The 144179-nt window shown below is 35.8% G+C and overlaps 1 protein-coding gene and 1 non-coding gene across 4 annotated transcripts; both read right to left on the bottom strand.

Annotated features, from left to right (window-relative positions):
- Positions 1–37915: 37915 nt before the first annotated feature.
- Positions 37916–138327, bottom strand: LOC117022452 (cytochrome c oxidase subunit 7B2, mitochondrial). Of its 3 annotated transcripts, none has more exons than XM_033106526.1 (3): positions 138222–138327; positions 99322–99377; positions 37916–38276 (listed from the first exon to the last, which is right to left on the bottom strand). In XM_033106526.1, the coding sequence occupies exon 3, from the start codon at positions 38216–38218 to the stop codon at positions 37973–37975; it is 246 nt and encodes an 81-aa protein (XP_032962417.1). In that variant the 5' UTR covers positions 38219–38276; positions 99322–99377; positions 138222–138327; the 3' UTR covers positions 37916–37972. The 3 variants fall into 3 exon arrangements, with proteins under 3 accessions (XP_032962417.1, XP_032962418.1, XP_032962420.1); XM_033106527.1 differs by lacking the exon at positions 99322–99377 and adding an exon at positions 58984–59110 and having other exon boundaries at positions 138222–138280; XM_033106529.1 differs by lacking the exon at positions 99322–99377.
- Positions 117975–118081, bottom strand: LOC117022710 (U6 spliceosomal RNA). Its single transcript, XR_004423110.1, has one exon. It is a non-coding gene; the product is annotated as a U6 spliceosomal RNA (small nuclear RNA).
- Positions 138328–144179: the final 5852 nt, after the last annotated feature.

Below are 144179 nucleotides of genomic sequence, written 5' to 3'. Positions count from 1 at the left end.
CAGTCCCGCTGATCGTGGAGGCGAGGAGAAGAACTGTTCAGAAATCTCTGATTTCTCTGCTATAATCTCACTACCTCCCTTTGGTCAAACTTGACTGGCAGAAACAGCTTTGGAGATGCAGATCAGGAAGGCCAGCCTCTTGGGGACCAGAGCTAAGTAAAGATGTCAGAGAAGGCACATGGATTGGGGGTGGTGGAGGCAGACAAAAAGCAAAGGATTTCTGGTCAAATTTGGCTGGATCTCTCTCTCTCTCTCTCTCTCTCTCTCTCTCTCTCTCTCTCTCTCTCTCTCTCCACTCATTCTTGGAAATAAAGTAATCCCAAATTACAAACGATGAAGAAAATCTACTAACATTTTTGTTGTTGACAAACTTTTCTAATCTGATAGAGAATATAATGTCATGTTCATGCATATTTTGTAGTAAAGTTAGACAACTGTCCTTAACTTTTTTCCCTGTGAAGTGCTTACTGGTTTACTTTATCCACTTTTTAAAAAAGTTTGGTATCCTCTCTTACTTATAAAAACATCTCGTAATTAAATAAATTAACTCTTTGTCAATTATACTGGGAAAATTCCATCCTACCATTGACCAGAAGCACCAACTATTAGTGTTTTCTTATCTAGTCTCTCAGAAAATTTCTATCCTTACACACACACACACACACACACACACACACACACACACACACACACACACATCCTTTAATATACATGGAATCTTAGCTTGCAAACGCTTCAGTATTTGCTTACATCACTTTTTTTCATTTACAGTGTATTTTAGAGTTCTTCCTTATCAATATATATCTATTCATTTTTTTAAAAGGTCAATAACATTGCATTGTATGTATATATAATATTTTGTTGAAAAAAAATCCCTTAGCACTGATGGTTTGTTTCTGCTCTTTTAATATTACAAATAATGCTACACATTATACATATATTTAATAATATATGTCTATAGGATATTATTGGGTTAAAATATAAGTGCAGTTTGAGTCTTGATAGTTACTATCAAGAGGTTAATCAAAGAAAAAATGCCAATTTTCATTCCATTAACAGTAAGGGAGTACCTGTGTTAATCAAACATTTAATTTTTACCAACACAATAGATCAAAAATGAAATGTCATTGTAATGTTAATTTGCATGCCTTTGATTTTGAGTGAAGTTGGGCATCGTTCAAATTTTTATAAGGCATTTGCATTTCTTTTTTTTCTGTATACTGTCTGTACATAACCTTTTATGTATATTTGTGTATAGGTATGCATATTTATATAAAATCTACCTTATTAATTTTATTTACATCTTTTATATTTCATAATATTTTTCCCTTGATCTTTCTTGGTGTGAGAAAGGTAGACAGATCAAAGGAACAGAATAGAGAGACCAGAAATAGAAGCAAATGCATTTGGGGATTTAGCAAATAGCAAACATGACATTTCCCTTCAATATGGAAAAGATGGATTTTTTTTTTTCTTAGTGTTTAGGATAACTGCTAGCCACTTGGAACAAATAAAGCTGTATCCCAACAGTATTATTTTACCAAAATATCTTTTAAAGAGATCAAAGTAGAAAATGCAAAATTAATCTCATAGGAAATAGAAAAATATGAGTACATTTATTCATTATCTTAGAGTGGGAAATGACACTCTTCATGAGACACACATCCCAGAAACTATAGAGAAAAAAATATTGTTAAAGTTGCATATACCAAAATTATTAAATGTCAGTACAGAAAAAAATGTGATGCAAAAGTAAAAATGGCAAATGGTAAACTAATAATAGGGCTACATTTCTTAAAGATAAAAGCATATCTTGCATGACAAGAATAACTCAGCAATCCAATAGAAAAATGGGTAGATTATGTAAAAAAGAAGTATTACCAATTTATAAACCTCTCTAATAATCAACAAAATACAATCCAAAACAAAAATTTTAAACCATCTTTCCTTCCAGGTAGATAAAAGTGAAAATATTTATTGATATCAATACAGCATTATCATACACTGGTGAAGGGAACAAAAATTGGCTCAAACTCTTTGGAAAACAATTTGGCAAATCAGTAACGAAATTTAAAAGGCACATATTTTGGGTTTAGAAGTTTTACTTCTTGGAATTATTCTTATATGTAAATGTACACAAAAATATAGCACTTCCATTTATTAATTATTGCATGCCATGTTGTTAGTGAGGAAAGAAAAACACTGCACAGTATGTAGGGAATACTCCTATCGGTACTGATGTTTGGGATCTGGATCTAGGCTGGAATACAAACTTATTTTTATTGCACATATATTCAAATGTTACTATTTGAATTTGTTATTTAATTAATAGTAATGCAAGGAATAATAATATTTTTACTATCTAGTATTTTGACATTTAATGGCATGGTAGGGTTTCACCAATATCAGATGGACTGGTTATCCAGGAGTACTGAAATTTTAACCTACAGTACATCCCCTTCTCATAAGATTTATACACAACAAACAAGACGAATGGGAGAAAGAATCTTTTAGCAAAAGCAATCTTTGGTTCTGAACCTCAAAGCTTGTAACCATTTTACATTGGTACCTTTGAAGCTTGACCAGTCACCCCCTCTATTTCACTCAAACTGCACACACACACACACACACACACACACACACACACACACGCACAGACTCTTAAGGAAGTCAAGGGCACCTCTGTCATTCTGAATCTGGCATTCAGACAGGCACAAGGTGACCTGTACAACTACATTTTGTTTTTCTTGACTAGTATACTTCAGGCTGCATAAAAATGTTCCTCATATCCCTTGCTTATATTCTTGAAGTAAAAGGGAACTGCTTCTGAATGATGGGAAATCATGGGGATTGAGTCACTAGTGAATTCAGAGAGGGACCTTGCTATGGAGTATGATGAGGATTTAAGCTGTGAATGTGCTCAGGTAAATGAAAAGACAAAAGAACAATCCTGTGAAATGCTCCTTTAGATAGCCTGGGAACAATGGATTCCTGCAATAATGAAATATAATTTCTCATTAGTGCCAAGCATGCGTTTTTGTGTTCTTTTTGTGTTCCAATTTGTAGTTCCAGATGTACTCAAGAATTAGTGTCATATTACCAACTGCTCAATGGAGACTGTACAGCATTTAACAATATTAATAATTCATATTGATTTTAAATTTGTATATGTTGGTATCATATTTCATGCCTGTTTCCTCTGGACATACACATATATATTTCATGCCTGTTTTCTCTATCTCTCTCTCTCTCCATCTCTCTCTCTCTCTTTCTCTCTCTCTCTGTCTGCCTCTCTCTCTCTCTCTGAAACATATTACAAATTCTTTACATTGGCAATCAGCTGGACTTTAAATCCTAGAAACATATTTTAAATTATAATATTAATTATAATATTCATTTGCATCTTAATTTTAATGGATGATTTAGGTTGCTTCTAAAGGAAAATCTTTCCTAAAAATGTGAAATGTAATTTGTTAATTTTACTTAAATTTACTGTTTTATTGAAAATATATTAAATTACATAAACTTTGAGTACAATTACATTTTAATTTTTAATCCCCTAAGCTATAATTTTCATGAAAAATTGCTGACCAGAACACTAGACATGTACAATAATAATTAAATTTAGCTACCTTTGATTGTTTGCCAACATTGTTATGTAAAAGTAATAGATTAACTCTATAGTTAATTTGTCATTGTGGAATTATAGCTTTCAGGATGGGAGGCTAGAACATGTTTCAGTTAATGAGTTGTTAACTTTACCTATACCTTTTAAATATGTATGGTATGTTGACCTGCATTGACTCATACACTGGGATCTAGGAAGCTGAAGGGTCAGCCTGGTTCTTCCAGTCCTATCCCTTCATCTTTCTCATCCAATCCCTCACCAAGTCCTGCTATTCCAGCTTCTAAGTGCTTCTTGAATCTTTCCCCTTTCCGACACTTCTTTGTGCATGTCCTCAAGGGTTTAGCCGGGATGATAACAGTAGTCCTCTTACTGGTCTCATTTCCTCTGTTCTCACTCTCATCAAATCTATTTTTCACAATATCCAAAGAGTGGCTTTTCTATATATCAAACAAGTGATGTTACTGCCTTGCTTCAAATACTTAAATACCTTGAGGGCATTATGCTGAGATAAATCACAGAAAGACAAATACTGTATGATATTACTTATATGTGGAATTTTAAGAAGCTGAACTTGTAAAAACAAAGAGTAGAATGGAGGTCACCAGGGGCTAATGGGGGGTGGAATTAGATGTTGTTCAAAGGTTCACACTGGAAACCAGTAGATAAGTAAGTTCTGGAGATCTAATGCACAGCATAGTGACTATAAACAATAATATTATGAATTTCAAAGTTGCTAAGAGACTAGATCTAAATGTTCCCATCACAAAAAATAAATGATAATTATGTGACTTGATAGAGGTGTAATGCTACATTGGTAATCATATTGCAATATGTAAATGTATCAAATCAACACACACACCTTAAACTTGCACAGTGTGAGCTGTCATATCTTAATAAAAAGAAAAATTTTAATAAATAAAATGAAGTTGCTAAACATTTAGAAAAGAACACTGGGATTATTAGGAATCAATAAAAATAGAAGATATATATATATATATAAAACTAAGCTAATTCCCTCTGTGGTAGTTGTGGTGGCTGTAGTGATGGAATTATCAGACTGATAATATCTCAGTGACTCTATGTATTTGGTGAGACTTTCAATAAACTCACAGAATCTCGAAGATGAAAAAAAATACATAAATTCATAATCAAGCCCAAAAAGATTTATGGATAAAATCTGAACGTGTCATCACAATATTCAAGGACACTGCATAGCAAAACTTTAATGTTTAATCTTCTGTCATTTTCTCTCAGAACTTATTCCTAGTCATACTAAAGTTTTTTTAATAGTCTTTATTTTTTTAGAGTTTTAGTTTCACACCAAAATTGAGCAGAAAGTAGAGACAATTCCCATATACCTCATGCATACAGAAACTCCCCCACTACCAACATCCCCATCAGAGTGTTACTCTCAATGAATGAACATGGACTCATCCTTATCACCCAAAGTCGACAGTTCACATTAGTTCACTCTTGGTCTTTTACATCCTATGGGTTTTATAAATGTATAATGAGCTATAGCCATCATTATAGTATCATATAGGGTAGTGTCACTGCCTAAACATCCTCTGTGCTCTGCCTCTCCATCACTCCCTCCCTATTCACAGGCAACCCACTGATATTTTCACTATTGCCATTGTTTTGCCTTTCCAGATTCCTACTTCCTTTTAGGACAGAGTGACAACTTCCAAGTTCCATAGATTCCAGACCAGATACCACCAAATGTTATTTTTTTAACATGTCCTGTATCCCTGTTACCTCAGCGTGTTTACACAGTTGCTTCTATCTAACTGGTCTTCTGTGTATGTGCTACCACCATCCACAATAACCTGCACTGTGTGACAAGGATTTTTGTTCATTTCAATTGAAGATAGGAGCTATACACCCAGTGTTTACACAAGGCATCGGGACACTATTACTAAACAAGAAACAGAAAACCGACCCAAATTGAGCTTGGAATACCAAGATGGTACTTACCTTCTCTCACGACCACATCAAAATTACCACTAAACTACAAAACAACCATCACTGAGAATCGTCTAAAATCTTGCTTAACCGAAACCTACAACTAAGGACTACAGAGGAAGCCACCTCAAGACTGGTAGAAGGGGCAGAGAAGCAAAACAGGCTAGTCCCACACCTGCATGTGACCATTGAAGATCAGGAGGGATATTGGCTGTGGAGTTTCCCCCCACCCCTTCAGAGGAGCAAGAGGTCCCAGCCCAGGATTCCAGTGCCTGGGAGAGAAGTCCCTATAATTAATGGTTGTGAAAGCCAGGGGAGATTGTGATTGAGTGAGAGGGAAGGCAATTGCACTCCCAGGCGCTCCTCTTAAGGGGGCTGCACACAGACTTACCCACCAATGGACTCACTCTGAGTTCCACCACTAGGGCAGCATCTGGAAAGGTGGCAGGGACGTATGGTGGAGAACTGAGTTGTGTGGCTTGGGACAACTGAAGAGGGACTAGAGAGGCATTTACTCTTTAATGGAGGAGCTGACAGAGGCCATTATTTCTTTGTTGAGCCCTCCCCATTTCCGGCATGTGGACACAGGTGCCCGGCCATATCGGAGTCTCTGCCATTTGTCTGCCATGCCCTGGCAATTCGAGATCTCACTTTGCCCAACTTTCGGATACACCCAAGCCACTTCCAGTGTTTTTTTTTTTTTTTTTTTTTTTTGTACAAACCGCCTGCCTTTGCTCAAGCTGCAGAATTTCTTATGGTCTCTCAAAGCTTCGCAGAACCCAGACAAGCAGCATCTGGTTTGAGCACGTCCTGTACCTCTGGCTGAAAAGCCCTAAGCTCGGCACTAGCAGCAGCCAGCCTTGGTTCATGGATTGGCCTGTCAAGGCACACCTAAGCATGGCACAGGTGGCAGCCATCTACAAATTTCTTTGTGGTTCCAGCTGGGTGTCCCTGGGTGGGGCACGGGCTATGGCTGAGCTTGACCTATAGTGTATGACCAAAAAGGTGGTCCTGGGGCTGGCATCCCCAGTGGCCAGCTTCAAAATGAGCTGGAGCATCCCCCAGCCACCTCCAAGTATGACACACACAAGTGATGGATTAGGCAGGCACCAGAGCCCTACTGAGGCAGATCCTCTCTGTAAGGTCAGCCCCTGTACAACAACTCTTCTATAGTCAAGGCCAGTCCTCACAACCAGTGAGCCCAGGGGTCAGTCCCTCCCATTTATTTGCAGTTATCAACCAAGGCGCAACTACAAGAGAAGGGCACATACAACCCACACAAGGGACACACCTAAAGTGCATGTCTCAGGTGACCAGAAAGACTGTGCCACTGAGCCCCACAGCACACCTACTACATAAGGCCACTCTACTAAACCAGAAGACATAGCAACCCTACCTAATAGAAACAAACACAGGGAGGTAGCCAAAATTGGGAGACAAAGAAACATCTCTCAAATAAAAGAACAGAACAAAGCTCCAGAAAAAGAACTAAACAAAATGGAGACAAGCAATCTATAAGATGCAGAGTTTCAAACACTGGTTATAAGGATGCTCACTGATCTCAGGGAGAACTTTAACAGATAGGAAACATAAAAATGGCGACAGAAAACATGAAAAAGAACTAGTCAGATATAAAGAATATAATAATGGAAATGAAGAATATATTACAGGGAATCAACAGTAGATTAGATGAAGCAGAAGATCGAACCAGCAATGTAGAAATGTAGAGAATAAGATAGAAAATAAGCAATGTAGAAAATAGGGTAGCAGAAAACACCCAACCAGAACAGCAAAAAGAAAAAAGAATCTAAAAAACTGAGGAGAGTTCAAGGGACCTCTAGGACAACATCAAGCATACCAACATTAGCATTATAGGGGTACCAGAAGAAGACAGAAAGCAAGGAATTGAAAATCTATTTGAAGACATAATGACAGAAAACTGCCCTAACATGGTGAAGGAAATAGATATACAAGCCCTGAAAGTACGGAAAGTGCCAAACAAGATGAACCCAAAGAGGCCAACACCAAAACATATCATAATTAAAATGCCAAAGGTTAAAGACAAAGAGAGAATCTTAAAAACAGCAAGAGCAAAGTAGTTACCTACAAAGGAGCTCCCATAAGAATGTCAGCTGATTTTTCAACAGAAACTTTGCAGACCAGAGGGATTGACAGGAAATATTCAAAGTGATGAAAAGCTAGGACCTACAACAAAGATTGCTCTATCCAGAAAAACTGTCATTTAGAATTGAAGGACAGATAAAGAGCTTCCCAGACAAGAAAAAGCTAAAGGAGTTCATCATCACCAAACCAGTATTACAAGGCATCTTAGAGGACATCTTTAAGATGGGAGGGGGTTAGAGATGGGTGCAAAGAAGAAGGGATTAAGAAGTACAAATTTGTTGTTACATAGCAGGCATGGGGATGTAGGGTACAGCATAAGGAATATAGTCAATAATATTGTAATAACTATGCATGGTGCCCAATAGGTATTAGATCTGTCAGACAGATAGATGGAAATTGTGTTTGGGGCAGGGTGAAGGTGAAGGTACTAAGAAATACAAACTGGTAATTACAAAATAGTCATGGGGATGTAAAGTATAGGGAATATAATCAATATGGTAAAAACTATGTATAGTGCTACGTGATACTAGTGGGGGTATCACTTCCTAAATTATATAAATGCCTAACCACTATGCTGTACACTTGAAACTGATATAAAATAATATTGAATGTCAACTCTTAATTGAAAATGTTAAAAAGAAAATGTTAATTGGAAATATCAATAATATTGTGATAGTTTGGTACAGTGTCAGATGTACCAAACGTATCTGACGTATCTGACGTATCATGGTGATCACTTATTTAGCATAGGAAATAAAATCAATATTGTGGTAATAACACTGTATAGAGCAAGGTTGGTACTGTTAAATAATTCTGATGTACACTTGAAACTAATATAATATTGTATGTTAGTTGTATATTAATAAAAAATCTTTTTTAAAAAAGAAAATTAACCCAAATTAACTCAAGCTAAAAAGGAAATCTATTGGCTCATTTTTTTAAAAAAATTAAAGTTTATTGGAGTGACAATTGTTAGTAAAGTTACATAGGTTTCAGGTGTACAATTCTATAATACATTATCTATGTATCACATTGTGTGTTCACCACACAGAGTCAGCTCTCCTTCCATCACCATATATTTGATCCCTTTTACCCTCATTTAATAAAAAAGTATGTGTAGTGGTTCTTGCTTTAGGTTGGGCTGGATCCAAATGTTCAAATTCTCAAACAGACTGTATCCACATCTTAACAAAGATGGGAGCTTTGGGTTTGCTTTTTTCTTATAATCGATATTCCTGCCACAACAAAACTATAATCCCTTTTCTACCAACATCTATATTAATCCCTTGAAAGTTCTGGAGCTATTTCTGTTCCTGATAGTAAGGTCTATTCTTACAGGTCAGCCTGGATTATGTTCTTTCTCAGATACAGAGGAGAAGAGCTTGCCCAAAGGAAGGAATACAGACAAGATATAAAGGTCATAAATAAGTTCTATGTCTTGTAACCTAGTAAGGTCTCAAAAAAATGTTCAGATAGTGAATTTTGACAATCAGAAGAGACAATTGATATTATCCTTAGGATATCTTGTTATTTTTTTATATATTTATTTTTTGCACATATAGTTCAAATTCACTGAAAATGTTTTAACTCTCATACCTAGTTTGAGTTTTCCACAATAGCCTCTAACAAATATATATTTGTTAACAATTAAGAAAATAGAATATAAATTAATAGCTGTGCCTTGCAATGATTTTGTTTCCTTTTTTCAAAATTATCTTTAGTATGTTCTTTATATTGTTTTTACAATGAAAAGTTTTTGAAAAAGAAAATTCTTGCCCAAAAGAGAAACTTTAAAATACTTTGAAGGTTGTTTCTGTTGCTATAGAAACAACCATAGCATACCACCTGCTATTTAAAGATACACTAACTTTTTGTAATTGCATCTTCCTTGAATAAGCATTAATAACTTTTCCATTATGTGTGATAACTTGATAAGAACTGACTGTATTTGTCCAACTCTATTCTGAAGAGTTTAGACCATTTTTGACAGCACCAGCTAATACACACATCACCTAGAAGGAGTATTGTAGATGTGATTATTTTCAGTAATAGAGAAAAACTGAAACAAAGGGAGAGTTCCTGATCTGCATTTTTTACTTACCAAATCACAGAAAAGACTGAAAGAAGGAGGAACTCTCATGGTTAGCTGTGTCTATAGTCATCTGCTGGCTCATTAATTTACTGACTCATTCATTCATGAAATGCTTATGGAGTGACAGTCACTCAGTAGGCACTGTACTAGGTACTGCACTTCTTTGCATTCTTTGCAATTGTTTTCCAAGTATTTCTCTTGTGCTAAGAATATAACTATGACAATTCTTGCTATGTGTTTATTTTCTTAATGCTTATGTTGTGTTTATGACTTACTTTTAAAATTTTAGCAACATTCATAACCATAAGTAGATGATGACAGTCTCCACAGCAAATTTTAAAGTTGACTGGACAATTCAGGAAGATAATACCAGTACAAAATTTCCAAATTTAATTTGTTACAAAATTCTAAAATGTAACCATTACATAGCATGATTGCAAAAATCAGCAAAGGATGCAAGCAGATAATTCAAGAAAGAAAAATGGTAGCTAAATAAAATTTAAAAACTTGAACCTACTTCATAACTAAATAAAAAACAAACAAAAAAAGATGAAATTTCTATCTATAATATTGGCATTTAAAATATTAATACTATATTATGTAGAGTGGTTGGTGAGATAGCCCCATGTATACTGCTAATAAACACAGTTATTGTAGAGCAATTTGGTATATTGTGGTATATTGTGGTAAATTGTGAAATTTAAGATTTTTAAAGCCTTTGATTCAGAATGTTTACTTTTAAGGGAAAATCCCAAGGAAATAATCAGAGATGGGGATAAATATTTATGTAAAGAATTTTCATTGTAGCATTACCTATAACAGTGATAAGAGAAAATATTTTAAATTGAAACCATGAGGGAATAGTAAATTTATTAAGATACACTCATGCATAAAATTGAGAATTATATTTCCTTTAAAATTTTTTTATGAGTAATTACTACTCACATGGAAAATTCTAACAATATAATGTTGTGATCAAAGTCAGATACAAAGATGGACTAAAGCTACAGATATAGAAGTAAAAAGAGATTCCACTTTGGAATAAAAAGAAAAACACTAAAATATCCTTATAATTAGTAATGAGACAATTGTTACTTTCTTCTTTATAGGTTTCTTAGTACTACAAGTTTTCATCAATGATTACATATTTGTTTTTAAAATAAAATATGATAAAATTAATTTTTTAAAAGTAATTTGTTGGGGATTATGTCACAGAAATGGTAGCGTGAAGAGTGTTTCTTGAAATCTCCCCTGATTTACAACAAATTGAACAACTATAATTCAACAAAGGACTTCCTGCACCATACACAGGCACTGAGAGACCCGCAACTGGAATCACCTAAAGGTGGGCAAACTGGGTGAGCAGGAGAGGAAGGTAAAGGGAAGTGTGGAGACTCAGGCCACAGGCTGCAAGACGTAGACTGGAGTTCGGAGCTCCCTGTAGTGGAGGGAGAGGGAAGAATTCGGACTGCTAGTGCGCCCCTTAGGGCCCACAGTCCCACCTAAGGGATCAGCATATAACACTGTTGAACCCAAAGCTCATGGCAGAGACCTTGGAGAAAAGACTGAGGGAAGAAGGGCGAGAATGGTGGTTTAAGCCCTTACTGCCAAGCAGAGGATGGAAGACACACGCACGGAGCTTGGCAGAGTACTCCCCGCCCTCATGCTCACCCCACTCCCACCCTCCCAGTGCTAGAAGCAGACTCCAGAAGAAACGGTAGCAGTGTCAGATTAAAGAAGAGAATATTTACAGCTCTGATAACGGAAGACCCACAGCCACAGACTCACAGTGCAACTAATTCCGGCAAAAGGGAAGGAACTGTAGGGGCAAGACAACTCTGAGCTGGTAATCGCTACTGCTCAGAGTTACCTCTCACAACTCACCCCACTCCCACCCCAACCTATCTGGGCAGATCTCTGCGGTGGCAACCAGAGACACTGAGACACACAGGCTCTGAATCTGGTTGCAAGAAGAGCACTGGGATTTCAGAAGCTCTCTACATCCCCCCACGGAGGTGGTGTTCTTAGACCCAGGGGACCTGCTCATAGAGTAGAAGTCCACCTTCCAGGTAACACCGACAATTGCATTAGAAACCAGACCAGTGCAAGAGAAAATGCAATGCTACAGCATAAGAGAGAGTAAAAGGCTGTAGCAGGAAGAAAAAAATAAAACATTCCACCAACACTTATTAGAAAGCAAAAGAAAGACATCTTTCTATTAACCTGTGCAGAACACATGTCTATATATGCCTGGCGAAAAGAAATAACAATTTATTAATTGCCATGAATAACCAATGTAATAAGGCAGCTCAGAAATAAAATGAAAACTCTCCAGAAAATGAACTTAAAAACCTGGAAATACGAGGTCTGACAATCAAGTTTGCAAACTTGCTGCAACAATGTTGCTAACTTTTTGGATATCGGGGATTATTTATTATGAATTTGTACCAACTGGACAAACAGTTAACCAAGTTTACTATTTGGAAATGCTGAAACATCTGCATGAAAAAGTTAGATGAAAATGACCTGAGCTTTTCACCAACAATTCATGGCTCTTGCATCACGACAATGCATCAGCTCACATGGCACTGTCTATGAGTGAGTTTTTAGCCAGTAAACAAATAACTGTATTGGAACACCCTCCCTACTCACCTGATCTGGTCCTCAATGACTTCTTTTTTTACCCGAAGATAAAGGAAATATTGAAAGGAAGAAAGACATTTTGACGACATTCAGGACATCAAGAGTAATACGATGACAGCTCTGATGGCCATTCCAGAAAAAGAGTTCCAAAATTGCTTTCAGGGGTGGACTAGGCGCTGGTGTTGGTGCATAGCTTCCCAAGGGGAGTACATGGAAGGTGACCATAATAATATTCAGCAATGAGGTATGTAGCACTTTTTCTAGGATGAGTTCACAAACTTAATAGTCAGACCTCGTATGTGACTTAAATGACAGAGAATTCAAGATTGCAGTTCTAAATAAAATAAAAAAAACTAAATGAGATGCAAGAAAACACAGACAGGTAGTTTAAGGAACTCAGAAACACAATCAAAGAAGAAAATAAACATTTCACCAAAACAACTGAAATTCTAAAACAGAAACAAATAGAAATTCTGGAGATTAAGAACTCAATAAAAGAAATGAAGAATGAAATAGCCAGCTTAGGTAGTAGAGTTGACCAGATGGAGGAAAGAATCAGTGACATCGAAGAGAGAAATCTGCAAATGCCACAGATGGAAGAAGAGACGCGAGAGTTAAAAGAAATTAAAGAACTCTACAAGAACTTTTTTATTCCATCAGAAAGATCAACATAAAAATAATGGGAAACCAGAAGAAGAAAGGGAAAAGGGAACAGAGAATATATTCAAATAGTCGACAAGAACTTCCCAAACTTGTGGAAAGAACTGAATTCTTGAATCCAAAAAGCAAATAGAACACCTAATTACCTCAATCCCAAAAGGATTTCTCCAAGGCACATTGTATTGAAACTGTCAAAAATTAACAACAAAGAAAGAATCCTCAAGGCAGCCAGGGAAAAGAAGATGGTAACTTAAAAAGGAAAGCCCACTAGGTTATTATCAGATTTTTCAACAGAAACTCTACAAGCCAGGAAGGAGTAGAATCAAATATTCAAACTAATGAAAGGGAGAAATTATGAGCCAAGAATAACATACTCAGCAAAGATATCTTTTAGATATGAAGGAGGAATAAAGACCTTTCCAGACATACAGAATCTGAGGGAATTTTCTAACACATGAAATTACGAGAAATGCTGAAGGAGTCTATTCAACTTGAAACAAAAAAAATCAAAAGAATACAAAACCATGAATAGTATTATGAACAGACAGACATAAGCAGGAATTGGCAACCCCTACACTAAATAGGACACTATACACTTAAACATAACATACAGGGTAAAGAAGTAAAAAGAAATTAAAAAAAAAAAAGAGGAAAAAGACAATTTGCTACTTCAATGCAGAAATCAACTCACAGCATAAGTAGGGATAATTTATGACAACAAAAACATAAAAGGGGAGAGAGCAAAGGTCTAAACCTGCAAAGAGAAATGGAGAAAGAAGTATGCTGAAGAAAAAGGAATACTGTAAATATGAAACTTTCTTTTATATAAAATTAATGGTAACCACGCAACAAAACAAAACAAAACAAAAGCAAAAAAAACGAAAAAACCCAGAACTAAAATATACAAGTATAACATAAAAAAAGAAGAAACAGAGGGAAAAATCATAGAATACCACCACACTGAAATAGGAGACAGAAACAAAAAGACAAAGAAACAATGGAGTTGCCGAGCCACCAGAAAACAAAAGATAGAATGATAGGAAATCTTCAAATATCGATAATCACCCTAAATATAAATGGACTGAACTCACCAATAAAAAGTCACAGAGTAGCAAACAGGACCAAAAAACTAAACCCAACCATATGCTGCCTCCACGAAATACATCTCAGCTGTAAGGACAAATACAGACTCAAAGTAAAAGGGTGGAAATTGATACACCAAGTAAATGGTATTCAGAGAAAACCAGGTGTGTTCATACTTATCTCAGATGAAACAGACTTCAGGGTTAAAAAAGATAATGAGATAGACATTTCATAATGAAGAAAGGGACTACACAACAAGAAGATATAACAGTCATCAATATTTATCCCTGATCAGGGAATACAGAAATATACAAAGCAACTACTAACAGAATTAAAGGGAGAAACTAACTAAAACACAGTTATAGTAGGGGACTTAAATACATCATTGACAGCCATAGATAAATCATCCAAACAAAAAATAACTAAGAAAACATTAGCCCTAAATGACACATTAAGCGAAATGGAAATATTGACATTTATAGAGCACTTCATTCTAGAGCATCAGACTATACATTCTTTTCTAGTGTACATAGAACATTCTCAAGGATAGACCTTATGTTGGGATATAAAACTAGCCTCAGCCAATTTAAGAAGATTGAAGTAATCCCAAGCACACTCCTTGATCACAAGGCTTTGAAATTGGATACCAACTGAAAAAAGAAAGCAGGAAAAAACACAAATATGTGGAGATTAAACAACATACTTTTAAAGAATGACTGAGTCAAAGAAGAAATTAGAGAAGAGATCAAAAGATACACAGAAACAAACGACAATGAAAATACATCCTACCAAAAATTTTGGGATGCAGCAAAAGCAGTTTTAAGAGGGAAATTTACATTATTGAAGGCCTATCTCAAGAAACAAAGAAAATCCCACACAAATAATCTCATATTACACCTTAAAGAAGTCGAAAAGAAGAACAAATGAAACCCAAAGTAAGAAGAAGAAAGGAAATAATAAATATCAGAGCAGAACTAAATGAAATAAAAAACAAAAAGACAACAGAAAAAAATAATGTGACAAAGAGCTGGTTCTTTGAAAAGATGAACACAATTGACAAACCCTTGGCTAGACTCACTAAGATAAAAATAGAAAAGACACAAATAACAAAATCAGAAATGAAAGAGGGGAAGTTACCACAGATGGCACAGAAATACAAAGGATTATCCAAGAATACTGTGAAGGACTACATGCCACCAAATTCAGTGACCTAGAAGAAATGGACATGTTCTTAAAAACATAGAGTCTTTCTAGGCTGAATTACGAAGAACCAGAAAATCTAAATAGACGGATCAACAGTAAGGAAATTGAATCAGTCACCCACAACCTTCCCAAAAGCAAATGTCCAGGACCCGGTGACTTCACTAGTGAATTCTACCAAACATTCAAAGAGGACCTAATACCTATGCTACTCAAACTCTTTCAAAAAACTGAAGAAGAGACAATACTCCATAACACATTTTATGAGGCTAACATTACCAAAACCTGGTAAGGATAACACACACAAAAAACAAAATTACAGACCAATATCTCTAATGAACACAGATGCAAAAATCCTAAACAAAATTCTAGCAAATCAAATACAACAATGCATTAAAAAGATTATACATCACCATCAAGTGGGGTTCATCCCAGGGGCACAAGGATGGTTCAACATACACAAATCCATCAATGTGATACATCACATAAACAAAATAAAGGACAAAAATCATATGATTATATCAATAGATGCAGAAAAAGTATTTGACAAGATACAAAACCCATTTATGATTAAAACACTTAATAAAATGGGTATAGAAGGAAAATCGCTTAACATAAGAAAGGCCATATATGACAAACCCTCAGCTAACATCATGATTAATGGTGAAAAACTGAAGTCCTTTGCTCTACATTCAGGAACACAACAGGGCTGTCCCCTTTCACCACTGCTTTTCAACATAGTATTGGAAGTCCTCGCCAGAGCAATCAGGCAAGAGAAAGAAATAAAAGGCATCTGAATTGGGGATGAAGAAGTTAAGTAATTACTTTTTTGTAGATGACATGATGCTATACATAGAAATCCCTAAAAACTCCACCAAAAAGCTATTAGAAACAATAAATGAATACACTAAATTTGCCGGCTAAAAATCAACATAGAAAAATCCATTGCATTCCTATATGTTAACAATGAAATCTCAGAAAAAGAAGCTTAAAAAAACAATTCCTTTTGCAATTGCAAAAAGAATAAACTATGTAGGAATAAACTTAACCAAGGAGGTGAAAGACTTATACACTGAAAGCTATAAGACATTTTTAAAAGAAATTAAAGAAGACACAAAGATTTGAAAGACATTATGTGTTCATGTATTGAAAGAATCAACATAGTTAAAATGGCTATATTACCTAAAGCAATATACAGACTTAATGCGATCTCCATCAAAATCCCAATTGCATTTTTAAAGAAATAGAACAAAAAATCATAAGATTTGTATGGAACCACAAAAGACCCAAAATAGCCAAAGAAGTCCTAAGAAAAAAGAAAAATGCTGGGGATATCACACTCCCTGACTTCAGCTTATACTACAGAGCAACAATAATCAAAACAGCATGATATCGGCAGAAAAACAGACATATAGACCAATGGAATAGAACTGAAAACCCAGAAATAAACCCACATAAATATGGATACGTAATTTTTGACAAAGGAGCCAAAAATGTACAATGGAGAAAAGAAAGCTTCTTCAATAAACGGTGCTGAGAGAATTGGAAAGCCATGTGCAAAAGAATGAAACTAGACTGCTATCTGTCACCATGTACCAAAATTAATTCAAAATGGGTCAAAGACCTAAACATAAGACCTGAAACAATGAACTTTATAGAAGAAAACATAGGTACTAAACTTATGGACCTTGGGTTTAAAGAGGATTTTTGACCTCAAATACAAGGGGAGTAAAAGTTAAAATAAATGAATGGGACTATATCAAACTAAAAAGCTTCTGCACAGCAAAAGAAACCATCAACAAAATAAAGAGGCAACCAACCAAATGGGAGAAGATATTTGCAAAGAATGCCTCCAAAAAGGGGCTAATATCCAAAACATATAAGGAACTCATACAACTCAACAACAACAACAAAAAAACAATCCAATTATAAAATGGGCAGAGGACTTGAACAGACATTTCTCCAAAGACGACATACAGATGGCCAATAAATATATAAAATGATGTTCAACATCACTAATCATCAGAGAAATACAAATGAAAACCACAATGAGATATCACCTCACCCCAGTCAGAATGGCTATCATTAAGAATACAAAAATAACAAGTGTTGGAGAGGCTGTGGAGAAAAAGGAACCATCATACACTGTTGGTGGGAATGCAGATTGGTGCAGCCACTATGGAAGGCAGTGTGGATGTTCCTCAAAAAATTAAAAATAGAATTACCATATGACCCAGCAATCCTTCTCCTGGGTATACATCTAAAAAACCTGAAAACATTTATGCATAAAGATATATGTGCTCCAATGTAAATTGCAGCTTTATTTACAGTGGCGAAGACATGGAAACAACCAATGTGTCCTTCAATAGACGATTGGATAAAGAAGATGTTGTCTATATACACAATGGAATACTATTCTGCCATAAGAAAAAAAGAAATAGTGCTACTTGGGACAACATGGATGGATCTTGAGATTACTATACTAAGCGAAATAAGTCACACAGCAAAAAATCGAGAACCATATGACTTCACTGATATGTGGGTATAAAACTGAAAGCAACAAAGGAATAAGGCAAACAAATAAAGAAACAAAAATTCATAGATACAGACAATAGTTTAGTGATTACAGAGGGTAAGGGGCGAGGGGGTGGTAGAAGAGGTTAAATGGGGTCAAATATATGGTGATGGAAGAACTGACTCTGTGTGGTGAACACACAATGTGATATATAGATGTGTATTACAGAACTGTACACTTGAAAAATTACTTATGTAATTTTGCTAACCATTGTCACCCCAATAAATTTTAATAAAGGGAAATAAAAAGTAATTTGTGGCTTCTGGTTCAGGTCAGCTTACTGAACACAGACATTTTTTTTTTTTTTTTTTTTTGGTCTTACTTCAAGATTTCCATAAAGGTGCAATAAAAAGTAAAAAGTTAAGGAGTTCCAAGATGGCAGAGTAAACACTGTGCCTGTGTTCTTCCATGAACACATTAAAATTACAACTAAATTATAGAACAACCAACCTGGAGAAACAACTGAAGTCTAGCCAAACAGAAGTCCTATAACTAAGGATATAAAGAAGCCAAGTCAAGTCTGGTAGGAGGGGCAAGATGCAGAATGGACCCCACACCTGCACGTAGTTGATGAGAATCAGGAGGGACTTCTCGACCTCAGAGGTTCCCTCTGGAGGAGCTAAGGACCCCAGCCCCACACTGACCTCCCCAGACCACAGTACTGGTGCGGAGAAAAGGAGCCCCCACAACATCTGGCTGTGAAAAACAGTGGGGATTCCGACCAATCAGGTGGAATGGAAGGCTGCGGGAAACCCAGAAGTCCTCTTAAACGGCCCGCACACAGGCTCAGTTGCTTGCGAGCACTCACCTTGGGTTCCAGGGGAGGGGCTGTGATTCAGGGAGTATCAGAGGCATATGGGGGACTGGATGAGGTGTGTGGCTTCAGAGCAAGGGCTGGTAGGACAGTGTCCATTTTCCCTGTGTGGAGCCCTGCTCTGGTGCAGCCCTGCCTAAAGAAGGCAGGCACCATCTTTAATGTGTTGTGCCCGCCCCCACAGGCCAAATCTGAACCTGATTGGCCTGGTGAAATCTGTTGCTCCACTCTGCTGACTCAGTGAGACGCCGCTCTACCCAACTCCCTCAAGTTGCTTTCTTATGAGCAGCCAGCCCCTCCTGCATTGCACTCTTCCTTGGAAAATAATTGGAGTCTGCAGGCCCCAGGCAGGTGGTGACCAGCCTGGGTGTTTCACAGAGGTACTAAGTTTATTGGGAAGATAGATAGGAAGGATTTGGGGGCCAAGGTAAAAAAGGTGAAGGTATTAAAAAGTTCAAATTGGTAGTTCCAAAATAGTCATGGGGATGTAAAGTAAAGCATAGAGAACATAGTCAATAATACGTAATAACTACGTATAGTGTCAGGGGGTACTAGATTAGTCAGAGGGATCACTTCTTAAATTATATAAATGTCTAACTATGCTGTACATCTGAAATTAATATAAAATAATCTTGAAAAATTAATAACAAAATAATTGAAAGTATAAATTTAGATAATAAATCAAGTGGGACAATGACTTCTGGCAGAGATTTATCAAATCTGGAGAAAAAGAGGTGAACACACCCTTCCTAGAATTTAAAAAGCCAAAGATGGAGGAAGCTGACCTTTCAGATATAACACATCTGTGTTAATTTTAAAAAGGGCTGAAATAATCTCCACTTACCCCTATACAATGCAAACCCACACAAAGTGCTGGGGTGATGAGGGCGGATTTCTTTCTAATGAAACAGAAGTGGTTCTCTGGGAGCAAACTGGGTAGTGAATATTTATCTCAAAAGCAAAACTGTTTGAATTCTATTCAGAAAAATTTCAGTTCCCTGCTCAACTATTCTAAAGTAAAGTCTGCCAGTTGATAAGTACTATCCATACCCCCTAGCATTTCCAATCATTCTCAGCATGACACAATAATCAAGATTTCCTAGAAACTAAAGAAAAACCTATAGCAAGAGAAAGATCAGAATAAACAAATATTAAAAAGTTACGATAGTGGAAATACCAATTATCAGAGAATTCAAGAGAACCTTGAAAAAAATAATGTTTAACTCACAGAGCTTTGAAAAGATTTTGCAGTCCCCCAAATGAGACCAGTGTGGTAAAGAAAGGAATTGCTAAATATCCATCTTCCATTTATCATGTCCATAGGCAATGATTCCAACTGATTAATCAAGAAATATCAATTTAAGTTTATGATGTAGAAATACAAGAAGAAATGAAAACAGAAAATCAATTATAAAACCATAAATTGGTTCCAATGAAAGAGAGACTCAAGAGGTGGTATGTGTAAGATTATTGTTTTCATTTTAAGCCTTTCTACACTGGTTGAATTTTTAAAATCATGAACTTGTATTACTTTGTTACAAATTTTTTTAAATGTTAATAATAGGAAGATGTGTTTCAAAATGCTTCTTTTCAAAATAATAAGATATCTAAACAAAAGTCAGGATGCTAAATTCACACTTGCTTTAATCTCACTAATTCTGAGTAGTAGAAACAGAAAAATCATCTGTTAGTATTAAGGAAAATGACTTATTTTGTTGTTATTGAAATTCTATAGTCAAATATGTACTCTATGTGAGTTAAATATTGAGAGAAAACTTCAGGATTTCAGTGTTTTAGATAAGCTATGACTGTGAATGAAATTCTCCCAGCATTCTGCTAAATATCTCCTATGCATCATTAAAGAGGCAATGCAACAAAAATTAAATTTTGCTTTAAAAATGTTGATGCTTTCAATTAACTCTCCTCTATCTTTTCTAACCATGACCTGCTTACATCAAAGCCATGTGTTCACTCAGTAAGCATTGGTGAGTCTAGTCACTAGCTGGCTTCAGCAGCTGTTAGATTAATAATGTTCCTGAGCTCAAGGCCAGGAATCCCCTGCTGAGATCAAGTTCTTTGACAGTCAGGATTTTTCACCAATTCAGATTGCAAAACAGCTTTGGACAAGTTGGTCCAGCTTTGAACTGCCTAGAAAGCAAGCACTACAACATGCCTTTTCCAACCCAAGTTGGCTAACAGCTTGGTAGATTCATGGATTTGAAAGGAAATCAGCTGACTAAAGCATTTCAGACAAGGAGAGAATAATGTCTCAAAAACAAATCAACTAATGCAGAAGTCTGTGAATGCTTCTCTGATGTTGTGATCCCAAAAGATGGCCCCAGCAAAAAAGCTCATTGGAAAAGCTCAAAGGAAATGATTGATTAAATGACTGTCAAAACGGAAAAAATTCACCTGTTAAAAAATATCCTGAAAGGATATAAAAAGCAAACAATAAAATAAGAAAACATTTGTAGTATATATGATTAAAAAGAACTGGTACTTTGCTATATTCAGAAGTCTTACAATTTAATAAGACAAGAATATCAGTAAAAGAACATATGAAGGAAAATAATGGACAATACATACACACACACATACATCACATACAAAATGATCTTATTTTAAAATGTCTGATACTATTAATAATCAAAGAAGTGAAAATTAACATGTAAGTGATATGGTATTTTTCACCTCTCAGTTTTCAATTCTGCTTTTTAAAAACGAGATTACTAAGTGAAGTTGAAGTTCCATATAACACTGAAACTGCTACGTATAACTATTGGAAGCTGGTAAAATTTTTCTAAAAAGCATTTTGACAATACGAGGTGTGACAATTAAGTTTGCGAACTTGTTGCAACTTGTTGCAACATGTTTTTTGATATCAGAGGGATTACTCATTATGAATTTGTATCAACTGGACAAACACTTAACCAAGTTTACTATTTGTAAGTGCTGAAAGGGCTGCATGAAAAATACGAAAATGTCCTGAACTTTTCGCCAACAATTCATGGCTTTTGCATCACGACAATGCACCAGTTCACATAGCACTGTCTGTAAGGGAGTTTTTAGCCAGTAAACAAATAACTGTATTGGAACACCCTCCCTACTCACCTGATCTGGCCCCCCAATTACTTCTTTTCTTTACCCAAAGATAGAGGAAATAATGAAAGGAAGACATTTTGATGACATTCAGGACATCAAGGGTAATACGACGACAGCTCTGATGGCCATTCCATAAAAGAGTTCCAAAATTGCTTTGAAGGGTGGACTGGGTGCTGGCATCGGTGCATAGCTTCCCAACAGGAGTACTTCGAAGGTGACCATAGTGATATTCAGCAATGAGGTATGTAGCACTTTTTCTAGGATGAGTTCACGAACTTAATTGTCCCACTTCATATATATCAAAAGTTTAAAAATTGTTATACCTAGTAAGTTCTCTCATAAGACTATTTAAAAATACCAAAAGTGTAGATTGAAGATTTATGTATATGGCTGCTTAATGCAGTATAGTTTCTAATAGTAACAAAGGAGGAATTTATATTAATGTGTCTAACAGAAGAGAAAGAACTTAGAGTCTGGATAAGTGACTCTCAAGTCATGCAAGCTCTCCAAGCACAATAAAATACATTTAGGTAATAAAAATTCTACTTCATTAGGGTATCAAATAAATAACACACAAAAGCCTTAGAACAGAGCCTGGCACATAATAATTATACATGCTAACCGTTATTATTTAATAATTATTAAATATTAATATTAAAATGACTTACACACTTGCAACTGAAATTCTTATAACCTAATTAAATATAATGGCAGAGAGGTAAATAGTTGAAAGAGTAAAGGCTTTGAAATCAAAAACATGGGAACAATCATAAAAAAGTTACATGTTTATTAAGGAAATTTAAAGAAATAATGCATTTAAAGTGCATTTATGGGGACCAAAGCATCATTGTCATAATTGTTAATCACTCTGATTGCCAACAAAATATACTATAAATTAATATCTGAATGTCTTTATTTTTATTGTGGAAAATGGCAAAAGCAAGCTATAAATACAAAAATTAGAGTAATAAGAAAATGAACTCCCATGCAAACAATTCTAAGTTTGACTATTTTCAACACATGTCCATTCTTGTTTAATTTCTGTGTCCACCCCCAACACACACATTGGATTATTTTGAAAAAAATTCTCAGCAGTATTTATAAATGTCTGCTGAGACATTCAGGGTGTTCAGGGTGTAACTCTGAAATATGAGCATTGTTTTATTTGTAACATAACCAAAATACCATCACATCTAAAATAATTGTTTTAAATCATCAGATGTCCATTCAGTGTTCAAATTTCCTGTTGTCTCACATATATTAGATTGTTCCTTTGAATCAGGATCCAAGGAAGTCCATAACATTAAAATTTTTTCTCTTTAGTTTCATTTAATATATATGTTCTCACTTTTTTTCTTTCTTTGCCATTTATTTGCAGAGGAAAATGGATATTTGTACAAAAAAAGTTTCATAGACATGATTTTGCTTACTGAAGCCCCATGGTATATTACCCAAAATGTTGCTCTGTCTCCTTTCTTCCCATAAATTGATAATCAGATTTATTTCAACTTTCTTTTTTTAGAAAGAGTAGAAGAGTACTTCATAGACGGTGTTTCTACTTCCACCAGCAGACATATAATGTCTGATTTTCTCTTATTTTATAAGTAGTCACTAATTATTGCTTAGACTCATTCTTTTATTTGAATGGCAATATTTTCATTCTCATTTTTTCTTTACTTGTTAGCTAGAATAATATAAAAATAAAAGTCTCATCATTTGTTTATCCTTTGTTAGAATTCATATAGAAGAGGCAGGATGAATGCTAGAATATATAGATATAGATATAGATGATATATAGATATAGAGAAATAAAGATAGAGATATAGATGATATAAATATATAGGTATAGATATAGAGATATAGATATAGAAAGATTAGATAGATAGATAGATAGATAGATAGATAGATAGATAGATAGATAGATAGATAAATGATAAATAGATATTCCAATTTTCCAAATACTGAGATGATTTCCTAATACTCTCTGAAGGGAGCAGTTAATTCCACATTAGAGTTTTTTTCTTATTCTCATAGACAGATACTTATGCTATAACAGACACTAACCAGCACAAGCTTGCTGGTTGCCCCTCCTTGGAAGTCTGGATGCCAGCTCTGCAGGACTCCAAACTCAAAGGTGCCAGCAGCAGCCATGCAGTGCCCCTTCAGAGGTCTGAGTACCAGTTCTGGTGGCCCATTTTTATGCTTCTGAGTTTTAATAACTGAAACTTTCCCCATTTGTTTCTCTTGCCATAGGTGGTTGTTTCCTGTAGCTACTACTTGCGTGATACTTAGTGTTCCCATTTTCTTCTAATTCTATGATTTCATTTTTAAAATATGTAAACATCAGAACCATTTGGAATCAATTCTGTGAAGACTGCCAGAATGGAATCAGTTTTATCTATTATTCCTATGATCAAATAGCCCAACGTTACTTATTAAAAAGTTCAGATTTTCCTAGATATTGTTTGTTCTTACAAATGAATCATATAATTTATATGATAAGCTCCAGACAAAAGCATTTAGGACACGATAAAGCTAGTATTTAAATCAGTAGGGAACAAATTCTTGTTGGAATGAACAAGTGTTGCTGTTCCGACACTCAATGGAACTAGAGGCAAACAGAAATGTTAACATCCTTTATTTCCCCTTCAGAGGTCCAATGTCGGGACAGTGCCCCCTGCAGGCAGAGACTAGCAGAAGCCAGCACGCAAACAGAAATGTGGTCAGTAGAGGCTCAGGCTGCAAATCTAGTCAATAACACATGGGTGGTTTTGAAGCTGAGCGACAAGAGTTTAATAACTGGCTATTTACAGTATTTTGCTATTATAAAAAGTGTTGCCATGAATAGCATTCTGTATATATCTTTTCATGCATTTGCCAGGGCCCTTTGAGAGATTCCCAGAAATGAGATTGCTGGGTCAAAGGATAAATGCAGAATATTGCCAAATTCTCCTCCAGGGAGATTTACCACTTTGCATTCCCAACAGCAATGCTTGAGAGCGCCTGTTTTCCCTCAACTTCATCAGCAGACAGTCAAAGTTTGGGATATTTGCCAATGTGATTGGTGAGAAACAGTATCTCAGTTTAGCTTTAATTAGCACATTTCTCTTATTACAGAGAATTGTGAATATTTTCATATGTATATGAGCTATTTGTATTTCTTTTTCTGTGAACTATCCCTTCATATCTCTTTTACCCACTGGTCTTTTACCTCTTTCCCTTCAGACAGCTTTTATATATTAGTGGTAATAACTCTTTAAACTGACACAATTTTCAGAAACTTTTTCTATTAGTAATCGTGTTTTTTTTACTTTGCTTATTGGACTTTTGCAATGCAAAAAATTTAACATAGTTAAAATTATCAATATTGTTTTATTGCATCTGGATTTTGATTCATAATTAGGACAATTTTCTTGATTTCATGGTATACATTCCCCATGTTTTCTTATTGGTTTATAATTTCAGTTTTTGTATTTAAAGCTCTAAGCTAGTTAGAATTTATCCTATCTACTGTGTCATAAGTGGATACAATTTTATCTATTTCCCTTATGGTTAACTAGTTGCTATTTAACCCAAAACTACTTATTAAAGGTTCATCTTTTCTCCACTATTTAAACTCTGCCTTTATCATCTATTAAATTTCCACATACAATAAGGTCTATTCATGGATTCCATATTTTATTTGTTGGTCTTCCTTCCACAATAGCATCGCGCTTTAGATATAAAGACTAGAAAGTATTTTGAAAACTTAGAGAGTCAGCAACTACTTCTGGAATTTTCATGTGTCCTGATTATTATTTACTCTGCTAAATAAATTTTATATTAACTTGCCAAGCTCCAAAGAAAATAACTTTACAATATTTTCTTGGAAAAGTTTTGTTATAAATTATCTCAGGGAAGATTTAATCCTACATGAAATTCAGTATCCCTATCCAGGCACCTGGTCTGTGTTTTCATTTATTCATATAGACACATATACATTTATTTGTTGGACGTGTTTACATAAATGTATTCTATGTGTTTATTTTCCCTTTTGTAATGGAATTGTCTCATCCCTGTCATATTCTTGAACGTTGACTTTTATAATCTGATATTAGCTTAGAATTATTTTATTATTGTAGTTTCCCCATCAATTCTTTTGGTATTCTATCATCTGCAAATGGAATTTAACTCTCTTTCCAATTCTTGTGCTTTTGGACTACTTTTATAAGCTAATACCTGCAATAAAAATGTTAAATATCAATAGGAATAGAATGCATATTTTCCTTGTAGCTGACATTAATCAGAAAGCCTCTAATGTTTCTCGTTAGGTAAGAAGCTGACTTCAGGGCCAAGGGGTGTGCGTGTGTGTGAATCAGATTATTTTTAAAGCATAATGAAATTTAAATATTGTTAAATATCTTTTGCTTCTATAAAGATGAACATACGATTTTTCTCTCTAGCTCTATTAATATAATGCCATATGCAAATGTGTTTGTTAATATTTAACTACCATAGCACACTGCATTCCTGGAATAAATCCACATGATTATGTATTATTCCAAAACTAGTATTGAGATTGGATTGTAATTTTACTTTTAGTATAATCTTTGCAATTTGCAGGACATGTTTAAATAATATATTCATTTCATTCTTGAAATGAATTTGGATTTTTCCTTTTTTATTCTGTTCTAGAATAAAGAGATTGGAGACTTTCTTACCTTTAAAGTTCCTTACCTTTAAAGTTTGGGTTTATTTTTCTGTTTTTAATTGGAGCAATCTTTTTACTTCCTCTATTTATTCTGTGGTAATTGGTCTGTTTAGGCTTTACATCTTTCAGGCTCGATTCATTTTGAGAAATTGCATTTTGCTAGAAAATTTTTCATTTTATTTAGATTTTCAAATTTGCATAGAGGTATACAGAACATTATGTATTTTCCCTCAATTTGAAGGAAACATTGCTGTTTCTAAATTTCTGTGTTCATGTGCTCTCTCTCTCTATGTGTGTGTGTGTTTGTGTGTGTTTGACTAGTGGTTGTTTATTATCTTAGTTATTTCAAATAAGTGAGTTAACTTTTGCATTAATTTATTAGTTCTTAATAATGTTTTGTTATATTTCAGTTTTGGGGTTAATTTAATTCTACTTTGTTTGGTTTATATAGTTTCTTTCTAAAGTTTCTTTTTCTTTTACCAACTAGTTAGCTGTTCAATTCACTTTTCATTTTCATTGTTATAGGTATTTACTCTATAAATTTTCCTCTGTACTTAATTTAGCTCTATCTCAACAGTTCTTATCAAAATTCTTTCTCATAGATCTTCTTTTCAAGAAGACCTGAAATTTTGGGTTCTAGTTCCTCTTTGACCTAGGAATTGGGTGACAGTTAATTTTATGTGTCAACATGACTGGGCCATGAGGTGTCCAGATATTTGGTCAAACATTATTCTGGGTGCGTCCTAAAACATTAGGATGAGATTAACATTTGAATTGGTAGATTGAGTAAAGCATGTGGCCTTCCTTAATGTGGGTGGTTCTCACCCACAGTTGAAGGCCTGAAAGGAATAAAAGGCTGACCCTCTTGCAAATAAAAAGGAACTCCTCCTGTTGACTGTTTGAGCTGAGAAAACGGTCTTTTCTGGCCCTCACAATCAGGCTGAAATACACGCTTTTCTTGAGTCTCTAGCCTTCTGGCTTTCAGACCGGCGCTTACATCATTGGTTCTTCTGGTTCTCAGGCATTCAGGCTTGAACTAGAACTACATAGATGCTCTCCTGAGTCTCCAGCTTGCCAACTCACCCTTCAGATCTTGGGGCTCATCAGCCTCCATAATTTCATGAGCCACTCCTCATGATAAATCTCTCTAGTTCTCTCTCTCCATAGGTATAGCATGTTTCCCCGAAAATAAGACCTAGCCAGACAATCAGCTCTAATGCATCTTTTGAAGCAAAAATTAATATAAGACCCAGTCTTATTTTACTGTAATATAAAACCGGGTCTTATATTAATTTCTGCCCCGAAAGATGCATTAGAACTGATTGTCTGGCTAGATCTTATTTTCAGGGAAACAGAGTATCTAGATGGATAGATGGATAGATAGATAGATAGATAGATAGATAGATAGATAGATAGATAGATAGATAGATAGATAGTTATAGATAATATCCTATGCGTTCTTTTTCTCTAGATAATCCTAATACAAGTTGTTTATAGTAGAGATTTTTCTTTTTTTTAATTCCAGGTGGAGGGGCTTTCTGTTTTATAACTTTGGATTTTATTTTTCTTGTGGGGAGAAGGGGGTTAACTGCAATATGGCCATAGTATTTATATTATCTCAATCACACACACACACACACATTCTTACTGCTTCTATTAGCCATACTATTTTGGGGGTAAGGGAGAACTTAATCTGTTTTGACTTGAGAGATATGTAAATCCCCTTTCAGTTATTAACATTTCCTATTTGTCATCGTGTCTTCTGTGGCTTCTGGTTTTTAGGACAGTTGTTGCCATAGAGTGCAACCTACAACACTATACTCTTTGCCTATATTTAACTGCTAAATCAGAGAGAGACACACTTCTGATTTCTTGAGATTTTAGATCTCTCCTTAGCTTAGCATTATTGTATCTAACCATAAACAAATATTATCAAGTTTGTAGCTCTGAAGACAGATTGGCATAGTGACAGGCAGCTTTACAAAGTGGTCAGTTCCAGCTAAAGCAAGCAAAAATGTGGCATGTATTTGGGATTAATTCATAAAAGAAGACCTTGCTGTTACTTTGCCTCTCTCTTCCCCACAAACACTTCAAATTTTAAAAATGCTATTGCACAAACAGGTTAATGATCTTGTATTCTGATGAAATTCATAATACAAACCAATACATGATTTTGAACTAGCAAAGAATATGAAACATTTGTATCACTATGTCTGGGCTGCTACAACAGAACACCATAGACTGAGTAGCTTTTAAACAACACATATGTATTTCTCACAGTTCTGGAGGCTGGGAAATCTAAAATCAGCATGCCAACAGATTGAGCATCTCGTGAGAGCTGGCTTCCTGGTTCACAAATAGTCATTTTCTTGCTGTGTCCTCATACAGTGGAAGGGACAGGTGAGCTCTTTGGGGTCCATTATATAAGGGCAATAATCCCATTCAGGCGGGTTCCACCATCACGACCTAATCACCTCTCAAAGGCTCAGCCTCCAAACACCATCACACTGGGGATTAAGTTTCAATATGAATTTTGGAGGGACATATTCAGTCTATGGCACATTCTATTAAATTACAATATAAATATGTAACATATAAGATCAAGTGAATAATCTTGCTTAAAATTTTTATGTGATATCAGAAAAAGTAGTTGTAAGGAATATAATTGTCCTAAAAACTTCCTTTTAAGGGTTATTAATAGCATTTTTGTTTCATTTTACAGAAGCAACCATCCTAAATTTCCTCTTTCTTAGGTAATAGCTCAAGACTTAACCACTTTGAAGTTGCATAACATTTAGAACCTAAAGAAAACTCCATTTTTTTCTTGTTAGTTAGATGCTTTAATTAGTCAAATTTCAGTGTAGTTTGTTCGATCAAGGTAAAGTAAAATTACAAAAAAAAATTTACAGGATGATAATCATACTCATCAAACCATTCTGTGTTGTTGCATCAGGAAAATAAGAACAGTTCCAATTTATTTGTATTTCAGATATGATACTCTGGAAATATGTTAAAATTGGATTTTCACTCATATATGTGAAGTGGGTATTTTCTTACAAGCAATTAATTTACAAACAACTTTTTATGAGTGTGAAGTCAGAAATCTTATGAGGTATGACAATTAAGTTTGCAAACTCATCCTAGAAAAAATGCTACATACCTCATTGCTGAATATTATTATGGTCACCTTCCATGTACTCCCCTTGGGAAGCTATGCACCAACACCAGCACCTAGTCCACCCCTCAAAGCAATTTTGGAACTCTTTTTCTGGAATGGCCATCAGAGCTGTCATATTACCCTTGAAGTCCTGAATGTCATCAAAATGTCTTTCTTTCAATATTTCTTTTATCTTCGGGTAAAGAAGTCATTGGGGGCCAGAGCAGGTGAATAGGGAGAGTGTTCCAATACAGTTATTTGTTTACTAGCTAAAAACTCCATTGCATTGTCATGATGCAAGAACCATGAATTGTTGGCAAAAAGTTCTGGTTGTCCAACTTTTTCACACAGCATTTTCATCACTTCCAAATAGAAAACTTGGTTAACTGTTTGTCTGGTTGGTACAAATTCATAATGGGTAATCCCTCTGATATCAAAAAAGGTTAGCAACATCATTGTAACAAAGTTCGCGAACTGAATTGTCATGTAATTCAGCTTCTACTAGACCTGGGATAACAGCTTCTACTGTTTATTCTGCATTCTTAGGAAGTACTTCATAGAGTTACTAGACCTGCAAAGTTTTTCCTGGTACCACAATTTAGAAAATGTATAAGATAAATAAACTTTGTCCAGGTGGTGTATGATCCTAACCACCATTCTCATAACATCAGGTGAGATAGCAGTAACGCAATGTGTTGAGTTCTCTATCATTATAAAAGTAACAGTTAAAAACTCAATTTCACAAACATTTTAGTAGGTAGGGGAGGAAAGTGCATCAAGAAAATAAGGAAATTTGAGTGAACTTAAAGTTTTCCCTAATACACGCCCCTCATACATATTAGCATTTAAATGTTTCATTGAGAAAAAAGGTGTGTGGCCAAATATAATGCACTTGAAATTGTGACATAATTGCAAGCCTCACATAAACTGAGGAAAGCAATTTTTTTTAAATATAGTTGTTTAAAACATTTGAGGTAAATATAAATTATCATATGGATTATGAGTCATTATTTCCTTAAAAAGTTTGAGAAATTTTATAATCGATGTAATTATGTATACTTAAAACACTTTTATGAATATCTATGACTTAACCCACAAAATATATATAATTCCTATTGCTTTATTTCTCTATTTTTTGAAAAATCAAATTCTGAATACATTCATAGAAATTTATCGCAGGTCCATCATTTAACATGTGTTGCAGATGAAAAAGTCTAAAAGCGGCCTAATGTTCATATTGTTTCCATGGTAATATACACCAGTAGTGGAGTCACATCACATATGTATTTAACTTAATCAGATTCAACTCTATAGGCTTGGAAACAAAGAGAGAGACAGAAATAGAAGAAAGGCAAGCAGATAGTTGTGGGGGAGAAACAAAGATGCTGGGACATAGATACAGAATGACAGAGACCAAAAATGACATAAAAGAATGTATACAGGACAGAACATTTGACCTATTGCTCTGCGCAGTAAGTCTATCTGCTCCTCAGTGGTTTCTGCTTCATTTTGCTCTCACATAAGAGCACGTCCTTACACTCTGTGTGGGTCTATTGTACAATTATATTTGTTATGCATATGGCTTGGTAAATGTATATTACTGTATACATTCCATATATAACGAAAACTACATCAAGTGAATATTGAGTTGTATGTGTAACTTAATTATGACAATGTGATTTTTACCTTACGAGCTTATTTTAGAACCCACTCTTATAATCCGATGGACCCCCTCCCCCAGCCCACTCATGTGACCCAATCTCCAAGCAACAACTTTAAAAATGAATTTTGGGAGATTTTTCATTTTAAACTAGGGTTAGACTTTGTATCATCAAAGTTAAATCATAGTAGGAGCTGTTGATTAATATTAGAGATTGCGGCATTCATACTTAGTTTTGATCACTTCAAATAGTACTATATCCCTTAGTGATTAATTGAAGGGCTGACACCATCCTCATCCTCGTCGAACTTCCATCACTCTTTTATTCATTTTACCAGATAAAAACGTATAATTTCTTATTAAACACTTAACTGATTTACCCTGCAAATTCTGTAAACTAGGAATTATTTCCCTCAACTTTGTAATCAGAAAATGGGAGAGATGAGCCAGATAGCTAAAAGGGGCAGAGCAAGTCTGTTTTCAAAACTGCATTTTTGTTTCTGTAGTTGGCATCATACTTACCATTTAAACGTTCTCAATTATGAAGTAGTTTTAAAACTCTCCTGCATGTATTATCTAATAAAACGTCCATAAACTTCTTTGTTATTGTTGTTATATTTGTCAGACACCCATCAGTTATGGTTGTGCATCTGATTGGAAGATCTTTCATTTCAAGAAAATGTGAAATGTTTCCATGGAGATCAGCTTGAGATAGCCCAGTGACGAACTTCTTAGCTATAATTTCACACTGGTTTCTATGGTTTCCAGATAGGGGGAGAAAATGAAGTTGCAGATTTTTTTGTAATGTAAAAGGTTATTGGAAAATAAGAGATACCGCTCAAATTAATGTCATCTCCTCAGGAAAGCAACTGCTGTTGCTGCAAAACATGAAAGATTTTATGATGTTGTACATCTATGCACTTTTCTATACTTGTAACAAATGAAGAACTATCATGATATTTAATTTCCAAAATTAGCAGAAACGTCTCTTAAAGAGGATAGATTCATTGTTAGAATCGGTTGTAGCAATGGTTACTAATAACTGGCTTGCAGTCTCCACTTTGTTTTCCTTACATCACATCTTTAAAGATGTCACACAGTGCATCTGCTAAATCAGTTAAGGACATGAGTGAAAACTCTGACGCAGAGGTATCTCTTTATTCATTATTTATACCTGAGACCAGAAATTATACAGATTTTGGGTATTTCTTGTCATTGCTGTTAACTTATTTATAAGGTTAAGCAAGAACTAGTAAATATTAGATCTCATATTCAAATCCGATTGAAGTGGCTGCATAAATCAGACTGATCACACACACACCACCCTTTTGGCCCTATTCTCCAGCCTGACTCTTTTACTTACCAGTAGTTGGCATGCAGCCACACCATTTATTTATCAACTTACCATCATCACTTGGGATAACATCAGGTTTGTCTTTTCTTTAAAAGCAGGTAAAATTCTCAATAGAGCAGTAGACCAAAAACCAAGCGATGTGGATTCTATTTCTAGTTTTATTTTTAAGTGACTTCCATGACCAAACTCATGGATAATCATGGATATACATCTATTCAATAGAATATATGACCAGCTTACAGACTATACAGAACTACTCTAAATTTCCTGAGGAAAGCATTCAGTCCTTTAACAACTGTTACAGTAGATACATATAAACAACTCAATGTATGCAATAACTGTCAAGTAATATTTTCCTCATAATAATAATATCTAATAATTTCCTAAGAATTGTGTGAGATAATATAAGAATTATGTTATGCTGATAATTTGAAAATGTATTCAAAGTGCTTTATTTAGCATTAGTTTTAAGTCACATGGCGAACAACAAAATAGCCTGCAGCTGATGTTTTACATGTGATAAGAATGAATATAACAGCCAGTGAGAAAGGTTAGAAATAGTAAAAGATTCAATATCTAAATTTTATTGTAAGAAACTAGTGGCAACAAATTTTAATATCATAATAATTTTAAGCATACATATGTATATATACATTCCTTAAAATCACTGTGCTCTTAAAATACATTGTTCATGTATCTGTATATCTATTTATATTTATATAGATATAAATATGTGTATATTTGTCTTTACCCACATAGAAGTTTATATAAACACTTATGCATTTTCTCTCTCTCTCTCTCTACACACACACACACACACACACACACACACACACACTGATATGTACAATCATAAACCTAGAGAGATAGGCTTCAATCCTCATTTCGAATCAGAAAATATTCAGGGTGAAGGAAGAAAGTAATTGCTATTTTTGAATATTCATTACATACTACATGCATTGCCTATCCCTACCCTCCTCATTGATACTCTCTTGATGTTTTTCACTCCCATAGTTTTCACAACAGTCTCTGATGGCTCCCTATCATCTCTAACTCCAGCTTGAATCCTTCGCCAGAACTTCCAACCGGTATAGCTGAAGAAAGACTAATAGACAGTATAGCTTGGAAGTAAAGCAACAGATTCTAAAGCTTGACTACTGGCTCCACTGTTTGTAAGTTGTGTGTTTGAACAAGTTTGTGTCATATCAAACCTATGGTTTACAGAGGGGCCATGCTAAACCTGTGGCCCCATGGGGTGTTTCCTATTACCAAGTGACTGAGGAAGAAAGAATTCGGATGTGGTTCTGCAAAACATGCTGGCTATGCCTGAAAGTAGACTAAGGCTTTAGCAATACGGTTTAATTCCAAGTTGACCCTGAAGAAAAAGGGATATCTGCCTAATGGACAGTATATTGAAAAGTGTATGCAGTTGTTCATTTGCTTGGAAGGAGAAATGGCCAGAGGTATAATTCTACACTGCAACACAAATACCAGCTAAATGGTTGGTAGTCTGATCAAGGAATTAGAAGGAATGCTATTGGAAAATTGGTGACAAGAAGCCTGGAAAAACAGACTCCTCTATATGAGCACAGAATGGAAAGATATTCATGTACTATTTAAATACTCACCAAAAGGATACTCAGCAGAGGATTATCTAATAACCAGCTAGATAAGATGACCCATCCTTATGGTTATCATTCTCTTTGCCACTCTGAGCTTTCAAAATGGCACAAAGACAAAATGGTCATGACATGAGGGATGGGGGTTAGGTGTGTGCTCAGCAAGGTGGACTTGTACTCATAAAGGCCAGTGTGTCTGTAGCCACTGAGTGCCCACCCAATCTACCAAATGGACAGATCAACACTGCACCTCCACTTGGCACCCTTCCTTAGGGAAGGGGATGGAATCAGGCAGCCATCAGTGCCAGGTTGATTTCATTGGACCATTTCCATCACAGAAAGGGTGGCATTTTGTTTTCACTTGAATACACAGTTACTAACAGGGTAGATTTGTCTTTTCTCCCAGTGACTTTTCTGTGAATATCTTCATCCACAAACTTGCAAAATGCTTTATTTAGCATCAGGGAACACAAAAGAGCACTGATTCTGACCAAGTTATTTGACAGCAAATGAAGTCCAGTGATGGGCTCATGGTGATGGGAGGCACTGATCTTACCATGTGTTCCATCACTGATGAGATGGCGTGATGACCTTTTGAAGTGTTAGTTACAGCAACAGCTGGATAACACCACCTTGCAAGGCTGAGACAATGTCTTCAGGATGTTGAATACACTCTAAATAACTAACAACTACATGGTGTCATTTTACCCCGAGCCAGGGTTTAGGACTGGGAATCAAGATGTAGATTTGGGAGTGGCTTCTCCACAATTAGCCCTAGTGATCCATTAGAGAAATATCTGTTTCTTGTTCCCATGACGTTGGGCTTTGCTGGTCTGGCAGTATTAGGCTTATTCTGAGGATCACAGCAATGATTCCATTAAACTAGAAGTTGAGAGTGCCACCCTTCCCTGGGCAAAGGGACTTAGTGTCCTTTTTTGGGGGGTAGGATTACTGAGTTCGTTTTATGAGGAAAAGATGCATCAAGTTAGGTGGAAGCATGTATTTGCTATTGTCGCTTTTTGAAATATAGGTATGACTAGAAAAATATGTGCACTGATGTCAAGTTGACAAGGGGTGGATTACTGTGGCTTCTAAGTGTCAACTTAGCTAGGCATTAGTTCTACCTCCCATAATTAATCCTATACTCTATACTGCTCAGAGTGGTTCTGCCTCTCTGATTAAACCCTGAATAATACAATTAGTATAAGAATGCATAAAAAGCTTCTATAAATAAGTCAGACAAACAACTGAATAGAAAATTGGCAAAAGAAAAAAAATAGAAAAGTTACACAAAAGAAAAAAAAAAGCTAGCATAGGATGATCAACCTCATCAGTAATCAGGGAATTACAGGTTAAAACATGAGCTTCTATTACACACTCATCAAAGTAACAAAGAATGAAATGGATGAAAACTCTAAGGAGGAGCTTAGATGTAGAACAAGAGGAAGTTGTACGCATTGCTTGTGATAATGTAAACTATTTAACCACCATGGGGAATAATTTAGCAATGCTGAAAAACCTGAAAATGGAAAATGGGCATTCCCTAAGACTCACACATTCTAAACCTAGGAAGGATCCTAGAGAAACTATTATATAGTAAAAATCGGTAGGAAAATGCAATGTCCTTTATCTAGAGAATAATGATATTAATATATATTTGAGATTGAGGAATAAGACACTTACCTTGAAATTAGTCATTTAGGAGAAAGAGGTGGTCTCCTTTGTCAACTGTGGTAGGTAGCCCATAAGATAACCCCTAATGGTCCCTGCCTTCAGGGAATCATGCCCTTGTATAATCTCTTCCCTTTCGTATGACGCTGGCTTAGTGACTCACTTCCAGTGGAAAAACAAACACACACACACATACACACACACATATATGTATATATATGTGCGGATACATATGTGGTGGAGGGGATTGAATGTCATTTGCAAGAACAGGTTATAAAAAGACTGTGGTTTCTTTCTTGGGTACCCTCTTTTACTCTGAGGGATACCAGCTGTTACGCTGTGAACTGCCCTGTGGAGAAACCCACAGAACAAGGAACTGATATCTCCAGCTAACATCCAGCAAGGTCCTGAGGAAAACTGACAGCCATATCAGAGAGTCTGGATATAGATCCTCGCCCAGCCGTGCCCTGAGATGATCACAGGCCTGTCTGACACTGTGATTGCAGAAGTGTGAGCTGCTCATCCAGAGGCATCAGCTAAGTCATCCGCAGATTCTTGACCCACAGAAACTGTGAGATAATGCTTATTGTTTTAACCCACAGAGTTTGCGGTAATTTGTAAAATAGTAAAAGATAAATAATATGACCTCCTATAATCATTGCAAACCCACAGTGGTAAACAAATTCATCATTATCACACTAACAGGGACTCTGAATTATTTAAAGTCACCCATTAATTCATTACCTCAACCAATAATTACAGAACGCCTAATCTATCAGGTTCTGTTGCAGAGACAAAGTCATGAAAGAAACAATCTGCAACTACCGTGTTTCCCCGAAAATAAGACTGGGTCTTATATTAATTTTTGCTCCAAAAGAAACATTAGGGATTATGTTCAGGGGATGTCATCCTGAACAATCATGCTAGGGCTTATTTTCCGGTTAGGTCTTATTCAGAGAAACATGATGTGCTTTTATGGAGTATTGCACACAGATAACAAACAATATATCTTATGCCCGATGATGATAATTGCTATGTAGAAAAATAAAGCAAGGAAGTATGATAGACAAAGCCCCGTCTAAATAGGGGTTGCAATTTTTAAAAGGATAGTCAAAGGCCTTCTCTGAAAAGATAACATGTGAACACAACCCTGAAAAGTACAATGGAGTGTCATACAGGATCTGCAGAAAGTGCTTTCCAAACAGACTGAAGAGCAAATGGAAAAGTCTTGATGCAGGAGTGAAACTGAGCAGTACAGCATTTTCAGGGACTTGTGTACATCTGATGGATGTTAGCTTTAACTCTGAAGTGAAAGAGGAGTCACCAGGTTTTGAAAGGAGGAGTGCTACCAGTAGGCTAATGTTTTAAAATGATCATTCTGGCTACTGGGCTTACAAAAGATTGTGTGTGTGTGTGTGTGTGTGTGTGTGTGTGTGTGTGTGTGTGTGTGTGTGTGGCAGAGGTGGCAGGCTTGGGGGAACATCAAGCACAGAAGCAGGCAGACCAGCTGAAATGTTTTCATGATAATCCCAGTGAGAGTATGGTGGTTCAGACCAAGGACAGAAAGATAAAGGATGTGATAAATGGTCAGATCAGAAATATGTTTTAAGGAGGATTCAATAGGATTTGCCAGACAAATTAATTCACAAGGTACATGTGTGTGTACCTACTGAAGGATAGCTAGTGTACATCATTAAGCCAGAAGAATGCATGCATTATCAATTCCCCTTTCAAATAGCTGCTATTCATACCCTCTGTAATCTATACCCACTCTTACAGCCTTGCTACCAGCCACTGAAATGACTACTTCCAACGACTTTTTAAAAGTTTCAAATGAATTTTAATTTTCCAATCATGCTATATTTAGTCGAGCAGCGGAGGACTCAAATGATAAGTTGGTGTTGAAACAATTCTGTATTACGGCAACTGTGATGGTTACTTATTGTTCCACGTTTTTGGGGTGACTCTGCCAACAGGGGACAGGTTCCATTTTATTCCAGTCTGTGTGGTTACAAATATCCATGCAACAACACAGAAGGTGGTTCCACTGGCTAGTACAGCATTACCATATTTGTCATGAAAATCTGGGGAGTGTTTTCTGTGGCTCTGTCTTGCCCTCATTTGCTGAATGCCTAGAATCCTGAGACTCCTTAATGCATTTCTAGCCAAGGGAAACATCATGAAGGTGTGATAGGATTGCAGATGGTTGCAGCCGTTGGTCTATTTCCTTGCAAGAGACCTGGAAAAACAAAAGATGAGCAATGATAGCTGATCTGCATTCATTCCATCCCTCGTTGAACATTTTGCCCATACCACCTCTTGGTGGATGTGGCCATGCATGTGAGTTTTGATATCATATCTGGATTTGAGTTGCAGCTCTGCCCTTGATTAGCTGTGAACCAGGACAGTTATTTAATCTTCCTTTGCCTTAGTTTCTTCAATGGCAAACTGAGACAACAATATCCAACTCCAAGTGGAGCTGTAAGGGTTGAATGTGATAATCCATAACAACCACCACCAAATGAGTAAGCACACAGTACATGTTAGTTTTTCTCCTCTTCACAAATAGCCAATGGCTTGCTCCCTAGATAGACTCCAAACTCATCATTACAGCTGATAAAATGGCTCAAATAGCTCAAATTCCCAACTTGCTCCACTAGTCCTATGTCTAAAATAAGCTCTAATTTCAGTGAGAATTACAAGGTATTCACAGAGCATGTCATATCTCTTCCTTCTTCTCCTTTCCTCCCTTCCTCTGAAACCCTTCCTTCTCCTTCTCTACCTGTAATTCCTGTCTTGCACCTTCCTACAGGTAAAATCTTACTTGTCTTTTAAATCCCAGTCTAAAAGTCACTGCCTCTGTGAAGTCTTCTCCCAAACCTCCCTAGGCAGAATACGCCCTCTCTTGTCTGAGCTACTACACTTCTTAAAACTCTTCTTTCATAGCATGTTGCATTGGCTTTATCGTGTTTATGACATTTTTTTTAGAGTCATTTGGGGTTCACAGCAAAATTGAGTGGAAAGCACAGAGTCCCCGTATACATCCAGACTCCACACACGCCTCGCTTCTCCTTCCTATACCAGAGCAGCACATCTGTTACAATCAGTGAATCTGCACAACAGTCTTTTATCAGATATGTCCTTTGCAAGTATTTTCTTCCAGGCTGTGCCTTCTCTTTTCCTTCTGCTGAGGAGTTATTACATACTCCTCCAGTAGACTGCAAGTTCTTCAAGAGCAAGACATGTAATTTTGCACACACAGTCGCTTACATAAAAGCATAGAAACAACTTTTTTGAACCAATGTGAAATATAAATAAATACTAGTATCCTCATCATAAGTTAAAATAAACTTGAAAACAAGTTAAAATTATGAAATCCAACGTACATGTTATAATAGCCCTAATAATTTTATTTTTAAAACAGATAGTTATACTAAACAAGAGATCCAGAAGCAGAAACACATGGAGTTCTGACAATTTCTCTTTTTGGTGCAAGCTGTCAAACAGCACTCTGTCTCTAGCAATGGCATATGCTAGTTAAAGTAGCCCAAATGCAAGCAACATGGATACAAAAGGGTCTGAGGTCAGCACTTGTAAACTTATAACCATTCACCAAGATTTGCCAACTCAGATGACTTCATTCCCAACTTAGAAAACAAGATCCTAAGGTTCTCTTTTATTTCCTACCAGATGGTACGGTGGCACACTTCATGACTGTGACAAACAGGGCAAAAACAAAGCCTCTGAGAAACTCTGAGGTTCCCAGTATTCAGAGTGTTTTTCCTGTTAATCATGAATCTCTCCACCAAAAGGTACCAAGGTTTTAATTTATATTAAATTCGGAGAGTAGGTTGAAGGTGAAAAGGGTCAGGATATGGCAGGTGCAGCCTTAATCCAATACAAAAGCACTTGTGCCACATACTGCTTTCAGTCTTTAGGAAGGCACAGAAGCAGAGAATAATTTGTGATAATAGGGATCTCTTGCGGGTCATTGACTCATTCTGGCTGCTTTATGACAAATTGATTTCATTATTCCTATCCTCGTGATGTTCAACTGAAACTCAGATACTTTGTCTCTAGTGACACTGATCACATCCGTTTGTAGCTTAGCTCATCCTTTGGCTATTCCCGTAACTGGGAAGCTTTTCTTTTCCATCTAGCTTGAATTTTCTTGTACCAAGAAGTTCCCATGACTACGAATGTTCCTTTAGGAACTCTTTCTGTAGTTTGTAGTTGACATCTCATCCTATAAAAACAAAATGCAGGCTTTTCATTCCTTTTTTTTTGTTTTTCCTTGTCAGCATCAGCTACATCTGTCTCAGTTGCTTTTATATCTTCCTTATATCCAGTTTTGTTTATAAAACACATGTAAAAGCTAGGAACCCACTGATTAGAGAAATTTTCCATACTGCTGACCTCCACATGACGTACTTCCACAAGAAATGTTATGTTATTGGGGAGCCCTAAGCCTATTACCAAAAGAACTGAAGCTACAGGTTCTAATATCCATATGAAAACATAAAAAAGAAAATTCAGTAATAAAATGCAGGTAAAGAAAACACTTCTTAAAATAGATGTTTCCTGATGAAAACAGACTACAAAAAGATGGAAGAGGACAGATTTCTCCAGGTAATAAGAACAAAGTAGAGGTTCTCTTATGCCTGTGGCAATAAAATAAAAGAAATATGTTCTGAATAAATACAAATAGTTCAAGGAAATGGAGTAATCTGTGAAGATGGAAAGGAAAGACTGATTGTGTCATCTATTTTATAAAATAATTTTGAAACTCAATTCAGAAAAAATAACTAATACTAGACCTTAGTCGAATTGCAATAAGGAGATATATATATTAGGTTGGTGCAAAAGTAACTGTAGTTTAAAAGGTTAAAAATAATTGCAAAAACCACATAGATCTGGAGCTTCAGCGGTAACAGTAATAATTTCAAATCACTAAAGGCCATAAAAAGAAGTAAAAAGGAAGTAAAGGAGCAATGCAGAAAGGAAACTAATATTTACTAAATACATGCCAGAATTTTACACAGCTGCAAAAATGATGTGAAATGGGAATTATTTATTATTTTATATAGAACAAGTGACAGGACAAGATGTGAACTCAAGTCCTTTGATTCTAAATCCAGCACATTTTTCCATATCATATTTTCTTAATATTCAGTTCCAAGTATTGGAAGCAAATAAATGAAACAAACAAGAAACCCAGTGCGGTTACCGGAGCTGGTCCTTTACTTGAACGTGGCTCAGTTCTGCTGACCACGACCCTGGGCTGAGAGCCAGCGGCAGGTAGTGTGCCTGCTCTGGAGAACCGTGGCAGAGTGAGGGCATGAACAGAGCCACTGCCCTCCGGGAGGAGACAGGCTGTAGAAGGACAGAGTGCCCTTAGCCCATAGAAGAGAGGTCCATTTCAACCTGGAGTTCTAGTAATGGTTTTAGAGGAAGTGGTACCTAGGCGACGTCTTGAAGCATGATTAAGAAATAGAAAAACACAAAACGGCAGGAGGTTGGGAAGCTCTGAGGGCTGAAAGAGAATGGGGGCAGGGCACAGGTGAGCCTGAGGGATGAGGAAAGCAGAGCACATTAGGACTTTATATGCTTTGCACTGGTATTTGGAGTTAATTCTATAGGTCAGTGTTCTCATTTTTGGGAAAACAGCACTCAAACTCAACCTTTTCTGTGAGTTAACAATGAAAATTCTTAATTCTGTTTTCAGTTTCACAATAATATAAAAGAAGTATAAGAAAATAATATGAGGCCTGGATGATGCAGCTTATCAATTTCTAGTGCCTGTGTTTATCATTGCTCCACGTTTTTGTTACACTTAGTGTACAATATTTATTTGTCCTGGGGTAATGGGAAAAGAATGGAGGGAGCTTTTGTATTTAAATAATGTGTTCAAGTCAAAGACAAGACGAAGAATTAGATAAACTGAGTCATGCCACAGCTCACTATATAACACAGGCATTTGAAAATAAAATAACTTATAGCCACTGAAAGCAGCGGTGAAGTTTCAGGACAATATTATCTATCACATTGAAGTAATATTGCAAATTTGAATTTTTTGTTGTATGGTTTGGTTCATTTTTCATTTGAAAATATGTTTTGGTTTCATAGCTGTATTAACCTTTAAACATAAATAGGATGGGCTTGGTTTTATGTTTATACATACATAAGTGATTTTATAATAAAATATCTTAAGATGGTACAAGTGATATGAAATAATTTGCTTCCCCTTTAAAAATATTCCATATGTAATCCAAGTTTGAGAAACACTCTTATAGGTGAGAAGAAATTACCAATTGGTTTAATCAGGAAAAGGCTGGGGTGGGAGAAAATCTTAGAGAAAACATACTTTACAAAGATAATTGTTAACTGAAGAATGGGTGGGAAGATGGCCAAAGTGGCAGGAAAGTTGAAAGATCAGCTAAGTGTTTGTTTCAAAAAGATGATAAGGGCCTGAATTAAGTACTGATAACAGAGATGGAAAGCAGATAGAATTGAGAAACAATTAGAAAATAGAATCAGACTGATTTGGAAAATAAGTTATCTAAGTAAATTTAGCATTCCATTCACTTTAACCTCTGGGTTAAGATTTTGACCAAAACCTCTGTCTCACATTCTGTTAAAAATCAGCAGACATTGACACTTTAGCTTGTAGCTGACCCCAGGCAATCAGAGTTTGGGTGATCTAGGTACAGAATGCAGCAAGGTCAAAGCAGATATAATTGAAGTGCTCCAGAAATAGGGAGGTCTAGATGCCTGAGTAGAAGAAGGGGAAGGGATCCTAAAAGGATTTACTGTATGGTCCTAAGGGAAACAAATCAACTCCATCCAGTCAAAGTATAGCCTAACAGGGACCAATAAATGACCTGCTTAGCTTTGATACAGGCTTTCTATCTCATATCAGGAAGAAAATCAAAGACTGTGTCCTGCTTCTCAAATGTGCCCAGGTATTCCTGTTAGTTATTTCACAGGGAGATGATGGTCAGGAAGGGATTATGTGAATGCCAGAGTTTCCCAGCCTGGACACTACTGACATTTTGGTCCAAGGAAGTCTTTGTTGGGGTCTGGGGAGGGGGGGCTGTCCTGTGCAGTGTGGGGTGTTCAGTGCAACCCAACCTCTATACACTATACAGCAGCAGTACCTTCCTCCACTTGGTTGTGGCATCAAAAATAAATCTACAGACATTGCCAAATGTCACCTGTGAGCAAACTCATCCCTAGTTAAGAATCACTGTTGTAAACACAGCAAACTGTCTCCTGTCACTTCTCCCATAATCTTGAAATTGACATTGTTCTATTCAATACAGAAGTCTTAAGTTCTAAGGCAATTCACTCTCCCTTTCCCTGCCGTGGGATGCATAAAGGCTTCCATCAACATTTTTGCCTGAAGTAATCTCGTTTTTTTTTTTCAGTTTCAGGTGTACAAAGCAATATAACAAATATTTCCACCCCTCATAAAGTGACAACCTCCCTCCCCCAAGCTACTACCCCTCTGACATCTTATATACCTGTTACAATACCACTATCTTCTTTATGCTATACTCCACATCCCGTGACCATATATATATATATATACTCATATATGTATTTAATTATAGTTGACATACAATATTATTCTACTTCAGCTTCAGTTGTACAGAACTAATCTCAATTAAAAAAATTGTTTAGTGGTACAATTTAGATGAAATATTTAATCTATCAGGGCATCTACTTCCTCATTTAAAAAAAAAAAAAATTGGAACTAATTTGGCATTTCCCAAACCTGCCTGATCCTGAGTCATCTGGAATATGTGTTTACAAAAATGTAGATTCTGGCCTTCATGTCAAACTTACTGTTAATAGAATATCTGGGGAAGTAGCCTGAGAATCTGTATTTTTAAAACAAGTTCTCAGAAGAATCTTGTCATCAGACAAGTTTATGGAACACTGATTCAGATAATCTCTAAAGTCCTACCCGACTCTAACACTCAAACTCTCTGCAGAGAAAAACATTTTAGGAAAACTATTTATTCTTTTAGGTCACTGAAAAAGTACAGTAGTAATTGAATTCACCACCATGGTAATTAGGAAAGCAGAACCTGAATGACCTTAAAGAGTTACAGGACGCCATGGGAATAAGATAGTCAACAGAAACATTTGGCAACATTTAAAAACATTAAAAGTATTAATAATACTGATGTTTGGCTGTATAATGAATGATACACTTGCCAAGCTCGGGCTCCTACACCACATTACTCAGTTGTAACACCTTCATTTCCATCTGCTTTTATGTCTACTTTTCTTTTCACAGCTTTAGAATAGACACAAAATAAGAAACAATAAAAAAAGACAGTCCTTATTGACACAAAATAAGAAACAATAAAAAGACAATCTTCTTCAAGTGAAAATGCACATAACCTGCAGTGTCTTCCATTCGTTTATATATTTCTCAGAAACCTATGCTGCTCAAGAGGGGATTAAGCGTACACAGTGCAAAGCGTCTCCCATCAGGACTACTTAAGCCTTCAGCCTTTCCCTAACAAGAAATATCAGAACCCTGCACCAAGCAATGCTGCTGCTGGAAATGCTGAACAATGGTTCTATTCCATGTGCAATGGTGTCATCTCCTGATTAACTGAATCGATGGATACAGCAGCCCTTTGCTTAAAGCTGTGTATCGTGTCACTTTATTAAGCCTAAAAAACTTACATAAATGGGTGCTACCTGAACAGATAAAAAGACAGATTACAGTAGCGAACTGCTGTGCCAGAAGGAAGAAATAACAAAGTGGACACCTTGTGAGTTGATGTCCTCACACAGCAAATGTTGCCTAAAGAGTGACAGGACAGAAAGCATGTCCTCTCCCTCCTATTCTTCCCATGGTCAAAGTCTAAATGAACAGACTGTTTCTATCCTGTATAGAATGCTACAAATATTCAATCACATCCATTCTGGGAATAATCACAGTGCTCATTCGGGCAATTCAATGTACGGACTTGGTCACATTAATGTGGTTCACTCATTAAGTGCCCATTATATTTTCTTTAGTCACAAAGGGCTTTTAGCCATATATATATGTATATATATATACACATACATATATATATATATATATATATATATATATATATATATATATATATATTTCTCTTACATAAAGCTATCAGAAAGGGAAATATAAATATATATATATATTATATATATTAATATATACATTATATATATTTCCCTTTCTGATAGCTTTATGTAAGAGAACAAAATGGTAACAGAGAGATTGGGGGCTTTTCTCCACGTCACACTGCAAGTCAGTGGCATTACTGTACGATAATTCTTATTTTGTTTTCTATGAAGCTTTAGGAGGCCCAGAAAATTTCCTCATGAGAGTATCCACAACAGCCCTCTTTCTAAAACTGAAGACATTGCCTAAAATAACATGGTCACCAATTTCCAATGTTTGAAATGGATGTAATGTAAAAAATAACATGAGCATCCACTTGGAGGAAATATGCTGCATTCCATGGCTCATACTTTGTTGTATAGTCAGGTCCTGCTAGAAGGGTCTATTTCAATGGATCCAGCAAGTCAAAACATCTGGATAAATGCACAACATTTTCTAACTTAATTTTGGAAAAGAGATCATGGTTGTGATATAGTCTAGAAACTGAAAATTTTATCATGAAAATGATATGGAGTCATTGAAAGACGTTAGAAATGTGTGTTTCATGGTCAAATTTGCAGTTCAGACATTACTCTGGTATGAGTATGGGGAAGGTATTGCAAGGGAACACTGTCAGTGCTCCAATGAGAAATGATGAGAACTTGGGCTTGAACCGTTCATCCAATGAAGGTCTTAAAATGAGCTGGTCCTCTATTTCTGCAGTCACCATAGTTCTGTGTCCAATCCTCAGCTTTGCAGAGCCAGACCACAATTCTTTTGCACAGGCACCAAATGGTGACTGCCTCTAAAATTCCACCTCATGCCAATGAAACTCCAAGAATTTGATATATAACCTAAAATGTGGGAATTTATATTAACTTTAAAAGAAGGATATTCCATTCCAGTGACTGGAATACGTAATTTATATTTACTACCTTGTTTCTCCAAAAATAAGACCTAGCCAGACAATCAGCTCTAATGCGTCTTTTAGAGAAAAGATTAATATAAGGCCTGGTCTTATATAAGACCAGGTATGATATGCTATGCTATGATATGATATGATATATGATATGATATGATACGATATGATACCGGGTCTTGTATTAATTTTTCCTCCAAAAGACACATTCGAGCTGATTGTCTGGCTACGTCTTATTTTCGGGGAAACACAGTAGCTTGACACTGATTACAATCCTAAAGTGACTTTATATCAGTATTTCCCAAAAGATGTGCCTACTTTATTGGTTCTATTTGATGTTAGTGGGCATTACTTGAAAAAGGGGCTTCAATTTCATCTAAGTTCAAGAACTAGGCAGGGAAGGAAGTGAAATTCTTCTTTACTGAAGTATTTCCAAACCTCTTCGTGCTGACGCTTACAGGATTCTCTGAAAGGGCTGGCGAGCCGTTTTCCAAACTTAGCTGAACAGGCCATGCTTTACCCCCTGGAGCAAATCTCCACATCAGTGTTTTCCAGAACACACTTTCTGGAGCACCCAAGGATGTCTCTGTGATCCCGATGCTGTTACATCACTGTACTCATTTCCAATGGTTTAATAGTTCCAGGAGGTATTTCACAAACTAATCACTTCCTTGTGGGGACTTTTAACATGTGACTCAAGGAGTAGAGAGTGCATGGTAAGCCCAGGGTATTGTAACAACACTCATAGTAGCAATTAACTCCAGCCTTCATTATGTGATTCTGACTTCTGCAGTTCTCATACTTGTGCAGGTGTTTCTCTCCTCTTCACATTTACCTTTATTCATTAAATGTTCTATGAATAGAATGATTGCATGATTCTGCAGTGGTCATTAGATAGAGTTACATCAATGACATTTCATTGCATAATTTGAAACTTTCATTTAAATCTTGACATGAAAATGTACAAGCCATTCCTGCCTCTACATGTGTCACTGATATATTTATGTATCAGTGTTTCAAAATAAAATGTTAACCTTCAGATATCAAAGACATTTTAATTTTGAAAGGCATTTATCAAGCTTTTCCATTTTTCATTACAATTGTTTTCTGTTGCTAACCTGAAAGTAGGCCAGTAAGGATCTACTCCAGAAGTTAATTTCGATCAAATTTAAAATTCAGGTTGCAATATTTAGTGCTGCAATATAATTATTTCCTCCTTGTTTCTGCAATCTCCAGATTCTTCATTTCTAACTTGGACTATCTCTCTCCACCTAAACTCAGCTCAAAACATAGCTGAAAATAAAACCTTTATGAGTAAGGCTTTTGTTATTGCCATCACCTGTGCAACTTATGGGGCATTTGCTGAGAAATTCCATTTGATGAGAAGAGTACTTAACAGACCTGAATTAGTAACTGTGATCACTTTGCCAGTTGTTTTACCAGGCCAGCTCTGTATTTCAGTAAAGGGAGAGGTAGAGGGGTGTGTGTGTGTGTGTGTGTGTGTGTGTGTGTGTGTGTGTGTTCTTTTGCACAGGCACCAAATGGTGACAGACTCTAAAATTATATATACATATATACACACATACACACACACACACACACACACACACACATAGGGGGAGAGAGAGATAGAAGTAGAGATAGAGATAGAGAGAGAGAGAGAGATAAAGAGATATAGAGAAAGAGAGAGATAGATATAGATAATATACATTTTTTCTTTTTACTTTCGTAAATTGCAAAACCTTTTCGAGAAGTTTTAACAAGATGTTGGCATTTTACCTTTTTTATTCCCCCTTCCAATTTGGATTCATTATTTGGAAGTGCAAAACACTTTGGCCAGAGGGGCTGACTTCGGTAAAGTAATTTTTCTTTTTTCCACTTGTAGATGCCTCAGAAGAAAGTGAGATGGGATGCACTTTGTGAAACCTTGAGGCAGGGTGCCTCCTTTAGTGAACTGATATTTCATTTTAGTTTTTAAGCTCCTGAGGGAAGGACACTAAAGAAGAAAGCAAGTCTGAAAGAGGTTATCCATCTAAACATATGTAACAGAAATTCAGAACACAGATTTTTGTTCTGAAATCCTAAGGCTTCTAATTAAAATTCTAGTTTCAAAGAGGTTATCTTCAGTTTCTCTTCCTTTTATCTAATGGAGTCTAAAATTTCATATACTGAATGGGCATTCTTAAACTAATTAGCGGAATTTAACCATTGAATATGTAACTGGAAAAGTATGATTTCTACGCAAATAGGTCATAACTTTGATTACACATACAGCTTAGAACCATTGTTGATAATGGAACTGTGGGCTTCCGTACATGATGTATTTTATCTATAGATAAAAAACAATCCAAATCATAAGATCTGATAGACCCAAACATCATTTTAAATTGCCCTTTCACGTTTTTGGTAATCTTTGGGTCCATGGCCATTTATGACTTGCTATTATTAACATATGTTGAGGACAAACATGGGTGGAAATAGAAGGATGGGAAGGAGATAGTAAATACAAAAATCCAGCTACTCCTTTTCTGGATTCACGGTCCAACTGAGGGAGAGATAGAGAACCAAACTCAGGCATGTATTTTTCTAATGCAAGCCAATAATGAAAGGCAAAATGATCTAAGTATAGAAATGAGGAGGGGATCTGAATCCTTTGCCCTGCTCTAGAACCAGGACACTAAGAATGGAAGACGGATGACTTCCTAAAAGCAATAGGATGGATGCTGCTACCAGAAGGAGGAGGAATGCACACCAAATGAGGGCGGGGGAAGATGTCCATTATACAGCAAAAAACATTTAATCCCATATTAGGTCGCTCCATCGGGAGTGGGGAAAACAGAGATTTATTTATTAAATGACAGAGACCAGTGAACTAGATGACCTCTAGTTTTTCCCATCTCTAACATTTTGTTTCTATATCACAAGTTTCAGATAAAGGTGGGGCACTGGCCTAAAGAAGTCAGTGTGAGGGGTCACTTAGTACCATGTGAGGATGTGCACCTGTGCACTCTTCTTTCTGCTACTTATTTCCAGAACTAAAAGCTACCCTTTCAGGGTTTTTTGCATAATAGAAAGATCTTCTAGAAAACCCTAAATAACATTGCAATTATTTTATTGCTTAAACACAATTCAATGAAGCTCCTATTATGTGACTGCAACCTGCTGAAAACTGGAGTTTTCTATCCAGGAATACTCAGCAGAAGAGACAGAAAGAAAATCATAAAGTTTCAATGTGAAACATGTTATAACAGATATGATCAGGATGCTGTGTCACCAAAAATAAGAGTTCCTATCCAAAGAGCTTGTGAAGAGCTTCCTGGAGTAACAAATGAATGAGCTAAGTTCTTAAACAGGCTTAACTAGATGAAAAGAGAGTGGGGTGGAAAGGTTTATGAAGGGCTTTTTTCCAACTATCAAGGTTAAAATTTTTCCATCACTTCCCCTTTAAAGGTGACCCTCAGGTCCAATCATTTTATAAATCAAGAGATTCTCCTTCAATGTCAAATTCATAACAACAGCACACGTAATCATAGCACATAAGCATCTTACTGGAATAAAACTCCTTCTGGCTCTTTGCCAATTCTATAACACATTTCATCTTTCTTAAATACCATATTGTAATTATAAAAATTTGTTTTGGTAATGTTACTAAAAAATAATAGCAGATAAGCCTCAGAGACTTCTTTGAGAAAAATGTACGCAATTTATAAGAATGGATATACACAAAATAGAGTTAAGATAGTTAGAATCTAATTGTATTTAGAATTAATAACACCCAAGGTGGAGCAATTTCCTGCATTTACTTCAGAGTTCATGATGTTGCAGTATCGACTATAACTTTGTAATTTACATTAAAGAGTCAAAAGAGAATAACTAAGAAAAGCCTGGAATACTGAGAAAATGAATAGCAGCCATGTTTCATCCAGAACTGGATTTAAGTTAGATGATGAAGGTATGCCCTCAAGTATGTTTACAACCATTGTCACATGTTATCTAAGAGTCTCTAATGGCAACTGCTGAAATATTGGCAAAGTCCAAAAATATTGATACAACGTATACCTAGTAGCTAGGTGACGCTGGGAATTCCCTATATGAAACATTCATTGATTGAATTGCAAAAAATAGTCCCAGAACAAAAAAATAATACTTTAATCCAAAATATCAACTTATAGTAAGTAAATTGTGTATAATGTGAGAATGTGTAGAAGGACACTACCCCACAAAAAAAGGGATCCAGTTTCAAACAAGTACGTAATGATGCTGGGCATTTTCCGAGTTTCCATTCATTCCTCATGTACTCCACCCAGTTTCCAGCCCATCATCCTACACAAGTTGGTATTAGTCCAGTCAATAATGGCCTCTCTGTCCCTGCAATGGACGTACTAACTCACTTTTCTTGACTCCAGCTACAATAATACCAATGCTGTGGCCCTCCTCTGGATATCTCTTCTACCACTAGCTTCCCTTAGTTTTCTTCCTATTTCTATTATTTCTATTGCTATTTCTTCTTTACAAACTCATCGTTCTCTAATAGGTCCTTAATGTAGGAGTTTTTCATGGCTCAACTGTAGGTTTCCTTCTATTTTCACTTCATAGTCCCTCTCTCTCTCTGTCTCTCGATCTCATTCCTAGCCATACTAACAAACTTAATTATGAGGGGTGATGACTCCCTGACTCCAGATATTCAAAAGATTATTCAAAGACAATTTAATGTCTGAAAAATCAATAGGCCTAAGTGTACAACCAAGCTCTTCCGCTCCCAAACTTGGTCCTTACCAATGTTCTCTTCTACCCAGTTACTGAGCGAGTTAAACTTAGAAATCATTCTTGATACCTTCGACTCCTTTCAAACATTTAATACATCATTGGATTCTTTTAATTTTTCATCCTAAAAACATCTCCAATCTGTTAAATTCTCTCCACCCAAACTGTCTCCATCATAGCTTATCTTCTCCTCACATGCTTTCTTAAATGGAATTTCCAAAACACCTCTGCCATTTCCCAACTGTATTTTCCCAACTGCTGACAAGTGACCTTTATGAGTTTTTTGGGGGTCCCTCCCAGACTTATTGAGGTGTAACTGACATATAACATTGCGTAAATTTAAGGTGATGATTGAATATACGTATACTCTGTGAAATTGTTACCACAATAAAGTTTAACACATCCATCATCTCACATAGTTACTATTTTGTGTGTTTGTGTGGTGAGAAGATTTAAGATCTCATCTCTTAGCAAATTTCAAGTATACAATTACAGTATTATTAACTATAGTCACCAAGCTATACATTATAGCCCTACAACTTAATCTAAAACAGAAAATTTGTTATCTTTTGACAACATCTCCCCATTTTCTCCCACCCCCTGTCCCTGGTGAGAATCAATCTACTCTGCTTCTTTGAGGTCATGTTCTTTTGTTTTATTTTGATTCTATATATTAGGGAGATCATGAAGTATTTGCTTTCACTGTCTGACTTATTTCACTTAGCTTAATGCCCTCCGGGTTCATCCATGTTGTCTCAAATGGCAATATTTCCTTTCTTTGTTATAGCTAAATAATACTCCATTGCATATATATACACCACATTTTCTTTATGTATTAATTTGCCAACAGACACAGGTTGTGTCCATGTCTTAGCTACTGTGAACAAATCTATAGAAGTGGATGGATGGCACGACCCCTGGAGAGAATCTCATTCTCTTTCTCAATTAGCCATTATTTCAGCCATATATTTGGCAGGAGTTGGATGATAGTCAATTTATATCTCTGCATACTGGCAAGTGCCTAAATGTGCAGATAGTCTGTGTGTGTGTGTGTGTGTGTGTGTGTGTGTGTGTGTGTGTGTGTGTTTATTGATGAAAATTTAATATATTTCTATCTCCAGAAGTTCTGGTAGCAAAGCTGATATAAGATGGAGAAAAGAATAAAGAGACATTCTACCTCAGGGGAAAAAATAAATAAATTATAAGACTAGATTTACATGAGTCCAAATCTCTTTCCTAGAGTGTTTTTTATTAAGATTTCAATTTGTAGTAATGTGGCAGGACATATGAAAGTATGTGTGTGTACTCCCAAAGCTGAGGTTTAGTGACGGAAGAACTCAGTCAAATAAGCACAATGTTTAGCCAGCATTTATCTTGAGATTTTCTTCCCAAAAAAGTGAATTTGAACTTCAGTGTTCATGATTTCACTATGTGTAGAGCCTAGTAACCAAAGACAAAACCTGCCCAAGGCAGGAAATCTATCTTCTTACAACTGAGATGCCAAAGGGTTGTATCTTCAGGGAAAGAGTGGGCCAGAAATAACCCACTCTGCAGAATACTACAAGAAAACTAACTCTTTCAAACTTAAAGTACTTAGAGGACACTGGTTAAAAATGGTGATTAAGATTTTAGAACCACAATCTAGCCCTCCTACAGATTTACAGCCCATTTCACACTGTCTCAGTAATCTGAAAACCCCAAACTGAGAATATAATTTAGAGATCCTAGACTCACAGAAGTAAATGTCAATACTCTCTGGAAGAATGAACTTTTACCCCAAATTTTCATAATTAAAAAGTCTAAGGAAAATGAGCAGCTTAGACAAAAGTACCAAACACAAAGGGAACAAGGCACCATAAGCAAGAACCAAAAGAATAGAAAAAAATCCACTCACAAGTACTTCAGATAATGGAATTATCACAGACTCTCTCCAAATATATAAAAATATATTTATCACAGTGAAAGATTTTTTATCTTTAAATATATTCTGTGAACAAGAAATTACAAAAAATGACTAAGAAGATTTGAAAAGGAACAAAAAAGATTTTTAAAAAATATAAATAATTAAAATGAAAAATAAAACAAATGAGTTTAATGGCAATTAGTCAAAACTAAAGAGAGAGTTAGTGACCACGAGGGTAAATATAAGGAAATTATTCAAAATTCTGCAGAGAGAAACAAAGAAAAAAATATGAAAAAAGGTTTTTGATTGTCTGATGCCTAAAAGAGAACTCCGAATCACACTGGTAGTAAGTGTACATGATAGCAAATTACAGGAAAATATGAGTGCCTTCCTACTGGGCTTCCTAGGGATTTCTTCTTCTTCCTTTTGGCGCTTAAAACCACTTTGCCCCTTAATTTCTCAGTCACTTGAGCTAGCTGCAGATCAAACACAAGAAAACTTCTTAGAAGGCAGGTGAGTTACTTACATGGCAAGTTAAGTGTTCTCTTAGCAAGTCCTCAGCTCTTCCTCAATCAGAGTCTTTTTAAGTGAGTAGAAAAAGCTTTAAAAATGATGCTATGCCAGCAGAAGCCAGAGCTCCCTAAAAAATAGCCCTCGCTTCTATGCGTTCAATCAGCTTGTCAGCAGAACCAGTAGCAGGGGGCCACCTAATAGTAGCATCTGAAGTACAATACAGTTTCCTGCTGCCAAGGTATCCATTAAAGTTCTGGCACAGGTTCCAGATGCACATTAGAAATGGCCTTTACTAAATACACAGTCTCCTCTCCCTTCTATGTATAGATTATATTGCTTTAATCGGTCAATCATTCCTCCTGTGTTCTCCTGGTCCCAGGACATGGGAGAGAGCTGAACTGTTCCTGTATGTGTTACGGTACTACTGTTTCTTGCTGAGGAAGTGTGAACAGAATTAAGGCTGAGAATGCATGTTCCAGAGGCTATTAGTTCCTTTTAGTTTTATGTCTGAAATCTGAATGTTTGGGCTCAATATCCTAAGATGTTTGAAACTCAAAGGTTCATTGCTTTGCCCCAGGGAAATATGGATTTGTGCTGGACAACATGATAAATTGCTTTTTGTTATGCCCTTCTCAGACCTTTGGATGTATCAGGGATTAAAAATCAAGAGAGCCCAGGAGAAATCAGAAATTCTAAGTATAGGTCAGAAGTTGTTGAGAAGAATAAATTGTAAGAGACCTAAAACTTCCATCACCCATTAAGGCACTTTACTGATCTCTTTAATCATGACTGTCTTTTATTCATCTATTGTCTATATTTTTTTAAACCATCTTGGCGAGACCGCAAGTAATGATATGAACAGTATGACACTGTATATAGGATCCGGGGAATTCTAGTCTCATTTCTGCAACTTGATAAACTATGTCATCTTGGGCAGGTTGCAAATTTTGCTTGCTTCATTTTCCTCATATATAAATAAGGATAATAATGACGATTGTAGTCTAAGGAAAGATGGCTTGTAAGAGGTGTAATAAGAGCAGGACTGTAGGTGACAATGGAATACTTGGACAGTGTCCAGCAGAGGAGAACCAAAGGGCTCTTAGCTCCATAACTGTATATTCTAAACTTTATTAACAATGCCTGCCCTCTGCTTTTATCCCACTTAATCATAAAATTATTCATGTTTCCTTTCATTCATATTTGAATGCCTAGCACCTATAGAGTATCTCACATATAAAGCGTCTTAATAAATACTTGCTGAGTGAATTAATTCTGATAAAGTCAAGACAGGTATCTGGTTATCGGGCCATAATGGAGAAAATATGGGAATGGAGAAGTAAGAGGAGAGTTATACACAGTTTTCATTTGTCACATCAGGTAAAGGCAACATACAGATATAGGCATGTATTTATATGTACATGCACATAGTTGCTTGTTTCAATTCCCCTTTTTATTCAGGGTATGACTTCATAAACTTAAAAAAAAAAAAGGCATTTCCCATATCCTCATTTTGTGTGTGTGTGTGGTCATTCTGTCAGAAGGTCTTCGAGCAGACCCAAAGATAGAATCCCGTTCCCACCAATGGTGACCCAGGTGGTCTAGTTAGTCTTAAAAGTTTCCTTAATATATTTTCAAAATATAATACAAAATTTAAATCATGCAATAAATATGGCCTTTCATCTTCCTCCTGACGATTTCTATCAGAGTTCGTGAATGTGATCCTAATTCAGACAAATTTAGCCCTTATTTAATCAGACTTGATATGTACTTACATAATTATCTCCCCACTCCAGCCAAATCATATGAATGTAAGAGGCAAGAGATCCAGCAAATGGCAGATATGGAGTATATGTTCTACATGATTTCTTAAATGGAAAACCAAAGCTTCAATTATATAAACTAAGGATGAAACCATCAGAGAATGCAAATATTATTTATATTTCAAGTTGCATCCACATATGTATGTATAAACATATATGCATATATACATACACACAAAATAGATAAATAGTTGATGACACCAGCAACAAATTGATTCTCTATCCAGGTTTTACTTAAGCATATATTTGAATCTCTTCATGTAGCCTGAACATAATTTGACTAAACAAGTAAGGTAACTCAAACTCTGGCAGTACATTAGGGAAGAGAGAAAACAGTTTGAAATTAAAAATATGGCCAATGACGACAGACTCAGGTCAGCCTCATTCAGAGCGTAATGATCTGAAAGATTATCCTTCAAAACTGTTTCTCTTCTCGAACTGCTATTATGCCAAAATTCTTTAGTATTTTTGCTTACTCTTTAGGATCTTTAAGTGCATACATTAAGGTAATGAGCATTATGTAATTTTCTCCTTGCTTGGATGCTATCAATTTAATAGTATTTATTTAGAGATTTAAGAAGAAAATACTGCCACATTAAATGTCTATCTCGTCAGATAAATTTTGATTTCAGAAGTGCTGACACACAAAAAATTCAAAACAACAAAATGTATTTTTTCACTTAAAGAAATGCCAAGGAACAGAATAGTCAGCTACTTTAGGTGCTTGAGTGGAGGGATAACATTCTAATACCTGATCTTCATCCTCACAGGAATTTCTTTGTTTTTTAAACAGCTTATGCAGGCTATTTACATTTCAGATGTTCAAATAATACTGTAAATAAAACTCACAGTCTGAAACACCAGGATTAATTACTGCTAGTGCTTACTTCGTGCGGTATTCAGGGTAACTGTGTCCTTCAAGTAGAGACTCTAGGAAACCAAATTACCTAAGAAAATTTGTGTGGTAAGCATTAAATAAGATTTTTTTTATTTATTGTTGAGTATAGAGCATAGGACAAGTGCTTAATATCCACAGAAGCTAGAAAAATAATGGAAAAGTGATAAATGGGCTGAAGGTTTTCAAAAGAATTAGGTAGGAAATTTTTACACTTCAACAAAAACATATGTGTTATCTATTGTCTTGAAATGCAATTAACATGAGGTCAGTGTTTAAACTGATTCAATTTTCCATTCTAGATAGAGACATAGACACAGAGAAATATTTATTATTACAAAGAAAACTCATGGCATAAGCATGATAAAAAAAAAAAAGAGTACTGACACTAAGCTTTAGTGTCAGGGAGAAACAGGCTATGTTGGAAACCATGGTGAACTAATCAAATCATATTCTTTCTACAAAAGGCAACTGTACTTACCTGTTGCCTTGTTGGAACTTGAACGGGGTTTCCAGATCTAATTTTTAAGAGAAACTGAACATTTGGATTATGAATGTAAACTATCCTGATTTTTAAGAGTAGATTTAGTTTCTAAAAATAAGGTGTAGGGCAACCAAAATACAGGTGGGAGCCATATTCACTACATGGATCACCTTTAAAACTCTTACCTAGAAGAATGTTGCTATGGTCTGAATGTTTGTGTTCCCCCCAAATTCAGATGCTGAAACCTTAACCCCAAAGATAATGATAGTAAGAAATGGAGTCTTTGGAAGGTGCTTACGTCATGAAGGTGAAGTCCTCAGGAATGGGATTAGTGTCTTATAAAAGGGGGTCCCCAGAGATCCCCAGCCCCTTTCACTATGTGAAGACACAGCGAGAAGTCAGCGGTCTGCAACCCGGGAGAGGGTCCTCCCCCTACCATGCTGAGATCAGTGCCCTGATCTCAGACTTGCAGCCTCCAGAAGTCTGAGATACATCTTGGACTTGCAGCCTCCAGAACTGCTGTTTATAACCTACTCAGAGTGTGGTATTTTAGTAGAGCAGCCTTATAGGACTAAGATAGATGTTTCAGCCAGACAATGACTAAACTTAATTTCACGACCCAGAGAAGGTATACCTACTATAGCAACTGGAAACATGTACTCCTAATTCCCTCATTCCATTGTTCTCTTTGGGCTGACCTGGAATTTTGCTCTCACGCTCCATTTTCTCAGGAATCCATAAATAGCTCATTAACAGTTTCTTTCTAGAAAGCTGGATACAGAAATTGGTTAGGTAATGCTTTCTGTGGTTACTTTTCAGTCGAGAGGTTTACTCTTTTACTGTTTTTTTTTTCAAATGCTCAAAATAGCCATTACTCCCTTCTCGGAAGATGCTCCCAATTCCTGCAAATGATTCTCTTTGAGGACATTGCCTCCCTGCCTTACCTTGGCTAGCAACACATTTACAACTAATCATCTTAGGACCCGATCCTTCTGTCAGTGGCTATTTTCAGTGACTATATGTTGGATTTTAAATTTGCCTGACTTTTTTCTCAAATTCAGAGAAATTATACCAGCTCCCTATCTGACTAAACTCAGTACTGCTCCAGTTCTCGAGTTTTATTAATTCTTCATGCATATTACCAACTTTACACTCTAAATCTTTTGTGGATAGTCTTACTATGTGGATACAAAGTGGAGGCCTTGACTTTAAAGAGAAGGTGATGTCTGTCTTATCCTTTTTGCAAGAGTGAACTATCGTCTATTTCCCCTAATTTCATGTGTAAAGTATCATGTGTTGGTACTGATGGCTGTACAGAGTTTACCCATTGTGTATCTTTTCCCCTTCTCTGTTCTACACCCTACTCCTCTTGCAACCTCCATCCATCTTGAAAGCTCAATATTTACCTCGACCTCTCTTCCCCTCACATCTTATTGTTGGTGGCTAAAAATGGTAGCTGATTACAAACGCACTTGTGAGTGGTAAAGAGACAATTTTTCCTAGGACTGATCCTGACTACAATAGGGAAACACTTAAAATGTATCTGAGATTTCACTAAATGTAAAATTTACATTTTCACCATTCAGTTCACACAGCAAGTCATTACTCAGAAACATAAGGCACTATATAAGAAAACAATTTATGATTACATTCAAATATAAACATGTACTATTTAATTTTTAAATAAATAATTGATGTTTATATACCTTTGAAATACAAAGTAGGTTTCTGCACATTTTAATATTCTGATTTGTTATGTCAACTACATAATTACCTCAGCTCTAGACAATACCTGTGATACTGCTTGATACTTAAAAAATAAACTGCCAATATACATGGTTTGCTAACCAGATTCTTTAGTATTATTTTAGATAATGACTGAAAAAAGACAAGTTATATTCTTTACAGGAAAGTAAAAATATGACTTCCAGTATGTTGTGGAAAATACATCTTTTAAGACTGAATTTTGCAACCAGTGTATCAGGCTTTCTTAAGCCAAATTTTAGCATTTTAGTATATGTTGTTAAAAGAATCATCTCTATTCAATTTGGTGTTTTAATGAAATTGCAAAAAGCCACTGTATTTTAGGATGACTTTAAATCTTTCATTATTGAAAGCATAATGCCCGGTTTAGAATTGTACATTTCCCTGAAGTATATTGCTCATGCTATGCACTGTTTTTATCAGCATAACCTTTCACTGTTCAGTGATAAATATGTTACTTAAATGCTTTGGTCTAACTGGCTAATACTGCAATGAACAGCGCCTTGCATTAGGTACGGATATGTACTAGGAAGCTCCTGAATAATGTCTTTTTCTCCACAAAGTAAAATCTGTTACAGCAGCAAGATACATCAACAGCCAAAACCTTCCATTATTTATGATGTCTGCAAGAACAGATGGGGTTCAATGGGGCAAAAGGTAGACAGATTAGAACAGAAATTTAATACAGATTTTGGGTCAACATAAAGAAGAGAATTATAAATATTAAATCTACCTAATAAGGAAACAGGCTTCCTTAGGCGGTAGTGAGATCCCTGTTGTCTGAGGTGTTCCAAGAGGCCTGATGATAGTGGAAAATTCAAATACAAGGCAGGACAATGGCCAACATTACTTCCAAGTTCCTATCAAAAGGTGAGATGACAATAATTGGCAATTTTAGAGAAAAGAGTAGACTATTTATTTAAATTGAAGAGTATTTATCTAAACATATTTATCATGTATTAAGAATTTTCCTGTGCCCCGATGACAAAACAGTGAATAAGACATACTTTCTGACTTCACGAAGCTCATATTCCTTTGGAGAAAACTGATGACAGACAATTATAGACAGGTTGAAAAGCATATATCCCTTGATTGTAAAAGAGTATGGGGCAGTGAAGATTATCTAGTAGTAGACAAACAGAGCCCATGCGTGCAGCATCGGGAAAGTTGGGAGCCAAAAAGGTGATTTTAAAGGAATTTGAATGTGTTATAAGACGGCAAAATAGTCCTGATGGAAAAAACATAATGTTTTTGGACTTAACGCATATTTCAACATTTTCTGTTAAGATGTTGGACTAGACCTTGATACTCATCAGGGGTCACTGAAGAATTTCAAGCTGAAGAGTAGTCTGATGATATACATGTGTTACAGAAAGATACCTGCATGTACAATGTGGAAAGGAGAGACCCAGAAGCATGATGAGCACTGGGAAATATTCAGTAGGAAGTGATTAACAGCTTAAGATAGTGGCAATGGGGATGCAGAGTAGGGGTGATGATCAAGAAATATCAGCCTGTCTTGAATCTGATGACTGATTAGTTATAGAGAAGAAAAATAAAAGAGTAACTAATAACGCCCTCTTTTCTTCAGCCATTTTATTTCAGCAGCAGGAGATGAAGCAGTAAGAAGAGCCCTTGGACTTCTCTCTGTACCCAGGAGCAACTCAGCCAAGATTGTGAACTGCCCCCATTACTTATTCTACACAAAAGCAGCAGAGGATCTCCAAGAATTTGATCCTACATATCCAGGGTTTGTCTTGATCACCATACAATCGCCAACTTAACATACTATTCACTGTTTTCCTTCTTTCAACCTACTTATTAAAGCAATGTGCAACAGAGAGCAATAAGGTGGTCTTAGTCAACCGTATTTTTAAGTCCACATCCTAATTTCCTCTTAGCATTTCTGTCCTTCCACTGGACACATATTAAATACAAACATTCTAAAGATACAGAAAAACTGCTGCATCATCCAGAATGAATGTGATACATATGTATGTTAGTGAGTTCGTGCTATGGAAAAAGCCAGTCCTATATGGAACTAAGGATACTGAACTGTCTTAAAATGCATTTTCTGGCTCAGAGAAATATTTTTATTTTGAAAATCTACTCCATGAGGGAAAAAACATAAGTCTTTAATAAAATTACCTTACTATTAAGAGATACTTGTTCCTATATACAGGAAAATCCATCTGCTAAGCTGAAAGACAAGGTCATGTAGTAGCTCATTTAATGTCTACGTGATTGAAAGCCAAGAGGTTTCAGGAAATCACTACTTGATGTGTCAAAATACACTGATTTAGAAGTGACCTTTCCCTGAAATCCATCTTCATGGATGGTAAGCACAAAGACTGAAGAATTATTTTGGAGACTTCAAAGATGATGCAGACTTCCGTTAGAGTTTAAGAGAGCATATGTCTTAGTCAGCTTGGACTGCTATTAACACAATGCCATAAACTAGGAGGCTTAAAATAACAGACATTGATTTCTCACAGTTCTGGGAGCTGGAAAGTCCAGAACAAGGTGCTGGCTGATTCAGTTCCTGGTGAGAGCCTTCTCACTGTGTCCTCACTTGTCATACAGGGGGGAAAGGGGGAAGGGAGGGGAGGGGGAAAGAAGCTCTGGTCTCTTCTCTTCTTCTAAGGACATTAATCCCATCAGGGAGGCCCCACCATCATGACCTCCTCTAAACATAAATACCTTCTGAAGGTCCCAACTCTCAGCAACATCACATTGAGGGTTAAGGCTTCAACATATGAATTTGGGGGGAGCATGAAAATTCAGTCCATTTTGTACCTGCCCGCCCCCAAAGTTAATGTACTTCTCACATGAAGTACATATTCACACCATCCCAACAGCCCCAAAAGTCTTAACTTGTTCCAGTATCAACTCTAAAATCTGAAGTCCAAAGTTTCACATAAATCAGATATGGGTAAGACTCCTCCTATTATAACTTATCATGAGGCAAAATTCATCTCCAGCTGTAAACCTGTGAAACCAGGCAAGGTATGTGCTTCCAAAATACAACTGTGGGACAAACACAGGATCGACATTCTCGTTTCAAAAGAGAAAAATAGGAAAAAAGGAAAGGGTGATGGATTCCAAGAAAGTCCAAAACCCAGCACAGTGAATTCCATCAAATCCTAAGGATCAAGAATACTCCTCTGCAGTTTGAGGCTCTGCCCTCCAAACCCACTGAGATAGTAGTCCTGTCTCCAGGGTTCTACCCCAAGGTTATGCATGGTCCTGGCCTAAAGACTTCAATTGGAGGCCATTTGTTCTGTTGAAACCAAGGCAGTGGCCCATCTCTGAATCACCTTTGGGTCACTTTTCCCTCTTCTTGAACAGTGCCCAGTTGCAGGAGAATCACTCTATCATCCATTCCTATCAAACCCAAGGAGTCCGACAGTCTTCCTTCACTCCATCCCATATCTCTAGCCCCTTCAGTTCAAATTAGCAGTGTTTCTGCCATTTTAAGGATTTTGGTCTACCTACCTCTCTGAATAAGATGGGGACTTAATAAATAGTAATGAGCAAAAGAATGGCAATTTTAATAATCATTTCAAAATATTAGTGCTGTGTGAAAAGAAGCTATGGAGAAATAAGGGTGGAGGCAAGGGGGTTCTTTTAAATCCAAGCATTGAATAACTGTGATTTAAACTAGGACAGTAGCAACAGAAGTGTTAAGAACTGGCAGGATTATAGACCCACTTTCAAAGCAGAGCTAACAGTATATCCTGATCAGAATGCACAGTTAATGATAAAGGGAAGAGTCAAGAATACTTCCATGTTTTCAGCCTGAGCAAGTAAAAGAATGGCATCCATGAGGGAGGGGCTGGGAGTATATTGGGGAAAGGAATTTGGTTTTGGATATGTTAGGTTTGACATGTTTGCTAGTCATCCAATTAAAAATGTTGAGTAAACATTTGGACATGTAGATTAGGAGACAAAGAAAGACTGAGCTAGAAATAAAATGAGGGAGTCTTTAGGACATAAATGGTATTTTAGTCAGCTGGGCACCAGTAACAACCCTGTTTCCCAAATCTCATTGGGTTAAAACAACAAATATTTATTTCACGCTCACATTACTTCTTGGTAGCTACATGGGCTTCATGCTGCACTTCTGCTTCTGTCTTATTTCAGCATCCTGGCTGAAGGAAGAAAACCTTCTGGTATGTGCTAATGTTGTGTCTTTTGAAAAACATAAGAGCAAATTGTTGACACTTAAAGCTTCTGCTTAGAACTGGCAGACTGTTACTTTCACTCACATTTCATTGGCCTAACCCGGTCAATCACATGACCAAGCCAGAGAAAGGAGTAAGACATACCCCACCCACAGGGAGGCACTGTTCAGTGCTAGTCACACTGCAAGAGAAAAGAATGTGAAGTCTTGTTACAGGGACACAGGGAATGAATGATTGAGTGGAACGACGTAATCCACCAGATATTACATAAATATATTTAACCCACCCACCCCCAATAGAGGAAATTACCAAATAAGTGAGTATAGCAAAATAAGAAACATTACCAAGGACTGAGCCCTGTATCATTCTGTCATTAGAAGTGTGACTAGATGAAGGAAACTAACAAAGAAGACTGAGGAGAAGCTACTGGCAAATAGAAAATAAGAAGAATGTGGTCAACTGGAAGCCAACAATAGAAGGAATTTCAAGAAGAGAGTTATTATTTGTGTAAAATATCAATGATAACAAATGGATTTAGCAATATGGAAGCCCTTGGACTCAGACAAGGGAATTTCAGTGGAGAAAAAGGAAGCAATAGCCGGAACACAATGGTTTTAAGAAAAAATTGAAGAATTACAATTGGATATAGTCAGTATAGATAACATCAGGAATTATGCTTTTAACAAAGAGCAGATAAACAGGTGAGTAACTGAAGGAGGGAGGAGGGTGGATATATGAATCAGAGTGTGTTTGTGTGTGTCTGTGTGTGTCTGTGTGTGTGTGTGTGTGTGTTAAAAGAATAATAGCATTTACGTGCTCTGATTGAGAATGGGCTAGTAGAGAGAGAGAGAGAGAGAGGGGGGAGAGAGAGAGAGAGAGAGAGAGAGAGAGAGAGAGAGAGAGAGAGAGAGAGAGAGAGAGAGAGAAACCTAATGCAGAAGAGAAAGGGAGAAAGATCCTTGACTAGACAAAAAGAAAGGGATCTGGGTACAAACTGGTCTCAGAGTGGTACTTAGAGAATTCATCTGTATTATTAGAATGAAGGCAGAGTATGTGGGTACAGATGCTGGCAGGTAGATGACTTCAGATTACCGAAGAAATACAAAGAGCTATAAATTAAGAAGCAGTACACTTGGAAAAGCAGTATGGTACAGCAAGATATTGCAGGATGCTAGTTCCTGGTTCAGGCCTAACCTAGCCCCATGACTTAAAGCAAATTACCAAACTTCTCCATGCCTCAATTTCTTCAGTGGTAGATGGAGATAATTCTGGTGACAACTTCATAAAGTTGAAAAGGTGTAATTTGTCTATCTTCCCCCAGTAAAATATTAGCTCCAAGAGGACATGGATTTCCACTTTTTGTTGTTATTATTGTTACATCCTTAGTGCTTAACTGTCCAAGACTTAGTAGGCACACAACTAACAACAAATAAACACTTGAAAGGTGCTTACACAGTATGGGGCATAATATGGTAAGCGTTCAATAAATATGACCTATTATTACCACCAGTTACTAATTGATTTCAGGAGAAATTATCCCTTCCAGGGGACATTTCCCTGTGGTTGAAGTGGTATGAGGTTGGGGGAGACAAGGTGTGAGAAGTGTAATTTGAAAATCAAATTCTGTAATAGTTACTTTGAAAACTTCCAGATTCTTTCTCACAAATATCCATGAACAAGGCTAGAACCTTCCCTGACTCTATCATTTCTGTTTATATTTCTCCTGATGCAATTTATAGTATTTCCTGTTCTCATTAGTTTTCCTTTCTCAATACACAGTAACTAGTATGACAATGATATGCATTCGGCAAATCCGGTTACCTTCTGAATTCTCTATGCTAGCGGTATTTTCTCCTGGTAATACTGCAGTTATAGGGAAAGGCATGCAGATCTTGAGTTTCATTATTTTTCATGACTACCCAGACAAAATGTTCGATGACTACAACAAGAAAAATAAACACCGTGTATCAAATTCCATTATGAGTGACCTACTTAAACAGCTTCCTACTGTTCTCCTCAAATTAAAAAGTGTGCATTTTATGCTAATGCGTGAGATGAAGCATATAGCCAGTAGACATTTTTAAATATAGCTTATGTCTTGCATATTTAATCCCATCAGCTGATGATCCATTGAATGATTTGATATATCAATTAGCTCCATCATCATTAAAATATCTGTTAGTATTTTCCATCTGTTCATTCGGCCAGAAGAATAATCAATGAAACTAAAGTTTCACTGTAGTAATTCAATAGTCCCTCTGCCTACTTTATTCTATTGTGAGACTCCCATTCTTCTCAAATAACAATATTTTATATAGCATGCAAGTGTTCTTATTCAATAAAACACTAAGGTTTTATAATTGAATACAATCAAAAATACAATATCGAACAAACACACATTAGGTGTTACTCTTGCATTATAGATACTAGAAATGTTTACATTCGTTGATTTAATTCTTTTGATAGAGAATGACTTTTACTAACAAGAGCTTACAAGTCATCCACCTAGCAATCCACAAATGTTTATTGAATAACAGATGCTACTAGCTGCAATTCATTTAAAACCTATACACCAGAGACTGTGATTAGAAGTTTACTTACATTACTACATCTAATTCTTCACACTACTCAAAGAGGCAATGTTATTCCCAAATCACAAATAATTTAATAAGCTTGATTAGAGTCAATGACTTACTCATGGTTACATGGTTAGCATATGGTAAATCTGGTAATCAAACTCAGCTGTGACTAAAGCCAAAGCCTTCTCTGTGACTAGAATGTCCTGTGCAATCATGTCCCCAACTAAAGAGAAGGCTATGCAATAGAGAAACGAATAGCGTAGTTACCCTGCCTCACAGTGTGGTTGGGGGACACAGAGTGTAAAATCAAAAATTTCAGAATTAATATAATAAATTACTTTAAAAGTATAGAATGATGCAGGCATATGATCTCTGGCAGAATTTGCTTCCCTGAAAACTTAAAACATCAGATCTGTGATTACATACACTTGAAACATAAATACAACCCTAATTGCTATGACTGTTATGTCTTCAGGATGTTATGCCTATATTTTTGCTCTAATTTTTAATCTATTTAAACAACTTTAAAGTCTTTATACATTGTGCCATAAGTAACATTTGACTTTGGTCCATACTCATCTCCATAAAATTAATGAAATTAACTCAGTGCGTTATTTCACAACACTGTCATTTTCATGATGTGGAGGTGATATCTTCATCTATTACACTTAAGAAACCATTAAATTTATTTAAAAATACGAAAATATTTTTTTCATTATAATTATCCCTGCAGAGGAGATTTTATAGCTTGTGACAGAGTTCAATATGACAGACACAGGATGACTGTTAACATTTTGACATGAGAAAAGGTCACCCTAACAGCAGCCAGATATGCTTCATCAATAGCTTGGCTCATACATTGAACCATATAGCTAGGAGAATAGATTTACTATCAGATGGGGAAGTAGGGATGGGCGGGAGACACACAGGAAACACACTGAGAACACAACACTAGTAACTACTACAGTCCAGTCCTTGGATACCTAATATTTAATACACGTTTTTTTCTGATAATGGTCTTCTTCCCATTCTTATCACAGGAGAGGGCACGTGACTCAAACTAAGCAAAGCAGATTCTCTCCTTCAGAAATTTTAGTCTTGGGGAAGAAAAACCAAGCAAGCAAACAAGCACAAATACACTCAGAAAACACAAATACACTCAGAAACCGAAGTTAGTTCGAGGTGAGTTCCTGAGGACAGTGCCTTAGCGAGTCAGTGAGCGTCCCCTCCTGTGGACAAAACAGAGCTGCCCTGGTTTCTGCTCATTTCAAAGCCTGGTTTTCAAGTGTTGTCTTCAATCCTTTCCTACATATTCTAAGTCTGACTTAGCTCTTATTTCATTACTAAAATAATTGTAAATTATAATCTAGTACCATAAGTGGGGGTATATGAAAGGACTAGGGAACCCAGAAGCATTGGTCTATCACACTGTGAAGTGATTAGAAGATGAGAAATGATTTGTGTAAGACATTGTGCCAATATTTAAGACTATTCAATAAACACAGGAATAATGGATCTGACAGAAACCTTACAGGTAGGAAAACAAAACCAAATTCAAAATTAGTATTTTTGGAGACTGTAGATTGTTGACTTTTGTATAATGAAAATATCCCAATGTAGTTGACTTGTAACCAGGCTGATACCTTATTTCTATCATTTCATATTAGGACACTGATGCTTTCAATGATTTATAAAAATTAGACACTCGCAGTGGCAGGAGCCAGTTTGGTGAGGTAAAATCCATATTGCTGAATACACCATCACTTCCATAATCACCCTACTTTGGCACTTTGTAAATGTGCCCATTTGTAAATGAGTGAACCGTGGGGTGACTAAGGAAGGAGAATGATTACACCTATAAAGAGGGTCATCCTATTTACCTGTTTTCTTTGAGTTTTGCTAATGAAAACTTGCTGGGGGAGTGGGAGGCGGTGGGTATTTATTGAGGTCAATTCACATTTTGTTTATAAGTGATATAAACCAAATTCACATGACCTTAAGCCAAAACAACAAAACAAAACAATTCACTTAATGGAAAGATTAGGGGCGGTACCTACAGGAGCCACCAAGTAGTCAGACAACACTCATGTCTCTGAATTTGTCAGCTTCGCTTCCCTCTGTGGTTTCCTCATTCTCTTCTGCTAAAGGCAGGAGTCCTTCCTGCTGAAGAGTACATCATAAATGTATCTCCTATTTTCCAGTGTCTGTATACAATATTTCTTACAAAGCTTCTCATTGTGAGTTATGTGCTAATCCCAGTAAAAGCCAGACCTCAGTTACGTTACCGCCCTTCTGCACAACCCAGTTACCTTTGTCAGTAGCAATCGCATCAAAACTTTAAGGAGTAAGAGAAGGGAAAAGTGCAAAGAAAAAGGTACTGGTATTAGCAAAACTGATACTGGGTAGACAAAAATCTGTGGATTAGGAAAAAATGCTATTTTGCAAAATTTAGCCTTAGATAGTAAAGACTGAAAAGGCTTAGAGAAATAAAAGAAACTATATGAATCAAGTGAATGATCTATTTCTGTATTACTAAAAACCAACTGACGTATAATTCTCAACCTCAGGATCTATCAGCCATAGAAGGATCAGTACTGTCATGACAGGTTGTAATTCTCATGGCGCAATGGGTGTTTTACCAAGAAGTGTTAACGATTTAGCTTTATCTGTACTGCCATCTAGAAGAGCTACTCATGCACAGTGTTCTGTTTGCAAAATGTTGAAGATTATCACTTACTAGCTCCTTGATCCTGATACGATGATGATCATCTTTCAAGTCACACTTTATTTATTTACTTAGTCACTCATTTATTTGCTAAAATAAAATACGTACTTATTTACTTATGTATTTGCTAAGAACAATTACATAGTGTGGGGAATATAATCAATAATGTTGTAAAGATTATGTCGGGTGTTACAGGGGCACTGTACTTAGCAGGGGGATCACTTCATAGACAGTAAATGCCTGACCAATACGCTACACATCTGAAGCTGAAGTAGAATAATACTGAATGACAACTATAAACACAAATATAAATATAACTGTAAATTTTTTTCCACAGGATGTAAAGTACAACATAGAGAAGATAGTCAATGGTACTGTAAGAGCTATATACGATGTTAGAAGGGTAGTAAATTCGGGGTGAATTATCACTTTGTGAGCGGTGCAAATGTCTAACTATTACATTGCTTTGTACACCTGAAACTAATAAAATTTTTTTTTTTAAAAAAGAACAATTACATAGTAATCGTTTAAGGCTCATAGTACATGTTTAAGGCACATAAAAAGAATTTGGCATCAAATTGCAAAGACAAAGAAACGTAAAAGTATCGTAGTTGTAAAATTACTCCTAATTGTAAAAATATATTTCAATAGCATTAAAAATCATCGGAAAAGGCACAAACGTTAGCCTTTTATGTCTCATTGCTTGTGTAGCTTTCATCTTGTCTGATTCCACAATCAGTAGAGCTTTCCTCCCATGTACGTTAAATGAGTGGATGATATCCTGTTAGGGAACATTGGACGATCATTAGTGCGGAACACACTGCCTATGGTTATGCCTAACACAATACTGCTTCCTGTAAAAAATCGCTACTCTTGTTGGAAAATGAACGCAAAAGAATTTCAGAGAATTTGATCCAACAATCTGTGTGGAAATCCCTCAACAGTTATCTTTTTAAAAGTCGGATTTCTTCTTCTCATTCCCATGCTGAAAGTATTTTTGTTCTCACTTCATTACCACATTGTACCCAAATCCAAATTAACAGCAATGGCATATATGCTAATATATTCAAAAGGAAGCCTTGGTGAGGAGATCTTCTTCACCTAGCCAATGGGTGGAGAAGAGGAGCCACCTATGAGAGAGGACCCTGTTACCACATAGCAATCCTACCCAGTAGAACGACGCTTCCATGTGCCAATCTGATTGATACTTTCTCCTCCAGGAACAAAGAAGGAAAACAAACAGAACAAAAGATTCCATTTTACACCTGTTTTTCAAAATTGATGAGAAGAACAGAAATAATGCACATAAAATGCCTGCCAAAGTGACTGACACACAATAAACATTTAAGACATGGAAGCAATTGTATCTTTTTGATATTTAAAATAGTTCTTTTTAGTTTTATTTTCATGGTTAAAAGGAAATGCACATTCTTCACAGAAAAATGAAAGAAATGCAAGGGAACAAAAAGAGTAAAGCTGAAAACTCTTGAATTCCTATACTACCTGGATTCCTTAGTCATAACCACTGGTAAAAGTTCGGTATGTAATTTGTCATTCATGTTCTTTGTAACCTACATTATGCCTCTTAGTATGAACATCTTGTCATGTCAATCTAAACGCCTATGTACCCATGTAGTAGTTCCCTATACAGATGCAACATACTTTGCTTGACCATTGCTGAGCACTAATGTTGATTCCACTTTTTTCTCTCCTATAAGTGATGATACTGTGATAAGCAATAAATGTAGTTAAATATTAGTGTGCTTGCTTATTTTGGAGGAATACATTTTCTAAGTGAAATTGGTGGCTATAACTACGATGATTTTTCTCATCTATAATAGTTACTTGTTCAATATTTGTTTTCCATTTTAGACTGGCAAGTAAAGTTTTGAGAGGTTCAGATATATTTTCTCCTTTGCCTTTCCCTGTCTTACTGAGATAATCTAGCTTTGTATTTTGTCCCTTCAGGGTTTATAGCTTGGTGAAAGTGAAAGCAACTGAAGAAGGCTGTCCTTTATAAAAAGCCTAAAACCACTGAGATATCCCAGGGTGGAAAGCAGTAAGATAAAGATGCCTGCTCAGAGAAAGATATGTTTGTAGGTCCCTTTGGTAGGATAGACTACAGTTGGTCCTCAGGGAGGTGACCTAAGAGTGTATGGTAGCAGGGTAGCACATCTAAGGAACTTGAATCCTAGCAAAGAACTCACGCTCCACATGTGGGACAGTAGAGAAAGTTCCTGGACTTCAGGCGTCTGCTGTGAGCTTGGAAAAGATGATAGTAACAAGCAACACACAGAGAATCAGGAGTCTTCCATCTTCTAATCATTGCAAATTATCCTTGTGTTACATTAGAAGGGAATGGGAGACCAGTAAAGGCTGTTAAGGAATTTCCCAGCAGAATGCCTGACACAATGCAGGCACTCAATATCCGTTGAGTTGAAATTAGAAAGTAAACACACAATTGGCATGTTGGTAAAGCATGGAGGGGACATACTAACTGTTGCTTGGGAGATACTGAGGGACTTGACTGAGCAGACAACATCTGAGGTAGGGATTCTAGGAGGCAATGTCTGGCAGAGCCTTGGGATGTGACGACTTCAGCACCTGCTCAACAGGACTTCTTTCTGCTGCAAGGAGGCTGGAGATAAAGACTGAAATTACTCTCACACCCTCCTTAGCTCTCCTTACATTCTTTTCTCCCTGTCTTGTTTGTTTGTTGTTTCCCTCAGGCTTCACTCTACTCTTGTTTTACTGGCTTCTACTTACCCAGTTCCTGGCCACTCACAATCCCACCACTTGAAGTGTGTCTTCTCTACTCATTTTGTTTGATGGCCTTTAGTCGTGATGGGTATGGCCTGTGGGACCCCATTCTTCTGCTTCTTTTTAAAATCTGTCCTTTTTTTTTATTGTAGTAAGAACATTTAACATGAGATCTACCCTTTTAACATCTGTAAGTGTACCATACAACATTGTTAAATATGGTATCAACTTATTACTCTGTGGGTATCTCCCTTGTAGTGTGGGACTTAAGATATAACAAGGCTTTCAACAAACTGAGCTGTGTACTTGGACTTGAAGAGAATGTGTCCAGATTGAGAAAATAGCATGAGCAAAAGCTCAGGAAAGAAAAGTAAAGGGAAAAGTTGTAGAATAGCATTGTAGAACAAACTGTCACATATGACAGCAGCTCCAAATTCCATAGTTTAACATGTTTGATATCACTGATTACTTATATTAAGTCCAATTATATCTCAATCAATATAAATGGAATCAAGCATAGCTAGATATTACATAATACTTAAAAACTGAATTGAAGAACACATTTTATTTCTATGACCAACAATAAAGACATTATACATAACAGGAAAAGGCAAGGTGAAAGTTGCCTTTATCAATTTTGATGACATTAATGTGTCCATGAAAAAACTTCTCCTGTTAAACCCATGCTATTTGTCAATATCAAGGTGTCACTACTCAGTTAAAAAGTCTATATAAAGTGAAACGGCTATTCTTAAGGAGTCAGAAACCTAAAATAAGAAGTTAGAAAGTTAAAAAGAACTTCTAGCCAGCATGCTGTGACCAAATGATAATATTGAGAATCCGCAGAATCACCAGGATTGATAAAACACCTAATTTTTGCCATGTCAAATATATATATATATATATATGTGTGTGTGTGTGTATGTGTGTGTGTCTGTGTGTGTGTGTGTGTCTGTGTGTATATATGTATATAATGTTGTATTATAAATGTACATATACAATTAATAAATAAAACTTACTTAAATGTCACAAAACACTAAAATTAAAGAAAAATAATAAACTCATATTTCCTCTCATGAAATGCAGAAAACAATGAGAAATTCATGGGAAACATGATTTTATCTATCTTAGTGCAAAGCAAAAGAACTGTGTTGCTCTAAGTCAGCTCATGAATGATCCACAGAACAAAATTATTTATCCTCAGGATTGTGGGGAGACTTAGGTGTGGAGGCTATCATTCCTAACAAGCAGCATACTGACTCAGTTCGTTTACCCAAATATCTGCTTTGTTCTGTTTTCTGCTTTGGGCCCTAAGTCACCCTGACGTGTTTTAACTTAGTATTTGGTTTCTAAACTTCATGAAGTTTTCTTACAGGGAAGCAAAATTAAGTGGAGGTTTAGTTAGAAAAAAATTTTACAGGACTCCATTTCACGGCCTGTGAATCCAATCAACGCTCAAAAATTAGGAGGTTGATTAGCTAGTGTATGGATTATCAAGGCCATATACTTCTCTTCCTTTGGTTGCCTCTTCTTTGACTATTCAACTGTCTACCTGCATTCTACAAGATAAGACCCAGGCACAGAAAATTCAAAACTAAACAAATAAAATAGAACACACCAGATCAATATCACGTCTCTCCCACTTGTTACGTCAGTGCTGGTTAAAAACAACCATTGCCATAAAAAAAGAGAAAAAAAAAACCTCAAAACACAAAATAGATTAAAAACAAATTGTATTCTCTAGGAATGCTAAAATTGTTTATTGAATGAAAATATCCTTTTGAGTTATCTGTCAATTTCATTGATCTACCACTGCTTACCGTTAGTACAGAAATCTAGAATGAGCTATTTCTGGTGGGAATATTACTGTTCATGGCATTAATACTATCACAGTCCTAAAACACTGGAGAAAACCACATAAAATGAAATAGGATTATACGTTTCATCCAACCCAAGGGGGGGAAAAATGAATTGTCGTCCAAATGAACCACTGAAGCTTTATTCCTCAATCTTTCCTCTAAATGTTAAGCTGAGCAAGGGAAGTCTTGTAGTTTTTCAGTGTTTTATTTTTTTCTCTCTGCAAACCCTGAATTGGTTTCAGTAAACTGGTCCGAGTACACTCTTTGGGGAATTAGTTTTATAGATCCAATTAAAGCGTATCCTACAGCATTCTAAAATTTCAGGTTCAGCAAACATTTCCAATACAGGTGACGCTTCTTAGAATTTTAAAAACATGAAAACTATGAGATCCTCTCTGGAATTGCCACTTAGTAACTAAAGAAAATAAAAGCTATTGCATATTTTTCATCAAAAAACATTTTTATCAGCTTGTTTTTAAAAAGACAGTAAAAAATATACTGGTTTTGACAATGACATCTTAAAATCAAGTATATTTTATGTGAAACGGTATAATGTCTATAATTTTTATACCTGTCATCTAAGCATATCTTTATACCACAAAATCTGCTTACAATAAAGAACAGGGAAATTTGAGGCAGGAATAGAGTAAGCAATTTATTTGTGTTAGGTGTGTTCTTTGTGATTCTCTTAACTTACTCAGCAAATGTTTATTAAGCCCTTGTCTAAAGCTAGGCTCTATAGATAATTCTTAGTTTGTACCCTAAATGTATGGGTTTTATTTCATTTGGAGGGGCACAGCTAAATTGCCCATGAAGAATCAGACTCCTGAGTCTTTCATTCATACATATAGCATTTTCAGTGTTTTGAATGATATTTTTTGATCAATAAGCTGGGTCACTTCATTTTCAATAATAATATAATAAATTACCTATATAAACTTATGTATATAGGTAATTTATTACATTATTATTGCAAGGCTTGTTTTATTGTTGCTCCATTTTCATTGTCACTACCACTATCTCAGTTCAAGATTGTGGCATGTCATACAGAGACAATCAGAGTCACCGCAAACTGTATTTCCTGCCTTTGGTATCCCGCTTTCTAATACATTCTAATTATTTTCAGCCCTTACCTATCTGTTTTAGTTCCCTATGTCCTCCTGGCACTTCCAAGCTAAGCCTCTTACTATTCCTAAGACAAATCTGTTCAAAGAAAGCAATACATTAACAGTCTCCTGGGGTCTGCTGAGGTAAACACTACTGGATGAACTCTGGACACATGCCTGACCATCTTTTGGAACCATTTATTAACCCCATACTCTGCTGATAAAACACCTGATTCTTTTTCCTTATGAATCAAACCCTACCTATCCTCAATTTCCTGATTTTTTTCCTCTAAAACTTCCTTAATGAGAGTGGAATTCCATTGTGAACTTTAGTCTCTTTCATGAGGGTATTTTGTTTTAGCTTCAGCGAATGCCTGAAGTCCTAATTAATTATCCAGGATTTTAAGTAGAAATAGTACCAATAAATACAATGTTTTTTTTTTTTATCATTCTAACATTAACAAAAAAAAATACCATTTTGAACAAGTGTGATAAGGTTATAACTAGATTTGTAGGAGAATTGTGACTGACCTTCACATTTCCATTTGTTTCTCTTATTGTTCACATTGGACAGGATGCCTAGTGGGAACTTCCTCTGGACTGCGTTGTAGTTAGTTAGCTAGAACCAAGTGCTCTCTTTCTTCCAAACTAAACTCCCAAAGGGACCGGGAGACTCAAAGATCTCCAAGTGCTGGCAGCTGGTTTCCTAACACTCCACTACGTAACTAACACCTAAGCCCAAACTGCCCATTTCTTCTCATGAAAGGCCATCATTCTCACATTTGCTTTATTTAAAGAAAACAGTACTACGTGTTGGAGTCCTTATGGAATCCAAACCCATAGAACATACAAGCTGCACTCTCATCCAAGTGTCCCTTTTCACAGGACACTGAAAGAACAGAGGACCTCTCTATCTGCTGACCCTTTTGCCTGCAAGTTCCCGCTTGCCTCCAGTGATGCCTATACCGGTATCCACCCAAGTCTTTACTACACACTATGAGAAAAAATGGTATTATAATTAAGTTATGTTCAACTCTGCCTTTAGTATATACCAGTGAAATAAGATAACTTAGTTCAATCAGGTACAGAGCCAAAGAGCATCTTAAATCCCCCAAGTATTTCAGTTATCATAAAAACCCAAGGAAACATGCCTGATTAAATTTAAGAATTAGGTTTCCATATCTGTTGTAAGAATTCCTATTGTGTCCTTGAAAGAGGTCAGGGATCCTTCAGAATGGTAAATACTTTGCTAAGAATCTTCCAGGTTTTCAACCAGATTGCCTAAGACCTTGACCTTCAGATGCTTAACCAAGAATCTAATAAGGGGTCCACACTGACCTAAAGGAGATGCCATTCAAGTTACTTCTATATTACTTGAACCAAGTATTTTTGCAAGATATTCTCAAGATGAATTGCTCCCATTCCAGATTCCAGGAAGCCAACGAGAACACGATTATCATTAGTCATTGGCAATCTCCAATAGGATCACAGAACCCAAATGTAGTATTTGGCACTGAGGCCACCCAAATCAGACCCTATATGCTCTTTAACATTCATTGCTCTCTCACTTATCAATGAGTTAGATTCACTTTGCAAGTCTAGTTTAGTGAATTTTCTAATTTCCCTCATCCCATCCGACAGAGTACATTGAGAATGAGTAAATGTTAGAAGATTGAGGAACAACCCAGGCCCCAAATTAAGTACCTAATACTCTTGGTGCCTCTGAGTTTCTCATTTGTTTTCTAAACACAGGAGTATTGGCACCTCTGCCAGCAAGATCGAGGGACTTACTCAAAATTTACCGTAAGAAGCTCTAAATGTATGCTTTGCATGCGCAGGTCTTTAGAGCTTAGAGCAGACATACTTACTCGCAGGAAAGTGAGCTGCAGGCACAGTGTCCATAGAGTAGAGACAGTCCTTTCCTGGGGATTGCTCTTTCCTACTTTAAGAGTACCTCTTGATACACAACCACCACCATAGAAGGTATCTCCGTAATGAGAGTACAGTCTGAAATGACTATTTTTGTGACTAGAACAAACCAGGAAGGTGTGTCAGTCTAAAGGGCCAGAGTTTAGGTGAGGAGCCCAAACAATTGTCAGGGTTATAATAAGTGGTTATAACAAGTGGCATGTTACATGGGCAGGTGGACTGTTCTGAAGGAGATACACAGAACTAGACAAGGGAATTAGGTTGAATGTGTAGGAAACACCTTGGAAGGAGTCCATCAGTATGACAAGCACTTGCTTATTTAGCTAGTTACTATGACTTATTTTACGACTGTCAAATGAACACCGGTTTTGCAGAAGTGCTAATATTGACAAAGTCATGCATAATAGTTTTGCAGGTTTTGTATAAGCGCCCTTCTTTGGGCACACAACTCTTATTACAAGTCAGATAATCACCCCCCACACACACTCACACACAAGATTACTGCCATTTCTTATAACTTATTCAAGCAACAAAGGGTGAATTACAGTTCTGCAAACCATTTGAGGGATTCCTACCTTGAGTAGTTCTCCAAAGGTTAGCCACAAGAGTTTGTAACCACAGGAGACACTGAAAACTAGGCTGTCACATTTGCAAAGTGTCTCATGCTTGGGTTATTTTGTAGAGAAGTTGTGGAAAAGGAAATTGGAGGGATATGGGACTTGCTTAAATTATCCCAACTATCTGTAGTGAAATTACTGGAACTTCAGGGATCGATGAGCTGAATAACTTCGTCTTATAAAACTGTGAAGGGATTATACCTGAGGGGAATTCTGGTGAGGCTTAAAAAACAGGCTTCCAGAGCTAAAAGATATCTGAAGAAGTCTACTTTCCACTCCCACATATATAGGAAGGATCACCATTAGATGGTTTTGAATCACCGATAATAAAGAAGATTCCATAAACTTCCTTAGCAACACATACCTGTGGCAAATAACTTTCTATTTCATTCTGTTGTGTCTTAGAGAAGCTAAATCATCCATTTTGTTCTTAAAATTAAGAAACTGCCCAGATATCATATAGGAATCCCTTTCAGGTTTGTGATTGTATAGATTCTAGCATTTAATAATCTTGGCAAAGCCCCTGAAGTCAGGTCTCTGAGTAATTTAGAGCTGTTCTGGTAATTTCTTCATTCTCTTTTCCTTACATCCCCAGAAATAAAGCACAACCAACCCAGAGATTCATTGGAAAAAAAAAAAAAAGTCATGTTGCCCTTTACAGGAGGGCTGCCAGATAAAATATTTGGGATTCACTTATACTAAAAAAAGCATTCATTATTTATCTGAAATTCAAATTTAATCACATGTCCTATATTTTTATTTAAATCTGGCAACACTACTCTATAATAAACTGACCCTCATCTCTATTCTAACTGCAGAATCCTAGCATTGTAGGGAATTTAAAGTTACTCTAACTCAAGCTTCTACTCAGTTATAGTATTAACAATGAGACTGTAACACAACCTTCACTTGAGCACTTCTAGGAATGGAAGTTTTGTTACTTTCTGAGCCAGAACATCAGATTTTCAGTTACTGTAAATTTATAGCATGTTCCACCTTTCATTGTGCCAATATCTGACTTGGGGTAACTAACGTTTTCTATCGGTTCTAAATATGCTACATGGAGCTAAGAAATTCTGTGTTTCAAATAAGACCACAATGTGTGCCTGACTTCTTGTTTTCATATGTTAACGTCATGACATCTTTTACCCAGCTAGGATCTGTGCAGCCTTTCTTATCACAGATAAAAAAATCCTCTGCTTCTCGTATTTAGCACTTTTCTCAAATTGTAGTTCATTCTGTTTGCTATTCCTTCGTGATACTCTATAGTAAACTGATTCTCCTTTCATCTTTTCTCTGGATCCTTTATTAAAAATCCGAGTCCAATTAGTGCTCCCTGTCCAGTTACCATGGTCCAGTTATCATGCTTCCAACTTCTCCATCAAATACTTTATTTTATTGGAGTTAATATTTTTAAGATTCTCGTCTGTGTTGAGTCAATATTCCTGTAAAAGTCCCAGACCATAAATATTATACAATCATATCTTTACATTATCTTCCACTCTCCTGTCCCCTCTAAATATGTTTTGCACTTATAAATATAATATGTCTTTATTCTCAGATAATATGGACACTTTTTTCCATGTTCCCAGTGCATTGATACCACAATTGTTCTTGCTCAACAGCCAAAATTAAGGCTGTATCACTTGATTGCTTTTCCTACTTTCTAAGAGAAAACTGTCCACAAAGAAATTCAAAGATTTATTGCAGTTTACACCTCCCTCACTTATTAAAAATCAGAATGATACTTTCTAAAGCTATTTTCCCTACTGAATCTTGCCTTCATGCTATTTTTGAGTAGCTCTCTGTTAGGAAAATATCATCAATATATTCATTCCAAAAAACTCAAAATGCTACATGTTCAGTAAAGAATATGCTGCAAAAACTATTTATGTGTATGTGAGACTGCTTTAGCTGTTACAAAGTTCCTTCACATCTATTATTTTATTTCATCTGCATTACAGTTCTGCGTGGATGGAAGTGCAGTTACCCTTTGTAAGGAATATAATTAAGACTCACTGGAAGCCACTGCACAGTGCTTTGGGAAGAAAATCTCTCTTTAGCAATTTTGAGTGTTTCTGAAATTTAAATTTCTAATCAGTTCTTTTCTATGTTCTACTGAGAAGTGCGTAGGTTCAAAGAGTTATTCAAACATCTCATACACAAAGCATGTTCTGAAGCTTAGGAAGAAAACATGTGTGAAGAGGGTCTTGATGGGGTGACCCTCCAATTCTTCTCAATAGCAAAACTCTAATTTACTGAGATGATTAGAGAATCCGGCCTTCTTTCAGCTGCCCTAGTTTGAGGATTTTTCCCCATCTTCTTGTTTTTCTTTAAATTTCAGTGAGCCTGACTCCGCAACCAGACTTAGGTTTTTTCATGCTAATTTTGCTTTAACTTCATCATGTTTCCTCAAGAGGGGAAAGTAATTCACAAAGTGCTATTTACTCTGTGACCTAGGATTATGGCTTGATTATATAATTATTCAGAATGTTTGGAGCCTGTAGTTAGATAACGTATTAAAGTTGCCGACTAAAGAATGTCAGAGAGAAGTAAGAAAAAAAAGGTACAGGGAAAATGTCGATATTCGTATCATACTTGAGTTTATTCAGCATGTTATAGTGGCGAGATCATAGATTTTGGGAACTGATGGGCTGAAGTGTAAATACCAGCTTGGCTTTTGACCTTGTAGCTATACTTAAATCCCCAGAGCCTCAGTTTCCTCATCAATAGAAAAGAGGTAACAATTCTACCTGTACCACAAATTTTTGTTAGAATAGAATAAAATAATTCATGCAAATCACTTAGCAGAACACCTGGCTTTTGGTAAACATTTAAATAAGTGTCAGTTCCTTTCTAATTCTTTCCATTGTCCATCCATACAGAGGTCAAACAAAATAGACTCTAGCAAAGAATGGTAACAGGTTACCTATTAACCATTTAATCTGTATAACTGAAATTTAAAACTCACTAGCTTCCTCTCTATCCCCTTTCTTCCTGTCTCTTCTTTCAACTTCCAACCCATGCTTGGAAAAGTGAGAAAGAGTACAGAGAAAAATTGTATGTCAATTCTCAATTGTTCAATGCCCCTTTTATGTACTCAGTCACCTTTACTAAAGCAACTATTTATTAATCTCTTGCACATTCAGCATAACTCACATTATGTTCAGAGTATTGCAGTGAACTTTGTAAAGAATACCTGAGCATAGAAGACAGCATCCAACACTTGAAGCACCTTTTGGTGTAATGGAAAGGAAAGTAAGTACACAGAAATGTTTTCATTATTATGATCAGTACCCTCTGACATGGCACACCTATTTTATCATGGAAATGTGCCACCGACGGTGTATCAATCTTATCTGTGCCACAGACTTAGCACCTCTGTTCTGTGCTAACGCTTTCAGATGTGCCATTGCTGCAGACAGCACACACTTTATATGTTAATCACTCATCTGGCTTTCTTCCCCAAACACTGCAAACTTCAAAAATCAAGAGCCCAGAATTTCTATCTATTAATGTATATATGGGGCTGTAAATATATTACAGGATCTCCATAATTCTTTTGGAATGATGAACAAATAAATAAAATTTTTTAGAATTACTTTGACATGTGCATAATCACCTCAAATTTTACCGTTTTTAAAACAAAGCCCTTAAAAGTTGGCTTCTGTTGGCTGACAAATGGTAGAGTTTCTTGTATAACAGGAATTATTAAATGATTACTTTTCACAGAAAAACAATTGTAAGATGAGGGTAAATCTGATCTGGAGAATTCCAGATCGCCTTTATTCATCAAAAGCCCGCTCTGTAGCACGACTTCAGGGTCATGCCCCATTCATTTTTTTCTACATATGCACAGTAAACACCCGTCCTAAGGCCAGAAGTAGTATGGCATCCCAATCTCAGGTAGCTTACAGTACAGAGGCAGATAAATCAATAAAAGCAACAAATAAAAATTATAAACGCTAAACTTGACAAAGTGCAGAGTAGTGACTGGAAATCCTGATCCAGTCCCAAATGAGAGTTAGGATGATCACAGCCAAATTCCAGACCTTTCAAGGAAGTGTCTTCATTCCAACAGGAAACTATATCATTTCTCCAAGGCTGACTGCTAGGTATTCAGACTGAAATAATCTGTAATCTGATGGCATGCGTTTCGCCAACACATAACATCAGTTAGGGCGTGTGTCTCAAAAAGTAGTCCAATCTAAGTGAAGGTTAAAATTTATATTCAATAGCCCACCACATAAAATCACCCAGAATCGTTACAGTTGAAGCCTGGGAATCTGAATTTTAACAAATTCTTCAAGTAGGTTTTATGCATACTAAGGTCAGAGCCACTAACTTATGCTGACTTTATACTTAAAAACCACCTCTGAATTTCAAGCCTGGTTGTTGTAGTCGAAGCTCTTTTGTTCTGAATTCAATTCAAATATGGATTTTCAATTAACTATTTTTAAATTTATGTTGGAAACAACCAAAGAGTCATTCAATTAATTATTTTTAAAAAGATATCATTTAACTTCAATAGAAAATCATGAGGTAAAAGCCATGAGAGGCACTTTGAGAGACGCAACAGAGAGAATTCAGTCACTTTCATCAAAGAAAATATTAGATAGCATAGATAATGCCTTCTGACAGAAATTACTTTTCCAGAAGAAAACATAGCAGCAACATTCTTTGAAGTTCTCAGTGAGTCCCAAACTAACCTTAAATATATTTGGCTTTACATGTTATAGCCTATACTTGAACTGAGGTAAATTATGATACGGCACAATAGGCAAACGCTGATCACATAAAACAGTGTTTTTAGTGAAACAAGAACTCAGCTTGGAATATGGAGATCTGGTAGGTAGCTCTCCCATTTACTTTTTTATATTAAGCAGGTCATTTAATCCTTCTGAGCATTAAGTTCCCCAATCTTTAATATATGGACAACTACTTATACCACATTTGTAGAAAGGAGAATCAAAGTGAATAATGAGCATAAACAGCATAATCTCTGAAGTGTTATTCAAATGTCTAAGTTAAGTAATAATTATTGCCACAAATGTCAAATACTTGGGATTATAATGGAATATTGAAGGCGTCTCAATTGTTTAACTATATTATAAACTAAGCCTAGGAAACAGAAATTATGTCTAATATCCCTCTCACATTGCCAAAATTGCTGTCAAGTGTTTAATACATTTTAAGTACTGAATTCCTTCTGTTGCTTTTAATAGAAAATACGGGAGGTTCTGTTTCTCAAGGAGAGGCAACTAACAGGAACTGGATTCCTTTTACACAACCAACATGGGATATGCTTCAAAAATGAGAGGATTTGACTAAAAGAGCCCAAATTACAACATAAAAACTATGAGAGACCCCTAGGGAGACAAAAATATAACATGAATGGGATGCAGGTAGGGAGAGGACTATAGGGCATAGTGTAGGGGGAAAGTATCTATTTTTTACTTGTGTGCATATACCGTGTTTCCCCAAAAATAAGACCTAGCTGGACACTCAGCTCTAATGTTCTTTTGGAGCAAAACTTAATATAAGACCCAGTATTTATCATATTTTATTATGTTACATCATATTACATTATATTGTTACATTACGTTACGTTATATTATACTATACTATATTATATTATATTGTATCATATTAAATTATATTATATTAAAGACCCGGTCTTATATTATAGTAAAATAAGACTGGGTCTTATATTAATTTTTGCTCCAAAAGATGCATTAGGGCTGATTATCCAGCTAGGTCTTATTTTTGGGGAAACACAGTATATACACGAGGTCTGACAATTAGGTTCATGAACTAGCCACCATGCTAGTACAAACAGCTCAGTAAGGTTTCATAACCTTGGTATATCAGTGTCTCACAGCTGTGTTCATGTGGGTGTGTGGTGGTGTCTTGCTAAATGGCAGTCATTATTGTTGTTGCGTGTTTTTGTGTGATGTCATGAGAATGTCTGAGCTTAAATTAGAGCAATGAATAAACATTAAATTTATTGTTAAACTTGGCAAGAGTGGAAGTGAAATCAGGGATACAATAGTCCAAGTTTATGGAGAAAACGCCATGAAGAAAACGGCAGTGTACAAATGTATTAAACGTTTCTTTGAGGGGAGAGAATGTGTCACTGATGAAGAGAGGTCAGGGTGGCCAGTAATGAGCAGAACTGATGGACACATTGCAAACATTTGTCAAATTGCGCGTCAAAATCGTCAGCTGACTGTGAGAAGCATAGCAGACCAAGTAAATATCATTAGAGAAACAATTAGGAAAATCTTAACTGAAAATCTTGGCATTAGAAAAGTGTGTACAAAAATGGTCCTGAAGGAGCTCACCAATGAACAAAAGCAAAGGAAAGTCAAAGTTGGCCAAGAACTTTTGGAGAGACAAGGCGATGTTTTGGGCTGTGTTATCACTAGTGACGAATCACGGGTATACCAATGTGACCCTGAAACAAAGTGTCAAAGTGCACAATGGAAGTCAGCCAATTCTCCAGGATCAAAAAAGTTACATCCATCCAAATCAAGAGTCAAAAAATGATGTTGCTAAACTTTTTTGATATCAGAGGGATTATTCATTATGAATTTGTACCAACTGGACAAACAGTTAACCAAGTTTACTATTTGGAAGTGCTGAAAAGGCTGCATGAAAAAGTTAGACGAAAATGACCTGAACTTTTTGCCAACAATTCATGGCTCTAGCACCATGACAATGCACCAGCTCACAAGGCACTGTCTGTAAGGGAGTTTTTAGTCAGTAAACAAATAACTGTATTGGAATACCCTCCCTATTCACCTGATCTGGCCCCCAACTACTTCTTTCTTTACCTGAAGATAAAGGAAATATTGAAAGGAAGACATTTTGATAACATTCAGGACATCAAGGGTAATACGACGACAGCTCTGATGGCCGGCCATTCCAGAAAAAGAGTTCCAAAATTGCTTTAAAGGGTGGACGAGGCACTGGCATCAGTGCAGAGCTTCCCAAGGGGAGTACTTCAAAGGTGACCATAGTGATATTCAGCAATGAGGTATGTAGCAATTTTGCTAGGATGAGTTCACACTCTTAATTTTCTGACCGTGTGTGTGTGTGTGTGTGTGTGTGTGTGTGTGTGTAGTGTGTGTGGAGAGAGGGGGAGAGGAGAAGAGACTTTTAAACAACTGGCTCACATGATAGTAGAGGCTGGCAAGTCTAAAATTGGCAGCGTAAGCTGGCATGCAGGAAACCCAGGTAAGAATTGGTATAAACAGTCAAGTCTGAAAGCAATCCAAAGGCATGTTTTCCTCTTCCAGTCTTTTTTTTCTTTTAAGGACTTCAACTGATTGAATGAAGCCAACCCACATTATGAAAAGTAATCTGCTTTCGTCAAAGTTTAATGATTTAAATGTTAATATGATCTAAAAAATATCTTCACAGTGGCATTCAGAATGGTGTTTGATCAAGTATCTATGTACCATGACCTACCCAAGTTAACAAATAAAATTCACAATAAGTATGCTGTAAACTACAAAACACTAATGAAAGATATCAGAGAAAATCCAAATAAATGGAGAGCTATGCCACGTACACAGATTGGAAAGCTCAATATTAAGATATACATAAATTCTAACAAAATTGATCCATAAATTGAATGCAATCACAACCAAAATCCAGCAAGCATTTTTATAGATCTCGCCAAGCTAATTCTAAAATCCATATGGAAAGACAAAAATATATTTATTATATTTTACTGTCACTACTTTTATATAAATAAATAAAAATAAAAGACTAACCAAGCATTCCTGAAGAAGAAAAAGGTTGGACGACTCATAGTCCTCATTTCAAGACCAATTACAAAATAATTAAGACAGTGAGGTATTGGTGAAAGGACAGGAACAGATTAGTGGAGTAGAATAGAAAGCCTAGAAATAGATCCATATGAATATAGTCAATAGCTTTCGATAAAGCTGAAAAAGCAAATTAATGAGAAAAGGAAAGCCTTTTCACCAAATATTGCTGGAAGAGCTTACCATCCTCATTCAAAAAAAAAAACAAAAATAGGAACCTCAATGTACATCTCATACTGTATTTAAAAATTACCTCATAATGGATCATAGATGTAAATACAAAATATAAAACTATAAAATATTCAGAAAAAAATACATGTAAGAGAAAAGAAAGTCTGTAAGATATAGTGTTTTGTAACAAGTATTTTTATATGACGAAAGAAGAAAAAAACTTGGTTTAGGGCTTAATCAAAATTTAAAACTTGGTTTTGCAAAGGACACTGTTAGTAGAATGAAAAGACAAGCTACAGAGTGGAAGAAAATTTGCAAATCACATAGGTGATTAAAGACTTATATGTAAAATATATTAAAACTCAATAATAAGAAAAAACTCCACACCAATAAAGGAAAAAAGAAAAGAAGCAAAATATCTGAAGAAACATTTTACCAAAGATGTATACATGGTAAATAAGTATAGAAAAAGATTCTCAACATCCTTAGGCACTAGGAAAGTACAAATTTAAACCACAAGGAGACTGTGGTTTATACCTGTTAGAATGGCTAAAATTAAAACAAATGAACAAATCCTGACAAATCAAACTCTGGTGAAGATGTGAAACAACAGGAACTCTCATTCATTGATAATGGAAATTCCAAATGGTAGAGTCATTTTCAAAAACAGTTTGGCAGGTTCTTGTAAAGTTAAACATATACTTACCATAGAATCAAGCAAGTGTTAGAATAACAAAAAATCACTAACAATATGAAAGATTTGAACATGTGTGTTAATCAACTTGATGTAATTGACATTTATGGAACACTCCACACAATCGTGCAACAAGACAGATTATGGATCTGGACCAGAAAAGTAGTGACAGTAAAATTAAAACACTCATATCACAAAGATTATATTCTATGACCACCACACAACTAACTCAAAGATTATAGCAAAAAGATAATTGAAAATCAGTAACTCACTACTGGATTAAAAAATAACAACACAAGAATAACATATCAAAAATTTTGAGATGCATGTAATCAGTTCAAAGGAAAATTTTAGCTTAAAATGTATAAGTTCAATAATATAAGTTCATAATCTAAGAAGTTAAAATGATTGTGAATTAAGCCCGAGGTAATTATATACATATACTCTGTTTCCCTGAAAATAAGACCTAGCCGGACAATCAGCTCTAATGCATCTTTTGGAGCAAAAATTAATGTAAGACCCAGTATTATATTATATTATATTATATTATATTATATTATATTATATTATATTATATTATATTATACCTGGTCTTATAGTAAAATAAGACCGGGTCCAAAGGCAGAAATTGACTGCAAAGGGTCATGAGGGAAATTTTTGGTGTGAAGGAAATTTTACATATCTTGATTGTGGTGGTGAGCACACATACATTTGTCAAAAGTCATCAAATTGCACCCCTGACAAGGATACATTTTACTGCATATAAAGTATAACTGTTTAAATTTGGCTAAAAAAGACATAAAACAAAAAGCTAATGAATCTGACAGAACATAAAGAAGAATTTCTGTTTAATAAATTCTATAAACCAAATTAAAAGAAAGATTAAAGAGTAGGAGGAATATTTGCGAAGCCTAAAACCAACAAAGTTTTAAATCCAGAATTTTAAGGAACTCCTAAAAATCAACAAGGAAAAGACAGAAAACCGAAAAGAAAGAGTGGATAAAAAGCTATGTATATGAAAAAGAGGCTCATATTCCCTACTAAAGTAATACAAATTTCAAATTACCAGTTTTCAAATTGAGAAAAATCAGAAAGTTACATAGTATCAAATGTTAGAAAGTATAAGGGTGAAATTAAGCTGCCAGGCCTGTAAAATGGTTCAGCCATTCTGCCAAGCAATCAGGAAGTACTTAGTGAAATTCTATGTGCACGTGACCTACAAAACCTTCTTGTGACAATAAGTGTGATCATAAAGACAAGACAAGGAAAATGTGCTATGTGCATGAGATGGAAGTCAAGGCAACAGAAAAACAGAATTAGATGCACAGAGCAGAATTAATAAATCATAAGAAAAAATAGTGCTGAGTAGAAAACCTATTAAAACAGGTAAAATGATTCAATGTCATTTATGTAAACTAAAACCACATGAATACACACATATACAGAGTAATGCTATTTAATTTTCAAAGATACATTTAACTCAAAATATAATAGGAGCTTGAGTGGAGAGGAATGCCAGTGGAAACAAGGAATCAATTAAGAAGTAATGAAAAAAGGGGGGAGGGAAGGAAGCCTTGCATAGACTGACATCAGAGAAGTATAATTAATTCTCTGCATGTAAAGGAAACAATTGTTTGTGCGTGTTCATGCTTCTTAACATTTTTGTAATGTTGTGTCCATATATCTATATCTGAACTGTTACTCCTTTTTCAAGTGATGAGTAAACCATGAAGACACCAGCAGTATTCTAAGCATGTGCTTTGGATTACTCTTTCCACATTTCAAAATGGACACAGCATTCCTTGGGGAGCATCAAAGGATCATTTTGTCACTACTTTTTCCCCCTCTAAAGGGAATATATTTATTTTTCATGATGTGTGACATACTGCCAAAACTCATCTTGTTTTTAAATTAAAAAATATGTCATGAATCTTGATTCAGTTTATTTAAACATAATGAAGTAACATTTCTCATTGAGTAACAATCATTTGGTGACCGTGGAGTAAGTGTATCTCATGCTGTCTAAGAATAATCTGTTTACAAATCCCTCAGAGATCTATTTTCTACCTCAACATGCACCCACATTTAATCTTTTGCAAAAAATGTTGCTACCTATGTTTACATGTTCAATTTTTCAGGTAAAATTCTGTTAGTAATTGTTTAAGAAAAGAGTGTCATCATAAGCTCTTTCTCTAGTGGCGAAGATAAGACATACAAGAATAACTATAAGAAAAGCAATGTGTCATAAATGACACACCATCCTTTGGAGAATGAAGAAATTATTTAAAAAGGGGATCAGAGAAGCTTTCTGGGAGAAATCACATTTGAGCTAGACCTTGAAGTTAGGGAAAATTTAGGTATTCTGAGATCGAGGGGCAAGACGTTCCAAGTAAAGAGAATAAAGAGAGGTAGGAAAATAAAGAGTATGCAAAGGAACCACAAGTATTTCAGTTCACACAATGAATTGTACCACAGGGGGAGCTATATGACAGTAAGATGAAGTTGAAGGGCAGATCACAGATAAAGTATTTTGAATTTTATTACATAAAATTTGGGTAAAAGGTAATGGCATATCAGAAACAAGTGAGGAACATTAATCAGTTGCATGAAAAGAAATGAAATGAAATGGATGTGACATAAAATGAAATGAGTATGACATGGTACGCCATGACACGACATGAAACAGGGAGACTGGTTACAATGTTACGACAATTGTCCTACAACTGTATAGTGGTTACCAGAGGGAAGAGGAGGGAAAAGTAGAAAAGGGTAAAGAGCATCAAATATATGGTGACAGAAGGAGATATGACTTTGGATGGTGAACACACAATGCAACGTACAGATGATGCATTACAGACTTGTACACTTGAAACCTATGTAATTTTATCAACCAATGTCGTTCTAATAAATTTAATGAAAACCAATCATGAAACCCTGAAACAGGGATGCTATAAGAATGGAGAGAAGAGGAACAATGCATACAGGGACAATTTTCTAGGCAATGGGAAGCAGTTGGGTCAGGGGGGTAAGTAGTGAGTTAAAATGACTAAGTTTTTTCTTAGTCTAAGTGACTGGTAGTGCACTGTATTCATTGCTAGAAAGGAGAAAAGAAGGAAGATCGGGTGTGAGATTATATACATATGTATATGTGTGTATACACACACACACACACACACACACACATACATATATATGTGTGTGTGTGGCTGGTACAGAAGTGCCGTTCAAAACGTTAAAAATAATTGCAAAAACCACACTTTTGCACCAACCTAATACACACACACACACACACACATATATACATACGTATACATATAAATGTATATATGTGTATATATGTGTTATGTATATATATGTGTGCGTGTGTATAGATATAGATATATATATATATATACACGCCCCTGGTTACTGCTAATACGATTTGGTCTTTGACCCCAGTTCCTAACACAGATCTTCTAAAACGCTTATATTTTCCTGAATGATATGAATGTCTGACACAGAATTCCTGAACACCCTTGGAATGCCCTGTATGACAGAAACATCTTTTGTTCTAATGAGGTGATTCTTGGTGGGCTCCTGGATGGGCGCTGGTCACTGGAAAGACCAAGTCATGCTCAGAAGCTTGAAACTTCAACACTACCCACCATTCTCTGGAAAAGGAAGAGGAGCTGAAATTCAGTTAACAATTGATCATGCAAACATGATGAAGCCTCCATTAAAATCCTAAAAGTACAAGGTTGGGAGAGTTTCCAGTCTGTGAACACATCTACATGCTGGGAGGGTGGCACACCCCCGACTCCACAAGGACAAGCAGCTCCTTAGCTTGGAACACTTCCTCATCTGGTTGTTCATTTGTATTCTTTAAAATATCCTTTATAATAAATTGGCAATGGTGAGTAAACTGCTTCCCTGGGTTCTGTCAACCACTCTAGCAAATTATCAGGCATAAAGAGTATGCTGTGGAAACCTCTGATTAGAAGCCAAATCAAACAGAAGTTGTGGGTAACCTGGGGACCTACTACTTGCAACTGGCTTCTGAAGTGGGGGCAACTTGTGGGACCAAATGCTTAGCCTATAGGGTCACTGCTAACTCTGTTAGTATCAATTCTGAACTAATGCTGGAGAATAGGTTAGTGTGGGTGGGAAAGCCACATATTTGGTCCCCAGAACAGTAATCGAGAGGACATAGGAGTTTTTCCTTTCCAGAAATCAGGTTTATCAGAAGATAAGTAAATGTATTCTGGACATAATGAGTTTGAAGTGTCTACAGGAAATAGTCAAAGGGCAATTGTACGGGTTAGGGTACTGCCAGTTGCTGTGCCAGAAGAACCTTGGCATCTAAGTGGGTTAGCACAAGAAATGTTTTTTGTTTTGTTTATTTTGCTCAAGAAAACCCTAGTAAGGATGTAGGATGGATGGGGAGAGAGAGAGAGTCTGCTCCACAGAAATACTGGAACATTGTCTGAAAAGTTTCTACCATGTTTAACATACGGCTTCTACTGTTTTCTCTGGACAATGGGAGGCATTTTCTTAAATTAGAGTAGAATTCAAATTTGTAGTTGACCTTTCAAAAGAGAAAGTATAGAAAGAGTATGGTCAAAATACACACTCCTAGAGATCATACACTTTTTGAACTAAGATTCAATAGGAGAAGTAAGACTCAGACACTCAGTGTCACTAAACATAATGGAAGGGTTTCAAGAAAGAAGAGGTAACAAACCGTATCAAATCATGAAAAGTGGGGCAAGGTAGAGAAACAGAGAAAAATTAATGAGAATTGATGGCTATGTGACCATTGTCACTTTATAATCATGTGAACTTAATAGTTTTGGGAGGAGAAACCATATGAAAAGAGATGAAAGTATAAGTAAACTGTCAGTAGCTTCAGTTCATGTAGATTTAATCTTTGTAGATAACAGCAATTTAAGCAAAAAGAGGAGTGTGCGCAAGAATGTTGAATGTTGAAGATATAGTGAGTTACAGTGAACGTTGTTTGGTTGACAAACTGGAACGCCATGAAAACATTTCAAGTAAGAAGATAAAAATCCAGTTCAAAAGAAGAGTATAAATATGTAGCTCTAAACTGTAGAACTGATAAGCAAGGTCAAAGAAAAGGTGAAGAATAAGAGAGTTGGAAGAATAACTGGAATAAAACACGTAAGAAATCTAGAAAAAGCAATCAAATGGACAAGAACAAAATTCTTGCAAACAACATGTGACTTCTTTATGAAATATTAAAATGATTGAAAAATAAAAATAAAATGAAAATATGGAAAGATATACATATTCTTGGATGGGAGCACTCAACATCATAAAGACAGTAATTCTTCCTGTCAAGTCAAGCTATAGTGTAATATGATTGCAATTTTAAAATGTCAGCAGGGTTTGTTTTGTTTTGGAAAGCTAGATATGCTGATTCTAGAGTTTAGATGGTAAAACATACAAGCACGAAAAACTGGGAAATTTATTTAAAAAGACAAAAAGTATGGGAACAATACTCCTCTAAAATGTTAAAACATTTTCAGGTGCAACAGCTAAATCAAGGTAATGTTAAGCACAAATATATGTCAATAACAAAAAAACTGAAAATAACTCATTTGGAAGTCGTGCATATGATAAAGGCAGCTTTGCCAATTGATGTTAAAAAGATGGATTTTTCCATAAAATACGCTAGGACAACTAGGTCGCCAATGTGATTGCTCTGACCCATCTTTCTTTCCCAAGTATTTTACTCTAATTATTATCCCAACGCCTTTCTTTTTCATCTTGATTATGACTTTGCCTCATCAGTCCGACAGCATAAATTCTAAATAAATCAACCGTTTAAGTATATAAAATGAATATGCATAAAATTACTAAAAGAAACCATGAAAGTTTTTAAAAATACTCTCACCTAGAAACCATTCTATTCACTAAAAACAAGATTTTTAAAACAAGTCGCTTCATTTAAAAAACAACGAATGGCAAAATCCTATAGGGATAATATCAAAAGACAAGCAAATTAAGAAAAGTAATACCAACTAATATCACAGGCAATGTACAAATCTCCACATCCTTTGCAAATAATCCCTCAAAAGAAAAATGGCCAAGTATATAAACTGATAATTCATCAAAATGAAAATATGAAAGATTCTTAAACATGAAAAAATTCTCAATCGTAATAAGGGAAATACAAGTCTAAAGTAGACTGAGAACATCTTTTTTTTTTCCCTAATAGATTGGTAAAGACTCAAAAATTTGAAAACACACTGTGTTGATGAGAAACGTGTAAGGAAGCGGGTGTTCTCACATATTGCTGGTGAGAATATGTATGACAGTATAACGTAAAGGAAAATTTGGAAGCATCTATCCAAATTACAAATGCACATCATTTTTACCTTCAGGTATACTTGCACATAGACACAACTGTATGCGCAAGGCTATTTGTTGCAACTTTTCTTCATTATAAATTCATCTATTGAAAAATACTTTTAACAAGTAAGATTTGAAAGTATTATTTTCAATAAAATTTTAATTGGAAACTTTAGTCATCTAGAATTTTCGTATCCCATTAGTGACATAAAGTGGCAAATGACACACATGAAAAAATGGTATTAGACAATTCCCTTGCAAATATATACCTATACCTTTTTCATCTTTATCTCTTTACATGACTATACAATGAGAAATCTTCTTCAGAGTAGAAGTTTCCAAGTGCAAAGAAAGATTCACTTATGACTGATATTAAAGGAGAGAAGATAAGGATAGCATTAGTTGAAGATGCTCAAAAGTGACTGACTGACAAAGGAAATTCAGCTCGATTTTTATCAAAGATCCAATTAATTAGAATACTGTTCTCTAGGCATTCTATTTAACCAAGTTTTTCAATATTGCAATTTAGTTATAGAAAATATCTGCAGTATATTTCCAAATATTCTATTTCCTAATAGATTATCTTTCAAGTAATGCCCATTTGGTTATCCTTCTTTATTGGTCACTTGGTTGCCATTCTTTATTGATACTGGAAGGCAGCTGTGAGTTTACTAACCAACCTTAATTAGAAAAAGATTTGAAATTTTTCAAATTGTTCCTGGCTCCCAATTCATACTGCATTAATCTGCTCAGGCTGCTATAACAAAATATGATAGACTGTGTTGCTTAAATAACAGAATTTATTTCTCACAGTTCTAGAGGCTGAGAAATTAGAGATCAAAATGCCAGCAGATTTGGTGCCTGGTGAGAGCTTTCTTCCTGGTCTGCAGTGTGCATAGGTTACCTCACTGTCCTCACATAGAGCTCCAGTCTTGTTCTCTTCTTACACTGATTGTAGTTATAATTCTTACACTACTAATTCTAATTCCATTATGGGGGCTCCACCCTCATGACCTCATCTAAACTTAGTCACCTCTCAAAGGCCCCACCTCCTAATACCATCCCATTGGATGTCAGGATTTCAACATATGTCTTTTGGGGGAACACAAACATTCAGTTCATAACGCATACTTTGCAATTATATTTAATTTGAAGTCATCACACAAACCTTAAACACATTTCGAAGAATCATTTCATTATAAGAGTTGTTACTCTGCACAATTTTATTGAATATTTTTAAATTTTTTCATATACCGGTATGTATCAGACTCACCTGGAGGAGGCTGTGCAACATAAAAATGAGATCCAAACATACAAGTATAGATACAAATTACTGAAAGCAATTAACTTGGCTTCTGTATACATGAAAACTACTGGCATTAAAAGAAAATTTCTTCCTATATAAATAATCTTATGAGAATACTAGAAAGTTTAAGAAATAATCGACCTCTTTAAATTAAACTCCTATGCATATTCATAACTAATTCTTGATTATTATATGTCCCTGATCTCTTTTGAAAATCTAATGCAATCTTCAAGTCATATTCATCAAATATTAATGGCTCACTATAATCATGCATTTGTTTATAAAAATCAGGAATGTATGATTTCGGTAATAAGATTCATCATCAGGAGGAAATGGTACTGTTAGAAAAGCAATGACAATTCAGTATCCAATAAGGGTTTTTTGAAACATTCTGCTTTATGTGTTCCTATACTGCCTCATGCAGTTTGTTGCTACATTTCAAAAATACCAAACAAGGTAACGTATGGAAAGGAACAGTAATAATAATAAGCCATAGAAAATATTTATAAATGAAGAAAGATACGAAAGGTCAGAACTCCTCATTGTGAAAGACTTAGGCTGAAATATCATAAAGAACACATGGATAAGGTAAACGTGGGTATTAACTGAATCCTGGATGCGTAGAAAGTAAATCTTCTTTAAAAGTGCACTACGGTGTTTCACAGATGCAGCAAAGCAGCCTGCCTACCACAAGCAAAATAGTTTCAAGAAAAATTTAGGTAAATTTATACATTCTAGATCAGAATCAAATTATAAAGGAAAGGTAAAAGGAATTTAAGTCACATCCCTATTCTATGGCATTTGACATCATGCAAAGTAATTACGCTGCCTCAGATGTAGCACTTACAATGTAAAAAAAACATGAATGAACTAGCTATATCTTACATGAGAAATAATTTATATCATTTACAATATTACATTATACATTATTATTATGTATTTAAATATATGTGTACTAAAATGCAAACAATATTATATATAGATGTAGATATTTCAGAAAACCACTCTCAAATTTAATTAGATGAGGCAATGGGCATTCCTTATTAGATGAAGAGTACAGATAGAATATGGTCATAGAAGCCAAAATACCTGGTACCTACGTGAGTTCTCTGTTTTGTTTTGTTTTTTTCCCCCCAGGAAAATGGGGTTTGCGCCATAGAAGGGCATCTATAATTCTCTATCAGACCCTGGTGGTCATGCATCAAAGCATAACTTAGTCCATTAATCCTGGGTAGAGTAAAAATAGGGAGTAGTTTGTGAGAGCACAAACATGTCTTGATGCTTTATTGGTGTTTATAGCTTCTCTCAAGTGTGTGAAAGAATGGAAATGATCAGTCCTTATTATTCAAACCTGGATCAATGGCAGCTTTCCTTTTATTCATGTGGGAAAACCTTGTGTGTCACAGTTAGAACAAATGGTAATGTGCTCAAATTTCCTTCTGTAGCTATCCCAAGGCCTGAAATCCCAGAAATGTTATTCCACATTGACTTTGCCTTTCCAGGGTTATTTTTTTATTTCAAAATCTGGACCCCAAAAAATCACAAGATCAAGCACTGAAATCAATGCCAATGTCCCTGGACCCTCTTTTTGAATCAGTTCTTTGAGCACTTAATGCTTTTTTAAAACAACAACTGATTATAATTTTTATGCTTTATTTTGAAACTATTTTCTCATTTTAACTCCTCTGAGTTGCCATAATTTTATAAATACTGTCCTTATTATAATCTGCTCTGGCTTTCCTCACAGACATTGTTGAGAGTCCCAGAGTAGAGCAGCCTATTTTCACGCTCTCTTGAGGAGGCTTGTTCCCTAGCCCTCTCTCATTGTGAGTTTGTTCCGGGCTGTCGGCTGCCTGATGTTTTGATGTCTCTCTCCACTAACTAACTCTTGCCTTCCAACCACTGAGCTTTATAGTTTCTTGTTTACTGCCTTCCTTGTTACTGCGCTTGGCTTACTGCTTCAGTTTGTGTCAACAGAATCCTTGGCAACTTCCTGTGTCATTTCTTGCCCTCCCTCTACCTCGCCCCCGCCCCCCCATAGATTGCTTTTCACCAATTTGTCTTTCCAAAGATAGCCTGTCAGCAGTTCAAAGTGTGGATTTTACCTCTGGTCTCCGAGACTGTTCATTTTAATTATTAGTAAGAGGCAGCAAGGCTGACACATAAAAGTAAGTGACCACCTACACTGTGTCATTGAAAAGGCACAAGGATTAAGTCCTTCCTGTGCAGGTTGCCTGAAATCCCAGATGAGACATTCGTTTCTCTGATTTCAAAAATGTCAATATTTTAGGAAAGCTTGATCAAGCTGCAAATACTCTCTTCTGCTTAACCTTAGGTTTTTCTACATATGCTATGGTGGTACTTACTAGATTATATATTCTATCTTATATTGCACTGCATTGTATATTGTAATTATTTGTATGTCTCTGTGGCCCCCCTCCCCCATGAAACTGTAAACCATTTTCACAGAATGGTGTTCCAGTCTTTATGCCTTAGAGCCTAGGGTAGTACAAGGTGACAGTAGGTCTCAATACATGGTTGTCGAGTTAACAAATATAAAATATAAGTGGAGAGGTAAGAAACGTACACTGGTAACTTCTAATGCATTTGTTTTAACTGTAATACTAATAAGTATTAGTTAGGGAATTGAGTCAGTTGATACAACAGAAAATCCAAATAGCAATGACTTACACACAAGATGGGAAATTTTTCTCATGTAATAAGAAGCCCAGGGGAAGGAAAATACTGGTATCGATTTGGAAGTTCAAGGATGTCATAGCTAAAATCTCAGTAATAATCATGTCCTTTTAATGATGCAAGGTGGCTGCTCCAGTTCCAGTCATCATGTGTAACTTCCAGGAATGAGAAAGAAAGGGCCAGAAGGAAGACAAGGCAATATCTACATCAAGAAAGCAGAACCTTCCCAGAAATTCCATCTGATTTCTCTTTATATTTTTCACTGAACAGAATAATGACAGATTGTCTCCCATAGCAACAAGAAGAATGAGAAAATAGGGGCTTATAGTTCCTTTCTCTCCCTTTTTTTTGTTTTTGTTTCTTTGTTTGTTTGGTTGCCTGCAATGATACCGGGATTCCACAAGTAAGAAGGAGAGGAGAGTGAATATTGAGTAAGTAAGCCACGATGAAGCTCTGTCACAGAGGCATACTGAGTATATGAATGCTGAGAGACTCGATGTAACGGGAAACGAGTCAACATAAATGAGAGAGCATATGACGTCAACCAATGGCTGCTTCCCCATCCTGCCTAATAACAGGAGACTGGGATCAGGCATTTTGATCCATACACTTTAAAGCCTGATTGAGGGATGGGCTTCCCAGGAATCCTAACACAGTATATTTCTGTTTTTCATTCAGCTTCTTCATGGGCTTCACAAATAAATGTTTTCCGGAGCATTTTCTATCTATCTGGCACTATGATACATGCAGTCATATAATACTTGCCTTCAAGCTGCCCACTTTAAACTGGTCTTTGCAGTGACAGACTGAGTATAGGGTCTTTCAGGGTCTTGAGTATAGGTTAACTTAGATGTGGTGTGTGCTTGCGGAGTGGGAGTTTTGTTGGGAAAGAATTGTCATAGGAGGAGAAAAAGGAGCCCAGCACCGAAAGAAGTGCAGAACGGTGTTAGTGGCGTAGAGCATTAGTGCGTAAAGGCACAGAAGGCAAAGAAAGGAAAAAGCATTCTGGGATTTATAATTTTTTCAGTGGCTCAAAGCACAAAATTCAAAGGGCAAGGACAATGGTAGTGAGACAAATAAGAAGAGAGGTAAGCAAGAACCAAATAGTTGCTTTGCTAAGCAAGAACCAAATTAATGAGACACAAAATAATTTTAAGCTATTATTAGGTCTATGCTTTAGGAAAATTATTGTGGTCCCCCTGGCGACAACTTATTGGAGACAGGTAACATTAGAGAGAGAGAATTCAGCGAAGGGACTATTCCAGTTGTTCAAGTGAAAAATATGAGGGCCTAACCCAAAACAACATCAGAGAATTTGGAAAAATAGGTACTGATTCCATAGACATTAAACAAGTCAAAGTTAAAGAACATATTGAAGAAGTGTGTGTGTGTGTGTGTGTGTGTGTGTGTAGTGGGCAGGCAGGGGGAACAAGTGTAGATGTGGAGCAGAAATGAGGGTAGAAAACTAAGACAACTCCCAATTCTTCAATCATTCATTGATTCAACGATGATGATTGAGACGACTTTCCTAAGGATGGCATATGTTTGGGTTAATGTGCTACCTCAGTAAGATATAATAATATACACACTTGTTCATATTAACACCTATGCATCTGACCCAAGAATAACATGAAACAAAATCAACAAGGAAACAGTCCCTCAGCCATTGAAACTGAAGTCACTGAGCCAAATGCCATTCAATGTGCTCTTCAATCATAGTTGAACAGCCTACTTTCTAGAGCAATTCTCAAGGACCAAGGGGATAATATGAAACACCAGATTTTACTAAGCAAAGAACAAGCCTGTTCATAGCATTTTTCTACTTAGTAGACTTCAAAACAACTTATTAACAAAATGAGAAACTTATTACATCAGCATCTGTAGCAATTGAAGAATAAAATCCGAAATCTAAAATATCAGGAAAAAATTCTTAAACCATGAGAAAAATGATGCACCTTCACGGAGGTAATCCAAATAATTATATACTTAAATAGAATAGCATGGCACATAGGCATAGTTTATGTTCCCAGTTCCAGAGAAAACCAACAGAAATGGTGAGTTGAAGTATGCAACAGTTTCTAAAATTAGCATTTTATTATCCTGCCTTTATATTATGTATAAATGTACCTTAAGGTTCACTAAACCAATAGTCCTGTCACTGCTTGTACCAGCTCAATCATGCTAAGAAAAGGAATCTCTTAATGAGTTTGAAAAAACTGTGCAGAAAAATAAATGCCAAAGTCATCCTGGTTTCCAGATGAGAAGAGCATCCATGCTGCAGGATCCACTTCCCCTTTTAGAAAAGATTGGTTTTTCCCTATGTCAATGCCTTGTGAGATTATTTGACCTTAAGATCAATGAAATCAAATTAGCAGAAACGAGTAAATATGATTAAAACAAATGCACAGCATCCTGGTGATGAGCTCACTTTAAGTCAGAAAGACCTCGATTAGAGTCTTGGCTTTTGCATTAATCAGGTTTCTTAACCTCTCTAAGCCTCATCAATAATATAGAAATATTACCTAGTTTACAGAATTTTTGTGACAAGTAAATAAATGCTCATGAGGCACCCAGCCTCAAATCTGGCTTATAATATGTCTTAAATCCATATTAATGTAAAGGATGAATTAACAATATCCTGTGAAGTAGTGACTTTTATAGCAGAAGACACTGAGGCTCTGCAGGATCAGTGACTTGTCCAAGGTCGCAGTGCTAATACATACAAGAACCAGGATTCAAACACAGTTATAGTATTGTAGGTTCATTGCTCTGATGTGTCTGTACTCTACATTTTAGAAGATATCCTTTCAACACGCCAGGACTTAATATAAATATTGCACTGAGCTTAAGGCAGAATTGAATGAGAGAGGGAGCATAAAGAAAAAAAATGAAAGTAAAAACTGTCTACTGCAAACGGTTCAGTATTATAACCCTGCAAATGACGAAGTTTAGAACATAGAACCTATGAGAAACCATCAAAATAATTTAGTCTGGAGAAGAGAGAGTAGGGGAAAATAGAATTGCAATTATCAAATTTACAGATTGTAGTTTAAAATATTATGCGCACTTTCACTTTGCAAGGATGGTTTAATTATTGCCAAAGGACTACAGATTAAATGCAAGGAAATATGGTAGTTGTAAAATAGGTACTATGCTGACAATTTTGAATGAGAATTTAAGGGACTGGGGTGATTTGAGCGGATAGATAAGAGCTCTACTTATGATTCAGGGATGAATTGTGTTTAAATGTGCAAGTTTTGTGGTTATAGGGGGACTGCTGGGTGGTAAGAAAAATCTCAAAACGTGGGTTAGTTTTTTTCACACCATGAATATTTAAAACACAAAATATGTCTGAATTTTCATGTTTAATTATTAAAGTGCCCATGAGTTTACCAGAAAGAGACTGCAATTTGTCACTTAACCATACCATCACAGGATTTGATCACCCTGTAAAATTTTATCTAAACATATAATTTTACATTTACAACTTGATATGTTATTGGTTATTACCTTAAACTGAACAAGTTTAGGGATGAGACAGTCCCAAATTCTACTCTCTAGTTGACCACTGACTACAGATATAACCATGGATAACAGCAAGAAAAAAAACTAATTCAGATTTCCAGGTAGTTACACACCATATTGACAAAGTCAATCTACCATTTAAAAAAAAATGCCCATCCCCATGTAATAGCAAAATTAAGTTTTAAAAATGTCTAAATGTCTCATAAACATATGATTATACAATCACACCAGGGGGCGCTCTTAACACTGAAATGATGGATGACATTTTAAACACGTGGTAATCTCAGCTGGCCAAAATGAAAGATTTTTGTAAGCATGTAGTACTCGCATCAAGTGCTTATCTCTCCAAATTGTTTGCTGACAAAATACACATTCGCTTTTGCATTCAACTGTTTATGTTGTTAAGACTAAGTGTATTAAGTAAAACATTTTCTGCTGATAGGAAGTATCTTACTTTGAAAACATCTGTTTATTTGGACTGGCATCTGTCTTATTCTTTCTGTTGTTGGGCTAATTCTGAATAATAGAGTGCTTAAGAGTACATACAACTTTAAAAAACGGTTTCATTGTCAATTTTATTTTTTATAAAATTTCCTACCCGACCTTCAGATTTCTTTTGTTTTGTTTGTTTTCATTTATAAAAAAGGGGAGATTCTCCAAGTTATCTAAAATTGACACTACTAGTGAAATTCTAATCTTGACAGTGTGGCCCTTTTCCATATTTTCTCATTACCTAGTAGGAATTCTGAAGTTCAGATGCTCTCCTCAGAAAGTTCAAGGTTCAGGTTCCTAAAAATATAATTAGAAAATCAGTGTGAGGCTTCAAGAAAATAGTAAGACAAAAGATAAGTGTGGGCTATATTACCCAGAGAAAACTCACGCTATACTACTACGTTAACAGTAATATTTTTATATAAATGTACCTGATTTTAAAAACTTTCAGAAATAACTTAAAGTTGAAAGGAAAGCTTCACAAAGTATGGTGAAAGGAAGAAGACATAGCTATTTATCTTCCTATTGTGAATAAGGAGTTTATAAAATTTTCTAACCAATGTAGAGGAGATCACCCCTTTTTTTCTATCAGCTGCCTCTATGAGTCACCATGTACCTGTGCCCAAGCTCAAATAGGGAGCATTCTAGCCAAGGTTCACCTAATATACATGAAGAGTAGGTAGCTACTTATTCAATATAAGTTCAAGGGAATAGGCATGAACCTTTCTACTGTTTGTGCCCTAAATCAACTCAACAAGCATATTAATGTCTTAAATCCTGTTGATAGGAAAGGAAAAAACCATTCTATAACAAGAGTGCTGGTATAAAGTAAAAATACACCTGGAGAAAATAATACATTTATCTACTACTTTAGACCAAAGTATATGTGAATGATGGGAAGTCCCACCTATGCAGAAACAGATTTTAACACAGTTTTTGAGGATATGGGGGAGAAGGCAAAAAAAAAAAAAAAAAAAGAACATAGGATGAAAAGAGGACAGACCACAGAGGAGCAAAACCTGCAGGAAGAGTATGTTAGGAGAGGAGCCTGGTGACTACCATTACCTGTGTTACTTTGGAGTAAAACAAGTCCTGAGAGGCAATACTTGACATGAAGCAATCTGGTATATGGCAAAGCCGCATGAGTTTCCATCGACAGCAAATGAGAGAGTGGTGGTATTGGGGTTCCATGTGGTCCCTCTGTTACAAGCAGGCCCTGAGCCAGTTGCTAGAAAATAGAGCTAGAGTTTACTGCCCACTAGGACTGGAATGGTTGCCAGGGAGCCACCAAGTGACCTATCTTTTACATCACGTTCTAGTACCACATGAAGATGAGGATACTAACCAAGAAATGGCAAATTTTACAAAAAGTTTGATAAACTGGATGAAAGAATAGGAAGAGTCAAGGAAAACACAAAGATTTTTTTATCTGAGCAACTGAAAGGATAGAGCTCCCATTAAGTGGGACCGGGAAACTATGGAAAAAGCAGGTTACTGGGGGAGAAAATTATTTTTATTCGGACATGTCCATTACATATACCCAAGAGGAGCAATACAAAGCAAGCAGTTGGCTGTATTAGAGTGGAGTTTAGATATGGAAATCAAGCTCTACCTACAAAACTGAACATCGTCCACTCACTGACAGTATTTAAACAATGAGATACAAGAGTGCAGAGAAGAGAGAAGGCAGAAAGACTAGCCCGAGAGTAGGTAGTCTCCTACGTGACTCCATAATCCCTGCCTCCTGGTGGTCATGTCCTTCTATGATTTCTAATCCCTACTGTGTGGGCAGCACCTGTAACTGGTTTCTAACCAAAAGATTATGTGCAGGATATATATGAATTACATTGTGTGATCACATTATGACATTATATAAAATTATAGCACGCATTTTGCTGAAGTTTTTCCTTTACTAGCTGACTTTTGTGAAAGCAAGCAGCCATGTTGGGGAACCCACCTGGCAAATAACTGAGGGCAGCATCTAGAAACTGAGGGCAGTCTCTAACTGGCATTTCATTAAAGGGTCCAGCCTCCAGCCAACAAGATAATGATGCCCTCACTACTATAGAATTCAAGAAAATAAATTCTACCAACAACGAGTAAAACTGGAAATAAGTCCTTCTCTAGCCAAGCATTCAGATGATACCCCAAAATCCGGTGACAACTTGACTGCAGTCCTACAGATGACCTAGTTAAGCTGTGCCCTGACTTCTGACCCAAAGAAACTATGAAATACTAAATGTGCTTTAAGCCCCTAAATTTGTGGTAATTTGTTATGCACCAATAGAAAAGTAATGCAAGTCCCGAGTTACTACATTTAGATACCGAGGAAAGAGGAAAGAGCCAAGAAAAAAGGACCAAGAAAGAGAGGCCAGAGAGGTAGGAGGAAGCCCAAAGGAAAAGCATTTTTCCAAGAAGTTTATTGCCAGCTGCCTCGGAGAAATCAGAAACAGAAAACAAAGAGCAAAGGGAAAGCTGAGTCTGCTGACCTGCTAAGGGCTCACAGGCGATCACAACTGAAAGGGATATGAGAAACCAAATGGAGTCACCCCCTTCCAGCCTTGGGGTGCTCTACCCTTCCCCTTCCTAGGAGAAAGTGATAAAAGGCACGGGAATTGGTAGAAGGCAAAAAGCGTTCAGTTCTTTCTGCTCTAGATGATCACTCACTCACAATATGATTAGTCCTTGCATTTAATGACTTACCGTTATTTCTTAGCAATGATGAAGTTCCCTGCATTTTTTCTGAGGGGGTAGGGTCCTTGTTATACAGCCAGCTCATAATCACCACTCAAAGGGACACGAGAGAAGCCAGGTCGTGTCACCTTCATCCCAGTGTACTTCCGAAGAGAGAGTGGTAAGAGGCAACGCTAAGTAAATGACATGCAACCTTATTAGGCTCCCCAGAAAACCCAATTAGTGCCAGAGTTGTGTTACTTCACAATTTATAAGGCTTTGGAAGTTGGTATTCCAAAACTGACTAACACTTAATACCAATCAAAGTCAGCTCATTTTAATTACTAAATAGCTAACATAACCTATTTTTAAACTTTTCATTGTCATTAGACATGTTTAGATTGGCTTTATTTTTTTAAATGAATACAGCCAAATATAATGAGTATGTAGTATGTGAAAGGTCTGAATTAACTAGGTATAACTCAGTGAAAGAGAATGCTCTGCTACTTTTTGTACATCTATAATTTGTGTACAAACTTATACTATTTATGCAAGCATTGTCACACAACGAAAGACTCTATTATGCCCTAACGTGATTAGTACTCAGCTTTTACTTAGATTTATCTAAAGTGAGCATCCTATTTTCCTATAATGCTTTGAAATCAATTTCTTCTCCATTCATTCAATGAAGATGTATTGAGAACTAACTTAGTTACATAGAGAGGCAAACTGGATTAAAAAAAATAGACGAAAGTTCAAGTTTTTGTTTTATAATAATGTCCAAAATGTGTCCCTTTTCTTTTATGTCCTCAATATTCTCTCTCTTTCTCTCTCTCTCTCCCCCCAGCCCCTGCGTGCGTGCGTGCGTGCGTGCGTGTGTGTGTGTTGCAGACCCCTGAAAAACAGAGGGGTAGGAGTCTTGACCCTCTGCAATTGAAAAACTGAAAAACCAAGTATAACTTTGACTCCCCCAAAACAACTCAGCCCTCGGTATCTGCAGGAGATTGGTTCCAGAACTCTCTGTGGATACCAAAACCCACAGATGCTCAAATCTCTTACTTGAATGGTGTAGAACAAAGCATACAGGCATCCCTCAACATCTGCGAATTTTGTTATACATCAGCAGTTAGGTGAATCCACGGATGCAAAACACACTGACACTGTATTTATTGAAAAAACATCCACATTTAAGTGGATCCACACTGATCAAATGTGTGTTGTTCAAGGGTCAACTGTGCGTGTGCATGTGTGTTAGGCAGAGTAAATGTAATATATATACACACACACACACACACATGCATACCAAGGGTGCCAAAAAAATGTATACACATGACTTGTATTCATCTTTTGTTACCGGTATATATTGAGTATTACAGTTTTAACAGTTTTTTCCTTTCTTAAAATGTGTATACATTTTTTGGCACCGTGTGTCTGTGTGTGTGTGTGTGTGTGTGTACATGTACACACACATAATGAAAAACACACCCCAATATTAATATATGTAAATATTAATATATATACACACATATATATACACACAGACACACACACTACACACACACTGTACATATTTATCTACATATACTCTGCCTGTCCCTTGACTTTCCCCCAGATTCTAGTCCATCATCAAGGCTAAAAGATTAAATCAATTTCTCCTATGTTTCAGTCTGTTCAATTCAGCGGTCCTAATTATTCTCAGTAAGGTCCTTGGCACTGTGAGGCACTAAGACTAGATCATGGCGTGGCGGAGTTTTCACCTTATTACTCAGAGCTTTTCTAGTCTCCTTTTACTGCCTATCTTCACTTGAATGTAGGCACCTCCATAGCAGAGACTCCTATTAGCTTTCCACTGATACGCATTTTAGCACATTGCATGTGCTCAATATGCATTATTTGACTAATTAGCTACTTTCCAAAATGACTGAGGTGGCTTGCATGAAAATAAAAATACAGAAGGTCCTCAAATAACATCATTTTGTAACAGTTTTGCTATAAATGTTAATACGGAAAAATCAATTATAGGTTAGGGCCACTGTCTGTGTAGAGTTTGCACATTCTCCCCATGTCTGTAGATTTTTCTGGGTATTCCAATTTCCTCCCACATCCCAAAGATAAGCGCATTAGGAGAAATGACAGGTAAACTGTCCCAGGATGGGTGAGTGTGGGTGTGTGTGTGTGAGTTCATCCTGCAGTGGAAGCGTGTCCTGTCGAGACTGGGTTCCCACCTTGCACCCTAAAATGCCGGGATAGGCTCTGGCCACCCATGACCCTGAATTGAAATAAGCAGGCTAGAAAAGAATTATCTTACTTGTTTTTATTAATATTTCTTGAATATATGTACAGCTCACATTTATTACAATGTTTAATATTAGAAGTGTTTTAGGTTTTTATTTAGAAGTTTGGACATGATTTGTGACCATAAATATTCCATAGGAATTTAACATTTGTTTGTATCAATTAGCCTATCGTAAAATTGGTTTCATTATACATCATTTCGCATAAAGTCACTATTTCCAAGAACCTATTAATGACGTTAAGTGAGTACTTACTGTATACACTTAGATAAGCAAATGGAAATACACCATTAGATAAATGTATATAACCTATAACTAAATAAAAAGGACCTATGTTAAACTACATAAAGTCGGAGGTGGCCAGTTAGCTCAGTTGGTTAGACAATGGTGCTAATAACACCAAGGTTGCCGGTTCAATCCCCACATCGGCAACTGTGAGCTGTGTCCTCCTCAAAAAATAAAATAAAATGTGGTTTTAAAAAAACAGAAAACACTTCTTTAAAAACAAAAACAACAACAAAAAAAACTATGTTAAGCCCGTAGTTTCTATTCAACAATTTGTTTAATGAATTGGAGACAATAATGATTTTTAAAAATATGCCCGTATAACTATATTTGACAATTAAATATAGCTCTGTGCTTTCTCATAACTGTTACAAAGAGAGAAATACAGATTGTGTAATCTTATTTCCAACAAAAAGAAGTATTTCATGTTATCAAAGAAAAAACTTTTTTTTCTGAGTGATAAATTCTAAGGATTTATTGCAAGGATCATTATATCAAAGCAAAAATCAGAGCTCATGTCCTCCTTAATGGTCTTTAGAGAGATGGATAAATTGACCTCAAACTACTAAAATTAAGGTGTTGAATTTAATATATATCTCCTTCCAGGATTTATACTGTGATTCTATTGACTATTACTCTTTGTGTTACTGATGCTAAATGAATATGAATATCTTGTACTTTACAACGCACAATGTATTCACAGAGTATAAATATCTCACATGAAAAAAACACACCTCACTATTAATATCTATTTTCTACTCCCCTAAAGGATATGACTACTTCATTTTAATGTGAAGTATCACATCAAGTTATATATATGTAACCTACTTTACCTTGAAAGGCGACAAAATATGTAAATTAATTACTAACATTGCAAAGCAGTATATTTATTTACCACTGTTAATATTAGTGAGAACAAATTGCTACTCTGCATAGGCCAGATGCATTGCCTGTCAATACTATAAGAAGCTGCTAAAGCCATTATCCCTGAAGAATGTAATCATTAGTGGCCAGGCTTTATACCTTGTGTCCAGGCCTCCACAGGACCAGAAATCACTAGACCTGGGCTAGGTATCTAATTCAAGGGCAGTGAATCCATTAGGCTGGCTTGTGACATTAGGTGAGGATTGGCTCAATTTAAAAAAAAAAAAAAAAATACCGAGGCCAAACTATTTATTTCTCTTTGGATTCAAATTAAGCAATACCAAGAAAATTAAGGCGTGACAAAATTGAAGGTGACAGAGGCATGAACAAAGAGGTAATACCAAGGTATTTGGGAATACAGGAACAGAGGGTAATAGAGTTGCCATCAGAGGGGTTCTGGCCAATGACAGGAACCAAGGTGGGTAGTCCCCAAGAACACTGGCTTTGCAGTTCAGTACAAATCCATCTGTATTCTAATAAGAAAACACCCATCTTTTTTTTCCCCCCTAGTTTTAGTGAGGTATAATTGACATATAACACTATGTAAGTTTAAAGTGTATGAAGTGATGATTTGATACATGTATACATACTGCAAAACAATTATCACAATAAGACGAGTTTACATAATCACCACCTCACATAATTAACATTTGTGTGTGTGTGGTAGGAAAATTTAAAATCTATTCTCTTAGCAATTTTCAAGCACACAAAACGGTATTGTTAACTATAATCACCATTCTGTACATTAAAAATTATTCATCTCATAACTTGAAGTTTGTACTCTTTCACTACTATCACCTTTGTCAAATATTGACCATATATATGTGGCTTTATTTCTGGGCTCTCAATTCTGTTCCGTTGGTCTATGTGTCTGGTTTTAATGCCAGAGCTATACTTCTTGATTATTATAGCTTTTTATTATAATTTAAAATCAGGAAGTCTAATGCCTCCAGCTTTATACTTTGTGGTTCCATACAAATTTTAAGATTGTTTTTTCAATTTCTGTGAAAGAAAAATGCCATTGGAATTTTAATAGGGATTGCATTGAATCTATCGATGGCTTTGGGCAGTATGAATAGTTTACAATATCAATTCTTGCAATCTATGGAGATAAGATGTCTTTCTATGTAATTATGTTGTCTTCAATTTCTTTCATCAATCTGTTATAGTTTTCAGTGTACAGGTCTTTCACCTCCTTGATTAAATTTATTCCTAAATTATTTTATTGTTTTAATTATATTATAAATGGGATTGTTTTATTTTTTGGATAATTATTTATTAGTGTATGAAAATCCAACTGATTTTTGTATGTTGATGTTGAAACCTGTAACATTTCTGAATTTGTTTATTAGTGCTAATGGTTTTTTGGTGGAGTCTCTAGGGTTTCCCACATAGTAGAGCATGTCATCTGCAGAGATACTTCTTTTCCAATTTGGATGCTTTTTATTTCTTTTTCTTGCCTAATTGCTCAGGCTATGACTTCCAATACTATGTTGAATAGAAGGGGTGAGAGTTTTGTACAAGTTTGTCCCATCATCTCTCAAGATTAGAATGTTATGCATTTTTTTCATCAAAATACCACAGAAACAATGTGACTTTCTCAGTTCATCATACCAAGGGGTTAATGATGTCTATCAGTATGTCATGTTCCTAGTGATGTCTACCTTGATCATTATGATGGTGTTAGCCAGGTTTCTCTATGGGTTTGTTTTTGTAGTTGAAAAGTATCTCAGGGACATACTTTGAGACTATGCAAATGGTGTTTCTCCTCATATCCCTACAACTAACTTTAGAGGACTTTGTCTACAACATGTATTACTGTGTTGTTTACTAATGATGATTCTGTTTTCTTACATATTTATTAATTGAAATTCTACTGTGAGGAAGACCTATTTCTTCCACTTTGTATATTTGCTTCTTTATGGAATTATTTACTGATATCAATAAGAACTCATGGGTATTTTCTTTTATTCTGTGTGTTAAAATCCAATACCATCATTAGTTATTTTGTTGCTCTATTTGTTCTAGTGTTGGCCATTAGGGACTCCTTCAGGTTATCTCCTATGTTCTTTTGACAAGCCATCATTTAAAAAAAAAAAATCTTTTTAGTATTTTCTTACTTTCTGGCACCAGTTACAGGCTCATCTTGTATTTTTCCTGACCTAACCTGGAATCAATCTCCAAGGAGCCCTGTTTCCTTTCCTTTTTACTGGAGAATGGTGTTTGGGGACCAATATTCGATACTAAGTATACTCACACTGTTAATGGGGCATCATTGTTTCTGAACCTCTCAGCATACATAGCTAGGTTATATATGTATGCATATGAACTTACACAAATGCAGCTGATCTGATTGTATTTGTGAATATATCTACTTGCTAAAATTTATCTTTAACACCTAAAGCAACACTTCCAGCACTTTAACAATCATTTTCAGACATGTTCAGGGCAGTAAAAAATTAGCTACCCACCACACATACCGTGTGTCCCCGAAAATAAGACCTAGCTTGATAATCAGCTCTAATGCATCTTTTGGAGCAAAAATTAATATAAGACCCGGTCTTATATCATATCATATAAGACCGGGTCTTATATTATAGTAAAATAAGACCGGGTATTATATTAATTATATTATATTATATTACATTATTACATTACATTACATTACATTACATTACATTACATTACATTATATTATATTATATTATATTATATTATAGATCCGGTCTCATATTATAGTAAAATAAGACCGGGTCTTATATTAATTTTTGCTCCAAAAGACACATCAGAGCTAATTATCCAGCTAGGTCTTATTTTCGGGGAAACGCGGTAGTCTCAGCTGAGGTAAAACAAGATGATGCTTCTCCCTTCTTGTTTCATCTTTCATAGTACAAACATGTGTCCTTTTGGCAGTCTATTTAGTGCCATGTTTCTTTTTGGTTTGTATTTGGGGGGTGGGTTTCTTTTTTTTTGCATTTTTTTGTAGTTTTTGTTGGCAATTTCACTACTTAAAATGACTCCTATTTAAAATGAAGGAGTAATACTGAATTGCCAGCTAGTGTTTTTAAGCACAAGAAGGCTGTGATGTGCCTTATGTAGAAAATATGTGTGTTAGACAAGCTTCATTCAGTGATGAGTTATAGTGCTTTGGTCATAAGTTTAATATTAATGAATCAACTATATATTAAGTAAGGTGTGTTTAAACAGAAACACACATAAAACAAGGCTACATATTGATCAGTTCATGAAAATATTGTGAACAGAGGCTCACAGCAACCTAATCCTGTATTTCCCCTAGGAGCAATGGTTTACTTTCTCTACCTCAGTGTTTGTTATGTCATAAATCATAACTACTGTGAATAGTTTCTTTTATATTTATATAAAGATAGGTAAAAATGCAATGTATTTTTGTTATTTTGTTTTGTTACATATATATATGTAAATATATATACACACAATTAATTTATATTGATACCTCTGATTCCAATCCAAAACCACAGGATTTATTTTAGTCTTCCCACCTTTCCTTCTTTACATTTCTTTCTGCAACAGGGAGAAACCTAGCTCTCATTAAAATAAGTAAATAAAATTATTTCTTTGTTCGAATCTAGTATATAAATAAAAATTCTAGTATATATATGTGTATAAAATACATGCTTTGTTGACCAAATTGTATTAGAAACACTTTTATTAATTAAATTACAACATTAATGTACAGCCATAAAGTATCCAGTTAAGATTCTGTTTTCCATAGTAACTTCAGTTATTTTCTTCCCTACTTTCTTCAGTATGGTTATATTAATTCATTTGTAATATAGTTTAGGTGGGTTTTTTATTGTATTTTATTATTATTGTTCCCCACTTCCTCAATCATTTTAACTGTATATTTATTTATTTGGGGGATATATAAAACATTACTACAATTCCAAGAGCCAGAGTTATACAAAACGATATACCCATAGAAGTGGCATTAATGATACATTTTAATTCAATTGATTTTGTTATTTACAAATTATGAATTTAAATGTTTTCCATTTCAATTCTAGAACCTAAGTTTGCTACATGAAGCTCTATATAACCATAGATTTTCATATACATGGAATTAGAAATTTGAAAAACAAAAGAATCAAATGTTTTACTTGTAGATAATTCAAGTGAACTCTGCTCCTTTAAAGCTATTTTAACCATATAAATGAAAGCAGCAAGATATACTGAGTAGAATGTAGAGTTGTTATTTTTAAATTAGACTAGTACTTAATTTTTTTAGTTCCTTTTAATAATTTGGAACAAATACAGTACAATCTATATTAACATATGCATCAACATGTATCAACATAGTTTTTTAGGCTTTTCACATTTACTTTAGATAAATGACTAACCACTACATTTAATTTTTAAAAAGTATTACTGACTTAATGCATTAAATTTTTAAAACGTATTAATGAATTTAGTCAAACCTCTGCAATAGAATAATACAAGGCATTTCTCTTCACAGAATAGGACAGCTTAGTATAGATTCTATGAAAGTTCAATCAGTACACAGCATTCAAGATACCTGGCAGATTTAATAACGTGAATAGGTAAATATTATACTTACTCCATCCAAGACAGTAGCTACCAGCCATATGTGGCTACTTAAATTTAAATAAGTTAAAATAAATTAATCACATTTAAGGGGACAGATGTTTCCATCACTGCAGACAGTTCTGTTGGACAGCGCTGTCCTACACTGTAAGTTCCCTGCGGTGAGTGCCTATTTTCCGTGTGCCAGCAGTGCCTTAACACACACGTAGGAGTCCCTCAAGACATACTTGTGAAATGAATGAATAAATGGAAGACAGTATCAGGAACAGAATCTGACAACATGTAGCAAGAATTTTTATAAGATATCGGAAATAATTTGTATATTCAACAAAATGCAGTCATCAAAATAATGATATATTCTTATGATGCAATATTACAAAGCCATTAAAGAAGTGTTTGAAAATAAATTAATGACTAGGAAAAATAGTCATGTTCTACACTTAAATGAAATTAAGCCATAGTAACATTTTAATAAGAAATAATTATGAAAATATAGACACCAAAGGTTAGAGTGAAATCTAGTTATCTGATTATATTTTATTTTCCATTTTGTCAATTTGCACTTTAACGTTTTCATAATAAGGTGTTTTACTTTTGTCATGAGAAAAAAAATGCTTGTTGTTTGTTTTCTAAAGCTCATCTATTTAACCTATAAAGCCTAGATCTAGGATTGATTCTTAAAGAAATTAACAAAATATTTCTTAACAAAAATAATTATAGTTTACGTCATTGTTTAAAAAATCAAAGAGTTCTAAATAAGAATGCCCCACACTTACTCCTAACTAAAAATGAAGAGAGAAGAGTATAACAGGAGAATAATGAAATATGCTAATCATCACCGAAGAAAACATGACAAAAGCATTAAAACATGCTTTTAAACAATATAAAACATATGGCAAACTAGTCAAGTATATTGTGCTATTCTGATTTATGAGTTAAGTGAAAAAAATAAACCATGGAGATTACATAGGCAAAATGATCCTAAATTTGCTGAATTTATACAATATAGAGGCAACAGACAGGTGTTTAAACAGTTAAATACATGGACCCAGAGAAACAAATAACTATTCATAGTGGATTTCTCTGGGTGTTGGGGTAACGATATTTTTCTTCATACTTTTTTTATAGTTTTAAAATATCCACAGTTAAGTCTGGTTTATCAGAAAAAAAGTAAAATATTAGATTAAAAATAGCCCTGAGATCTGAATTATCTGCTTCCTCCAAGTTCCCACAGATCATTTTGGAATGAAAGAGCCAGGCAGAGGGTTTGACTACAGGACCAGAATTGAATAAGATTTCTTTCCAAAACCATTGAGTACCATCACCTGGCTCAATCGTGCTTCCGTCCACACATTTAGTCACCTCAGCTCAGCACTAGAGTGGGACACTGACTTTCACTGCTCAAGTTTGCCTTACACAGACTAAACTACTTGCCATGTTGTTCCTAAATTCTACTTCTCAACTGCAAAGTCCAGTTTCCATTCCTTTAATCTCCTCCCATAGTGCCATATCCAGCACTGAATATAGCTTTGCAAAACAAAACAAAAAGAAGAAGAAGAAGAAGAGGAGGAGGAGGAGGAGGAGGAGGAGGAGGAGGAGGAGGAGGAAGAAGAAGAAGAAGAAGAAGAAGAAGAAGAAGAAGAAGAAGAAGAAAGAGAGAGAGAGAGAGAGAGAGAACAAGACATTAAAACATTGAACAGAAAATTCTCCCTCAAATAGAAAGGACACAGTTTGCCATCCCAGCACACACCCTTTAAGTAGAAAAGACAAAATTTATAGATGAAGACCAAAAGTACTCCTAAGGAAAAAAAGTGATTCTTCTGAGTAATTGAGAAAAGTCTTAAGGCAAAGTTATTAAGATTCCTTTTTTCACTCATCTGAAGTCATCATAGGTGAAGTGTTTGTCTGTCTGTCTGTCTGGGTGTTTGTTTTTTAAGGAGCAAGCATCAAAGGCTACTTGCAGTGGAAGAAAATCACAACTATAGCAACTTCAGAATTTCACAGATAAAGTGAAATGGTGAAGGAATAGAAATAGTTGGAACAATGGAGATACAATTTGCTAGGACTATGTAATGAACATAGAAAACTTTAAAAATTAACCTCAAGTAATCACAGGTAGAAAGACTGAAAACTTTGCCAACATTATACCAGTCCTTATACATGGGCATGAACAGAATAGGGAAGATAAGCACATGAAGACAAGGAAGGTGCCTAGTGGGTAAGGGCACAGAAGCTGAAGTCTTCAAGCAAGATTCAAAAGCAAGATTCAAAAATCTCACTTTTGCCATCACTAGCTATCTAGCTCTCAACAAGTTACCTAACTTCTAGACCTCAGATTTCCCTACTACAAAGTGAGGATAATAACAATACTTACCCGATATGCCTCTTAAGAGAATAAAGTTATACACATGTTAAGTTTAATAAGTAGTAGGTGATTTGGATCATGAGGCAGAGAACATGACCATTTCAGTGGAATCTATTTTATTTAGTTTACAAACATCACCTACACTGAATTTCTATTTAAAATTTAAACATCAGTTTGAATTGGGTCATGAATGCTAGGTCCTAATTGAGGTTCTTCTACTTTCAGGTTAACTTTGGTGAACTTTGGGCACACTGTTTACTTTTCTAAGCCTCAGTGCTGTCATGACGAGGTGTATTAGATAAGCTTTACACATTTTTTTTGCTGCTTGCAAATTCCTATGATCTATACAGCTGGGAGGAAAAAAGTGTTTTAATACTGCTGCTTACAAAATATTTTCACAGTAGGAACTGAAATAGTGGAGCGTTACAACATATTTATGTAACAGCTAAATTAAACAAAAAGCTAGTACAATTTCCCAGTGGGAGAACTACAGAAGTAAAAACTGATCAAAACAAAGAATTTTCAGAATGTATGCAGTATGAAAGTTTCAGTGAACAGAAGAATGGCCCTGCAAAACCTATCCTGTTGTTGGAAAGAGCAGAAGCAATAAGAAAAAGAGAAGCTACTTTTTCTTCTTGCTTTTTCTCTGCATTTTTTCCTCCTACTATATATATAGTCTCATAAAAAGATGGAAGGAATACTAATAACACATAAAGTGAATTCCACTGATACTGTTACATCTTTTTACCTCATGATCTAACTTAACTAGTATTTATTAACTTACAGTGTGGTATAACTATTAGAAGCTGAGTGGGATTTTGATGAATTTTTTGAAAATCTCATGTTTGCCCTCTAGAAGCCTATAAAATATATACAAATGTATACATATATATTATTAGGTTGGTGCAAAAGTAATTGTGGTTTTTGCAATTATTTTTAACCTTTTAAACCACAATTACTTGTACATCAACCTTATATATTTTTATATATAAGATATTTGTATGTTACATATTATATATTATATATAATATATGTACAGAGAGTGCCAAAAATATGTATACACATTTTAAGAAAGGAAAAAGCTGTATTAATTGTGATACTCAATATATACCAATTACAAAACATGAATACAAGTCACGTTTGACTTCAGCAATTACAAGAGGTGCTTAAAGTGGTTACCAGTCCAGAACTTCTGATTGCTGCCAACTACTGCTTGAGCATAGATAACATCTCTTAAAATGTGTATACATTTTTTTTGCACCTCTGGTATGTACACATATACATAAGCATATATATTTAGAGGCTGGAGAGAGAAAATATACATATAGTAATACATACGATATATATATATATATATATATATATATATATATATATATACATCGTAGAACACGATACACACAGTTAAAGATGAAATGTAGAATGTATTCAAATACAAAAATAAATGGCTTAACTCCAGGATTGCAAATTCAAATGATTTTCAGGTCCAGGAAGGCCAAGTCAATAAGTGCAAAGGGCAAGATAGATACTAAGCCAAACTAAAACATGCGTTCTCAGAAAAGCTGCCTACTTAGTGCTTGTCATTGTTGCCATTTGGGAATGGAGGTTCTGGGTCCTCAGATATTCTAATTTTCTAAACGTAAATGAGAATCTAGATGTTTATGTGAAACTCTTTTAGGGTTGGAAACTAATTCAAACATTTTAAAACATCATGCAAATCAAACAGATATATCTCTGAGATGTACACATCCTATGTGCTGTTAGTTTACAATCTGGTTTATTAAATGCTATAGAAATATATTTATTGACACTTTATGATGCCTCAGATGCTAACATGCTAAAATATTTTTATCTCATAAAAAACACCATTTTTTTACAATTTTATGGGGAAATTGAGGAGCAGGGAGGCTAAAGAATGTCTACACAGTCATATAAGTATGCAGATTTGGATTCAAAACCAGGTTTCTCCAACTCTAACATCCATACCTTTTCTAATGTAAATACCTTTTATCAAACAAAGCTGTGTGAAAAAAAAAAGAGAGAGAGAGAGAACTTTAGATTAGACCTAGGAGGGTAGGTAAGATCTGGGAAACCAAAGGGGAGAACTGAAGTGGTTCTAGTTAGAGGTAATATGTGAAGACTAGGAGGAAGGAATGAGCATGGTATATTTAGAGAATAGCTTGGAAACTGGCCTGGTGACAGCAGACATTTCCTATCAAGCAACCCAGGGAAAGTGGATTATATATAAGATATTAATAATATTGAATTTACCATTCACCACAAAACAGAATAGTAAAAGTAATAAACTTTAAGTAATTGCTTTTTCTATTCATGTTAATCTCCCCTGTCAAGCAGTAATAAACAACAACCTTTACTGTCTTTACCATTTTCCTAAGAGAAACAGATTTTGATAATTAACAGAAGAAAATCAGGCTGAAACATGCACATGAGTAAAATTATCTAATGCCCTATCTTCCTAATTCAGACATCCACATGAAACCCCAAAATACAGTTATCCAACATTCCAAATAAAAGTTAATGTCCCTTCTAGATAAATTATCCATAAAATTGCACTGCTTAATTTCATATGAAGATTACTCAGTTTCCCTATAAAATGTCTTACTCTTACATCCCAGAGAACATAATCACATTACCTACTTCTCAAAGGAGTTAAAAAGGTGCCTTAGTCAGTGAAGAAATTACTCTAGATTCTAAAATAATTTGTTTAGTTTCAAACCAACAAAAGAAAACTGATTCCTTTAAAAATCCAAATTGTACTACCTTCATTAAACAGCCCTCCCTTTGTGGGACAATTAAAAATTATCAAATATGAAAAAGGTTATTTATCTGAGAACTAGCCTTTGAGAGATGGGCCAGAACAGTGGTGCTAGAACTTATGATATTTATTTTCTTCAAAAGAAACTGAAAAGCTTGTTTTATTAAACGTAAAGTATCTCAACATTTTAAATTTTGGTTCACTTTTAAAAAATACCTTATAAGCCAAAAAAAATTTACAGATTCCCCCCTGGGTAACCTCTGGGTAAAGACTACAATAGTGACCAAAACACAATGACCTCCCACAATGATGTAAAGTTTAGTGAAAGATACAGAGATGTTATTCGGCAATTAAAAATTCAAATATTAAAGTTATAAAAGATGATTTGGAAACAAGAGATTGGTGGGGTCACCCTCCAAAACTTAAGGAAAAGGAAAGGCTTCTCAAGACCACTCATTAAGATCTAAAGAAAATGTAATAATTAGCCAGGATTGGAAACAGAGGAGAGTAGAATTGCAGCAATGTTCAAACAGAAGAAATGGATTATATGTAGCTGGAAAGGGAAGAGACTGCGAATTACATTTGGGAAACAAACATGTACTTGTTGACTTTCTTTACCGTGCTTCTCACTTCACACCCCCAATTTCCCAACAAAGTGAAGAAAGTATTGCAGCATCACTTACATTTTAAGATGTTTTAATATACTAACTCAAGCAGTATGTGGGTTTCAGGCCACATTTTTAATCATGAAAAGATTAGCTGGATATTAAATACATTTTAAATATTAGAGAGGAGGAGGAAAGATACAGAGATTATTCTAGAGCTTTAAAACACTGCATCTCAAAATGGAATCTGACCTAATTTTTTGGTTCAGTGTAGACTAGCACACCTCAGGACTGTATTAGAATATCCTGGGAGCAGGAGACTTTTTCAAACAATGCAGCTCTGCTTCCCCCAATTGCTGTAGATAGGTGCTCTGTGTGAGTGTGTGTGAGTGTGTGTGTGTGTGTGTGTGTGTGTGTGTGTGTGTCACGCTCATTTGTACATTTGTTTGGGTCCCAGGGGTTGTAAACATTGGCAATCACAGCCTAACCTTCAGCAATTTGACTTCGAAACATCTTACTCATCAGACATAAGAGGAAAGAAAAAGGCTGGGAAATCAAGGTTAACTAGTCAAAACAGTAACTGTGAAGGACAGGGTTGATCACTTTTATAAGCCATTTCACAAACCTCTTTGAGTCTTCCTTATCACAACCTTGAGAAATGAAGGCTGCTGACTGCTCAAAGACTGTTTATATGAAATTCCACTGATTATTCATCCAGTAGCTGGCAGAACCAGAACTTCAAATTTAGATCTGCTGACTTAAGGTGGAAAAAATATACTTTCAGGGATAGTAGCGTGTTTTTAACGTACGTGGATAATTGGGATGAGGGATAATACAGCATTAAATGAACAAGCTCCATAAAAGGGTTGAGACTGTTGAAAGCCTCTGTCTCTCACCAGAAATGTGGTCTCTTCCCACCAGTGGGGTTGTCTCCACCTTAACTAACACCCAGACCCCAGCCCTGCTAAGCTTCCTTCTTTCCTTACTGCCTTAGCCAAAGGTACAGCTTCTTCCATTCCTCCCAATCCTGACGCAAATGCTCCTTCCACTCCCTCTTTTTTGACTCCCAGGTTCCTATCAAGAGGAACACAGATTTTAGAAGTCACAGATCTGTTTTCGAATTCTGAATCTGACATCCACAAGCTCTGTGATCCTGGAGGAGGTATTTAAAGGCTCTGAGCTCTAGTTTCTTCATCTGGAAAACGGTGCTGGGGAAGGGGAATAGTGAAGAACTCTTAATTAAATATGATAACCTAAGGGGTCTCTGTAGTAGCTAATGGTATGATATTTTATGTGTGTAATGGTATTTTTGTACCCTCAATTCCTTCATCTGGCTTTCAGGAATACACATTGTATTTTTCTTATTTCTACCTCAGGAAGGCAATTCCTCACAAATTACGTCAATAGAGCAGTTCTATAGCATAAGGTTAAGGAAATGAACTCAGACGACAATGCCAGAGTCTGAGTTCCTGTCTTCACATCTTTCTAGCTGTATAAACTTAAACAATTTACTGACTCACTCCGTGTCTAAAATGGGCACAGCAGTGCTACCAAACTCGTAGGGCTTTAGTGTTAATTAAATAAAAATCAAATAAAGTAAAAAGCACTTAGAATATGGTAGGAGCTCAATATATTTTGCTATTATTTGTTAGTAGAGGTGTTATCATTACCTTCTTTATTTAAATTCTGCTGATCAAATTATCAGGGGACTGAAATGAAATGATGTTTAGTGGGTAAATGGACTAAAATATTAAGGACCCTAGAGAAAAAAAACTTATTTGCTTTCAGATTACAATCCACATTGTATCTTGAATCAAATTGACGCAAGGCTTCTCAGTCTGTGAATATCATCAGCTTATTCATCTATTTTTTTTTTTAGCGTGGACATTTGGCTCAGATTTCTGTGAAAACTAAATTCAATGCATAATTTACAACATATGGCCAAAATCCAACATTCAACTTTATGTTTTATTCAAGTAAGAGCAACATAGCTGGGAGGGGTAAAAAGTCAGAATTTGCTTAAATTTATGATACTTTTAAGATTCACAAAAATATACTAAAGCCAAAGGTTGGGTGTTTTCAGTTCCACCGAAGATACGAGAACATCCCAAAGGAATGAAGTGGTGAGTACAATTATACCCCTGAAATCTTCACTGGCAAAGTACTTTTTCAGTGGCAACATCTAATGTATAAAACTAAAAAGCAGCAAGCTGAAATCTATGTGGTCTTCATTTTTTTGTTGTTTCCATTTAAAAATACTTTATTCACAGTCTCACCTGTACATGCAAGAAAAACAAGTACTGAAATGATGCCAGCTGCTTACAAATTAAATTAATGTTTTCGTTTTTGATAATAATTACCTTTAAGTCTCAAATCAAATGTTTCCTCAAAAATATGGAACGCTTCACGCATTTGCATGTCATGCTTGCGCAGGGGTGGTGCCACGTTACTCTTCTCTGTGTCATTCCAGTATTAGGATGCTTCTACGTGCTGAACTGGGCACTACCTGGTCTCCATTTCACATTCCATTTCTTTAACTACCAAAGAACATATGGCTATTCATATTGATCATTTTGTGATTTTTTTTGTTCCGAGAGCAGAATGTATCCTCAGCTATATTAATCATGTTTCAAAATTAAGTTTTTGCTTTGATATGTAGGTTTTATTTAGTCCCTGATGCATTCTAAAAGCAGAGTATGTTTTGTTTTGTCTAGGTAGACCTATAATAGATATGATGCTTTAAAAATACCAGGAAAAATATATACTTGGTGAAATACCTGCAAACCTAGCTGATATTTTCTGGAAATCTCTCAACACTGATATGTTTGTGTATTTTGTAAGAAAGACACATGGCAGTTCTATGCTGGTTACTTCTTCTGTTATGTGTTTGCTTATACAAAGATAGTATAACCATAGTAATGTTTATCTGTAATGTTTATCTGAAGTGCTCCCTGCCTGATATATATCTGTGGTTACCAGCTGGTCTCCTAAGTGTTCTCTGAAAATTACAGGCTCATTCCTGCTTTCCAATACCACTTATTAAAAATACTTCAAATTTCCCCTTTGCTTCCAGGACTATGGCTGGTAACTAAGGCTGTATAACTTATCCAAAATATTGACCTGCCTATCGGTAACTACTACACTACATATAGAGATATCTTCTCACATGTGGATGTTTCTAACCATTCATTATAATTCTTTTTAATTTGTCTCTCTGTTTTGCTTTTTTACTGGGCATTTTTTAGATTTTTAGATGGCATGGAACAAAATAATTACTAAACAAAGAAATAAAGGCACTTTAAATTCAATAGCAAGTGCAAAATATTAGATATTAGTGTTTCTTTCAGAGAATACATTGCCCATTCATTTCGCCTATCTTCTGTAGCCACTTTAAACCTTCCACCTTTTTTGTTTGTTTTATTGTGTTCTCACTTGTCCCTAGAAAGAGCTCAGACTTATTCCATCCTTTTAATCCTCAGATTCATAGCTCAATTCCAGGCCCCAAACACTTACAGCTCATTTTTAACTGCCTAAATGATGTTTTTTCCCACCTTCCATCCACACTATAAACATCCTTTAGATTAAATTTCCTAAAACACCATTTTCATCATGACACAATGTTGTTCAAGATCTTTCTGTGGTTCTAATGACTGGGGAAAAGCCGACACTGATAGGTTCTGAAGATCTACTGATAGTTAATAACAATGTATTGTATACTTGAAATTTGCTAAGAGAGTATATCTTAAGTCTCACCACAAAAAAAAGAAAAAGACAAAGAAAAACAAACGTTAACTGTGATGTCATGATATATTAATTAGATTGACTGTGGTAATCACTTTACAATGTACATGTACACCAAATCATCATGTTGTACCCCTTAAATATATACAATTTTTATTATGAAAAGAACAGACAAGCCAGCTTAAGTGAGCTACTATTTGCCAAACTGGGAACAATTTGAGCACAGAAATAAAATCAAGTTTTTAGTTTATATAGATAAAAATTAAGCAACAAATTTCTGAGGAACAGGATATTTACACAGTTCCAAAGTTCCCTTCCACAATACATTTATTACTTCCAATAGGGAAAAGAATTATTTAAAGCAGACACCACCTTAATCAAGTAATCAAAGTGAATATCATTAGTGATGGGGCAAACTGAAACCTTGCACTGCCTGATGCAATGAAAAGATGCAATAAAAAGAAGAAAACATTCCTTCTGTGGTTTCCTGACAAAGATGCCTAATCTGAATGAAAGCCTAAGGAAACATCACACAAATTCATACTGAGGAAACATTGTACAAAATAACTAGCCTGCAATCTTCAAAAGTGTCAAGGTCATGAAAGTCAAAGAAAAAAATTGTGGCAATTTTCCAGACTAAAGAAGTCAAGAGAGACCAAACAACAAAATGTGATACATGCTTTTGAGCTGGATCCTCTTGCTATAAAGAATGCATTTGGGACAACTGGCAAAACTTGAACAGAATTTGAGATTTCTCTAAATGTATCAAAGTTGTTTCTTGGTTTTGATGGTAGTATCATGATTATGTGGGGAGAATGTCCTTGTTTATAGGGTTTAAAGACTAAACTAGTATCTAGGAATGATAGGGAATCAAATCAGTAACTTACAAATGGATCAGGAGAAATATTCTTTATACTGGGCTTCCAATTTTTCTGTAAGTTTGGGATTCTGTAAGAAAATTATTAAAATAAATATTTTGAAAATCATTAAAATGTGTTAAAATATGTCCATGTAAACCCACACATATATAAAATAAACTAGAGGAGGGAAGATTGATGCAAGTAACAAAAAGAAATGTGTAGTTTTATCTAAGCTGAAGACGTATCTGCCATTGTTTTTTACTATGAAGAGTTAGTTGCTACACCTAAGTAATATTGAATACAACTGATGATATTAGTAAAACTTTGGTTGTTCCAAATCTGTTTCATAAAAATCATCTCAGATAGGCAGTTGACTACCTTAGTAATGACTGGCTGAAGTTCAAATATGGTGGACTGATTTTGCCCTTAACCAGAAGAGTCATACATTTTTTAATAAATACTACCATAAAAATAAATTCTTGATCTACCAAGAAACATTAGAAAAGATGGAGTAGTTCAAAAATTTGAGCCAGCAAATCTCTTAACAAAGATTCCACTCCTACTGTATAGAAAGTTTATCTCCTCTCTTTCTAGTATCATAGGCATTATTGATCAAGACAGGTTCTGAAGAAGTCGCTGGTACAACTGACTGAAAGCTATGCAGAAAATTATACTGAAACTTCCAGAATTTTAGATGTATGTATTACAGGATAGCAAAAATAATCTCTTTGACAACCAAAGCTATCTTCTTTATAAATTCTATATGTTATAAATACCACCTATGTGAGAATTAAACCACCTATGTGAGTTATCCCAAATGTAAAAGAATAAGTGGATTCTCAGCTTGTCTGGATTTTCTTCATCACTACCCCTGCCACATCTAAAAGATAAAAGAGACTAAGGGATTGATTGATTTCTTTATTCAGCTCCACCCGTATGCGGTCTATGTGACACTATATAAAGTCTGCCAATAGATCAATTTGATAAATTACCGTAAACCATTTTAATGGGTCCAATTGAGCATGGGCTATAACTAAACTTTTAATTTAGTAAACTTTTACATTAATGTCTCAAGTAAACTTATACATTAATATCTCAAGAAGAGTCCTGACAAAGACACACAGCTTGGGACAGCTACTTTCTCTCCTTTTATGGTACAATTTGAACAGGACATCTTGTAAGCATAGCTCTTTGCAAAATAGCATGCAGATTGGCAAAGACCCAAAGAATATTTAGAGCCTAAAAGAAAGCACTCTTTTGAATGCCATTTGATATAGTGGCCTGCAGAGTAGAGTAAGAATCAAATAGTAGGCCCTGGTTATTTTCTTAAATAGTACTATAGCCATGATTCTTAACCCTTGTTGTCTTCAACAATTATTACTGTATAGCTGTACTATTCCTCATTATCTGTGATAAATTTTGCAACGGGGAAGACACATTTAATGAAAAGAATATCCTTCATCTGGATTCTTGGGTAATTTAATTTGAACATTATTATTTTATATAAAATAAAGTCAGGTTCCTCTAATTTTTGATAAGCAGTAAAAAATAAAATTTCTACCTTAAACTTTTAATTAAAAAAATCAATGTGCATTATATTTTCATACTCAAGGTTGGTTGAATCCTACCAATCCTGAGTATAATTAAATTAACATTACATCTGGATTAAATTTTTTAATTCTAGAAGAAAATGTCTAACCATGTGAAGGACATTATAAATTGTTTTCAATTGCTTTCACATTTCCAATCACTTATTTTGTTCACGCTTTCTTGAAATTACTTCATAGATTTGATATTTGGTATATGTCTTGGTTATTTGATTTAAAATTAGAAAACAATCTCTCTGATTTGGCCCTTTCCGAATCCCCCATCTTTCCATATTTTTTTACACTAAAATGTTTTCTAAAATTAATTCTTTTCTCCTAATTGATACAGTATTAAACATTTAATTACATTGTCTGAATATCAATTTTTAAAATTCTTGTCAGGGTCTGCCTTAGTCCATTCAGGCTACTACAACCGAACACCATAAACTGGGGGCTTGTAAACAACAAATATTAATTTCTCACAGCTCTGGAGGCTGGAAGTCCAAGATCAAGGTGGCAGCATAGTTGGGTGAGGCATGCCTTCCAGGTTGTAGACTTACTGTATCCTCACTTGTTAGAAGGGGCTAGGGAACTCTGTGGGGTCTCTATTATAAAAGCACTAATCTAATTCATGAAGGCTCCACCCTCACTACCTAAGCACTCCCAAAAGCCTCACCTCTTAAATACCTTCACATTTGGCATTAGGATTTAACATATGAATCTGGAGGGGATACAAACAGTAAGACCACATAGTAGGATCTCAAATTTTAAATCTGCTTTCAAAATGAAGTTTCCAGCATTATATTTTTTCTTCTCCCTATGTCATACTGGAACAGAATTATCCTCACTAGTGTGGAGAGTTTTCTAATCCTTGTCCTTACTTTATAAGTACCTAAAGTATGGAATGACAATTTCAGTGTTATACAGTAGAAATCAGAAGAGCTGGGTTTGAGTCTTCACTTTCCATAACATATTTTTGGATAAATTATAAAATGTGTAGTCCTCAATTGTTTCTAAGTATTGCTATTCCCATTTCAGAAACTGAGCAACCTGAAGCTGCAAGAAGTTCAAAAACTAGCCCAAGGCCAGAGAGATAACAAAAAGAGTTGTGATTCAAAACTATACCGGCCTGTCCTAAATATACGTGTTTGTATTTTCTGATTTTCTGTTCTATAATGACATTAATTATTCTGCTTAATAGAAGGTTCGAATCCAAGTTTTCTAAATTTTTGAAGTAATAGAACACATTCTGTTCAGCTATGCCTCATATTTGATATCAGGTACTAGGATAAATACAAAGCGGAGTGAGATACAACCCTTTCCTTCAATAAATTTACAGTTTAGAATAAAAAGAGCAAAATCCGGCTTCATTAATTTTATAAAGAGGTTGTCCTTTTCTTTCCTCACTTATCTCGGTATTTAAATCTCCCACTGGAGGTGGAACCTGTAATATATGAGAAAACAATAAATTTTTAGAGAAATTTGGTTTCGGGTCACATACTATCATCATTGACCCACTCACAGAGAAACAGCACATAGAGGTTACCTAATTGTTTCAGTATTTTTTAAAATTGGGTTTCCAGGTCAAGACATTTATTTTTCATGTTGGAATAAATGTATTGAATCAACTAATGGAAACTTCACCGTGCAGACAACATCTCAGTGTCTGTAAGCTCATGGTGAGATGAGATTTTCAAAGAAAAGGGGTGAAAGGTAAGGATTCAGGGAAAAAGAAAGACTGATTCATTCTCTAGAATGAGAATCTGCACTTGTCCAAGTGGCCATAAAGAAATTGCCAGAGATACCGATTTCAGGTGAGCCTTAAGGATATATAACTAGTGTAAGTTGCAGGGATCTTAAAGTGACTCACGGGCCTTAAAAATGATTCATGTGCTGGATTCCTTGTTTAAAAAAAATGCATTACAAAAAACATTTACTCCAGAACAATATGAAGAAAACAACTATGGAGACTATCAAAAGATTTATTTTTAAAACAAATATAATTGTTAGTCCTTGGTGTCAATATATAATTATACTAATTATTCACATATTTGTACATTGTGATGAGCATAAGCGCAGAAATGCAGTTTGTTTTAAAAGGATCCAAAGCAGGTAGCAAGTTTAGTTACTGCAAAAGCGCCCTGATTTATAAATAAAAACGTCAAGATATAAACTAAAACAAAAATGAAATAAAACAAAAGAAAAAAGTAACTAAAGATAAAGTTATTTCTCAAACAGGAATAGGCAGTATTCCGGAATCTAATTTCAGCTTTTCACATAATAAATAGGTGAAACCAAAAGTTCAATATGAGGAAATGCCTTTTCATAGATGTAACAACACTTGATTAAAGGAAAAACAAAAACCCCTATATGTATATAAAGGAGTCCACCTACTGGACAGAACTGTTCATGGGTGTGGAAAAAACATCACAAACAGGTGTTTTATACTTTATGCAGAAATCTTCTCTGCAACTGGAAATATAATGGGCTTTTTTTTTTAGCAATTAGCATTACAAGTCTAACAAGAGGCAGGACCATTAGATGTGCCTCACATCTACACATGCCTAATACAAATCAAACCTAAAAGAGAGGGAAGGGGAGGAGGGAAGGAGGGAGGGAATTAATCGCATCTCTTTTTTCCTATTTCATTTTGTTCATTTTATTTGTCCTGAGAAGCATTTCAGGCAAGGAACAGATTTTCATGTGCATTTTCCATAGAAAGATAGTATGTCCTCCAACCCTAAGAATATTAGCAACAATAACAACAACAAAATCTACTCAATTAAGAGGCAAAACTTCATTCCAGTCCTAGCCAATTTGATGTCAGTGAGAAAACAGGAAAAGGTTGCCTTATGTCCTTCATCTGCACATTACCTACTACGCAGCAGTCAGAGGTTTCATCTAAGCTCATTTAGGTAAAACTAGTTTACAACATAAATATCCCGTATACTGACTGTGTTTCCCCGAAAATAAGACCTAGCCGGACAATCAGCTCTAATGTGTCTTTTGGAGTAAAAATTAATATAAGACCCAGTCTTATATTACATTATATTATAGTAAAATAAGACAGGGTCTTATATTAATTTTTGTTCCAAAAGACGCATTAGAGCTGATTGTCCGACTAGATCTTATTTTCGGGGAAATACGGTAGATGTAAGACAAACCCCACTCTTCCCTAATCACCTCACAGCAGACTTAGCTACTGACCCCTGCAGACAGCTTGGAGACTGAAAATAAAGGCTGGACTTGGCCTAGTGCAGGGATTTGTTTGCCACTTCCTGGATATGGTGCACTTCTATCTGGAGCTATTAATCAGGCCAGAACCGGTAGGCTGCCAACCCCTGGCAAAGGCATTGATGCCTAAAACGGAAGGCCTGCTTGCTGTGCTGACACCACTCCTAACGACTCAAACATCTGGAGAACAACATTTAACAGTGACGATCAGAACTTCCCTGAAAAGCAGTAAGCCACATGCATTAGGAGCACAACAGGATTAGGAAAGTGGTGTCCCTTACAAGGTGCCACAAGAGCTTAGCGCTTTCCTTTGAGACGAAGACTTTGGTATCTCGGGGAAGTGCCTTCGGGTAATAGACTGCATTCCACCAAGACTTCAATGAATTACTCTGGGATTATAGGAAATAAGCGACATTTAAATCCTGGTCTATTTCCAGCTTGTTAATGCCAATTTAAGAATTTAAGTATTTTTGTAAATAGCTTTGTTTCAGATTACAAAAGTAATACATAGCAAGTTATGTAACCGTGATGGATAGAGTACTATATTTCTAAAGATGACAGATTACTGTATTTCTTCTTGAATGATTACGATGCAATGATGTATCTTCCCTATTTGTGTCTTGTTTATGTTTCCTCCAATTCCCAATTCTATCTCTTCCCCTAACCTCCTACCCTAGATACCAGCAAAACCACAAAGCAAGCACCAAAAGATATACATATGGTAAGTGGGCAACTACTTATCTGTACTTTCTAGTGTTCCTACAATGACCATGTACTAATTAAACAAACCCAGGGAGAAAGATCCATTTGGTAGAACTAGTCAAACCATCCTTATAAAATGTTCCCACATTTCCATCACCTGCTACGCTTATTTTCTGCATTCTGTCTGGCTAGGACTTAATGTCTTCCTTGTTAGGTCTGGCCTTGGACCTAGAAGTGTGGTCCTATTAGTGACCTGCCACCTGCTCCACGGATTTAGATTCTGTCACAAACAGTCTTAGCATTCCACCTCTGCCCCATATGCACGAAGCCTGATTCCACAGTACTACTTCGCTCTTCTTCAAGTCTGGGATACTTTCACACACTTGAACTCTCATGTTTTCACAGACTGAACTGTCTTCCAGTGTCGCTCTGGTGTGTCTCATGGTCACGATACATAGCGATGACAGAAAGGACAAACGTTCGTTCACGCACAGGGTAATGGCAACATGGAAAGGGCAAAGTCTATTATCACGCAAAAGGATGCCTTCTGAGGAGCAGTTCATATTGAGGACAGAGAGTCAAGCCCCTTATCTTTTTTATTAGGGTTATTTAGGACAGGAACAAAGGGTTCTGAACACAAATAGTTATCAGTATATATCATTGGCTTACCCCAACTACGTAAACACACACACACACAAACACACACACAAATAAAACTGATAAGAAATGCATCAAAATGTTAGCAATGGTTGCTTCTGAGGAGAAATTTGAATAATTACTTCTTTTTCCTACAATTGTTTTCCCTAATGTTTCCTCATGAATCTAGTCTGTGTTACTTTTACTTTCAGAGAAGAAATGATCTATACAAAGAAATAAATGCCAGCATCATGAATGCTAGTGAACTCACCTGACCAGAAACCTCTAACCAGCACAGCCAGCTGAGTGCTGCTCCAGAAACAATGGCTCTAGCTGAAGGCAGCGGGACACAGACTGAAGCCCCCATGAAGCAGAACCTGCAGTAAGTCCTGGAGCTTTATGTTATTCTGTGTCTGACTAGAAAAGCAGCCTCAGTCTGGGCCTTCCTTAGGACATGCCATGTTTTCATAATCACAAGGATTTGGCTTCTATTCTAGTACATATTAGCTGCTAGAAGCTGGGTCTGGCAACTGGCTGGGAATTACAATGGATCTGACTATGGCTACTGTCCCTTACCTGCTCTAAAGCAAATGGAGCCCCTAGAATATTAATGATGCTTTATCCATTCAGATCCTAAATATTTACTCCATGTCTACCTTATGCCAGAACATTTTAGAGTCTGGGCAGATAAAAGAGGATGAATCAGACCAGGCTGCTTCCCACACGGACCTCACATCCTACTGGGAGACATAGGCAACAAACAAGGTTAAACAATAAATAAATAAATAAATAAATAAATAAATAAATAAATAAATAAATAAATAAATGAATAAATAAATAAAGCAGGGGAAGGGTGCTACTTTGAGCAGTGCAGGCAGTAAAGGGTTCTCTGACAACCTGACAAACAGGCTGAAAGAAGTAAAAGAGCAAACCATGTGGAGATGGGGAAGAAGATCATTCTGGACAGAGGCAAGTACAAAGACTCTGAGGGAGAGGCCTTCCAGTGTTGGGTAGCAGAACAGCTAGGGAACAGCAAGTAAGGATAGCAACTAGTAGTCTGGAGTCAGATAATGTAGAACTTTAGATCATAGTAAGGATTTTTTACTGTATTGAGTGTGATAGAAAATCACTAGAGGGTTTCATTCAGAGAGGAACAGCATATTCACATTTCAAATGGCTCTTCCTGGCCATGGGTGAAGTATAATCAAATGGAGATAAGAATCTAGACACAGGAGGTAGGAAGATAAAGTAAGAGTCCAAGTAAAGGTGATGACGGCTTGAATAAAAGCGGTGACAATAGAAATGGAGAGAGGTGGTCAAATTCAGAATAAATTTCAAAAATGTAGAACCAACAGTTTTGCTGATGTGAGATGGGAAATGAAGAGTGACATCAGGGTTGATGCTAAAATTTTTGACTTCAGCGACTAGATGTTACATTTATTTGAAGGGGAACACTCTGGAAGGAACAGATTTGGTAGAGAAAAATCAAGAATTCAAGTTTGGATATGTTAGATTTAGGCAGGCAGTTAGATATGTGTCTCAAGTTCAGGGGAAAGATTCCGGCCAGACAGAGAACCAGGGAACCTTCAGTGTAAGGATGGTAATTAGAAGATCACCTAGGGAATGAATGCATCTAAAGAAGAGAAGAGGTCCAGGGACAGAGTCCTCGATCACTTCAACATTTAAGGTCAAAATGAGGAAGAGGATCCAGCAAAAAGGACTGAAAGGGAGAAGCAATAAAAAGGAGATGAGAGAAAAGATGCGCCAAAGCCAACTGAACAGTGTCTACGAGAATGTACTTTGAGTAACACAGTGATGTCAAGTTTCCTGTCTCTGACCTCAGAGCCCAGGAGCAAAGACATCAGCTTACATTAAATTTAAGTTTTCCCCATCTCTGAAATCTACGCTGTAGACTAGTGAATATACCATCCTATTACAGGTTAGTTTGTTTAGCCCTGAGTCCACTCTTGCTTCTTCCCCTTCTTCTCTAGCCTGTGTCACCAGGGAATGACACTGGATTCAGCAAAAGCCGAAGAGACCACAGATTTTCAGAGTAACACATCTTGAAAGCTGAGCTTGATTGTTAGCACTGTAAAACCAAATTAAATTGTGGGCATGTTATTCTGATGCAGTGAAGAGAAAATGGGGCTCATGTTAAGTAGGTTTCTTTTGTTCCAGTTCTGTGCAATGGACTTCTTACATATTTACTTATTTCCTTACTTTCACCCTATTCAGTTAAATTTATTTTTAGCTATTGTTGGGCATCCTTCAGGGGAGGGAAATACTAAGTACCATAATCAAGTACAACCCCAAGATTTCAAAGAACATCTTACTTAACACATCAACGTCAAAGAACACCTTTCCTCCCAGGAGTGGCAAGGACTCCCTCTTACTAACTCCAATCACCGATGAGTCTTCCTGATTTTGATATCTACTGCAGGAACTATTTGGTATTACTGTTATAGATTATAATGTAGACTAAAAATAAAAGAAAAAGAGTATCACACATGTTGTTTATCAGACTTCACTGATATTTTTGCTAATGTCAGTGGGACAAGACTCTCAGGAATGTCACAGGAGTTAATATAGGTAGACAGTACAAATGGACATCTTTTAATCACTGTCATGTATCTTTAAGTCTATTATCTGTGATGGAATTTATGATGTATCTTACAAGAGGTGTTTACTGGCTTGGCCATGACACAGGAACTGAAGCTCCCAAGGGCGTGCATTCCTTGCATAGAAGCTCCTTTGGGGACTTGCCATCCGTTTATATGGTAAGCAGAGCTTAGTGCACTTGAAGAGGTGATTTACTCAGTGGTGCCTTACTCCTTCACCCCAAACCTCTGCCTTCTTCCCCATATGAATTTCCATTGTTAGAAAAAAAAAAATAACTCATTGGGAGGAGAAAAAAAATCAAAGCAGCCTCCACATCTTTGGGACAATAGGACCACAACTGGCCATTGCATCCGGAGACCTCTAGCTATTTTGGTCTAAGTCTTTTGTTGTTGTTGTGGAAATTATTTTTAGACAAATAAGTCTGGAGAATGCCAGTTAAATTTATTTTGGTGATTTTGTTGCATTTATCATTTTTAATGTGTAATTATAAATATTCACTGTGTTACCTAAATTTATACACATAGTTTTGTATTTTTTTAAGGGATGCCAAAATTATATAAGCTGCAGGATGCACCAAACATACATCTCCCTGATGTAAAAATTATTCATTAAAATCATATAGCTGGGACAACAATTAAAAGTGGACTCAAAGTTAGGCCTGTTTGGTCTCAAAGAGCTCTTTCTATAGCACCATCACCACCATCATCAATTAACCTTCAGTGTGAATAAATTTATCTCCTCTTCAGAATAAATAACTTTCAAGGGGAGAAAAATAAACGAGGATTCTAGAAGAGGATATCATTAAGCATACAAAGAGGAGGTTAGAGGTACCTAAAGATAAACTATCGCTACTTCACAATTTTGCCTAGACTTGTGCCACTGGCTTCCTGTTGTAGGGCTGGCTAAAAATAATTATTTATTGGGTGTACATGAGTATGAACTTTTATTTTGTACTTAGTCTTGATTTCTATAAATTTGACTATGGTTTCACAATCAGCATGCCCACAAAATTGTCTGATTGGAAAAAAGAAAAATCTGCAGTACTCCCTTTGTTTATGGAAATCTCTATCTCAGAGGTACCAACCTACTTTTATTTTTAGATTATTGTGTATTATTGTGGTAATTGTGCTATTGGTAAACACACCCAGTGGCAATTTCATGACTTGCATACCCAATAAATGCAATAAATAATTAAAGCTAGCATTAGGCATGCTAATAAGTCTACAGAATTGTTTCCTACAACAATTACATTAGTAATGTAAAAAGGTTACAACAGGCAGACAGGAAGCTAATCACACTTCAGATTTGATCATTTTTCTGGAAAATTCACAGTTACTCTGCTATTAAAGCTAGTGGGAAAACCTTCCTCTGGAGACTATTTCCCTGGCTCATTTTGTACCACGCTACTAGCACTGGCAGAGAGAGAAAGAGAGAGAGGGACTAAAAACATAAAAAACAAGGTTCTATAACAGGCGTAAACCTCAGCACACCTAATACAGTTTCGGGGAACAGAATTTTGTATTTTTTGCCAATAGCAAGCAATCGACACTTTTTGTTTTTATTAATGTAGTTCAGCTGATATGAGTAGACAGAATTGATAGAGAAGGAGAATGTGCTTTATCATCTGTAGACAAATTTCAATTTTCTCTTTCAAGTACAGTTGAATGAATTTTCGTTGCAACCCAAAGACAGAAGATCTTGATTACTGCTGCAAGAATAATCTTAGCCTTTGTGTGAAGAAGATAGGGAAAATAAATAGTCTCTCTGGATGATGTGTCAGCTTGTGAACTTACAAAACAAGATATATTCTTAGAGGTAGGGAAATTAAATTAAGGTGAAATGGTAGAACCGTTACAATGACAACTGAAGGCCTATTTTGTAGGCCATGGCTGGCTTCCCAATTGTCCTTTGTCCTTAGCCTCACCCCAGGGGCACAGACTACAGAACCAGAAACAAACAGGGTCAAGACAGGGACAATTGTCTGGAAATACAGGTCACTGGGGCTATGGACCCTGTCATGAACTGCTAGCTTTTCTGTAAAAATTGGTTCCAACTCCCTTCTCCCCCTCCATTCCCCTACCACCACTTTTGTTTCAAGTCTTTAGACAGAAAAGGAGTTGATAACTCTCCAGATGTATTCTCAGTTTTATCCATGTAAAAAAAGATCAATCCAATACGAGTTCAGTTGGAGTCTTTCTCTTTGTAACAGAATGCCAAGCATTCACCCTCTTGAGTGTTAGGAAAAGCTGTCTTTCTCTGTCAACTGTGCTTTATCCCCCCACCAGATAAACATCACTTGGTCAGGTGCTAAGACACAGAGTAGTAAGTTGCTCCCAGTAGTACCAGAAGACACTAGTTCAGGAACCAGCAAATTATCACCCGTCTCTCAAGTGTTCTGATTTCCCAAGCGCTCCTCAGGATACCCCCACTCAGCACTGCTCTCTCCCATCACCACCCTTCCTATCCCACCTCTCTCTCCACTGCTCAAACTAAATAGCTCACTCACAACTTAGCTGACAAACCATTCTGTACTAATAGGAGACAGTGATTTAATGCGCAAATGTACATGAATGGACGAATACAGGCCTCCCCATTTCACAACCCATCCCACCTTGGCTATGACTTTAAACCAGAAAGGTAATGAGGATTTCTCAGGCCTCATTTTTTTACCTCACATCAAAATTTGATGTAGCTAACCACTTGCAGTGTAAGCCCTGACAGCTGGATTTTCTCTTTTTTATAATGTAAGTGCCAGATATAAGCTTTGATTGCCAAGGCATCCACTTCAAAGATGGCTCTCTGGAATAAACACCTGCCGTCCACAGGAGTAGATAAAGAGCCAGGCCACACTCTAGCTTCCTTTTGTTTTAGAAATCTTGATTGAGTTAGATAACTGACCATTTGGGCTGCTTGTTTTTCCTCTTCCCACACTTTAAATTCCTGCTCTTAACTTTTAAATTCACCAATAGTGGGCCCTCAAAACCTTAGGCCCCCAAACTCAACCCTAATAAAAGCAGAACCCCAGGCCCTCTCCCTCTCCCCTGTTTTCTCAATCCCAAGAACAAGGGGAGAAGAAGGGGCTCTCAGTTTCTTCTTCTCAATTCAATAATCAAATAACTCCCTGAACTACTTAGGTAGAAATTAGGTTGAGAGTCCAGACATGCTATGGTGAATCTTACACATAAAAGGAAACATCAGAAGTGGGAGGAAGTGTTCTACAATCCCTCCCACACACTGATATTCTCCACTGGGCTTAATCATTCAGCTTCAGCTCAGCCAGGGGAGTGGCTTCCCCCCAGACAAAGGATCAGCAGCCTATCATGACATTCCTGCTCCTACCTTTATCAGTCACCTAGGTCTTTGGGTATCCTTCTGGGACTATTGTTGACAGTTTAGATTTTTGAGCCCAGAATCCACCAAAAGAGTGAAAACTACATTAATTAAATCTGTATGCATTCTATATCTAAAGCTAAAATTTTATTCCCAGTTCTAGTTCTTATCCCAATTTATGGCCAGCATATTATCCAGCATTTCTATCAGCAGTCCTGCCATTAAATCAGATGACTTAAATTCTAAGAATAAAATTCTAATATTAAAGAGACATCCCAAATATGAAAATAACTTCTTTAAATTATTAAATTCCCAAGAAAAAATTAAAGTCCAAAGATTAAATCGCCATGGAAGTTCAAATACAAAAAAAAAAAAAATTAAGTTTCAAAGGAATTAAAGTCTATACAGTGAAATTCTCATGCCCTTGTGAGCTATATAGGTCAAAGACCTTAAAATCAGACTGTTTAGGTGAAAGTCCAAAACCCATCCTGATGAGTGTCTTCTTTTACTTCCTCTCACTCAGAGGCATTCTCAGAGTCTGGAATGGGTATGTTTCTTTAGAGATTCAGAAATGATATGTCAAATGTAAGTTTTTACTAGCTACCTTTTAGTCCAAAGAATCTGGAAAGATGAAGTTGAATCTATATCATACTCCACATTAATAAACTCAGAAAGAATCAAAGATTTAAATGTAAAAAGGGAAGAAAAGTGAAACCATGTTAAGTACTAAAAGAAAATAGACAAATTCCTTTTGTCAACCAATGGCACCAATTCAACGCCAACAGGAATCTCCAATTTGGGGTGTGGCGAAGAAAGAAACCCTTCAATGCAAACGGCTCAACTGTGATACCGCAGGGCAGTAGAACAGCAGGGCTCCGTCTGAGGCAGGCAGCCTTCAGGAGATGCAGCTCTGCTCTGCTCCCCTCTGCTCTAGTCCACCAGGCCTACTCTGTTCTGCTTTGCTCTGCTCTGGTCCTGCGAGAAAGTCTTCAGTGTTTCAGCTCCAGCAGGGGAAATGCAGTCTATAGTCTTTTGTGGAAAGGAAAAGTGCACTCCCCAAGTCGGAGAGGAGCTGGCTTACATAGAAAGAAGTCCCCATCCCTAGTCCCTAATTGATCCATCCTCGTACATATAAGGTCTCCAAATCCTCACAGGTTGATTGGTCCAAAAAGCACTGTCCTGATTCATAGGAGTGAAGCTGCTCTTATTGGTTAGTGAAAATGCTAATGAGGATATAGCTACACAGCTCGCTTTGGATGGAGAAAGTCTCAGTCCTATTGGTGGAAGTACAATTCCAGGAGCAACTTTATAAGGGTTGGCCCAGCCAGCTGGAACACAATGTAGGCAGGCAGGTCAGTGCAGGCATCAGGTAGTTTAGTGCTGGCTTCTTTCTCCATGAAGCACGGCATACTCTCCTATTTGTCAATAAATGCTGGGCTCTGTTTAAATTTGAGCCCACTTAGGCACCAGGAACCCATCTTAGTAGGTATCTTCTTTCTCCGGGTCAACACTTGGAGTGAGAAAGACATTTCTCAATATGATTCAAAACCCATAAAAGAAAATACAGTACTGGGGAGCTGGGTGAAAAAGGTCAAGAGATTAAAACACAAATTGGTAGTTACAAGACAGTCACAGGATGCAAAGTACAGCACAGAGAATATAGCCAATAATGTTGCAACAATTATGTATAATGCCAGGTGGGTAGTAGGCTAATCATGGGGAATCACTACAGAAATTATATAAATGTCTAACCAGTATGCTGTACGCCTGAAACTATTACAAAATAATACTGACGCCAACTACAAGTGAAAGAAATAATTTTTAACAATAATTTTTAAAAATAAATAAAAGTTCAACATATAAATAAATTAAATAATAAGTTAATTAATTAATTTTAAAAATAGCCAAACTCATGGAATCACACAGCAGAACCATTGTTGCCCGGAATAGGGGCATGGGAATATGGGAAGTGCTAATCAATAGTATAATGTTTCAGGAATGCAAGAGAAATAAATTCTAGACATCTTCTGTACAACATTGTATCTATAATTAACAAAATTGTATTGCATACCTAAAAATCTGTTATGAGAGTAGATCTTATGTTGTTTCATACCACAACAAAATTTAAATTTAAATTAAAAAAAGAAAATATAGTGCTGATATATTTTACTACATTAAAAAAATAACCACAGACAAAAGACAAAGGATCCACCTGGGAAAACCTATTTGAAACTAACATCACAGGCAAAAAGTCCATCTAATCTAAAAAGAGCAGCAAGGTATCACATAGAAATAAAATACTAAAAGCTCCCTAGAAAATGGGCAAAATACATGACAGCCAGTTCACAGAAAAAGAAATTCAAATACCCCTTACACAAAGATATTCAACTCATTCTTATAATTAAATAATAAATAAAAATTAAAACAACATTAAAATAACATCTATCGCCTATGAGACTGGCAAAATCTAAACATTTCACAATATTCTGTTGATGAGGCTATGATGAAGCAGAGCTTTCATGTAAGAAGAATGCAAAATGGTAAAAGATTTATGGAATTTGGCAACACATGAATGACACTAAACATGGATTTATCTTTTGTTCCAGCAATTCAACATCTAAAACTTTATATTACAGATATACCTATCAAAAATGACCAGCATATAAAGTTTACTTATTACATACTATTTGTAATTGCAAAAGAATGGAAATCACTCAAGTGTCCATCAACAGTGGACAGTTTAAATAAATGATACATTCACACACAAATATATTAGTACTACACAGCTGTGAAAAGAATGAGAAGCTCTCTACATACTGATGAGGAAATATTTCCACAATATGCAGTTAAACAAACAAACAAAAAAACAAGGTGCAGAGCAGTGTATAATTTGCTTTCTTTTCTAGGAAAAAAGGAAAATATAAAAATATATATTCAGATTTGCAGGCATTTGCATTTTAAAAAATGACACAGGAGGTGTACATAGTATAGGACCTACAAAATAGTTTTCCCAGTTAGTCTGACTAGAGCCAGACTGCCTGGGTCTGTCTCTGTCACTTACAAATTAATTAACCCTGCGAGCCTATCTATAAAATGGAAATTATATGAATTCTTACCTTACAGGGTTGATATATGAAAATAAATGAGTTAACATTTGCAAAGTACGTAGGATAGTATCATGTACTTAATAAGTGTTTGTTAAAAAAAAAAAAAACAACTAAATAAGTAAAACCTGCAGGGGATAGAAATAAGATTTCTTATTGTATACTTTTTTTTTATATCACTTTAGTTTGTAAACTATGACATTTTTAGTTTTGGATGTGCGATTCAAAAACAACAGTAAATTAATACATAAACTTAAAACTGGCCCCACGCCCATGAAATTTAAAAACAAGCCACTTCCAGATCCTAGAATAGTTATCCCCCCAAGAAATCCATGTTCTTAGAAACCAGAATTGAGTGGCAACTAAAGGAAGAAGGGAATCTGGAAATATTCTTGGTTTCAGCTTCACCAGGATGTTTTTCAGTTTGTGTAACATACATTCCAGAAAACGTCTATTAATATATTAATTTTGACACTATGAATTCATCATAGATGGGAGCAAAATGCACTTAGCATACTGTTGCCTCTCTCAAAGAATGACATTTGAGACATTCCTTCCTTCCAGAAAAGTTTAAAAATTTGCAATCCAGATCACCAGATTTTCTTTGATGTACATTTTTTTCCTCTGCAATATGTTTTAAAATCCTCTTCATTTCTGTTCCCTCCTTTAAGCCCCTATTTCTGGTACTCTGGTACTGCTGAAAATGGAGACTCTGTCTTATGAAACAGGGCCTACTATCTCCTGTAAGCAGATATTTTCAATCCTATACATACCACAGTGGCTCTTCCACCACCTCTTGTTACGGAATTGCTAAGCCGGTGAAACCTGCCTGTTAGGAAGGGTTTCTCTCTTATCACATTTGCTATGGCTGGAAAATCACTCTCAACAGATTCCTGAACTGAAGCTGCAATTGATGCTTCTGAAGCCTGACGCCCTAGAGGCCCAATGAGAACGAATACCTTCTCCATGTTCTCCTTTAGGCGCTGTCTTTCATCACTGAATTGTTCAGATCTTGAATAGCATTTTTTTTCCTGCTACAGATTTTTCTGCAGCAATGAAATATGCCTCTAGTTTTCATTTTCTTCTATCCTTCAACTACATTAACTATTTAATATGTTTAGGAATTGAGTGTCCAACTGCCTAAACTGTGTATTAATTTGGGCTCTTCTCCAAATGAAATTATTGCTGTTTGGTGGAAATGGATACATGCTTTCCTTCTTCTCTTTTCTAGACATTAGTCCTCTGTTTCCTAAATTCCAGAATCATCTCTACCACCAATAATAAGATAACTAAATTGGGAGTTTACTAAAAACATCTACTGTTTAAACAAATATTTTCTCCTCTTGGGATGGATAATTCTATGGAGGAACTGTTCTACCATCAGAACATCAAGCCCATCCAAGCTTAGTCTTAACTCAGCTTCTTGCCTGGCTCCTTTCAATATGCCTCATGTCTTGCTGAGCCACGTCTTGAGTCCTAATTCTTGAGCACGTTCCTTCAAGGCACAACTATACCTCCATACAAATCTACAATGACTATATGACCTTGAAAATCACTTAATGATACTTCTTTGTGTAGTCAACAGATCTTCCTAATCTTTCCCAATCTTTAAGATGCTGCTTTTATGTCTTTTACATCATTCCTTTTCTGTCCTCCTTTTTTCTTTTGTTCCCATTTTTTCTATATTAACCCTGAAACAGAAGTTTTAAACTACTCTAACACCTTGAAATCCTAAGCAAAATCATTAGAACCAGAGTATTCCAAGCACAAGCCTTTTTTCACTTGCTTTCTTAGCCACTGTTTTTGCAACAATTTTATTGAGTTGTTTCTCATCTTCAATTTAAGAAGGTATATGCTCTTTACAGTAAGTGCTCTCATTCTTTTTTCAATTTGATATCCACTAACCCTCCTACGGGTGGAGTCTGTTTGAATCTCAGTGATCAAAAGTCATGATCAGACCATACAGAATTATCAAATTCTGAGGCACTTGAGATCAAGAAGTAGCAACATTTAAAGCTATGGACAAGTCACATGACTCCTAGACTTGTCCCTTTAATGTTCCCTCTCTTCATTTTAAAGGGGAATCAAAACAATTTCAATCAACACACAATTTGAGCAGATGTTCTATGCCACCAACATAGGCCTGGCACTAAATAGTTCTTGCAGGTACTGCTGAATATACCAGAAACACTTTGAGACTTATAAAAGGATGATACATGAAAAGGCTCTCTCTATACACAAATGCTTGTCCCATCAAGGCTACTTAGAAAAACCCATGTATGCAGAGTACCAGGGCAAGCAGCAGCAATTATTTGGCTAGGACCATTTAATCAGGGTATCTCAGCACTCCTGGTCAGATATTGCTTGCTGAGCCCTTCAAAACTTGCCTATCTTTGCTTACAGCCTGAAGTACGCAGACTTGCCTCTACAGCAGTGGGTGTTTGCTAAGAACCACTCTCCTGCGGACAAGATCGCCCTGAGCTGCAACAACTCACTACCGCGGAAAAGATGAGGTCAGTGCCTAGCCTACTACTGTCAAAGTTTAACACCCACTTAAGCACGCGAAAAGTTTTAGTCCACACTCTACAACACAGAATTCCTCTCTTTTTCACTTTCTCTTTATTCCCACTCTGTATCTTTCCTAGATGTTGAGGTGTGAGGAGGGTCTAAGAAGCAATGTCACTTTTTCCCTGAGAGATGTAAAAGAAGTAAAGCAGCAGGAAAACTACAATATTTTCTCATAACCGATAGAGATGAGCCTGAAGGCTGTGGCTTATAACTGCAGGCGTACTGATAGGCAACCCCAGAAGTAGGCGGACTTACCAACTACGGCATCACAGACAACATCCAACGGAAGATGGCGCAGACGTCAATTCTGTAGCAGCCAACTTCACAGCCTGAAGGAGCGGATAAAAACTGTCACTTCCTATGGGTAGCTCCTCCCTAAGAGGAAAGGAAGGGGTGGGTCATGCCAACTTTCTCTTGCCAAATTGACCAATCAGATCACGGATTGCCACCTGCACCGGAAGAAATAAGAAACCGAGCATTGTTAGGGGTGTTGTTCTTCTGTATGTCCCTCCACAGTGAAGGAAACACCATTGGGAGAATAAAAGTTCCTGCTCCTCAACATATTGCAGTCTCTCATGTTGAGATCTTTTCCTTCCATGGTGCAGCAACCTTTTGGCAAATTCACTGGCTCTTTCTCTCAGTTACATCTTCATCCCACTTGGTCACAAGAGAACTTTGAGATTGCCTGTGATGGCAAGGGGAGCTACAAGTCTCTCACAGTGTATCTGACATCTAAGCATGCCATGTTGTTAATTATGGTCACCATATAATATATTGTCCAAACGAGGACCATTGAAAGTCAAAGGGTGCAATAAAATTAATTCAAATTATAAAAATATGTGAGAAGTTACATTGGTGAATTTATGAAAAGTGCAATTCAAAGTTCATGTTGTTAAATTATTTCTAAAAATTAAAATAACTAAGCAAAAACTTTTTAATGTCCTTATATTGATAAACGTTAAAAATAACCGAATGAAAATTCTTGGCACATGTTGATGTATTTAAACTACTGTTTCCACTTTGTCTATAATACTGGGTCACTAATATTTTTTTTCTGAAGAAAAAAATTCAATATGGTATTACTGTTTTTAAATTTTTTAATTGCCTAGTGTCGTCTCACATATGTATTTTATGATTGATAGATGGGAAATTTGAACACCTCACTGTAGATAATAATATTTTAAATTAACAAAATAAGCTAGGAAAAATTATACTAAAGAAAAATATCATTTGTATATTTCATATTGAAATATGTAAATTTTTCAGCCCAAATCTCTTCACAAGTACTGTCTTTTTTGTCTCCATTCAGAATACCAGTCTTCAAACTTTTGTATGACACAAGCTTCATAAAAATAAGTTTTCCATAATTTATGAATCTTTTGAAGGTTTTGCCAAAGTTAGATGCTGCACATTGGAAAGCATTTTATATTTCATTTTATTTCTCTAAGAATGTGAACATATTCAATTATAATAGGAGCTCCAACATATAGGTTTAATATGTTCCAAAGTACAATTATAGAATTTCAAAATTGAAATCCAATGAATCTGTTTAGGTTATTCCTTGATTTTGTAGGGGTTAATTTAAATGGTTGCTTGTGTCATAAGCTTTGTTTTCAATAACTGCAGTCTGCAAAATCTACAAAATCTGAATTCTATTAACAATAATTTTCCAGTTGTTTAAGTAAAAATTTCTAAAAGATTTTTCACAAAATGCAACAAAATTTTATTAAAATTTTTGTTTATAAAAAGTTCAACACCTTTGTACACCATTTGAATTTATTTACAAAGTGTGTTTTTAAAGAATCAGATATTTGTAAAATCCTATTTAGGGACAACAAAGAGAGGAAATGTGCTATTATGTTTGAGTCTTTTGTTTTGGTACTCAATTTTCTAGCTTTACCACAGTTTTGTAGTTTTCATTCATCAAATTGTTATATATAACTATAGTCGTGAATTTTGACAATTGTAGATTCTATGTCAGTCGCAGTTTGGATGCATTTGTGAATTATATGCGCACCACAGCCAATTCCAAGGCTATAGTTATTCCAAAGCTTTCTCAAGAAGAATTTTTATTTTTTTACTACAAACTTGTGCTCTGCCCAATATAAATTCATACTATACTGGGGATAATTTTATCTTAAATATAATCCTTTAACTGAATGTAAAGTAATATAATAATAACATATTTTCCTTTTGAAGAACTCATTTTCAAATTTTGATTTGACTTCATAAATTGAACAGAAAAAAACATTGGAAATTATTTAACTGGTTTTCCATTTGAAGCGTCTGATAACAATTATGTAAAACTGGATTTATGTAGCAACAAACATGTCTCAACATACATGTCTCAACATACACTAGAAAACTTATCCTTAAAAATAAGAAAATCTGATTAGAAGAATAATCATTTATTCTAAAGGAAAATTTCTATTTCAGTTTTATGTGTACATGTGCCATCTGCAGCCATGTGTTAATATCTTATCTTCCAGTTCCGTCTACTTAAAATAACTGATCAGTTCTCAACATTGTCAATAGGTTTTGCTACTTTAAGAGAAACTATGTGTAATGAAACCAGTCTTACCATAGGCTAATTAACATAAACAAGAATAAAGTTCCTATGGCATCTCATCAATGTTGTAAGGAAATGATGTTGAATGAAACAATGTTATTGGAGGACCTACTGTGTTAACCATTCAAGTAGATGTTGATGATTCTTCATCAAGTCTATGTCTTCTGGTTTTCACAATAATATTATGAATGTTCTCATGGTGGGTGATAAGTATTAGCACATATTATGTATACTTTACATATTATTTATCAGCTTTCTTGAAAACAGGAATTTAATTTTAAAATATTCTTTTCTTCTTTTAAGTTCATTGCACTTTTCTTCTTTTAAGTTCATTGCTCCTAAAAAGGTTTATCAAAAAGTTAAAAGTTTTGCTAAATAATAAAATACTTACATATTTATAATACATAGCAAATCACAGAACTATCACAAGAACATTCCACTACTCTGTATGTCCTCAAGAGCAGCATGAGTGAGCCTCAGTTGCCCAGGCAGATTTTGTGTACCTTTATCTATAATGTTCCACTGAGCCCACCTTTTGACGTCTTGAGCATGGAGGTCCCCTGCATATTTCAGGCCTATACATGAACCAGGCCACATCCAAAAATTTGGATGGTACCCCAAGTGGACAGCAAAGGGAATAACATCAGATACTTTGACATCACCACCTAAGTTAAGATCAGAAGGAGTTAGCTTCCTACCTGTTCCTGAGCTGCTAGTGTCCCAGATCACTTTGCTTTATTAGTAAATATCTTGTATAATTTTCATAAGATAAATACGTTATTTATGTTGGATCTGTAAAGATCAAGACAAGAAACAATCTATTGTTGATTCTTTCAGTCTTGACTATGTGTTACATCAGAATTTTGTTTACTACACACACTTCAAACGTTTCAAAATGAGATGATGGCAGAAGCAAGAAACATGAGGTCAAGATATGACAAACCCACCCTGAATTACTTTAAAGAAAATATGAATACTAACTTTTCAACAAAAATTTAAAATCTGGTTTAAATACTATGTTGGACAGATGCCAGGAAATAAGATAAACGTTATTTTGTGTGGTATGTTTCTGTGAGTCTGACACCTTCAGAACTCTCCAGGTAAGGAGTGGAAGCAAGTCTCCTCTGAGAAAATCTTTTCTAACCCAACTACATGTATTTTTTTTTTAATTCTCTCACCTTGTACTTACTTCTAATTACATATATTTTGTTTTGTTCACTCACAGAGCTTAATCTCAGAATTGAGCAGGGGAACATTGCATTTACCTGTCTTATTTTCCCATAAATGTTTGTCTCCTCTGTCTCTGAATACTATCGTACCCCACTTCTCCATTTAGATCTCACTCAGAAATCCAAGTTGGGGAGAAGGGGTGATTGGAATGATTTGTTTCAATTGCCAGTTGGCTCTTTTCTTCGTAATAGAACATAAAGAAAAATTAAACTCAACAGCTAGGAGGAAAGCAGTCAGGGCAAAAAGATGAGAAGTACATGGTATAGGTCTAAGGGAGGCATTTGTGGAGACTTTTCGAGGAGGGATATGGAATGTGGGAAAACTGATGGGACATAAAAGGGGATTTTAAAAAGTGTTCATTGGTATTATATGTATGCACTTCTCGGTGTTTAAGAAGTCCAGGTAAATAAATTAATTCACTTGGAAGTTGATTTTTGATTGCTGTGATGATTCTATGACCACCAGAGTATAACCCTATGATTTCAAAAGGACAAAAAAATAGAACAACCAATGGAATTTAGGAGAAATTTTCATAAAATAATGCCTTGATTAAAAAAATGTTTCAAATCTAAAATAATTACCAAGCTATACTAGCACTTCTGTGTTACATCTATGATACCAGGCTACATATCCTATAACCTGAGTACACACATGATTTTATGAGAAGCTGTACTTTATGCTTCCTGGCAAGTTTTTCCTTTTATTATTATTTTTTTAATTAACAGCTTTTGGGTAAATTTACAGAACTGACATCTCCATTTATTTAGATCATACGAACTGCTTGTTTTATAGACTATTTAAATTTCTAAAACTCTACCTCAAAAACTGATTTAAGATTTTCCTTGTTTCAAATTGGTTCAATTGCCAGCCCACCATTTGGTCTGAAGTCAATTAACTAAATAAAGGAACAATTAATGGGCTGGTATAATATCAGCAAAATGATATGACATCTTCACTGTCACAATCCCAAAGCTCAAAGTGCTTTTACTTAATTGTGCTGTTATTTTTAGCTAAGTTTGAGGAAGAAATCACTCTGCTCTGGTAATTCTTTTCCCTGCAATCTGAATGACCTCTCATTTTGACACCCTGCTGAGAAAAACATACATGACCCATTTCTCTCACAGTTTTGTTTCGTGTGTTATAAATGTAGAGATATATGTCTTCTCTGGATTTTATTGAAGAATGAATGATTCTTCCTCTACATGCTCTCTTCTATATTGGTGTCACAGGTCAAATGGAAATAATAGCGTGGGTTATTTTTCATAGGCTGCAGTTCTGTACTGATTATAAAGCTAATTATTCAAAGACCATGTTTTGGTTTTGTGTGTGTGCTTTTTTTTTTAATCTCTCAATGTGGAGAATCTAGGGTTAACATATATAAATTCCATAGTGGTTTAGTAACTGCCAAAAAAGTGTGAAATGTCAACATTCACTAAATAGGTCATTGAATAATGTTAATATATGTGACAGATCAAAGATGGCTGCAATTCTTTGACACCCCTCCCATTGAGAAGTAAGGTCTATGTCCACTCTCCTTGAATCTGAGGGGACTCCAACTACTGTGACCTGCAGAATATGGCACAAGTGCCATATTTGTGCTGGTTTGTAACATGCGCATTAATAGACTTGCTGCTTTCACTTCCTATCTCTTAGAATGCTTGCTCTGGGGAAATCTAGCTTCTCTGTAAGAAATCTGATTAATGAGGCTGCAGTGCTATAAGAAAGCACAAGGTAGCCACATAAAGAGAGAAGTCCTCAAATAGCCACCATGATGGAAGCCCTCTCAGTCCAGGCATTAGGCCTGTGAGTAAAAACATTCCTGTGACTCCATCTTTTCCTGCTTTTGGACTGAAACTGCAAAAGAGACTCCAAGTGAGAACCACTCAGATGAGCCAACAGAACAATGAAAAATAAACCAATAAATTGTTGTTTTAAACCACCAAATCTGGTGAAAGCTTATCTTAATAAACTTTAGATAACTGGGATAGCACCCAACATTTATTTAGCACTTAACTGTGTGCCAGGGACTTTTCAAAACATATTCAAATAAATCAACTCATTTAAACGTCAAAACCACTCTTGCGATAAGTGTCTTTATGTGAGTGATGAGGAAACTGAACAGCAGTGGCATTAAATTAAATGTCTAAAGTCACCCGCTATTAAGTGATACATGAATCTGGAGCACGTGGGCTATCACTATGCTGACCTACCTCTAGGTAATAAGTGAGGCACCTTATTGTCATCTTGCATATCTCAGTTTGTAGTCTCCCATTTACAATATTGTGTGCTTTTGCCTGCTTAATAATTCATGCCAACATTCATTAAACTCATCAAAAATATTTTCAGCTTCATCATATCAGGTGGCAAGATGTATATAAACTGTGAAAACACTATAAAGATAAAATTTGAAAATA

The sequence above is a fragment of the Rhinolophus ferrumequinum genome, chromosome 5, assembly GCF_004115265.2.
Source record: "Rhinolophus ferrumequinum isolate MPI-CBG mRhiFer1 chromosome 5, mRhiFer1_v1.p, whole genome shotgun sequence".
In the NCBI taxonomy this organism is placed as follows: Eukaryota; Metazoa; Chordata; class Mammalia; order Chiroptera; family Rhinolophidae; genus Rhinolophus; species Rhinolophus ferrumequinum.
Note: the sequence above shows the minus strand (reverse complement) of the source record. Positions and strands in the feature narration are given on the sequence as shown.

Coding starts and splice junctions, on each gene's coding strand:
- LOC117022452 (XM_033106526.1), bottom strand. CDS start 38,218: ATGATGTTTCCCTTGGCTAGAAATGCATTAAGGAGTCTCAGGATTCTA.